The sequence below is a fragment of the Conger conger genome, chromosome 13, assembly GCF_963514075.1.
Source record: "Conger conger chromosome 13, fConCon1.1, whole genome shotgun sequence".
Lineage (NCBI taxonomy): Eukaryota > Metazoa > Chordata > Actinopteri > Anguilliformes > Congridae > Conger > Conger conger.
The window spans coordinates 3,270,027-3,414,205 of record NC_083772.1 but is presented as its reverse complement, the minus strand read 5'-3'; the positions used below and the strand labels follow the sequence as shown (position 1 = coordinate 3,414,205).

At 45.2% G+C, this 144,179-nt stretch overlaps 4 protein-coding genes and 1 long non-coding RNA gene across 5 annotated transcripts in view; 3 read left to right on the top strand and 2 right to left on the bottom strand.

The window, feature by feature from the left end:
* Nucleotides 1-19,408, bottom strand: part of LOC133107895 (calsyntenin-2-like) — a 275,668-nt gene extending 256,260 nt beyond the window's left edge. Inside the window, exon 1 of the mRNA XM_061217183.1 lies at nt 19,104-19,408. Within this exon, the coding sequence (XP_061073167.1) occupies nt 19,104-19,176 (73 nt within the window). The 5' untranslated portion in view covers nt 19,177-19,408. The remainder of the gene's footprint in view (nt 1-19,103) is intronic.
* Nucleotides 19,409-74,693: 55,285 nt separating this feature from the next.
* Nucleotides 74,694-76,726, top strand: LOC133108532 (retinol-binding protein 2-like). The gene is made up of 4 exons (XM_061218108.1): nt 74,694-74,766; nt 75,312-75,490; nt 76,297-76,398; nt 76,673-76,726. Exons 1-4 carry the CDS (start codon nt 74,694-74,696, stop codon nt 76,724-76,726), a joined length of 408 nt encoding a protein of 135 aa, XP_061074092.1.
* A 3,929-nt stretch (nt 76,727-80,655) lies between these two features.
* LOC133108601 (coatomer subunit beta'-like) lies at nt 80,656-96,174 on the top strand. Its single transcript, XM_061218200.1, has 22 exons — nt 80,656-80,809; nt 81,767-81,904; nt 82,028-82,114; nt 82,823-82,949; nt 83,744-83,892; nt 84,052-84,198; nt 84,494-84,593; nt 86,838-86,980; nt 87,480-87,679; nt 88,043-88,153; nt 88,272-88,360; nt 88,469-88,575; nt 88,825-88,968; nt 89,396-89,526; nt 89,610-89,817; nt 90,426-90,536; nt 91,001-91,215; nt 91,564-91,656; nt 92,029-92,206; nt 93,123-93,194; nt 93,677-95,026; nt 95,811-96,174. The coding sequence occupies exons 1-22, from the start codon at nt 80,807-80,809 to the stop codon at nt 95,904-95,906; spliced, it is 3,999 nt and encodes a 1,332-aa protein (XP_061074184.1). The 5' UTR covers nt 80,656-80,806; the 3' UTR covers nt 95,907-96,174.
* Nucleotides 96,175-96,257: 83 nt separating this feature from the next.
* On the bottom strand, nt 96,258-100,573 carry mrps22 (mitochondrial ribosomal protein S22). Its single transcript, XM_061217907.1, has 8 exons — nt 100,386-100,573; nt 99,998-100,155; nt 99,689-99,853; nt 99,421-99,564; nt 98,886-98,969; nt 97,721-97,866; nt 96,962-97,070; nt 96,258-96,685 (listed from the first exon to the last, which is right to left on the bottom strand). Exons 1-8 carry the CDS (start codon nt 100,510-100,512, stop codon nt 96,596-96,598), a joined length of 1,023 nt encoding a protein of 340 aa, XP_061073891.1. The 5' UTR covers nt 100,513-100,573; the 3' UTR covers nt 96,258-96,595.
* LOC133108400 (uncharacterized) lies at nt 99,429-122,400 on the top strand. The gene is made up of 3 exons (XR_009704651.1): nt 99,429-99,589; nt 114,520-114,635; nt 122,169-122,400. It is a non-coding gene; the product is annotated as an uncharacterized LOC133108400 (long non-coding RNA).
* The last annotated feature ends 21,779 nt before the right edge of the window (nt 122,401-144,179 follow it).

Here is a 144,179-nt window from a genome sequence, read left to right as displayed (position 1 = left end):
AGTATGTTCCTCTCAAAGCACAACCCCCCCCCCACTGAAATATCAAGCAGGAGTATGTTCCTCTCAAAGCACAACCCCCCTCCACTGAAATATCAAGCAGGAGTATGTTCCTCTCAAAGCACAACCCCCCTCCACTGAAATATCAAGCAGGAGTATGTTCCTCTCAAAGCACAACCCCCTCCACTGAAATATCAAGCAGGAGTATGTTCCTCTCAAAGCACAACCCCCTCCACTGAAATATCAAGCAGGAGTATGTTCCTCTCAAAGCACAACCCCCTCCACTGAAATATCAAGCAGGAGTATGTTCCTCTCAAAGCACAACCCCCCCCCCCCACTGAAATATCAAGCAGGAGTATGTTCCTCTCAAAGCACAACCCCCTCCACTGAAATATCAAGCAGGAGTATGTTCCTCTCAAAGCACAACCCCCCTCCACTGAAATATCAAGCAGGAGTATGTTCCTCTCAAAGCACAACCCCCTCCACTGAAATATCAAGCAGGAGTATGTTCCTCTCAAAGCACAACCCCCCTCCACTGAAATATCAAGCAGGAGTATGTTCCTCTCAAAGCACAACCCCCTCCACTGAAATATCAAGCAGGAGTGTGCTACACTGACAGCACACAGGTGCAGAGGTCTTAAGAACCTCCACCTGAAATTCCGCAACTAAAGTGAAGTGGTAAACTGGAGCCACGGCAACACCGAGGTTTATAGTGTAACCACGGTTACTCGGATAAATGATCATGTGTGCTTGCCGGTTAATTAGTATGCTTTAGTCGTTCTTCCTAAAAAAAGAAAATGTGTGGGCACAAGGATGTCAACAATAAGATAACGCAAAGCCACTGACTGAAAGTTGTGACAAAGCATGTAAAGTAACTGTTTTTATTTGTGGGCAGTGAAGTTCTGTCGGCCACTAGAAGCTTCATTATGTCCTTTTTTTTTTAAACAAATTATTTCCTGTTTACTTTTCTGTATTTGTAATAAAAGGATATTATTTATTTCCGCAGTTCAGTTAGTACAGTATCAGCCAGGCCTTTGTCCACCCTTCCAGGATCCCTGCAGCCTATCATTCTGTTTATATTTCTGTAAAATAAGGTAGATAACTGAAAGAAAGATGCACAAATCCCCAGCTCTACTTTCATAAACCATTCAATCAAATGGCAGCCTGCGAAATGGTAAATGGTTGGCATTTATATCGCGTCTTTATCCAAAGCGCTGTACAATTGATGCTTCTCATTCACCCATTCACACACACACTCACAAGGGCGATTGGCTGCCATGCAAGGTACCGACCAGCTCGTCAGGAGCATTTGGGGGTTAGGCGTCTTGCTCAAGAACACTTCGACACACCCAGGGAGGGATTCGAACCGGCAACCCTCCGACTGCCAGACGACTGCTCTTACCACCTGAGCCATTGTAGCCCCCAAAAGCTATGTAGCGCCTCCTAAGAGCCCACTCAAGCCCACGGCGAGAGAGGCGGCTCGATTTCCTATTGAGTCGGGAGCTGTCGGCGTCCTCCTGATTGCGCCCATAAGTGCCATTGACGTACACGTTAACAGCCGTGACCCAGGACACGCATCTGGGCGACAAGCTGGCCAACATGTAATGGGCCCCTGAAATGTCGCGCCATTTCCTTTCCGGCCAGGCCAACCAAACCTCCAGGGAAATCAATGGCAGCAAAGTAATCGCTAATTGACAAATTTAATGATATTAATGCTCTGGTTGTATGGAATTTGTGTGTACATGTTGGGGGGAGGGGGGGGTTGGGGGTTATGGCGCTCTCTCATTAGCTGCATAACGGAGTCACCAGTTTGGTTACAGCGGTTTCTACGTTGTTTCCATGGTGGACTCTGCCACTCTGGCTGAGGGCCATTGCAGTCGTCCATGAACCCAGAGGTAGAGTTACAGGAGCAGACTGGGGTTAGCGAGCTTTTTTCTTTTAAAAACAAAAGATTGAGTTTTCAACATGCACTACAAGAGAATAAAAACAGCTTCTGTCATGGCTGAAATACAGAAGATTGCCTCACTCCCACACTGCATTATATTCCAATTCTGGAGCTGGCTGGTTCCCATGGTAGACAAGAGGTTACGGTTCTATCACAAGAGGGCAGAGACCATGGCATGACAGCCTCAGAAAAAGAAAAAACTATGATAAAAATGGACATATTAGGATGGCTCTAAGAGCTTGAGGCTTATACTTAAATATAGTGAGGTGTCTGTGTACAATGGAACCGAATACATAGATTTTACACATTGGGTCTGTGTCTATTTCGTGTTGCACCTTGATACCATTTTGATGATCTAGGGTGAATGGAGAGGACATGATTGGCAGATATGAGTCCCTTCACTTTCTGACCTTTAAGGTATTTCATTAACCCTGGAGAAACCTGGGCTTAATAATTGAAATAATTGGGCTGCAAGCACACTGTATGTGGTGTCTCCTTACACACTTATTGTCCACCAGCCACTGAGCTGCAGAGTTTATAAAAACAAAGACGGCCAAAAGTTGTTTCCACGTCATGAACTTCCTCTCTTACACTGTATAATGCAACAAAAACATGCCTCTCTTCTAAATATAACAAACAGTGAAACAGAGATCGTAAAAGAATAAACACACCTCTAGCGATCATTTCCGAGCAGGAAAGACCTAGTGGGAGCACTGCTGTGGTGTTCTTTTTTGTGGAAGCTTAGCAGTCCAGAGCCTGGTTTAACAGGGATGGGTGATATGGTATAGTATACATAGTATAGTAGTTATAATAACTATTTTGTCTGCTCTTTTAGCCTGCATCTCTTTAAATAGGAATAAGTATAAATAAGTAAAAGGAACACTGTGGATGTCTGCTCTCTTCGTGCGTCTGTTTGTAACATCAGTAAGGGGCACACATGTGAAGATCAGAGACGTGATTATCCCGTCAACTGTCAACACAGCCCGTAGAAAACCTCCATGAATGAAGTCGCAACACAAACCTAAATGTAGGGACAACCACCTCATGCGACAAGCGCCTCAAAAACCGCCCGTTTGAAGAGCAGCGAAGCCGTGAACAGCGCGGCGGAGCTAAATGAGGAGTGATTGCTAACAGTTCGGGAGAAGTGGAGTCCCGCGCGAGGAGCCCCACCGCAGGAGCAGTGTCGAGTGCAGCAGCCAGCACAACAGACCCGACGCTCAAAAACGGCACGAAAACTCACACAGACGGATCGGAAAAGACCCTGCAGAACATATCTTACTACAGTGTATTAGGGCAGCCTGTAGCGTAGTGGTTAAGGTATCGCAAGGTCGATGGTTCGATCCCCGGTTTAGCCACAGTAAGATCTGCATAGCCGTCGGGCCCTGAGCAAGGCCCTTAACCCTGCGTTGCTCCAGGGGAGGATTGTCTCCTGCTTAGTCTAATCAACTGTACTTCGCTCTGGATAAGAGACATTATGTAACGTAATGCACTAGTGAATTTTATGGCAGGGACTACAAAACAAATGGAACAACGAGTTCTGCGATTACAATGTGAACACTCACACTCACACTCACACTCACACTCACACTCACACTCACACTCACACTCACACTCACACTCACACTCACACACACACACACACACACACACACACACACACACAGTGATTTTTATGGAATGCCCTTTTCAGTGGGATTGGTTATTATATGCATATGGATGAGCATCTTGCATTAGTCACTGACGCTACTGCAACTCTCCACGGTAAGAGTAAAGGGCTCATATTCATAGGCTTAAATTAACAGGAGACCGGTCTTTTACGGTCAATACAGATAATAAATGAGTGTGTCACAACATGCAACTGTTTTAATTATTTAATTCCGTGCGCCATGGCTATGGACATCTAGCACATACACCCTTCAATTTAATTATAATACACACACAATTATTCTTTGCTGATTTCTGATTTGCAAACTCCTCAGATCAAAGGTCGCACACTTGCCCTGATAACCTGTCTTGATTACCTTGTGGAAAGTGTGTTCATTTTTCATTCAGTATTCTGATGCATCTGATAACTGGCACAGCTGAACAGATATCATGAATGTTTGATATCCGTCTGAAAATGGTTGTCAGTTACATATTTAGGTCCAGCCACCAAAATTTAAAAAAATGAAGAAAAATGCTTTGAATTTGTTTTTATTCTTTTTGATAAACTGTAACACATAGACTCAGTGAGCACTTTATTAGATATTTATTAGACTTATTTTTTCTTCTGCTGCTGTAGCTTTGACCAATCTGACCCTTCTCCGCTGACCTCTCATTAAAAACAAGTTTTTGCTTGCAGATAGTTTCCGAGATACTCAAACCATTACATTACATTATTGGCATTTGGCAGACGCTCTTATCCAGAGCGACGTACAACAAAGTGCATACCCATAACCAGGGATAAGTTCGCTGAAAGACCCTAGAGGTAAGTACAATTTCAACTGCTACCTGTACAACAAAGATAAGGACAAGGGGCTTTTTTTTTGAACAAACAAACAAACAAACAGAGCAAAAGTCACCAAAGTTAACTATCCAAACACTGCTTACCTAGCCAACTAAAAATACCGATACACAAAGCAAGTCACAGAGACAACAATTAAGGTTCACAGGGAGGTAGGGAGGGATGGGGAGAGGTGCTGCTTGAAGAGGTGCGTCTTCAGCTTGCGCTTGAAGGTGGGGAGAGATTCTATAGTTCTAACCTCAACGGGGAGTTCGTTCCACCACCGTGGAGCCAGAACAGACAGTAGTCGTGAGCGTGAGGTGGAGGTTCGGAGAGGGGGAGGTGCCAAGCGGCCTGTGGAGGCTGAACGAAGAGGTCTGGCAGGGGTGTAGGGTCTGATGATTTTTTGCAGATAAGCTGGGGAAGACCCTTTAACTGCTTGGAAGGCTAGCACCAATGTTTTGAATTTGATGCGAGCCATGACAGGCAGCCAGTGGAGGGAAGTAAGCAGGGGGGTGACGTGTGAGTATTTGGGAAGGTTGAAGACCAGACGAGCTGCTGCATTCTGGATGAGTTGGAGGGGTCTGATGGCGGACGCTGGGAGGCCAGCCAAGAGGGAAGACCACCCGGTCTGGCACCAACCATGATACCACGGTCAAAGTCACTTATATCAGATTTTTTTTCCTATTCTGTCATTTGGTCTGAAAAACAGCTAAACCACTAGACCTAAATTTAGTTGCTGCCACATGATTGGCAAATGAAATATTTGCATTAACAAGCTGGGGTACAGGTCTACCTAATAAAGTGCTCACTGGGTGTATTTTAATATTATTTGACGTTCAGAGCACATTTTTTCATGAATTCCTCAGAGTGGAAAATGGCTCGGCCATTTGCATGGGGGTTACCAACGCAGACCGAAGGAGAATCAGCACCACAGCCACTTTGAAGTCAAGGACCGTTTCCCAGTCAGGTCAGTGTGTATCACACGCCATCGTCCTGCTTCTTCCGGTTTGTTCACTTCAACACACAGCCGATGCTGCGGCCGCATGAATTCATTTGCCACCAGCTCAAAAGCAATTGTGGCGTGCATTTCACTCGGCAAAAAGAAATGCGTATTCGGCTGACAAGCTTATACCCCCGCCAATTCTGTACTCTCTGAAGAATCGCTCAAATTTGCAACCAGGAAATGAATCAGGCTTGCGTTATTGTCAAGAATGAACAGGGCGGCGCGGTAAGCAGGCTACTTCTGTGATGATTGTTTACAGTATACATTTGACATCCCTACCTGAGGGAATATACCGCTCTGAGACGACTAGACTAATTACAATAGAACACAATAGGAATAGGAGAACGAGAGAGCCAATTAATAATCTAAACTTGTCGTTAAAAAAATACATTTGTATCAGAAAGAACCTATTTTGCAGTCAGTGTTTATCTTAAACTGATGATAAAATGTTGTGATGAAAATGCCCCCATCCACAGAGAAATGCAGTTTCCAAACAATTTTGTGGAGTTAGTTACTGGCTAGAAAAGAGGCCAGCGATTATGCAAAGGTTGTTAACTAGCTAATGTCGTCTTCCAATTCATAATTTGAGATGAGATTATCAAGGGCTAAATAAAGTTCATAATAATGTAAAACACATCACCATCATTCCATTCATTCACACAATCAATTTACATTTTACGGAATGAGTAAGAATTTAATTGGTCACATTGGATGGCCAGTTATATTTGGCAAAGGCATACTGGCACAGTTTTATTGGCTACAATTCTGCACCAACTTCTAAAGCAATGGAAAAGGAATAATCAAGTCACAGGCCTGCACCCTGGACTGTACACCGGTTATGCAAATTGAATAGACCAACCCAGCAGCAGCAAGCCGATAACATTAGCCCCATCTCAAGCAAGTGGAAGAAGAGTTTAAAGTTTTCAGCATTCAACTCCATTCCACGCATGCAAATCACATTTACACACACACACACTCAAACGGTGACATTAACAGCTGGCGATGCACTGCTGGCTATGCAGAATACAGAAGCTGCTGAAACACTGTCCCATTACTCAACTGCACAAACTCTCCTGATTTCGTGGTCCTGGGTAATCCAGGGAAGCCTGGTCCCCTAGGCCACTGCAGCACAGAGGATGAAGCCCGGATGTGGGGCCAGGCGAGTGGGGAGGGCCCTTAATGCAGCAGCGTTTCTGGAGCATCGCGCTCAACATCAGGAAAACAAGCAAAGACAAAGACAGAGAGGGAGAGAGTGAGAGAGAGAGAGGGAAGGAGAGAGTGAGGGAGAGAGTGAGAGAGGGAGAGAGGGAAGGAGAGAGAGAGAGGGAGAGAGTGAGAGAGGGAGAGAGGGAAGGAGAGAGAAAGAGAGAGGGAAGGAGAGAGAGAGAGGGAGAGAGGGAAGGAGAGAGAGAGAGGGAAGGAGAGAGGGAGAGAGTGAGAGAGAGAGGGAAGGAGAGAGAGAGAGGGAGAGAGAGAGATTAGAACAGCAGTCTGCCCCACACCTCTCCACTGTCCAGAGGAAAACAGGGGATACAAGAGAATCCAATCAGAGGTTTTCATGTGCCAACTAACCCTGTAAATGAAGGAAGAAAGGAGCGTAATGACTCAGAATCCTGTTATTAGGGCGCCTGAAGACGGCATTGTTTGGTGAAAGCCGCCACACCACATTAAAGACGTGCATCTGAGAGAGGCACCCGAGGCCCCGGGGCCCCCAGGCCCAGCCCGACCACGTCCCCTTACAGCGGCCAGCTACTCATCTCCACGCACCCGGTCTGTGGAAGCAAAACAAACGAAAAAAGAAAAACAGCCAACAAATTCCTTCAAACGGCTCGAGCTGTACTTTGTAGTGCCGTCAAAGCCGAGCCTGCTCATGTGAATTATTCCACTCCCGATGTAAAAAAAGGGGAACGAAAAAGCCCAGAGGAGAAGTCCGCGTTTCAAGAAGACTGGAGCAGCCCTGGCAGTGACAATTAGGAGGCCACTAATGGAGCCTCAGCCTGCCCACGGGCTCCTGAGGGAGACCCTGGCGGGCGGACAGGCAGGTGAGCCCTGACCCAGATCCCTCCGACGTGGCCGCAGCCAGCCGGCACACAAAGCAGGGGGTGCACTGCAGAGACGCAGGCGCCCAGTCAAATCCTCCGTGGGCCTGGTGACAGGCCAGAGACAATACAGCAACACCTGGCCTCCAGAAACAATGCAGCGCTTCTTCCCAATAACCAACAGTCGGGCCCGACGCCTCTAAACGGCCGCGCTTACAACGCAGCGGCCTCGCGGATGCCAAAAACCCGCAACACCCTTATTACAGTGCACCTGGACCGAGATTAACGTCTGTTTTCTTTCTGTGTTCGCCAATGTTTGACTGTATATAAAATAAAGATACAACAACAGCGAGAAACTGCCAATGTTATTTCTTCAAATTATTTCCATAAAACGTTTTTGGCGCGGTCACGGAATGGCGATTTTCATTGAAATAATAAATAAAACCACCCCGTTATATTATATAATCAATGGCTGTAATTGTAAATGTAATTACCAGTGCAAATAGCACACGGCAGCTAGCACGAATTCAGCTGAGAATAAGAATTGAACGGAAAAGTGACGTGACATCTTGAATGCACGATGCATTCAGCATGCGATTGTTTTGTGTGAGACATCAACGGCAACAGAAAGCACAACACAAAGGAGTGCGATAATGAAAACTAAACAACCAAGCAGATACGTTCGCTAGACATTTTTTGTGCTGTTGAAAAGCATAAAACGTTTAAGAATTGTTCTGACAAATAAATGGTCGCAATTTGACAGCTGTTAAAGCTATTATCCCCAAACGATGTACAGCTAAAAAGCGACTGCCCTTCCTTGTAAGACGCACGTGTAGTTCCACTGAGGAAACTCCCATGTGGACTCACAGAAAGTTTAAAAACAACAGGAAAAACACAGCGTTGGCAAGTCTACTGCCGTTGGAGACGCCCTCCGAGAGTCTACGGGGAGAGCTGTCAAGCCTGGGGGAAGCAGAGCTGGGAAGGAAGCTCTCCAGGAGAACCAAAGGCCCGTACACACACAATGCACACTGGGACAAATTAGCACCTCACCGCCCGGGAAAATGATCAGCTCTCAGACGGGGGGGGGAGAGTCCCAGCGGAACCGCTGGTGGCCCAACACGCGTGGATGGTGAGATCGACTCAGGAGCAGGGACGCGAGGCAGAGGGCTCCTTAGAAACACGACGCTAATTTATTTTGTCAAGTCAAGTCAAATGTATGTATGAAGCACATTAAAAAAAAAAAACAACCAGAAGTTGGCTGAAAAAAAAAAAAAGCTGGGTCTTTATGCTTTATGGTGTGATGAAACATTTTCATGATGTAAATGTTTGAGTAGCGGGGGGCAGCTCTAATGTGAAGAGCCAGAGGGGGAAGGCTCGATCCCCTCTCAGTTTAAGACCGCGAACGTGGAACTGACAGGAGTAGTTGGCCGGACTAGGATCTGAGCAATCGGGAGGTGGAATGCCGGGAAAGGAGGTCAGAGGAGTAGGGAGGAGTTAAGACTGTTTAGGGCTTTAAGGACAAATAGAAGCAGCTCGAGCTCCATCGTAAACCTCACAGGCTGCCAGTACAGGCCGAGAGACGCGGGTGCAGGAGAGATCCGTACAGGAGAGATGTGTCATCAGAGCGGATCCCAGCCCGGTCCACCTCGGTGGGGAGACATCAGGGAAAAAGGCCCGACCCTGTGCTGCTTCCTGAAACTACGGGCTTAGGAATTAGATTTCACAGGAGGGGTGCAGTCATCTGCATTCTCACATTGCAATGCCAATTACATTACATTACATTACATTACATTAATAGCATTTGGCATAAGAGCGACATACAGTTGATTAGACTAAGCAGGAGACAATCCTCCCCTGGAGCAATGCAGGGTTAAGGGCCTTGCTCAAGGGCCCAACGGCTGTGCGGATCTTAGTGGCTACACGGGGATTTGAACCACCAACCTTGCGTGTCCCAGTCGTGTACCTTAACCACTACGCTACATGCGGCCCATGACGACGAGTGAAATGAACCACAGCCCCTCCTACCCCCCCTTAACACACGTGCACACGCACGTACACACAGACACACCAACACTTCTCTGCACCCACACACACACACACACACACACACACACACACACCCACACTCACACACACACAGACACACCAACACTTCTCTGCACCCACACACACACACACACACACAGCACATAAAAGCAGAGTGCCACACATCCGCCGTCCTCCAGCTGTAACCGGGCTTATCTGGGGACGCGGCTCTGTGTGACAGTGGCTTCATAAGAGGCCTGGATTGATGGCGCAGGCTGCAGAGGAGCCCAGCGTGGGAGGGGCGGGCGGGGGGGGGCACATCTGGCCAGCGGCCATAACTCATGCGTTACTGCTCCACCTCCTGCGGCCCGAGGAGTCGCGGGAGCTAACGGCGTCTCAAGGCGCAGGCATCCTCCTCCCGAGCTCAGAGGGAGTCAGGGGGCCCCGCTCAGCTCAGCTCCCGCGGACGGCCCACCGGAGTACAGCGAGAACGCCTTGTGGTTTCTCTCTTTCTTTTTTTTTAAATCCCAAAAGCACCGAGGTCATGCCGCGGCAGTATGGCGCCTTCAGTAGGTGTGGGGTCACCCACAGAGTCCGCTTCATAGTTATAGTCGGAAGTAAAATTATTATTATTTTTTTTTTTTTTATTAGCCCGCCACCACCCCCCCGCCCCCCCACATTGGGGGACCCTGTTTTTATTCTTAAATCCAAGTTCTATTGTTTTCTCTTTGTTCTTTCATAGTGAAGCTTTTTCTTTGTTTCTCTTTTCCCTTTTTTTCCCCCTACGCTCTCAACTTCTCGGTTGAAACACTGACGACGCCGAAAAAGTGACTTTCAAAATATGGAAATGTGCGGATGAGCGGGGAACACATTTTTAACAAATACATTTAAAGTTAATCAAGCGTGCCACGGCAGGACGAGGCACAAGACTGCGAACGGCATCATGAAAATTAATGCTCCTTTGAAAGGACAAGCTTTCAATTCTCCTCTGCCTGCCAACATCCTCAGCCTACACAGAGCCAATAATGTGATAGTTAAGCTTTACAATGCTCACAGTGCATCTTCAAAACAATTTTCCTCGCGTGCAGACAAAACGATGGATCTGGCTTTACATCCCTTTTAGCCTCATTATCATTTATTCTGCGTCGTCAACAGTGCAGTTATTTCCCCCGCTAGCAACAGTTGTCAGTGCCATATGCTATTCATTATGCACAAATAAACAGTCTGAGGATGTCTCAACCAAACACTGGTTTGTCCATGTCGCCAAATCAGTATTTCTATTTCTACTCCAGTATTACTTCATGATCAATGTGTCCGCACTACAGGCGGTTGTGGCCCGTGCCATTGCGTAAACGTCGGGAGGCATCGGAAACGGTAACAAGCACATTTACAGAGCGATTAGGCGGAGGCTCTGAGAAGGTGGGGGTCTCCAGGGGACGCACACGCTTTGCTTTTCTCACTCCTGTCTCCTTTCCCCTGTCTCCCGAACCTGATAAATGAATACTGTGCCTGATATGTGGAGAGAATTCATTACATGGCCGTATCTCCTGCTTTCAGTGTCACCCCCCACACACACACACGTGTACAGTACAAACACACGCGCACACACACACACACACGCATGTACACACTACATGCGCACACACACACACACACACGCATGTACACATTACATGCACACACACACACACACGCATGTACACACTACATGCACGCACACACACACACACACACGCATGTACACATTACATGCACACACACACACACACACACACGCATGTACACATTACATGCACACACACACACACACACGCATGTACACACTACATGCACACACACACACACACACACACACACACACACACACACACACCCCACGCGCGCCTCTCTCTTCCTTCCCGCACTTATTTCCACCTCTTGCCTGCCACCGGACAGCAGTGACACGCATACACAACGCGCGCTAACCTCCATCTCCCTCTGTCCGCGAGCATTACCGTCAAAAATCTCCTATCGCAGCATAGCTCTGCCTGCGGTGGCCTTGTCCTTCGCTGAGCTGTATATAAATGAGTTTACAGATGTGATCTCAGGCCGTTAGCAACACGCTGCGTCCCAGCCCCTCACAGAGGCAACATGAACAAACTCACAGGTGTCACACTCACCTGTGCAGGTGTGTCCTAGTCTCCTAGCTGAAGAACAGGAAGGAGCCATCGCAGCTGTCTGTACACCTGGTCTGGTGTCTGTACACCTGTACTGGTCAGCTGTCTGTACACCTGGTCTGCTGTCTGTACACCTGGTCTGCTGTCTGTACAGCTGCACTGCACAGCACACATTACATTACATTATTGGCGCTCTTATCCAGAGCGGCGTACAGTTGATTAGACTAAACAGGAGACAATCCTCCCCTGGAGCAATGCAGGGTTAAGGGCCTTGCTCAAGGGCCCAACGGCTGTGCGGATCTTATTGTGGCTACACCGGGATTAGAGCCACCAACCTTGCGTGTCCCAGTCGTTTACCTTAACCACCACGCTACAGGCCGGTCTATATGCAGATACCGCAGCATACAACTCTACAGTTTGGGTCAGACAAAATGAGAGGGACGTCCAGCACAGAAGAGAGGAGATAACACAGGTCACACTCAGCAGGCAGCAGGAAGACTCAGCAGTGTGGGTCATAATCTTGTGGGCGCCAGTACAGGTAAATAAATGGCTGCCTTGGAGAACACTACACCTATGCATTTTGCTTCTCAAGAAGAATTTGGCTCACTGGAATACTAAATATTTAAACATAAAAATACTGTGTGCCTTGATTGGCCATCTGTCTTTCATTCTGCCATAACTGGACACAAACTGACAGGTGCACATCGGTAGTCTGAACACACACAAACACCCACGCACAAACACACACAATGTGCACTGGAGGGACTACGTGTGCTCTGCTGCCAGACCCTTCCACAACTCCCATGGTCCCCATCTCTGCCTCTCACACTTTCCAGCAGGTCCGTCTGGTATGAAAGTCTATTTACAGTTGTCTGCCTAAACGTGAACTTCATCATTTTCTTTTTGTGCTCCCGTTTCCCAGGCATCGGCCATCTGCTGATGAGACGTGGCCCCGGCCGTAAGTCAGCCAGTATCCGGCCAGTATCCGGCGTGAGGACGTGACGACGTGTCAGGTCTCGTTTAAGACGCTCCCTGAATGTCTACACACCCGAGCTCAGAGCTGAACCCTGCCACCGCAGACCTGGATAACAGGTCTGTGTAATGCAATTCACACAACGTGCAACAATAAAACGGGACGAACGAGAAAATCGGTTTTACAGTGAGGACCCCCTGTCTTACGCGGAGCTCCGTGTGACAGCTGCGTAGCGGGACGGAGAGCTCTCCGTTGCCCCCCCCTGTCAAAGCAGACAGGGGGCGCTCAGCCCCCGCTGATTAACTGGAGCAGACCCCCCGCTCCCGGCCGCCAACACGCCGCGCCGCAGATTGCGAGGCGGCAATTACACAGAAACACGGAATAAATCCGCTCGGCCTGAACCCATAATCGACCGGGTCGCCTGCGAACATCTCTCCGTTAAACACCACCAAAATCAGGGCAAACCATGAATCGTAAGCGTTACCAACGGCTCCAACTCCAAGCGATTATTCGTTTGTAAACGCACTGCCTAGATCTTGTCATGAAGGCAATGACACATCCGGTCCGTCCCATTGCTATTAGGACGTTTCACACCTGACACATTCACTTGCACAGAATCACACCATTAGACAGCTGCACATACATTCATTACTGTACATGAACGTCTTCATCCACACTGGTGACAAATTAAACTCCAACTCTTCTTAAACGGCTAATACACATGAAATCAATCTTTTTTTTGTTGTTTTTTTTTTTGTTGTTGTAAGGCCTAGAGTCTTGCCTCCGTTTTATAGATGACATAAATCCTATTGTTTAAAATCTAATTAAGCCGTGCCACTCCATGATGTGCTAAAAAAATTTAAAAAAATAAAAATCAGCCTGGTCTGAAAAGTTTTGTTCGAGCCACACTCCAATCAGTGCCATGGCTTCAGTGTGAAAACCTGCATGGACGTAAGCAAATTAACTCCCCAACTCCGCCCCTCCTGTTCATTCATGGGTAGGATGACAATTCACGGCGCTTGACTTCAAAAGTCGTCGGCAGCACTTCTGCAACGTGATGATAAAAGGATTATGATCACGTAGGTAGTCTGGTTACTTTTCATGGCTGAGGACAATAATGTAGTTGACGTGGGATTTAATAAGATTAATTAATCTTATTTTTCCATTTGCGTGTGGTCATTCATGAGTATGTCGTATCGCTGAATGCCCACCCCACCCCCCAACTGACACCACCGCCTTGTTCCAAATCGCAGCTTTTAAAATGACTGTTCACTGGATGGAGAGTGGGCAAAAGCAGGGGCTTCTTTGCCCTTTAAAAACGCATCAAAGATCACCCAATGGAAACTAATACAAGGGATGGTGATTTGATGTGATTCAATGTGCTATTCCAGCAATACGTGGAGAAACATTTGGCTGACATTATCAAGTCCATGCTCGACTAGTTCAGGAAGTGAACGTGGAGCCATTTCATCCTGAAGATACTCACTGGGCACATGTGCTTCAATGTTATTGTCAGAATTAAATTAAATTAAATTAAATGAAAACATGAGATAGAATGTTGGATATACACTCAGCGATCGCTTTATTAGGTAGACCTGTACACCAGCTTGTTAATGCAAATATCTCAGAGTTTCTGGAACAGATTGTGTCACTGGATTCAGCTATACATGTATTGTTAGGGCCACTAGATAACCAGCTCTCATACTGACCTAATCTTATCCGATCAGAGAGGTGCATGACCTCAAACAAATTCCAGCCACACATATTTATATGCAGGTATAACATTCTAGTTACTTAAGCAAAGGTGTGCATAATAATGACAATTACAAAGCATAACATGGATTCAGTAATTTGGGTTGTCAATTAATCTCCTCATAAAAATAATGATAAAGATCCCCATGAAAAGCACTTCAAAAGTAAAAATAGGTATTTAAGCGTGCTTTTGCGTATTTTGTGTACTACATGTTTTTCCTATCAGCATGTTTGTGCTGTTTTCTTATGCCTACCTTACATTAAAAGACAATTAGGCTGACACACTGTCAACAATTCAAGTCACAAGTCCTAGACATGCACACATTATAATCTCCTGTGAAGTCTGGGAATCGTGCAGTATCGCGCATTATAAGACTCCAAACGGATTCTCTCAGAGATTTATCTTTGCCCTCTCCTTCCTGAAGAAAAACGGGAAGACAGCAGTGTGAACAATAAAACAGAAGGAGCATCAGTCAACGCTCACTCATCAGTTAAGATATTAAGAAGAATAGTTAGCTGTCTTAGTTTTTCTAAATGAACCACGGCTGACTACCTCAGAAGTACTGTAGCACAGCAGCACTATGCCAACTGCAAAGCAACAACGGCTTAGAAAGCTAAGCAAAGTTGTTGCCCAGGTTACCAAGACACCAGGGCAAGTGCCATGATCCACCAAGTTATTTCGTTACCATCCACATCATTTTTGCTAATTAGGAACGTAAAATAACGGAGTGGGCCTTTTACGGAGTGAAATCCACTGATAAAGGTTTTATATTCAGACTCTGACATTATCCCGTAACATTATAACCTGGTACATTATACAGAATTAGTGGTTATTTGAACAGATGTTCAGAAAGACCATTATAAGACGTACAGTAATGCATCAGAAACGTTTGGAAACCAGCGCGCATACAGCTCATGAGGCATATGATGCATTTACTAGGATCAAGAAGAAATACTATTATGGGCACAAGGTGTGTGGAAGCTTCCCACTTGTATATAAAACAACAGTTGTATAAAACAACAAGAGAAGAAGCCAAACAGAATGCTTTGCCACCGCTGTAGCAAAAACATTTTCATAGAGCTGGCATTATGAGTCTGAATGGATCATTGACAGAACTGGGCTTAAAACTACCCCGCTACCAGCTGCACTGCTATGCAGCTCAACAGAAGCAGTTCTTCTCTGGCAAACAAATACTGTCATCCCCCTGCAAGTTGGCTGACTAAAGAATAACTAGCCCATTAAGACATGCATACAAAGAGTTTGGAGTATGAGATTCAAGTTGATTATACCACAGCGATAACGCGTGGGGTAAGTCCCAAGAACTCTCAACATTGCTGTATGTAACACTGGAAGAGGAGCACTTTCTGGTGACATCCGAATCAAAGTTCTTATGAAGTGAATATTAGTCAAATATGGGCCCTACATTTAATGTGATACCACCTCTTTCTTGCCTCTGCCTGCGTCATTTCAGAAGCCAAAATGCAGAGGACACAGACACTTATGTAATGAGGCATGTAAGGGAAACAGGAGGAGGATTATTCAGGAGGCCTTCCTCACACAGAACTAAAACCAGGTCTCTTTGTAAGTCGTTTTTTTTTTTTTTTTTTTGGTTGAAACGGCGAAAGAATGGCCGCGAAGCAAAAAGCACTTTCATTTTTCTCTCTAATTGTGTTTATTACTCTTATTCAATTGCGAGCAATCAGTTCTGCTCTTGCTTTCCCTGGTGTACTTCCAATAACGGGGCAGACATTTATCCTAAATACTATTAAAGTCAATTTGCTGGTTTTATTTTTGCGTTCACAGTCTTTTTTTCTCCTCTCCCCTGCCCCCCCCCCCCCTGCTCTTGGCACCTCGGAGGAGCTAAACAGAAATCGATGTGGTGTTGAATGTTTCTCCAGCACACAATGGCCGGGGTTGACCTGAGGGACGGAGCAAAGCCACCTGCCCCGGCTCCACCTCCCCAGCGCTGTATTCTCAGACCGCTCTGCCATTAATGATGAAATTAATGTTGCGCGGCCACACTCAGACTGCCAGGAGAACACCAGGGACTCCTCAAAAAAAAAGAAATTGACATGAGGAGAGTAAAGAAACAGGATAGAGAGGGGGGGGGGGGCTCTCCTGTGTCCTCACCACCTCTCTCTCCCTCCCGTTCTCTCACCACGCAACATCGGTGAAATATGCAACCTTTAGCACATTCCCAGGCACCACTGTGTTCAGTCACAAACGCGAAGGCCGAGAGTTATGAGGGTCGTATCTCCCGGACTAAGGATTTATGCGCCGCTAAGATAATGCTTTTCTTTTCTCAAAAGGCTCACAATAAATCCATCATCATTTTCTTACCCTTTTTTTTATTTTTTTTATTTGTTGACAGGCTTGCACACTCCTAATTTTTCAAGAGCTGGAGTTTTGAGGAGCTACAGGATATTTCAACGCCCTGGGCAGTTGGACTTTTGGCTATTCCTGTGAGAGAACAGCTACTGTTTTGGAAAGTTGCAGTTCCTAGAATTCACGCTTTCACATACGTGTGAACACACCCCCTACTTGCCGAATATTACAGTCGCACCGACCACATCCTCAACTGAACGAGCATTACAATCCTTCCTCATCTGAATATTCAAGTCCCACTGGCTGCGTCCAGCACTGATTACATCCGAGAGAAGAGCTTTGTAAAGAGCCAGGGCTCAGTACTTCTAGGATACCAGACATCACAGCCACTCAGCTGCTTTTCTTCTCAAAAAGCCCCCACACTGGAACACTTCCTGAGCAGTTGGTTTTAGCTTGCTTTTCCTCACGCATACAATCGTTGGTTCTAGCAGGGATTCTGTGACCAACGGTGATATTACATGTTAAGACTTGGCAAAGAGAAGGGGAGAGAGATGCCACCCTGCTTTTCACGGCTGATAATTGCGATGGCACTGTAGAAATATTTGACAACATGATTGAAAGGATTTTTTTTTTTTTTTTTTTTAGTCTCAGAGGATGACTGGATGAATAATTGAAAATATGAGCCATCAAAATTCAGGCAGTGATATTTTGGAATTAACCAAAGGAAAAGCTTCAGGCATTTCCGGCATAATGACTCTAAGGCAGCCAAATTTGCATGACCATTGCACATACAGAGATTTGTGAGTTTCTGCTGCAATTATTAGGACTATAACAATTCAGGACCAAATTAGTTTCTTTCAGGATGGTTTTGCATTTCTGTTACATTATTCATTTAGTGGTTCTGTCCTCCTCTACATTAAATTACGCATGTGTCTTAAGGGGGCGATGATCAATGGAAAGTGCTTTATTTCTCAAATAAGACTGGATTGATTTCTGTCAACACAGGGGCTTGACCACAACTTTCTCCTATATCTCATGCACTTTTATTTATACATCAATATCAAAATAAGACTTGGAGGGGGAAAAAAAGAGAATAGGTGTGTACAATCAAATTAAGAACTATTCCATATTTAAATGCATTACATTTGAAAGTCACCTTTCAAAAATCAATCATATGAACATAAATTGGCAGGGCAGCTCTGTACAGAACGCCCCGGGACTGAATTAGGCGCCAGGGCTGTTCATTTTTCCCTTCTATGTCTGACTTTTCTTAGAAGTAGTTAATTTTGAAACAGTGCTGATACTCAGAACCACAATGTCCTGCACTCCTGTCCTGTGACACAGAAACGTGAGACCTCGCGGTGCCCCTAGCAGCACCGAAGAACACACGCATTCGACACGGTTACATACATTTACCCGTCACTGCTCGTTCTAATCCACTTACAAATTATGAGCAGATAATGCACACACAATCGCTTCCGCTTAGCTGCCCCCGTTATGCTTACATCTTTCAAAAAAGGTAAACAAAATAGTTCGACGGGTAAATTGCGGGATACCATCTGGGCTAATTATTGCTATAACACTATAGTTGATGTAATTTCCATCGTTTGATAGTGAGAGAACAGGTACCACATACATTTTTCGGCAACGCAATGTCAACCTGGGAACGTGTGCATTATTTTGGTACTTAAGAGATGAACCGAGGACAGAGAAGGGTAGCAGTTCCGCTAAAAGTCTTACTTAACCTGGGATTTCCCAGGATCAGTCAAATACTCAGTGGAACTCAACCCCATGTTTAGGCTTAGCCAAACTCGTTGGTTTTCACGTTCCCTATATTTGGCTGTTTCACAACAGCACGTTTTCTTTGTTTTTCTTTCATCAATAGCAGCAGCAACAACAACAACAGCAGCATCATCAAATATAATAATAATAATAATAATAATAATAATAGTAACAATTATAATAAAAAATATAATAAAAATAACACTAAAAATAATAATAGTAATAACAATCATCATCATCGTCATCATAATTCTGACAAGTCAGTGCTCTCGTGCACATCGCAACGAAAAACTTGCACAGAGCTATAACGGATCACTGCAGGGGAAACTGCCAACGACACGTCTCCCCACGCGCCAATTAGTGAAACAAACCTTATCCGGCATCTTCTAAGAGCTGCAGACAGCCAAGATGGATTGCTTTACAGAACCATATATTTTAGGTACATCTAATTCACGGCTGTCATTGCCATTTTCTCCAGTTACATGAGCTATATCTACCGGCGATGGAAATGAAATCTCTTTGCACGCACACCCAACCTACCCAAAATCAGAGTATCACATAGCCAGAGCGCTGGTGTACGGGATCTCTGAAAGCTGGGTAATAAGTTTACCTTCACCCACCTTTTCCGGAGAGGACTGTGGACAGCCCCATCGCCAGCAAAACAGAGACCAGTGATATTCGCAGCGTCTTCATGATTTTAAGATCGAATCGTGCAGGACTCGATGACCTCTCTCTCTCCTTCTCTCTACAACCTTCTCTTTGAATTCGGAGCTTCGCTGCGTCTTCAAATTGTAATACTGACTATTCTTTATAGAAGAAACAGGTGTTTGAAAGACAGAAACTAGGTCGATACCAGAAGAAACGTGAGTGACACAGACGAACTTCAAACGCAGTCGAGAGAGCGCCCGGACAGACGCACGCTGAACAGCGCTTTCCGTGTTTGTGGGAAATGACTATCTGATATCTGGTAAGACGGGACCACAGACTTGCGCACCCCGGGACTAGACCGTTACGTCACTGGGAGGAGATATATTAATATTCATGTCGAAAGCAACCGCTTTTTTCCTCTCCATTCTATTTTATTTCTGATTCCCCGAAATAACTCGACTAGCACTGACCACAACAAATATTAAGATGTCCTGCAGCGCCACTAAGGCAGATATGATCATGTCAGACAGAACAAATTGTAATATTCTTATTACAGGATTCTGTTGTAATACGTTCACACAATGAGGACATATAATAATAATTATTATTATTAATATTATTATTATTAATATTATTATTATTAGATGTTGTTCACTGAGCGTTTTTTTTTGTTTTGTTTTTCTTCTATTGTACAATGTAGCTTAGAATAAAATGTGAAAACCTAATCATTTTTTGGCAGGATATAAAACTATACTGTCACTTATAACAAGCATTGTATTGTTGTAATCAATATTACATTTTTAGTTAAACTACTATTAATAATAATAATTAATAAGCCGCATGGACATGCAGGAAAGTATAGTGTAAGTGTAGTTGGGAGGTCTGTAGTGTAGTGGTTAAGGTACATGACTGGGACCCGCAAGGTTGGTGGTTCAATCCCCAGTGTATCTACAATAAGATCCGCACAGCCATTGGGCCCTTGAGCAAGGCCCTTAACCCTGCATTGCTCCAGGGGAGGATTGCCTCCTGCTTAGTCTAATATACTGTAAGTCGCTTTGAATAAATGCATCAGCCAAATGACATCTAATGTAATGTAAAAGTGAACTGAGGCAAGCACAGATGGCAAGGTCTTCTTCTCTACAAGACTTCATCCGGGGAGCCACGCTGGCACACGGCTAAAGTAACAGACCTTGATGCAGGCATCACAATTTTGGTCCAAAGTAGTCCAAAGTTGTTCCAAAAGGCTTCAGGCTTCTCAATGTTTTCTTTTGTATACTTCAGACACTTTGTGTTGAGGTTGTTCTTTCTGGCAACTCTGCTATGTAGGTCTTTGTTGTTTATGTCAGGAATCGGGCAAAGGGCACCAGACAAGATAACAGCAGGCTTCATTGACAAGGGGCAGATCCAAAACGTAGTCAACAAACAGGCAATGGTCATGATCCAGGAAGACAGGTACACGTGGGGCAGGCAGAGTGTAATCGTGAGACAGGCAGAGTTCAAAAAACAAGGAGACGGAAAAGCAAAGGTACAAGTCCAAAAAATCCAAAGCAGAGTCGAAAAAAACCAGGCAGAGATCAAAACCATAAAGTCCAAAAGCAGGGCACAGGGCACAGGGCACAGGGCACAGGGCACAGGGCACAGGGCACAGGGCACAGGGCACAGGGCACAGGGCACAGGGCACAGGGCACAGGGCACAGGGCACAGGGAGCTAGACCCGGGGTAGGGAACAGAATCACAGAAAGACAAACGAGCAACAAGAAAATGAAAAGGACAGGTTTAAATAGACTAACAAATTAACTAAATGATAAACAGGTGAGAATTACAGAAATGACAGGAAGGAAGTCCACATAAGGAGTTGGGAGGCGGAGACACGAAATGGGAAACAGCTGAAACAAATGGATGAAGGCAAATCGAGCAGGGAACAGACTATGGAAAGCACAGAGGTAACAAAAGGCAAAAACGCTGAGGATTTAGACATAAAACAGATAACAGAAAAACACAGAACCCGACAGGTTCAGCCCTGGAATTATATTCAGCTGACTCTTGAAGCTCTAATGAGTAAATCACCTGGGTCTTTGTTTTTTAAGTAAGACAGAATAATCCAAAAGGGTTCCCAAACTTTTGCAATCTTGCTTCAAAATTTGCAGAAAGGTCTCATGTTTAACTGTATTCTTTCAGGTTTTCTTTTGATCAAATACAGATTCATTGTGACAGATATTTACACCACACTGTCACACCCCACTGTAGACTGCAACTTCTGCATATTCAACACAAACACAATAACGGATCTCAGCTTTCTAATGCGTTTACTCACCCAGTCTAAATCTCGCAGTGCCCCACGAATGTTTATGACCACAGCAGACATGTTGACTTCCAGTGGATGGTCTTTCTTCAGTAGAACAGATAGGGTATGCAAACGATGCCCACGTACTGTAGCCTCTGTAAAGCTTTCAGCCTGCGGATTTCTCCTGGGGCTTCCTCTCCAGGCGACACAGTTTGATGAGCTTGCACAGGTGCCAGAGTTAACCAGGTTTTCTCTGGGGGCAAAGGTGAGAAGAGGGAGATTGCACGTTTAATTCCACATGTTCAAAAATGGGGAACGAGGCAGCCCTTAGATTATCATAGTTCAGATTGAGGTCCTGTAGCGTAGTGGTTAAGGTACAGGACTGGGATCCGCAAGATAGGTGTTTCGATCCCCAGTGTAGCCGCACAGCCGTTGGCCCCTCCAGGGGGGGATTGTCTCCTGCTGAGTCTAATCAACTGTAAGTTGCTTTGGATCCAAAGCATCAGCCAAATTACATGTAATAGAAGCTTTAAAGAAAACCCTGGTTCTCTGTTTATTTATTCAGCAAAAGGTTGGAATTGCCATGCCAGACTAAAAATTGGGGATTTTAGCACATTAGAGTAGGGGGAACACATTTTCATGTCAACACGGAAGGGTGAGCTGTGAGCTAGTGTGGCTTTATTGGACTCTTGCACAATTACAGAATTGGAGAGTATTGGATAAACATTCTGAAGCATACGGTCCCGTTCTTCCATTTGGGGAGAAACCCAACAGCTGTTTTCATCAAACACTTGCAATTAGTTGGGCTGCTGGGAAAAATAGCGGCTTGAACATCAGGATCCGGCGCTGATAACAACCCATACTTCTCCTTTTCCAGTTGATTTCATGTATGTTTGATTTTCCCTGGTGGTCCCATTATGATTCAAAATGGCCCTTTCCAGAGAGATAAGCTCACATAAATGGTAAATGGTTGGAATTTATATAGCGCCTGTATCCAAAGCGCTGTACAATTGATGCTTCTCATTCACACCCATTCATACACACACTCACACACTGACGGCGATTGGCTGCCATGCAAGGCACCGACCAGCTCGTCAGGAGCATTTGGGGGTTAGATGTCTTGCTCAGGGACACTTCGACACAGCCCGGGCGGGGGATCGAACCGACAACCCTCCGACTGCCAGACGACTGTTCTTACTGCCTGAGCCATGTCACCCCTCACATATGCATAATAGGCATCTCTCCATCGTTAAACATAAAATATGAAACAAATCAGTTCATATTTTCAAGAAGTGTGTGTCACAGTAAAATGCTGAAGAGAAGAAAGGCTAACGACAGAGTAATAATGAGAGGGAAAGAGAGTGAAAGAGAGAGAGGAGGGGTAATTGTCAGTCAGGTAAGTCTTATCGAGTGAAAGCTACTGGATCTGGCTCAGAATTGGTGGAACAAACATCACAGGAAGGCTGAATTACGCTTCTGTTTGTCAGTCCAGCCAGAGTGAATCAAAACTTTCTTTCTTGCATTTCAGTGTCTGTTTGTTTGTTTGTTCGTTTTAAAGCCACGGACACTGAATTAACTTAAGGAAAGCTAATTGAGTCCAAACCTCCAATATAAGCGGATTCCAGATTGTCATTTGAATGAAGAAGGGAAAAAAAAGAAAAAGTTTTAGCAATTCATTTCTAATCCTGTTCTGCTCCTTTCGTTTCTGAAAAACATCTATTTCCACAAACCCCAGGGGGTTTTGATAATCACTTTAGTTTACATAAAATTAGGTAGTTTGAAATGCAATATTATTTCCCAGCCCTTTTGAAAGCTAAATTACCTGCAATACAATTAGACTGAGAAAAGCAATTTCTGCTGGTTCCTTTAAGTCTCACTACATGCTCTGCTTGCATTTGTTTTCTGCCAATTATCACGGAAACTTCTGTTCTGTTTTTCAGTTTGAATTCCCTTTCTCTTCCTCCGCCCGTGAATTCAAACGCTGCAGCACAGAGCAGAGATAAACACTGAAGAGTATATGGGCTATCACTCTTGACCTGGAAGAACTCAATGACAATGAGCCGTAGTGAAATGAATCATCATTGTCAAAGGGAGCTCCGTTTTTCACTGGCACTCTGGGATTATTAAATTCCCTATATTCTTACAACATTTTTCTTGACAACCAGTGCAAAATGTCCAGTAGAGCAGTGTGGCGGCTTCGCTAATATTCATTGCCAGTTATGGGTTGTATAAATAATTGATTCCAATTCTATTTAAGAGTATGATGAGGACAAATGACTCTTAGGACTCTAATGGTTCTCTTCTTTCTGTTCAAATAATAGGCCCTTTTGTTTCTGTGGCCGTTCCCCCCCATACCTCCTCCACTCAAAGGGTGTGATTTTATCATCCACATGCGCCTTTCTACTCTTTCAATATTGCAAAACAATGTTGTGAAATTTCTGAAAGGTGTTTGCACCTTTTTCCAAGTAGGAGTTGTGCAGTGTATTTATATGAATGCATTTCAACCATCTTTTGAAGAGTGTGGCATTTTGAATTATGCTGTACTGTATCATTCAGTTAGTAATATTTCACATGCAGAGTGTGGCATTTTAAATAATGCTGTACTGTATCATTTAGTGAGTAATATTTCACATGCAGAGAGTGGTATTTAAAATGATGCGCCTGTTACCACAAAGTAGAGTAAAGTGTGTCTCACCAGGGACATGTCACTCTCCTATATATACAGCATGGACACGGTATATATAACATACAGATCACGGGCAAACCCTTTTCGTAACATTCTGACATTCAATCAAATACAATCAATCATCTCACATCTAGCTAGATACAGATCACTGATGATTACAGTTGACTGCCAAGTTCTGCTCTTACATGGCAAATAAATACTTTACATTTTAGTTGAATCTCCAAGGGAAAGGTGGGATGGGCTATGGGTTTAGAGTCAAACTTTCATGAAGCAGGATTATTTTTTTATTTATTTTTCTAGAAAACTGTTCTAAGTAAAAATATTTTTTACTTCTTTGGTCTATGTTCCAGATTTGGGAGGGTTTCAGATTTTACTCAGCAATCCTGCTTTGTGAAACAGGGCCCCAGAGAGAGGAAAGAGGAGGTATTGATGGCCATGATATGGTTGTGAAACAGCCTCTGTGATTGGTGGGGAGACAGGTAGATTGGTTGTGTGAGATATGTATGGTATGGGAGGCTGCAGAGCACCAAATAACTGTGTGTGGTAAATCCATTAATGTGAGGGAAATGCTGTTTAATAGGATTGTGGAGGGCAGTGAAGGGACTGGTGATTATTAGGGGCATTTTGGGAGATGGGATGAGGCTCAGTCAGGGTTAAATTAGTGTGGTGTAATTCCTATTAGAAACAGTTGTGGGGATTATGATCAGACTACTGACCTACACTCCTGCGCAGTAGGTGGCGGTAATGCATCGTTCATGCAGGTTGCGAGCTGCTAATTAAACACCATCGAAGAAGAAGAAATTGAAGAGCGAAGCTAGCTAAGCAGGGAATTACATTACATTACATTACATTACATTACATCACATTAATGGCATTTGACAGACGCTCTTATCCAGAGCGACGTACGTGATTAGACTAAGCAGGAGCAATGCAGGGTTAAGGGCCCGACGGCTGTGCAGATCTTATTGTGGCTACACTGGGATTCGAACCCCCAACCGTGCCTGTCCCAGTCATTTACCTTAACCACTACGCTACAGGCCGCCCGGAATACACTCAGCTAGTGGACAACCAGTTGGCAGAGTGTTCACACCGCCCCGATGGTTGCCTCCTCGTTTGCATCTATTTGCACTCTTTGCCTCATCGAATGCGAGTCTTTTAGCCCACAGCGCGTGCATTGGGTTCTGAGGGAGTCCCACCTCTTCACTCTCTTTCTCTGGAAGTAGAAGATGTGGCAGAGCTGTGGTCCGTACTGTAGCGCGAACCCAAAAGCTCCACTCGTGGCTTGTTTATCCTCGTTTATCCACCGCCACACACACGCACAGGTTCTACGAGCAATCAATTCAGGTTTTGAAAACGGTACCAACAGTGCTTGAAATGGGGAGAAAGAAATATGCCAGTCCTCATCTGAGCAAATCAGTACCCCTTTCAATCTGTGGAGCCAAACTACACTACGTTGCACTGCGGCAGAAACCTGTCAGAAATGTACCATTGGGTGAAGAAAGTAATTTAAGAATAAATAACATAGCTACAATTTTACAAGCAATTTGTAAACTCATCAGTTGGATACATTCAGCCCCCAACACTCCCCTTTCTCCCACATCAGAATCACAGCCGTCTGAGAAATCGGGTCTCGACGGGGTCCTGACGCCTCTTACAAGGGTCTACCGCAGCCGATAAACTTAGCAGACAGTTCAGAGAGACCGGATCAAACATGTTGGTGTGAAAGCACCCTTAAAAACAGTCTAATACCATGCAGTTACAGCCTTCAATACTTTAGTCAGCATCACATGAACATTGAGTGGCCAAGCAGTCCTTAATCATGTTTTTGTAATCTTCCATACTTATTAAGTGATCTGAATTTACGTTTTCCTTGCACACCACACCAGGATGAGGGTGCAAAGACTTAAAAAGCTTTTTCACCCGCTTGTTCATGTATCACACAAATATATTGCCACGTATTCATTTCCTCTGCATTAGAATGCAGATACATAAACTCTTCTCTGTGACCTGCACAATGACACATATCTGTCCCTGTTAATCATGTACACGCATGCAAACACAACGTATATGTTACAATCTTACTACGGCTCAATTTAACACAGTCAAGGTAGTGGAACAGTGTTCTTAATATATACCACAGGGTAAAATGTTGTATGGCCTTTGGAGAATGTTATGCCAAAGGACCATAATTAAAATAAAACATTGAGAATGAAAAACAATAAAAACAAAAATTTTTTATACAGAATATATATATATATATATAAAAGTACATTAGTTATTAAATAACATTGTGTTGAGTAATAAAGCCATCCAATGAATTATACTATAGTGCATATTACATTATACCACAATATTTATGAGTATTCCTGAGGATGGGGTTTTAGTCTCTTGTTTGTGGTGCCAGTGGCAGGGTTTCAGCACCTTGGACAGCAACTGTGGGAGCTGGTTGGTTTTCACAAGACAAAAAGCCCAGCACATGCATATGATAAGACATTTTTTTTATTTGTTTGCATTTCTTTGTGTGCGGGTGTGTGTTTGTGTGAGTGTGTGTGCATGCGTGTGTTTGTGAGTGCTTTCGCCCAATGTATGCTGGGATAGGCTCCAGTGACCCTGTTCAGGATTCTGACTATCTGAACATGCTTTTTTTTTTTCTCCCAGAAAGCGTTCTCCATTTCAAACTGTCAGGTATTTTACGGTCTCTGTATATCTATTTTTTTTCCCCAGATACCTTTATCCGTTAAATGTAAGGTGAGGCGCTTGCTGAATTATGCAGCAAGAAAATCCCTCCCGTGGGTTTTAAGGACTCTCCTCTCACCTGGTAAAGGGCAGTCATTTCACGCAAATTACAGTGCATGGAAAATCAACCTGTAATGACACGAGGAAGGCAGGTCTCCCTCAATTAAGGCTTAATGAACGGCCCCACTTGGCAAGTGCTGATGAGAGCCTCCATCACAGGCTGATGGCTTAGGCTCTAATGCCCCCGCACTCAGGGGCCTGTTACGACCATCCCCGTGAAGGCATATCTACGGAGGGCAATTAGTCTCACACGCGTGCCACTGCAAATATTACTCTCCACATAAAGGCCGTCATAATAACACTTACGAGATGCTATCTCTGCTAACACCGCCGTAGTTGACTAAGTTCTCGTGTTAATTGCGGTCGGATTAGCACACTGTTGCGCACAGCTTAATGTGCAAGTAGTTTTACGCCCCCCGTTCTGTATGCTAATGGATGCAGAGAGAGCGTCTGACCCCTAGCCTGTGTTCATGACGGTGACAACACCTCTGTACTCAACAACTGTCCTAATGCTTCATGCTTCATTTACATAACCCAGCCAAGGTCCTTATTGTATGCTATTATAGGGCACATATGAATCATCAAGCTGATTAGCTTGGGAGTAAATCTGAAATAAAGAAATATCTATTGCATTGAGAAGAGTAAGGACATTCTAATCATCCACAAATATTTGTTTATGTTTGCTTGAAAAGTGTGATCCATCGCTGTGTTAACTGTATTTTTTGAAGTGAGATGGCTTTGGAAGGTAGTTCTGTATCTTTCATAATGCACCTCTGGCTGTGGTTGTGCATTAATAATCTTTAGCAAGATTTCATCCCGCAATTCTGTTAAGTCTGAGACAAACAATGTAGAACGCTGTAAAAATGTAAAAAGTGGCCCTCTTAAATATTTTACTAGCAGTAACACTCACACACCTGAGCAGCAATCACTGCATAATTCATATCTTTGTATGCTGCATCCTGAACAGCAGTGCCTAAGAAAATCAATCATGAACCTGTCTGATTCGCCACAAAAAACAATATGCAAAGAATGGCGGCTTGGAAACTTCCACAATGTTTCAACATTTTACACCAATGAAGCAAAACAGGCAGTGATACTTATATAAAACAAACTATATTTGTAAAATAGCTTTCTGTGTCAGTATTCATGCTCTGAACGTACATCTAAACTAAAACAAGGGTTGGGTGGTGGAAGGTGTGTGTGTGTAAGTGTGTTTGAGTGTGTGTGTGTGTGAGTGTGTGAGTGTGTGCGTGTGTGTGAGTGTGTGAGTGTGTGTGTGCAAGTGTGTGTGTGTGAGTGTGTGTGAGAGTGTGTGAGAGTGTGTGAGAGTGTGTGTGTGTGTGTGTGAGTGTGTGTGTGCGCAAGTGTGTGTGTGTGAGTGTGCGAGTGTGAGTGTGTGTGTGTGTGAGTGTGCGAGTGTGTGTGTGTGAGTGTGCGAGTGTGAGTGTGAGTGTGAGTGTGAGTGTGTGTGTGTGAGTGTGCGAGTGCGAGTGTGAGTGTGAGTGTGTGTGTGTGAGTGTGCGAGTGTGTGTGTGTGCATGTGTGTGTGTGTGTGTGTGTGTGTGGGTGAATGTGTGTGTGTGAGTGTGAGTGTGAGTGTGAGTGTGAGTGTGAGTGAGTGTGTGTGTGAGTGTGTGTGAGTGTGAGTGTGAGTGTGAGTGTGAGTGTGTGTGAGTGTGCGTGAGTGTGAGTGTGATTGTGAGTGCGTGAGTGTGTGTGTGTGAGTGTGTGTGAGTGTGTGTGTGTGTGTGTGTGTGTGTGTGAGAGTGTGTGTGAGTGTGCGTGAGTGTGTGTGTGTGTGTGCAAGTGTGTGAGTGTGTGAGTGTGTGCGAGTGTGTGCGAGTGTGTGCGAGTGTGTGTGTGTGTATGTGTGTGTGTGTGTGTGTGTGTGTGTGTGTGTGTGTGAGTGTGTGAGTGTGCGTGAGTGTGTGTGTGTGTGTGTGTGTGTGTATTAGCTCCATCTGGAAGCTGTGATCCTGTCTCCTTAGGCAGATCTGGCTGCTTCCATCTGCCAACCTATCTTTCAGTGGTAGAGGTGCCAGGTCTGGATGCTTCTTAGAGATACTGGAGCAAAGCCAGACCACAAAAGCCCTTCTTTAGGCAGATCTGTCCCACAGGTCTCTTCTCAAACCCTGACACCTGCCATGGAGACATTGGATGCAGCCGTGAGACAATCCAGGCAGCGTTTGGCACATCAAGCACAAGCATCCATCAAACAGTGAATGGGTGTGAGATACTAGAAAGAAAACATTTCTACTGCGCTAAATTTGGCTTTAGAAGGCTGCAATTAAGAAGGTCTTTCCTTTTTGCAGTAAGAGTGTAAACATTTCTTTCTTTATTTATCCAAACATCTCCTAGGTAAGGTGAAGTAAGATTTAGCCGGATAACTGTGGTTCGAGTGCAGCGTATCCAGCTAGCACAGAAATCCTGTATTGTGAAGCAGGGTCCGTTTGACAAGTTTATCATCTGATCAATGATCATATTCTCCGTAATTGAGGGGGAAGCTTTGCCATAGATTGCCCGTTGTGGTGTTCCAGGGTTGTGATTATGGGCTCGAGTGCATTCACCTCTCCCCCCACCATCCAAACAATCGGAGCACGACAATGCTTTCTGTTGACATTCCCTCGAGTCCCTGTGAGTGGCGGAAGAGTTGGAGACGGGCAGAAAGAAGGGAAGATACAGGGCTCCGCGGCACTGCCTCTTATCTCCAGTAGCATTCAGCGGAGTGCTTCTCCTGACATGGGGACGAGTTGCTGATAGCAACACTTTCCTCCCACTCCTTGCCTTCAAGTGCCATTGATTGAAAGAGCTGAGCGGAGCAGCCATATGAAATGCAGACAAAGCCCAGCCTTCCAAAAGAAGTCCTCCTCTGTACTGCTCTGTGTTTCCCTGTCTCCCCTCTGTACTGCACTGTTTCCCTGTCTCCCCTCTGTACTGCACTGTTTACCTGTCTCCTTCTGTACTGCACTGTTTCCCTGTCTCCCCCCTGTACTGCACTGTTTCCCTGTCTCCCCCCTGTACTGCACTGTTTCCCTGTCTCCCTTCTGTACTGCACTGTTTCCTGTCCCCCCCCTGTACTGCACTGTTTCCCTGTCCCCCCTCTGTACTGCACTGTTTCCCTGTCTCCCTTCTGTACTGCACTGTTTCCCTGTCTCCCCCCTGTACTGCACTGTTTCCCTGTCTCCCCCCTGTACTGCACTGTTTCCCTGTCCCCCCTCTGTACTGCACTGTTCCCCCACCCCCTCCCCCCTCTGTACTGCACTGTTTCCCTGTCTCCCCCTGTACTGCACTGTTTCCCTGTCCCCCCTCTGTACTGCACTGTTTCCCCCCCCCCCCCCTCTGTACTGCACTGTTTCCCCCCCCCCCCTCTGTACTGCACTGTTTCCCTGTCTCCCCTTTGTACTGCACTGTTTTGCTCCGTCACCCCGCCCTGCTGTGCCCGGATCCAGGTCGGCAGGCTCTGCCATCCTTGGTCTCCCTGCCTGCTTCGCAATGACTAATGGTGTGATTAAAAATAGAGCATCCACTGATTCCTTAAGCAAAAGAATAAGACCAGACCGTAAGCGGGGGAGAGGGAGCGGGGCTCTGCTGTGTGCTCTGATGCCCTGATTGTGTTCAGATTGACAGAGTCCCCACCTTTCCTCCTCTCCGCTCATATTCATATTAAGATCATAATACAACAAGGGAAAATAGGTGATGAGGTCATCGTCTCGTTTGAAGTATCGCCGTTCGCATTTTGCTATTTGCATATCTTGCCGCGGAAACTCACTCAAGTTCAATAATTCAGCCTTTTGAAATATTAATTGTGCTCTCGGAGAAAGATTTGGAATGAAATAAAGCAGTCAAAGTTAGTAAATAAATGCATTAAATAAGCGCGGGCTCCTGCAGGCAATAGATAATATTGATATCGGAATAGATGATATCACACTTGCACAGGAACCCTAATGTAATACTGTGAGACAATGTGTCTCCTTAATCACGGCACGCCTGGCAGAGGAAGGGTGATTGGGAAATGTCTCCCGTCCCAGAGAGAAACAAGCAGAGACAGGGAGAGGAGGCAGAGGAACAGCAGCTGCAGCAGATACACAGCTGAATAAATCAAAGACTAAATAAAGGAAGCAGTGCATTAGCCTAGGAGCCTGAGAAAAGGCCTCTGCTCAGAGAGAAAGAGAGAGGGAGAGAGAAAGAGAGAGGGAGAGAGAGGGGGAGAGAGAAAGAGAGGGGAGAGGGAGAGAGAAAGAGAGAGGGAGAGAGGGGGGAGAGGGAGAGAGAGAGGGGGAGAGGGAGAGAGAAAGAGAGAGGAGAGAGAGAGGGAGAGAGAAAGAGAGAGGAGAGAGAGGGGGAGAGAGAAAGAGAGGGGGAGAGGGAGAGAGAAAGAGAGAGGGAGAGAGGGGGAGAGGGAGAGAGAGAGGGGGAGAGGGAGAGAGAGAGAGAGGGGAGAGGGAGAGAGAGAGAGAGGGAGAGAGAAAGAGAGAGGGAGAGAGAGAGAGGGAGAGAGAAAGAGAGAGAGGAGAGAGAGAGAGAAAGAGAGAGAGAGAGAGGAAGAGTTCTTCACCTGACCCGGAAATCCATCGAGGTCGGCCATCTTTAAGTAAACTCCAATCCCTTAAATGTTCCTCCTAAGAGCTAGAAGCTAGAGGTTAGGAGGCTCCAACTTATCTTGAACAGGGAAACATGAGTGCATCCTTTGCAGAAATATTTTTAGCGATGAGACCTAAAATGCATGCAAATTCCTCTATGTTAACTGAGCAAAATCATATTTGTGTAAAAACGGATTTGGCATTTGAATTGGGCATTGTACATGAAATCCTGTTGACACTCCAGGCTATTTGACAAACACCAAGCCATCATATTCTGAGCAGAAACAGCATGCGTGTTGGTAATTAAGAAGTCTTCTATCCTCTCCCAATATTCACATTTGCATCCGTAGTCATTTACTTCTGAGGGAATTAAGTCTATACCACGTGCCTGTGTGGATCAATGTCAGCTCTGTGTATGTATACAGAACCCGGCATTTGCATAACGTCGACGGCCATGTCAATTTAACGTTTCACGACGTTCTGCGCGTGTGAATGAAGAGCAAACGCTCTCCGAACTCTCCCAGAGACGTCTCCGAAGCGGCACGTCAGAACCTCCCCCCCCCCCCCCCCACCTCCTCCCGTTTATTCCTTCAGATTGTATATTTATTCTGCGGATGATGAATGACGCATGAATAATTCAGGGAGCCGCAGAGGCCCGAGGAGACGGCGCCCAGAGGAGCCGGGTGTCCGCGCAGCCTGAGGACAGACACCCCTTCTGAAGGTACCGGCCGGGTTCACGCTGATCCGCCGGGGGCGGCCCTGACCGCCTGGAGGCGCTCCGCGGAGGCCGGCGTGTCCCAGCCCTGACCGCCTGGAGGCGCTCCGCGGAGGCCGGCGTGTCTCACGCCTACGCGCGCTCCCCCATCCACGCACACACCCGCTCAGATCTCACCGCCGTGCGCCACACGCTGCGTGGCCTCCGCCCATTAACGCCGCGCTGCTTAACGCTTCCGCTCTCCCGTCTGAACACGGCCCGGGTCTGCACAGATCTCCAGAGTCAGCCTGAGACACGATGGCGTACTCAGATGTTATATTGCCTATATATGGCCATGTGCCTCCAAGGCCTTTGTCAGTGACTCACTCCCTGACTGTGTAGGAACCGCTGGATGCTGCTGAACGCGTTTTGTCATCTGCTACTGAATACCACGGCAGGAACAATGGCCATTGCTCGCACTTGTTTGAAAGCGGAGCTTGCCAAACACGCCAGGAGGGGGGTGTCAGCCAAGTCATAGTTATGTTTAAAAGGCCAACGACCCACTTCAGCTGTACTTTGGGAAGTGCAAGAGTACTTTGTGCATACTTTTTTGTTTGTTTTTTTTTCCCCCAGACTGAGGTAGAGACGTGTCTGCTTGCTGAAAGCCTGTAAAATTGACGATGGTGAGTGTGTTAAAAAGCACGCTTTGTCCTGGACTTTCACAGGGCCAGTTCTAGTTTATTTTCAGCGGTTAAACGTGTATACATCTGTAGAGAAAATGTAACTGCCGCTGCTAAAAAGCCAATTAATCACCAAACAACAAAGCAAATCCTTTAACGTTTCTCTCACATTTTACTTGTTTGTTTTGTTTTCCCATAAGAGATCAATTGCAACATGTATTTTCTCACCATTAAATGTACTTAGTGTTGACAGTTGTATTTTACTTATTTTATTTTAAGGGTACTATCAATTTGCACGCATATATTGTATGTTGTTCATTCAACCTGAACACTGAAAATGTAGCCTATATAATTTGGTCTCTTCATGGTAATGCGGCAAGCCGTTTTATGTTTTCTGTATTCACGTTGACACGTGAATACAGAAATGAATAATGAATGCAATGAATAACAGAGGTTAATTGATTTACCCTTAAAACATGTTTTCACAGGATTTTTAAATCTCAGTGCAAACTGCTTGCTTGTGTAGATCGTCTGGAAAATATCAATCGATCATTCTCTATTTTTCACAATGGCATTTAGAAAAGCAGGTTGCCACACAGCAGCTCACAATGGACATTTTGGAATAAAAAGAAGTCAATTTTGTGAAAAATTGAAAATTGCGCAACAGCTGTTGGGAAGGCAATCATGCTGTACTCCTGGAAAGTGTGATGCAGAAAAGAACGGCTGAATAAAGAAAGGGAACATTTTGGGAGCCAGCTATTAGCTTTGTTACAAGAAGTGTGCTTAAAAAGACTACGGAAAATGAGTCTATTCAGGAATTTGATTGAGGAAATGTGCTACAGTGTATTGAATAGACCGTGGCTTCAGAAAATGCCCACCAAAACATTACCGGGCATGCTCAAAAAAAGGTATGCACAATCTGCACATGAATGCTCCAAAGTATTTCCAGCCTTTGTGCAACGATTTTCAATGAACAGCGTCTCGCTGCGTTTTCGGCGGCGCTAGGAAACCACAGTCCTTGTAAAGGTGTATAAGTGTGTGCCCATTCTCTCACTTTGATCTGATAATGACGCGCAGTGCCGATGCCCGGCCTGGAGAGGCCAGGGCCCTGTGATTGAGGATTGTCCCCAGACGGCAGGAGCAGTCCCGGGGGAACCGGTGTTGCTGGGCTCCCAAGGTCAGCCGTGTGCCTCTGGGTCGCCTTTGAAGACCACGGACGGCTCTGCCTCCTCATCCTCCGTCTGATGTTCAAATTAACGACGAAACTACGGCTGTGTTCGTTACATCTCGGTTTCCTTTCAGACTGCAGCAGGATAGCTGGGATTGATGCTGTCTGTGGTTCTGAAAATGTACTTGCTGCCAAACATACCAGAACTCTGACAGAGACATATTCTTCAGTGCCACACTGAATTTATTGTTTCTTTTTATTCACAATTCTCTCTGGAGTCTTCTTAAGACGTTTGACGTGGATTGGTTGATTAAATGTCTCTTTTGTATGCGTTCTCTGGGGCTTTTCAGATGGTAGACAGACCAGGTGGAAGACCTCCTGTCACCTCTCTGCCTTATGTTCCTTATGTCTATGTTGGTAGCTTTGAGTGTTTGTGCCAAGCGAGATTTGCGTACAAAAAAAATCATATGCAATTTTTCATCAGGTGCCAACTGATCGCGTGATACATGTCCCTTCAATAGTCACATGTTCAGCCTTGTTGTGAAATATGCTTGAAAAAAAACTGAGCAACTCTGTGTTGATGAAAGTGGAGAATTAAAAGATGTTGCGTTTGCTATTGTGCAGCAGGCATTTGTACCATGTCACACAGTAGGCCAGCGTGACAAATCTATTCATGTTGATTGCTGTTTGTGAAACCAGTTGCATTTAATTATTATTTTGTATCTCATACAAAATGCCTGTGGAAGTGTCACAGTAGTCTAATAGTGTCTAATAGCCCGCAGGACTGCAGCATCCGCCATATTGCACTGACTGGCCCTCGGCACCATTTGTAGATGTGTGCCATCTGTCCGGTGTAGGGCCATGATCATCACTGACCACTGGAGTCCATAACCAACACGAAACCCCACTCTCCACCCTCTAGCATCCAGCGTTTGTGTAATGGAAGCTGGGGGATGGCCTGTGTGTGCATGTCTGGTTGTGTCTGTTCTGTGTGTGTGTGTGTGTATTTATGTGAGTGTCTGGTTGTGTGTGTGTGTGTGGTTGTGACACGCACGCACTCACATAAATACACACACACACACACACACACACACACAGCAGCACAAACACACCAAGCACACACACACACACACACACACACACACACACACAACCAGACACCCACACACACACACACACAACCAGACACCCACACACACACACACACAACCACACACACACACACACACACACACACAGACACACACACACACACAGCAGCACAAACACACACCACACACACACGTACACACCCATACACAATCAGACACTTGCACACATACACACACAACCAGACACTCACACACATACAAACACACATAATAACAAACCTTGTTCTCCCCACGCAGCTGGATTAACAAGGTTTTGTCTGGCTGGTTTATAAGTGCAAAAAGCCACCGTGGTCCTTGGTATGCGTCTGGAACACTGTACCCCAGGGCTGCATTCTATTTTAATTTCCTACTAGTTGCCAGTAAGAGTGGAAGTCATACAGAGACCTCCAGCCTTCTAAATGCAGTGCATTATCTCTAAAATGAGACCGAGGGATGCAATATAGCTCTTAACCAGCAGGTCGGCTTTTTCACATGTTCCATGTTCCATAGTAGGGTCAGTAAGGTTAGTTGGAGAGCCCATTGGCTATCTGGAAGCTTTCTCCTCCAAGTGTGCGCGTTTAGGTCATGAACCCTCAGCAACACTTGTAGTGCCTTCACTTTATAATGACTGAGGCTTTGGACCATGTTGCTTCAAGCTAAATCATTGTGTTAATTGCTTATGGTGTTTGATTGTGTTACATTGCTGGTTTGCTGCAATCTAAGGCCCGTTTAAATCCTCTTTAGCGTCCTGCACAGTTTCTGTAACTCGGAAACCAAATTACACAGCTGAGGGAGGGGGGAAGTTAATTTTACTTAAACCTTTTGATTGGATAACCATTACATTACATTAATGGCATGTGGCAGATGCTCTTATCCAGAGCGACTTACAGTTGATTAGACTAAGCAGGAGACAATCCTCCCCTGGAGCAATGCAGGGTTAAGGGCCTTGCTCAAGGGCCCAACGGCTGTGCGGATCTTATTGTGGCCACCGACCTTGCGTGTCATGGATGGTTGCGGGCGTTGTATGGTATAGGTGTGTTTGCGTGCACGTGCGTGTGCATGTGTGTGTGTGCGTGTGTGTTTTGACTGTGCTTCATATGGGTGTATTACGTCAAGTGGTTTCCTTGGCGGAACTTGCTTACAGACATGTTGGGTTAATCAATCCAGCCAATTTTACTTATTAAGCTGCAGTTAATTCTATTGAAGGATATACATTCAATTATAACTCAAGTTAAAAGAAAACAGACTGTTAGTGGTCCAGCACTCTGAATACTGAACCCATGATAACTGGAGATTACAACAGTTTATTAACCTTACATGTAATATTATATTAAGAAGGAACTCTCCCACCACATTTATGAATTCATGAATTCGATGTCTCGAATAAATTTTTTTGGTGGATCATTCCGTCAGCATGAGAGAGGAACCACAATCAACATGCACGCTAAATTATAATCTTTAATAAGTGTGACACAATGGTAAGGAAGTAAAAGATCACAAGGCTAAAAGTGACTACGCCAGCCCTGGTTATAATGGGTAGGGGAACCCAGCTAGGTGCAGCATGAGAAGCAACAACTTAGTATAAAAATAAAGATTTTGTTATTTATCCTTAAATATGGTTTGTTTGGTTTCGCTATAATACTCCAGCACATTGACAAAGCGGCTGGCCCTTGGTGGTACAGGTAGTCTTCTCCACCAAATACATAAATACACAAAAGAAAGAGAAAATAAATAAATAAAAAATACACGCGTTGATGCTATGTCCCAGATGGGCCCCAGTCCATACTTCACCCACATGGCTATGGTAGGCCCTGAGGGGTTGAGTCACTCCAAACAGTTCAGAGTAGGACACAACACAATAATAGTCCAAAAACCAGGTGATGCACAGCACAACCTGTTGTCACTTTTCACACAAAAAATATACAATTTACAGCAAACAATAGTCACTGCACAGCACCAAAAGCTACTCTGAGATAATAAGGGTGGGTTTAGTAGCCCAAGAGCCAATCAACAAGCCACAATGGCCTCAGTTCTCCAGGGTCCAAAACCTGGGCACAATAGTCAGATGCCTTATATGGGAATGCAACTAAAAAGCCAATTAACCAGATAAAGTAAATACACACTGGAATCACAATACACCAAACCTAAACAAAGGCCAACTATAAAGATGAGAAATCATTAAATTACAACTATGGTGGCTCAACCCATTTCTATAACAGTATTGGAGGGAAAAGAAACAGTGGCCATACAGCACTCCAAGCAAACGGCCTACGGAGCAAAATGACAATAAGTGCCAAAGAATTAGAACATGCGTCGTCATTCATTTCATTGTACCGTCAGTATACAAAGAAGAATTGACGGACAATACATTCCAAACATTACGAATCGATTAATTAATCACGCAGCCAGTATGTAGAAAATAACACTCAGTCACTGGAGAAAACATTCCTAAAAGTTTAACAGCGACTACGGTTACAAAAGGACAATAGAGAATCTGTTGTAAAGCGTACCGTTTCCTGATGCAGCAGCGAAGCTTGGATATTACCGATAGTTGCGCCTCAACTTTGGCCCAAGAATAAACACGCATTGGGACATAAGCAAAGTGTTCAGATGAAAACAGAGTGTATTTAAAAATGTACAAGTACGTGAATTCAATTCGCGTACCGATTTCAATTCTTCGAGGATCACACACACGCCGAACAATCTCCTACAGCCCAGCCTCGAGGATGCAAAGACGCCCTACGCACCTGTTCGACAGCGCACCCTCCGTAACACTTTCAGAGGCGCTGATGGATGTCAATCACTTCCTGCCGAACGGGTAAATATTTGACTGGATAGAAAACGGGAGGGAGGGAAAAGGGGACGAGACGAAACAAGTGCAGAATGTTGATACTTGCGTGATCGTTAATCCGTGCACCTCACTACAAAATAAATTATGCAGAAATTAACCTTTTTGTAGACTATTGGGTAAGGATACTGACACAGTATGCAGTGCTATACATACGAGGTTACATGCAGTGGTCAATAAGAAGTGGCCATAACACTATTATTATACCGGTACTAGTTACACTCAACTGATAACACAGAAGTCTACATATCATACAGACCAGCTTGTCTCACACTGAGGCATGCTCAGGTAGAACTGGGTGAACTTGGAAATACCGTGTTACTTACGAGTCGAGTGTAAATAAGCGCGAAAGCGCTCTCTGAGGTCCAGTTAGTGGAGGATGTAACCTATAGGTGAAGGCTTGAGGCCCGGGACTCACCAAAAACAATTTGCCTAAATTTAGGTAGAAAGAAGAAAAATCTTAATTTGGAGCTTGACCTCATTGACTTTACTGTTGATTTCAACAGACCTGAACATTGACTGCCAACCCAAATGAGTGCTTGGTTTGAAGTTGTCCAGTTAACCATATTACATTACATTACATTACAAGGCATTTAGCAGATGCCCTTATCCAGAGCGATGTACAACGAAGTGCAGATCAAACACAGGAACAAGTGTGAAGAGGACCTGAGAGGACAGTACGGTTCCGAGTCCTAGCGTAACCATACAGATACAATCGGAACCCTTGAAGAATACATCAACTTACAAACTAGCATACCACAGTTGGCCGCTAGAATACCCCGAGTACAACAATGCTATAGCTAATACAAAACACAAGAAATGTTCTGTATTGTGGCTGCCTTTGATGCAGTCTTCTCTTACAGCGGGTGGAAATTAGTTGCGAATTGACAGCAAACATTGAAGCCTCGACCTCACACCTCCCATATCAAATTGCAATATTGACATGGCTATTTAAGGAATAATCTTTGACTATGTCACAACGAACTAGGTTTGACATCTCTGGTGATATAGCATGAGTAATGAATTATGAAAGAGCCATCACAAAGGACAGTATGATTTATGTAATTCATTTGGAGGCAAAGAGAATACTTTTTGTTTTAAAAGGTCATTTTGTCCTGTTCGGCAGAATGTCATATCTGTGGTGACTGAATAAGTATTAAATGTGTTCAGATCTGTCCACCTTCCAAATTTATCAAGAAACCAAAATGAAAATCAATCAACATGACAACCATTTTACATTATTTATTGTCATTGCAAATGTGCAAAACAGGAGCAACTTTATTCACATACTCAGCATATTTTCTGAAGCAAGTCAGTTTGACTGACGAGGGCGCATTGTCCAACATTTAACCTACACCCTTTGCATTTGACTCTGGGCAACTATCCAACATGCCTAGTGTGACTTCCTTTTAAAGGTGGTAGTCATAAATAGCTTATTTTTTTATGAGCTGAAGAGCATTACTTATTAATGTCAGACTATGCCAGGTCTATCATTCTGTTTGTTTTACGCGTGTGTCTGATAGCGCCGTGAATCACTCTGAACTAACTTCCTCAGTAGTTCCTGGGTTTCCGTTGCCGTAGTTACCTTACTGTGAACTGGGGAGATGTATTTTGGGGTTCATATCTAGGTCCCTATCTTCTTGCTTCTCCTCCTTCATAACCCAGGGACAACTCGGTTATTTGCACGGAATCGGGAAGTGGTTTACTGACACGGGACAGCGATAGCGTCTTGACCAACCGCCCCCCCCCCCCACCACCAACACCACCACCCCACCCCACCACCACCACCCCACCACCACTGCCCCCCACCATCACCACCACCCCTCCACCAACACCACCACCACCCCCACCACCAACACCATCACCACCACCCCTCCACCACCATCACCACCACCAACACCACCACCACCCCCACCATCACCACCTCCCCTCCACCACCACCACCCACACCACACCCCCACCCCACCACCGCCCCCACCCCTCCACCACCAACACCACCCCCACCACCACTGTCCCCCACCCCACACCTCTGTCCCCACACCCCCACCCCACACCTCTGTCCCCCACCACCACCCCCACCACCACCACTGTCCCCCAATGTACGTCCGCATGAACTCGTATGGGACCACCTGCTGGAGCACACATCCCGGTACGGCCGCCCGTCTCTGGTGCCCTGTGCCTTCCTCACCTCCCTCTTCTTCCGTCACCACAGCTGGTCCGGGGAGATAAGCCGTGCAAAGAACAGCAAACCGCGCTTTGAGCATGACGCCATTTTCAGCTCAATTTAGCAGTCACATGAGCTTCGGCCACGAATGATGACTCTCCACCCAGCCCCCCCTCCCTCCCACACTGCCCCGAAAACTGGATGAACTCTCACTCAGCCGGGACTCTGCACCCTCCCATTTGGAGAGTGGCAGCACACTATGCCTCAGTTTTTCAGCAATTATTGAAAATGACTTGATTCAAAATAAAGTCTGAGTATGAATGGGAGAACTATTTGTTATTACTAGCAGCGTAACACTTTGCTCCATGGTGGGAAAGAGGAAGAAGAACAAAAGAAGGTGCTCTCTCATGTCCGTGCACACGAACAGGATGTGAAACTATAATAGATCGTGTAGTAGGCTAACAGGAAAACGTCGACAAGGTCTCGTCTCGTTCTGAACTTCTCTGGTAAGTTTTCTCCATTCTGCTTTTCCGGTGTCCAGTGTGAGATGCTAAATATCCCGGCTGCCTTGGATTAGCCAGTTCGCCTGTAATACATTACATTACATTACATTAGTGGCATTTGGCCGACGCTCTTATCCAGAGCGACGTACAGTTGCTTAGACCCAGCAGGAGACAATCCTCCCCTGGAGCAATGCGGGTCCCAGTCATGTACCTTAACCACTACACTACAGGCCGCCAAACGGCAAACGGCAAACGGCAAATACAAAAGCAAACGGCAAGAATCTACTGAAAACATAAGATCCAGTTTTCCTGGTTGTGTTGCACCTGCGGCCTCCGTTCCCCGTGCAGACCGAGCAGGGCCGCAGACCGAGCAGGGCCGCAGACCGAGCAGGGCCGCTGCAGCTGCTTCCACACGGCTGCTCTCCCCGGTCGCGTATTCCCTCTGTGTCGTCCGTCGCCGTAGCAAAGCGCTGACTCATCACATCTCGGCCCAGTTGCGGGTGTGCGTGTGATTGCAGAGGACAGGGAAGAGTCCCTAAAACACCGACAGTTTGAATGAATTACAGTCTTTTTTTTTCCGGGAGTAAAAAAAAAACGCCCAAGCGAACGGCGGCTCTTTGGACAGAGAGGGGTGATTGACAGGCCCCGGCTGTCCCGTGAGCGCCCTGCGGAAGGTCACGGCAGCCTTGCTCTGGGCTTCCTTTTGGGCAGGTTGTTCGCTAATTTCATCAGCGTGCCGCCGACCCGCTGCGACGCCGACCCGCTGCCGGCCTCGGTGCGCGCCGCGCGTGTCTGGCCTGTTTCAGAGTCATTCGCATCTCCGCCGGCCCAGAGACCCAGAGCTGGCGGTTCTGCGGGGGGGAGACGCCTCCGTCCAGCCCTTTGTATTTCCTCTCCCCGTGTATGTCCCTCACGCTGGAGATAGCTAATTAAATAACGGGCACGTTTCGCAGGCTCGCGGTGCTTTAGCTTGGCTAGCGGTAGAAACAGCGCACATGTCGCTCCCCTAATGACAAGTGGTGACTCATTCTTTTGACCCTCTGGACCAGCTCTTAATTTTAGCTCTTGGAATATGTTTCAGCGGGGTCCTGTGTTAGAGTGGATGATCGATTGGCTTGTGTGTGTGTGCGTGTGTGTGTGTGCTGTATGGAAGAGACGCTGGAGGAGGGGGAGAACAGGCTTAGCTCGAGTTTGAGACGGGATGGGCTAAGCCAGAGGTAGAGAGCCAGAGGTAGAGAGGAGAGGTAATCTGTAGCGATGTCAAATTTTTCAGTGACGAGTTTCACCTGAAAAAGAAACCAATAAAACTCCCAGCCCAGTGATAGAGAGAGCATGGACTGTTACTGCTGCTCACACACACTCACACACATACATACACACATACACACACACACACACACATACAGACACACACTCACACACACACACTCGCACACACACACACTCACACACACACACTCGCACACACACACACTCACACACACACACACTCACACACACACACAAACACACACACACACTCACACACACACATACACACACACACATACAGACACACACATAAACACACACACATACAGACACACACACAAACACACACACATACACACACATACAGACACACACACAAACACACACACATACACACACACACATACAGACACACACACACACACACAAACACAGACACACACATACACACACACATACAGACACACACACACACACACACACACACAAACACACACACACATATACAGACACATACAGACACACACACACACACACACATACACACACATACAGACGTGCTGGAATGTATGTTAATGAGCAACATTATTATTGCTTTAAATTGAGATATACATTAGGAAATGAGTCGGTTATCGGGGCATTGAGAAGTGACATTCCAGAGTTGGCACTGACAGTCATGCTACCTCTAGCGCACGGTCTGGTCTGAGGGCCCATGGCAGGACCAGTGCCAGAGGACGTGAGAGATATGAATGGGAGTTTAGGGAAACAGTAGTAATTCAGAGAGGTCAGAGAGATCAAGAGTTTGGAGAGCTTTGAATGTGTTGGAAGCATTAAGAACCAGCAACAAATAGCCACAAAAGTATAAAAACATAACTACCGCAGGCCACTTGATTATGCCATCCTTAATATTGTTAATAGGCCTGTTACATCTTCACCTCAAAGTGGGCTAATAAATAATGAATTTTATTCCTGTAATTTAGGATAAACTTAACAACGTAATTTTTTTAATTAATATTATTCAGATATTACCAGGCAGGATTTTGTTGGCAGAGGGAGGGAATAGCCAGGCATAGTAGGATCTCGGAAATAAGAGAAAACATCATGAAAACTTTTTATGGAAGCGTTTTTTTTTTATTTTATTTTTTTACTTTATTACATTTATGGCTTTTTAATCATTTTAAAAGCATTTCATGAAGTTGGATTATTTAATGGATCCTTTTTTAATTAAATCAAAATGATATTGTAATTGGAAAGTGATGATGGCTCGGCTGTGGTGAGGAGATGGAGTCTGAAAGGCTGGGATAATCTAACCGCAGCAATCCTCCAGGGTGGGCTCCATCACTGCTGATGCCTCGGTAAAAATTGCAAATGGCAATGTCAATCAGAATCTATACTGTTAAACAGCGCTTTACAGCCTCCATTATCGGCCACTCACAGCCACATTTATGATTCAGAAAGTTTGGGTTGGAAGAAAATTCCCTGCTGCTTTTCAGAGTAAAATCAATGCGTTATTTTCCCACAGCATACCACAGAGTTTACCCAAGTCTGACCCTGTAATTCTCCGAACAATCTTCGTTCTCTCAGAGTGTAAAAAAAAAAAAAAAACTCAATTATAACTATCGATGGCAGTTACAGAGCCTTTTCTTTTCTGAGAAATCAAAGCAGGAAGATGCATCAACTGAATCAGCAGTGCTGCGGCAGAACTGAGTCATTCTGTTTATTCACGCTGACCGATGCGCAGAACATCCATCCCCCTTCGTGATTGAAGGATATTTATCTATTGCGGCTTGTTTGTTTACCTGTGGGAGACTCTGCTCTGACCTTCAGTCTTTCTGCATTGCCTGTGTCCCTGAGCCCTGACGACCGTGAGTGATCCTGTTGTGTCTTACCCTGTGGAACCGCCATGGAGGAGCGGTGGCTAATAAAGCTGGGAATTCAGTGTCATCTCTCTCTCTCACTCATTCTCTCTCTCTCTCTCACTCATTCTATCTCTCTCCCAATCTCTCTCTCTCTCTCTCTCACTCATTCTCTCTCTCTCCCAATCTCTCTTTTCTCACTCTCTCGCTCACTTTCTCTCTCTCTCTCACACTCTCTCATTCTCTCTCACTTTCTCTCTCTCTCACACTCTCTCATTCTCTCCCTCTCTTTCTCTCTCTTTCTCTCTCTCTCTCTCTCTCACACTCATTCTCTCTCCCAATCTCTCTTCTCTCACTCTCTCTCTCACTTTCTCTCTCTCTCTCACACTCTCTCATTCTCTCTCTCTCTCATTCTCTCTCACTTTCTCTCTCTCTCTCACACTCTCTCATGCTCTCTCGCTCTTTCTCTCCCAATCTCTCTTCTCTCACTCTCTCTCTCGCTATCACTTTCTCTCTCTCTCTCATTCTTATTCTCACTCTCACTCTCACTTTCTCTCTCTTTCCCTCTCTCTCTCTCTCTCTGTGTTTTTGTGAAAGAGAGAGAGAGAGAGAGAGAGAGAGGGGGGGGGTGAGGAAGAGAATAAGAGAAACATTTAAAAGGCAATGGAAAGTGATTGCGAGCCTGTGTCTGTGGTGTCCGTGTTTTGATGCTGTTGGTGTATCGTCGACAGGATAGGGCAATAAGCAACGATTATGCAGCTGTGTTTTCTAAATAACAGCCTGGAGCCCAACTTAAAGAGGCTCTGCCCATTTGAGTCAGCTCAGGAGCATCTGTTGATTCAGAGGATTTGTGGGCCCAGTTTCAATCACGGAAAAGGTCAGGAAGGCAAGGTTACCAGACACACATTTCCCTGTTTTCCAGAAAGGAGGAAAAACAATGCATTTTTCTATCACAACTCAGCTTACAGAATCCTTTTTTACACTGGGAAAACCAAGGCCATCCCCATACCTCACTTTAATAAGCAAGATGAATGTCTTGGGTAGATGGTCATTAAAGCCTTTGTGTCAGAGGCAGGATCCCCACTGACCAGCACTAGACAGTAATAACCAGCTTCACATAAGCATGAAATAACTTGGTAAAGGGTATACGCATCACGGTCATATAACATCCCTCAAGCCCTTGTTAGAGAAATGCTCCTGTATGCAATTCTATGGCACGTCTGTGATTTTCTAGGGTTTGGATTGGATCACATGATACAAATACAATAGTCAGGAAGAGAGAAGAAGAAGAGGCCTTGTTTTTCAGGAGTTTGGCTGGTCCTGGGGTTACCAGCGAACAGTAGGCATGGCAAGCCGGCTCTTCTCTTCAGTACAGTCAGCTGTTGCCATGGCAAAATCCAAAACAGAATGAAATAACCGGAATAAAAGGGTGCCTTGAGGAGGGGTATGAATTAAACGGCTTTTTGATTCAGGTGGGATTGATCTCCCCGGGCCTCAGTGTATTTATATAGAAGCGAAACCTTCACATATCATCTGGATTTATATATTGACACAATTCCAGTCATGTTCATTGTTCAAAGGCAACCTTCCGCCTAACCCCTCCTGTTAAGAAAATAAATCAACACGATGGCATTTTATTTCTGTTTGAGAGGAAAATTAAACAAAAACAACGTTGAGAAAGAAAAGTGTTTCTCTGTCATAGCCTCCCTAGCAATTCACTGAGTCTATAGTCTTAATCTCAGGAAACATGTATTCCTCTATGTTGAAACCAGCACACATTTTCAAAAGACAAAAAAACAAAAATCCTTAAACCTGTGTATGGGAGGGTATAACATTTTCAGGAACTTAATTTTTCACATTCTTTACGTTTAGAATTGCATACAGTGGGCAGTATACAAACCATACTGTAAACATGAGCTCTATTTTCAACATGTATTATGTATTAATACCTTGCTTTTATCTTGCATAAAAAATATACATTATTCAACACTCAACCTGGCTCCGAGTCGTAACCCCTCTATCTACTTAAAGTCAGCGTTTGATTTGGCTTTAAAGACCCTGTTGCAGGGAGGCATTGCATCCGTCTCATTCTGCCTGAGAGTGGTGTTCACCTGTGTAACGGTGCAGGTGAAAGTTGTTTGTATTTTGTTTAGGGTCCAGAGTGTTGGGGCCCTTGACAGTTGCGTTCCTTTCGTTTTTTGTGGAGAGGGAGAGATGGTGCTGATGCCTACTGGATGCCTATAAAAAGAAAGATTTATTTATTCATTAATGAATTAATTAGGTCATTTAAAAAATAAATGAACGAGGATGAACTTAAAATGATGGTTGAGCATTTGAATCTTGGCTTGCCTATTTCCTCTTCTGGCCTGCACTGTGCTTATCTTTGCACTAATTCTTCGAGCTAACCCTGTACGTTTTCTGTCCCGGGGAGTGAGGGGGAGATAGGAGTCGACAGTGTCGGAAAGGAAAAGTTAAGTTAGAGAAAACTCCATCCGCTTTGATGCAGACTGTGCCCCTGAATGATTCAAAAACTCACTGATAGCACTGCAGGTGATGAAAAGGAACGGTTTTAAAGAGCAAGATATGTGTGTGTGTGTGTGTGTGTGTGTGTGTGTGTGTGTGTGATAAAGTCAAATGATGGGAAGGACAACGGGGAAAAAAGTAAAAGAACATATGGCCATGACATAAATATACGCAGGCTGCTCGAAAAGAAAAGAAAATGTGAGAATGTTTAAAGAAGTTACTAAAAGCGTCGCAGCTGTGTGAGATAATACATACAAAGTACTGGATATGGACGAGCCATTGAGCCAGCAGCTGGCCTGAGTCCAGGAGAGAGATGGAGTCCTGTGCTTAAAGCGAATACACACAGCCAGTACACCCACGGAGTAGGACATGACTTCGGACCTGGATGACAACGACCGGGGGACCAACAAAACCCCAAACACAGATCTTGAAACTTCTATCCGCAATGACTCTGCCGTCAGGAGTTGCAGTGGTCCAGGTGGCAGCGCGTAAAAATGTAACCCCATTCCAAAGGAGGTTACTCCAAAGAAGCGTGTTTCCAATGAGCTCCTCGGGAGAGGCAGGTAACTCAAATAGCGCACAATAGATGAGACTCATGTGCACACGCTGTTGCTTCGTAATCACAGTAACCGATGGCCACAGTAACAGTTTCCCACATGCAGTCATTTGTACACGAGCGTGACTGAGCGTAGGGCGCCCTGTAGCGTAGTGGTTAAGGTAAATGACTGGGACACGCAAGGTCGGTGGTTCTAATCCCGGTGTAGCCACAATAAGATCCGCACAGCCGTTGGGCCCTTGAGCAAGGCCCTTAACCCTGCATTGCTCCAGGGGAGGATTGTCTCCTGCTTAGTCTCATCAACTGTACTTCGCTCTGGATAAGAGCGTCTGCCGAATGGCAATAATGTGACGTAATGTAATGTAATGACTGACAAAGGCACTCTTTACATTACTATTACATTACATTACATTACAGGCATTTAGCAGATTGACGTACAACAAAGTGCAAATCCAACCCAGATCACAAAGATACAAATTGAACGCTTGAAGAGTACATCAACTTACCAAACAGCATACCACAGTCGACAGGTAGAATGCGACAGTAACTCTTAATCTGTTACTATGACATCCGTCAGGAACGTGTTAGTTTCAAATAGATGTCTGAAACAATGTCACACGGCTGGGTATTTCAATGTGATTTCATCTGTAAACTTGGGTGGAATTTATTTAGAAGCCTTTAGCAAAAGGGGCAAACGCGTGTTTTCGTTTCCCCCCCTCTCTCTGGAACAAGCTGTGTGCTCTCCAATAATGTGAGCGCAGATTTCTCATCACATTCGAGCGCATTCCGCGGCTTGCAGTTATGATTTTATTGTTTGTCTTGTTGCTTTTATTTTATAGTTGAGTGCCCCAGTCATGGAGGCACCATTGATGCCAGTGGGAGGTGAAACAAATAGATTCAAGGACATTATGAAAAACAAATAGACGCCAGTCGATTGAGACGGGAGATGGAAGCAGTGCGTGAAGAAACACATTAGATGTGTGAACAACGCGTTGGCCAGCTGCTGCCCAGAAGATCTCTGATATCAGTCAGAAAAAAGACGGGTTCACTCGATCAGAGGTGTCTCTGGCCCACATCCTTGTCATTTCCTGATTTCCCCGCTATGTATTTTCTAGTTCCATGTTCTGTTTCGTGTTTTCCTTGTCAAGTCCCATGCCTCTGTCTTAGTTCATTTCCCTGTTTCCCCATTCCTATGAGTTCTCTGCGTTTCTCTTCCGTTCCAGTTCCGGTTTTCCCTTTCTCCCAGTTACGTGCCTCCGCCCCTCCGCCCCTGAAATGTGTTTCCTCATCTGTAATCGTCTCACCTGCTTCTTGTTGTCTACTCATTAGCGTGGCATATAAGCCTGCATGTTTCTTTGTTCTGTACTAGTTCGCCTTGTAACATGCCTTTGTGTTTGTGTCCTGGTTTCCTACCCTCTGGTTTCCCAGTTCCTGTACCCTGCCCTGCCAGTTCCTGTACCCTGCCCTGCCAGTTCCTGTACCCTGCCCTGCCAGTTCCTGTACCCTGCCCTGCCAGTTCCTGTACCCTGCCCTGCCAGTTCCTGTACCCTGCCCTGCCAGTTGCTAACACCCTGCCAGTTTCCTATCTGTTCCTGTCACTTGCCTGCTTCTCTGTCCTAGCCTTGCTCTAGCCCTTCTGCCAGCCTTACCCTTCTCCTGCCCTTCAGGCCTCCTATACTCCTATGCTCCCCGTGGATTGACTACCTGGCTTCGACCTCTGCCTGTCCTGTGACCTGTTTGCTTGGACCCTGACCCGTTGCTTGGACTCGACTACTTTACTGCCTTTCCTGAATTGGCCTGAGTGCCGTGATCTGACCTGTTAACGTGTCTGTCATTTACTACATCCCTGAGTCTGCGAGTGCTTCCCATCGGTTCCATAACACAGAGGGGGCCGTGCCGGAGTAATGTGCCGTTACTCCATTCCCCCCACACCTTAGTGTGTAAATATCTGTCTGAGTAAAGAGGAACTAGCAGGCCATTTATTTCTACTCCATTTCCTGTGCCCAAAGAGTGGGATCTATAAGTACGTGTCTGAGGGATTTAAAATGAAAATGTACACATGGCTAAATATTTAGCTTATATAGTTAGGATATAAGCAATTTCTTTTGGAAGTGATTCTCATAAACATTTATTTTTGTGTAAACATGTAATTTACATACTTAGAATCAATAATCCGGGGAAAATACCAGATTTTGGCCAAAAAAGAGAAAAGTGTTCATTAAGCACAAATGTATTAAATGTTCCCACTTATTCCTGGTCAGGGTAACAGGGGGAGCTGCACACCTTGGACAGGCCACCAGACCCTCACAGAGGACAAACACCTTTCACTTTCTCACTCCTCATGCCAATTTAGACTCTCCAATTAACCAAACTCACATGCCCTGTGGGAGCAGACTGGAGTACCTGGAGGAACCCCACGCAGGCACGGGGAGAACAAAGTCAGCACAGAAACACCCAGGCAGGGAACTGAACCCAGGAGCCATCTTGCTGTGAGGCGACAGTGCCATCCACTGCACCAGCATATTAGTATTATACTTTTATATTTAGACCTGCCATTTCAAACCTGATAACTATCATAAGTCACGAGTGCCTTTTTAGTTGAACGTGGGATGAAAATGACATGCAGATTAAATTTGAGGAAAAGACTAGAACATGAATACATTTTGTGTTGCATTTAGCACCATGTAGTGTCTGTATGTGTGTGTGTGTGTGTGTGTGTGTTGTTGAACTGACTGTCGCTTGTATGATTGTATACATGTGGAAAGCTGTTCTGTTTACGCATCTCGATTGCCAGGACACTGCAACAATTGAAAAAATTCTTCAAGAAACAAAAAAACCAAAAAAAGAAATAAATTCATGAAACAGAATGCAAGCGAACCGCACAGCAGGGGGGGTGGTTTGTAACAGAACTTCTCCGCTCAGTGCTGGGTTTTTTTGCGTGTGAGTCACTGATGCACGTGCACACATGGGCGTACGTAGCTGTAATGGCGAGCCGCTGAATGGGTTCTGTGGGGCGGGGGCGGGGGCGGGGGCGGGAGCGGGGGGGCCGCGTGCGTTCTGCGGCAGTCGCGTAAGGCCGCGGCGAAGTGCAACGGGGGGCGAGATCAGCGCAGAGGCGGAGAGGAAACGGCGCCGTTGTCATGTCACCAACAACGGATTCCAAAAGCGAGTCACGCCACGCTGCCCCCTCTAGCCTTGGCAACAGAAGCGCTCTTTATCTTTCCCAAACAACGCGGCAGGCCCCGGGATAAGGGCTGAGCTCCCGCCCCACGCGCGCGCTCCGCGCCGAAGGTGCTATCTCCGGGCTGGAAGGCGTGCGAGTCTTTGTGGATTCTCACCAGGGGCTGGCCTCGTTCGGCAAACCCGGGCCGGCGCCCCTGTATCTCCACCGCCCGGGACGGGAGCAAAGCCATGACCGGGAGGAGGTCAGGAGGGCCAGGGTTGGGTGGGGGGTGGGTGGGGGGTGAGGGGGGGGTCGGGCTGGTGCAGCTTTCGAGCCTGGCGCTGTGTAACTGCAGCTTTGATCCGTGCGCTGCCTCTGATCATTAGAAGCTCCATCATTTCCCTGTAGAGCAGGGGGGGAAACAATCAAAGGGAAGAGTGGTGAATGGATGCATGGAGGACGTGCAGATGAGCACATTCACAGATAAAGGAGCCCGGTGGAGAAGATCGGGGCCGGTATGCTGCAGGAAGACCTCCGCTTTTCTTCTTCTGCTGTCACCGGGAGCGGCTCGGGTCCTCCAGGCCGTCTCCGGCACGGAAGGAAAGGCCCCTATTCTCTTCTAAGAGACCTCACAAAACAAGAGGATAATTGTAAGAGAAATTGGTGCATCCCACAAAAAAAATGCTCTTGAATTTGAATGGTAATCAGAACACTGATCCACAGTCGCTTTTGTACGGTGACGTTATTCAATGAAGTGCTCTCAGATATGAGTGAGAAGTGGGACGATATGCTGTCTCATCACTGGAGTGCCCTCCCAAAGGACTGTGGGATATATAGGTGGGGAAAGGGAGAAGTAAGTAGATATTATGGGAAGACAAAAGGATCAGGCGCCTGTGTTAACTATTGAATAGGATTGTGGTGTTCAGAAACACAAACAAATTCCAGTAGCGCTCTTGAAAAAATCGGGATTTTTCTCACTTGTGTCACTAGAAATGTTCTTATCTTAAGGCATAATGTGTGCAGTGTGCCTAGATGAGTTGAAGGCAGTCATGAGTGTTTGTTGAAGTGGCATCCTTTGGTCTGCTACAGTGTATGGAATGGGTGGCCATGTGGATGGATAGGTTCCTTTGGCAGGTGAACCATGGTAAAGGGTATTGGGCTATACCGACCAATACTTCTCCGGCAAATGCTTGCAGGTTTAGTTTTCTCCCTGAAACCAACTGCTGGACATCGGTCATTGTCTTTCATTGCATGCGTTGTGTTGGAGCGAGGGAATACATTAACCTTACTGTATGAGCTAGAACTTATTCCCTTATGGAAGACTGCACATCCCATGACAAGGGAGAGACCTGGCCTTTTCCAGCACATGAAAGTCGGCTCTGATGATCAAAGCAACAGAGGGAGACAAAAGAGGCAGGACAGATAATGAAGAGAAGAGGGCAATGTGTGCTGGGACCGTTATTACAGTTTACCAACCAGCTCTGACTGACTCGGGTGGATTTTATTGCCTTGAAAAGGAACTTCCTCTCAGAGTCAAACCTACTGGTCAGTTCTGAAGTCACCGACGTTTGGAGTCCTCTCACTCTCAGAAGGCTGGTTGGAGGTTAGAAGGTCGTCTAGTGTTCCAGCCAGTAGAATGATGCAGTGTATGGCTAATTGAACGAGTCCAGCAACTGTCGTAGAAATGCAGAGCGAGAAACTGCCAATGAGTCATGTTAGTTCCCGGGGGCATGTTCAGGGCATGGTGGCCCACCTACAGGAAAGCTATAACCTCTGGTGCTTGTCCCGGATATCTGCTGATATCACATGAAGATGTGCTTGTTAAAAATGGCTTAAAAGGATGAGTCACTCAGAAGGCTAAAATGTTTGCTCCCTTAATTAATGGATGATGTTATCTAATCATAACAGGGGGAAGCACAAGGAACATTCTCCAGTCCTCCTCCGTGTTCACCGAATTGTGTTCTCTTCTCCGCGAGCCCCTACAAAGCTCTGGAAAACCTAGGGACAGATATCTACTGTCAGGTATTTGTGTCATATGTCTAGTAGCTCATGGACACAAATATTCTGTCTCCCACAACCTTACAAAATGAATACACAACCATAAACTTTCACAAATAATAATGCAATAAAACTTGCCAACGCAAAAATAAACACACAGCTGAACACATGCGTGCACGCAATCGCATACGCTCACCCACGGAAATGTTAACCGTGCCCTCCGTTTCCCCTGGATCTCACCCTGAAGTTAGAATTGGACATGAAAGCGAATCTTCCTACACAGTTCTGTAAAAGGATTATTCAAATGATGATAGCCCTACTTATTTTTCTGGTTGTCATACATTATAATTATGTTCCTCGCTTTCTCTCTCGCTCACAAGCACCTTCATACTAAATGATCCTGAGCCAGCTGAGGTTGGGGGAGGGAGACACCCCCCCCCCCCCAAAAAAGTGTTCACTTCAGTCTAGCATTCTCTCCCATTATGCCTCCCCAGAAAATCCCTAAACCTAATTCTCACAGTACTTCATCTTTAATTTTCCACTTTAAATATTTAATATGTCAGGTTTACCTTGTTTTCCCATTCATTTTCACCTCTTCTCTGGTTAACCGAACCGAAGTCAAGTTTATCCCATTCCAAGTACATCTGTAACTAATACGTACGTTCTGTACGGCTTATGTTTTCTGTGGGATGATTGGGCTTGAGGCATGTACTGATCAATATTAATGAGTTGTGAGCGGGATCCAGAATTTTGAGGTGCCAAAAGGAGCGAGAGTTGACAAGCGTTCAGCGATGAGAAGCGTTTGTTTATCAGACCTCTTTCAGAGGACCAAGAGTGGTGACTCACCCGTTCTGCCCTCTTCCCAAAAAAAAACAAATCTGTGTGCTTTCTGACGGAGTGGGAGACTTGAGGTGTAGAGTCGAAATGGGGTCATCTTTGATAAAAAAATAAAAAATTTAAAAAAGAGCAGAACGCTGAGATATAGTGGGAGCAGATTTTGAAGCGGTGCTTGACAGCTGTGTTAGTGACTGTCCTGCTCGTGTATCTAGGACACCTGAAAGCAGAGCAGCTGATATCATTATCTGGGTGTCACGGTCTGTGATGAGAAGCCAGGTGGGGGTCTCGCTGTGCCCACCAGGTGCCCAAACTGTTGAACGAATGTCACGTTCACATAGATGAAATGCAACTGCGCTCGACGATACTAAGGGAGGTCCTTTAGTATAATAACTTTGCAAACAATTTGGTAAGTGTTTGATGTATGCACAAACACTATGACTGTATATCGCTCTGGATAAGAGTGTCTGCCAAATGGCATTAATGTAATGTAATGTATATCCCATGTCTAATTCTACAAACCATTTGATAATTATTATTGCTATTATTTCTAAAACATATTCTCAGGCAGTAAGAGCAGTCGTCTGGCAGTCGGAGGGTTGCCGGTTCAATCCCGCCTGGGTGTGTTGAAGTGTCCCTGAGCAAGACACCTAACCGCCAAATGCTCCTGATGAGCTGGTTGGCGCCTTGCATGGCAGCCAATCACCGTTGATGTGTGAGTGTGTGTGTGTGAACGGGTGAATGAGAAGCATCAATTGCACAGCGCTTTGCATAAAGGCGCTATACAAATGCCGACCATTTACCATTTAAAATAAGTGCCTTGAGAAATAAATAATTTGGCCGCCAAAGGTAATAATAATAATAATAATGATAACAATAATAAATAGTAAAATGATAAATAACACAAAATATAAACGAGCAGATGTACTGGTTAATACCAGATTGACCCAGGTTTGGACGGACGAGCTGCCATTGGGACAGTGATGAGTCACGCGGGCGGCGGGCGATGTGTCTCGTCTCCGGGGCAGCGCTCCGGCTCCTGAATCCAGCGTGAACCGCAAACACGGCTTCCAGAGGAGCTCCGTGCCCAACCTGGAGCCGAGCCAGACGCGTTCAAACGCCGCGCCTCGTCATCGCACTGAGCGTAGCTACGCTAACCGCACACTGCGACATGTTACGCTCGCTGAGCCTCGCGTGCGAGCCAGAGCTACTCGCAGATTCCGACAGTGCTGGATGTTTATTTGAGATGGCAGAAGGCTGAAAATAAAACCGCACATGGGGATTAGATTTTTTTTGTTTATTTGTTTGTTCTTTTGAGTATTTCGCTGTCGTTTTTTTTTTTTTTTCTTGTACCCATATTTAACTGTTCCACTGCACAGCAGCAGGCTTTTCAAGTGAGCATCAGACAGATTTTTATTTTTATTTTTTTTATCCTTTTTGGCAGCGACAAGGACTGGAATTGATATAGGCCTATCATAAGTTAGCTGTTCTGTGCGTTCTTCTGTTCCTCTGACACTTACACATATTACGGGAGGAGGTTTGATGTGACACATTCTTCAGTCACTCCGGGGGAGCGGTGTGAGAGCAAGTGAGAATGCGCTTTACTGTATGTGACCCGTTCTATCACAATCAGTCATAAGTCACCACAGCCAATTTCACATAAATCAACGTTTATGGAAGAATTTTTGGCTGTTTTAGGCCTCCATCATCATTTTGTTGAACAATATCTTGGCTTTCGTAGTCTGCATGTCTTGATGCCAAATTCAGAACACAAATATAGTTTTTAAGCTTTTAAACGCAAGATGTCAAGTTGTAAGTAAGTTGTGCTTTGCTTGGAGGCCAGCCAGCCTGTCACTGTTCACCAGACACATTGGTCAACCACATCAGCTGTGTTCGAGGCTACATGGTAAAGGTAGAATAGGTAAGATTTTTGTGTTAAAACATTGTTACAAGACCATTGTAAATCCCTTCCTATCATTGAAAAAGGCTCACTGACATGTTCACTCACCCTCTGCCTGTGTTTGAAATTCGGGTTTCAAAATATACAGTTGACGGCCCGACACATTGTATACATGTACAATAATTCAAGCTCATCGGTACATAATTGGTTCTAATTGCCACAGCCAATGGCGTTTCAACGTCAGCGCTTTAACGCAGAAGGGGGAGGGATAAACAGTGTCGTGGTTTGAAGGGGTTTGTTGCTGCAATTCCTCTCTTGACCGTTAGAAGTCTGAAATTACCCATTGTACCTTTAGTGTATTTGCTTTCATGGTCTGTATGTCTTAACTTAATGTCAAAGGTAAATGTTCAGTGTAAAAATAAAGGGTTTGTAAATAAGATGATACATTAGACCACAGGTGTCAAACTCCAGTCCTGGAGGGCCGTAGTGTCTGCTGGTCTTTGGGGTGTTCTGGGTTCATTCAAGTCATTGATTGGTTAAAGAATCCACACGCCTTGTTCTCAAGGCCTTAATTGGCCTTAATTGGCAGCTGATTGAAAGGAAACCACAAAAACCCGCAGACACTGCGGGATTCAGTTTGACACCCCTGCATTAGACTCTTGGAGTTTCATTAGCTCAGTGTCGGTAGTCTCTCAGCCTCACGTAACTCTCACGACAAAACTTTGAAGCTATATTTCTAAAAACATGGTTTGGTGGCACTCAAAATGAAACAGGACACAACTCCCTTGATATCTGGAGTGAAGAGATAACTCTGGTATCGTTAGAGAGCTTACATTCTCCTCTTTCAAGTAGTTGCTAAAAATCTAAAACGTTTTAAAATGTTTTGGCGCCAATACTACTGATTTGTTTTATAGAGCAGGTTGCATATGTATTCTGCGCATCACCTCCTCCTCCTGCCTGCATGCTTGCTGTAGTTTGGGGTGATTCATGGTTGGCTGACCGAGGGACAGAGGATCTAGGTCGACCGCAGCACGGGGTGCCAACGAAACGCCTCTGTCACAGACTCCTTCCTGTATATCTCACCACGTTAATGCATGGTGACGACACACTGATAGATCCACTCGTCGGAGCTGTCAGCAGTGGCCTAATACACTGAACTACGCATGTAAACAAGTAGAGCCCGCAGCCCTCATAAATAACGGAATAAAGGTTAGAATGAAATATAAAAACAAGTTAATAACATTGTCAGGGCGATGTCACATCACAACGGCCTCTACACAAGGAAGGTGCCGCAGAACTGTTAAAGTGTCACCGCGACCGTAAACAAGCCCAAAATGCATGACAACTTCTAATTACCCCGGTGTGCCCGGCTGAAAGGTGCTCTCTGTGGAGACTAAGGCCAACGCAGTGCTGAACATTTTGGTCCTCTCTATGCTAAGCTAGATGTTTAGCACTTTCCTTCGGTTTTCTATGACTTCATTTGTTGGTGTACAATAAATAACTATATTTTCATATACTGTAGCCTGAAACAATAGCACATATGATAGCCCTCCATCTTTTCCTTTTTGGAACGGTCTGCTATATACAAGATAGTATATTTATATGCAAAAAGTGTTTATATTATTAAGTATTATACTACATGCTTGTAAACTTGATGATAATATGGAGGTTGTCTCTATACCTATTACTTCACATAAGGACACTTGAAAGGATACTTTTTTTTTTTTACAAAAATTGCATTTAAAAAACATCTATCCTATGGCATGACTATGGGAAAACGGCATGAGGAAAGATACTTCCCAGATCCAACTTGTGGAATCACAGACATGTGGAATCACAGACATGTGGAATCACAGACATGACGCTGTTGTAGCATCACCTCAGGGCCTACCGCCAAACCTCAGCTACTTTAACCCAAACAAAAACAAAACTCTACCTGTGGCTTTTATCTTATTTTCCATCTTTCATAGTAGCTGATTGAGTGAGAGGGCGGCACAGATGGTGCAGTGGGTAGCACAGCCGCCTCACAGCAAGGATGTCCTGGGTTCGAATCCCAGTCGGCCGGGGCCTCTCTGTGTGGAGTTTGTATGTTCTCCCCATGTTCGTGTGGGTTTCCTCCGGGTACTCCGGTTTCCTCCCACAGTCCAATGACAGGTTAGGCTGATTGGAGAGTCTAAATTGCCTGTGGGTATGAGTGTATGAGTGTGTGAGTGAATGGTGTGTGTGCCCTGCGATGGACTGGCGACCTGTCCAGGGTGTATTCCTGTCTTTTGCCCTTATGTATGCTGGGATAGGCTCCAGCCCCCCTGCGACCCTGTTCAGGATAAGCGGGTTCAGATAATGGATGGATGGATGATTGAGTGAGTGAGAAGATCACACACACACCGCAGTATGGGCGCTTATTGAATACAGCATCTGTGGCTCAGACAGGTCTGTGAAAGATCCCGTTCCCTGCTGGTCCTCAGTCGGAGTGGAGAATGAAGATAGAGGAGCCTCAGCATTGGCTTTCCCTGTGGCCAACCTAATTGAATTTCATAAGGCTATCATTTATAAAAAAACATGAAGCCTGCTTAATTATTTATTCCAAAGAAATAAGAAGTCAGTCCAGGGGAAATAAAATTCAAAGTGTAAATCTAAAAGTTTTTTTGTTTTTTTTCCTTCGAACAATCGCTGCGAGGTAAAGTATTTCTGCAATTCCGTCTAACGTTGCTGGTACTTAACTTGTGCATTATTTAAGAGGGTAGGCTTTATTAATCATGCAGCCATGGAGTATAGATGTGAAGGACTGTTAGTGACAGGGCCGTGGTTTCATCATCGCCCCCGTTGCTGCTGGGAAGTCTCGTTTAATCATGACCAGAGCTGCTACGAGAGACCCGCTGCATCGGACTGCTGCCCCGCGATTAATAAGGCCAAATATCTCCCAAAATACCCACGTTTAAACCTAAGTAAGAAATGTTAAACTTGCATGCAGGACAGTTAATTTCATTAGCAGGATTTTATCTAATGCTCCCACAGAGCAGAGCACCCATCGGTCCTCTCCACAGTCCCATCACGGTCTTTTACCCTGATCGCGTTTCCATCGCTGACAAAGCAGCAGTGTTGACAAGTGTGCGTCAGAGGAAGAGTGGTAAGGAGTAGGATCCCAGGCCTCTGGCTTCAGGAAGTGGTTAAATCCTGTCAGACATCTTAAAACGGAACTGCAATGTTTACAGGACGATGGACCTAAAGGTGCGCTTGGTCTGAACGGTAAAATGCAACTGCAGCACTGGAAATAGATTTGCGAGGGAATTTTATGAGTTTGAAAATTTCTTTGTCGCTGTAAATGGTGTTTGTACACCCAGAGGCAATACGAAGATAATTCTCTTTATTATTGGATTACATTAATTTAGCAGTTGCATTCACAGAACTTATAATGTAGGAGGACACAAATGTATCCAGTTGAGTTGAGTTACATGAGTACTCGACCTAGCAATTAAAACGTCCCGGACCAGTGAGTATATAATACAGCATAACTGTGATGAAAGGTAGCTACTGATTTCAGTGTCTTCACTGTCTTTGCCACCATTGAGTGTTAATTCAGCCTCTGGGGTCGTCCAGCCCTGCTTTCTGACCCTACAGGGAGAAAACAGCCAATTGTCCCAAAGGTATAGGGCCTGATTTCCTAAGACCTTTTAACACACACAAACCCAATTACATGACCAATGATTAGTCATGGTATTTGTTTTGTACCAATCATTTGTTGTGTTATTAGTTTTGTGTGTACTAAAAGGTTTTGCACATGCTAAACGTCTTGGTAAATCCGAACAGGGTGATCTCATCGGGATGTAAAGTTTCAATATTGATTGTTGGCACGGTGGAGATGTTTCTCTAAATCTCTAAATGCCCTGTAGGCTAGTACCATTTTTAACTTAATGCAAGCTATAGCAGTTAGAAATTGAATAAGACTTACCATATGCCCTGCTGCATCTTATATGGGATATCATGAATCTAGATTACGTCTCTGATGTGGAAAACAAACTGCTATGTCAGTGCAGCAAATGCCATTTTCTATCTTTATCACAATTCACCTGGGGGTTGCTACACTAAAGAGCTCTGCTCCCACTGACGAAAGGCTCCGTGAACATTCACCCAAAAAAACCCACAGAAAGTGAAGGGATAGAGGAACAGATCAGTGATTTGTTCAGGGGGAATATTCCTATTGGTTTCTTTTCATTAAATGGTTTCCCTCAGCCGTAATTCATGATGGATGGGTATATTACTGCATCTGACAGCCCTTCCATGCTGTTGACTGAGAGGGGTTAGGCAGACGCACAGATCCGTACACACACACACGCTCACAAACTGTTCTCCGTTTTACCGCTGTCCCGAGAGACTGCAATGCGAACTAAAATTAATTCTAAATATGAGTCAGATGAAGGTGTTCTGGAATGGAAACGTGGAACAGTTGAACGCCTCCTGGAAGCCCACTGTATGTGCGATGAGTTCCGGGTTTGCAAATGTTGAAGTTTGATTTTCCCCTTTGAGGCGTGTTTATTGGCTCTTGGTCCACCTGTGAGTTGCACGCAGGGAGAGACTTTCGGCTTCGGTGTCAAAATGTACTTGAGCCGACACTTTACGGGCTGAAATGCGAGAAATAGTCCAACTGACGTACAGAAATACAGAAATACAGCTGTAAAAAAATAGGGCAAAGCCTCTAAAATCAGTTTGCCTGAGCTTAAGGATCATCAAATTATTAAATTCTCTTCATGATTGCCTTGCTTAAAAAAATATTTTGGCTCCTGAACAGCACTGGTTATTATCCTGTGATTGGGGTCAGAAGTGAAGAGCTCCGTTGCAGCCTCTCTCTGAACAGAAAGAGGAAAAGTGAGAGTCGTGAGAGTGGATCAGACAGCGTATCCAGAGGACGAGGGAGCTCGTTGGAGGGGCTGTTGGCCTGCAGCACCGTAACCGCTGTGTGTGTCTAGTTCTGCGTGTCTGGGGGAGACGCACACAGTGCCTATGCTGAGACAGAGCTGTGTGGCAGTCATAGAGCAGCCAGTGGGGCTCACCCAATGCAGAGGGGGGAACATAGCGCTAGCTATAATTCCTGCCAAATTCAAGTAGAAAATATATTATTAAATACAGTGGGGCCCAAAGATTTGGGTACCCCAGGGCTGCACCCCAGGGCGGCCTGTAGTGTAGTGGTTAAGGTGCATGACTGGGACCCGCAAGGTTGCTGGTTTGATCCCGACAGCCGTTGGACCCTTGAGCAAGGCCCTTAATCCTGCATTTCTCCTGGGGAGGATTGTCTCCTGTGTAGTCCAATCGACTGTACATCGCTCTGGATACGTGCGTCTACCAAATGCCATTAATGTAATGTAATGTAAACGTCTGTTATAATGAATCTGTATGTGATCAAAAGCAAACCTGAACTCTAAATGTTAAACATGTAAAATGTTAAACAAACAAATTCTAAGGCAAGATTGATTTTATTTTCATTTTCTACTATTTATAACTTATAAAAAAGGAAACGGGCCCTGTGCAAAAGTTTGGGAATCGTTTTGGATTATGCTTGAACTATTAGTAGATTTATCCATTTGGGCTTCAATGAGTCAGGTGTATAATTCCAGGGCTGAACTTTTTATTCTGAAGTAACTGAACAATCAAGTAACTTCTAAAGTATCCAACTGCAGTGGCTGTTCTGTCTGGAGTGAACAATCATGGGTTCCTCTAAACACTTGTCCAAGGATTTCAGAATCAAGATGGTTCATTTCCACCAAGAAGGAGAAGGCTACAAAAACTCTCTCAATGTTTCAAACTACCTATTACCGCTGTCAGAAACAGTATTAGAAAATGGAAGATAAATGGAACAGTTAAGGCAATGTCTGGAAGACCAAAATTTCAAATTGAATGGCCCTAGACCTGGTGAGAAATGCTCAGAAGTACCCACACATCACTGCAAAAGAGCTGGACAACAATACAACAAACTTTAAACAACAATGGCCTACATGGCAGAGTTGCCAGAAAGAACGACCTCAACACAAAATTAAGCGTCTGAAGTATGCAAAAGAAAACATTGAGAAGCCTGAAGCCTTTTGGAACAATGTGCTTTGGACTGACAAAACCAAAATTGAACTTTTTTAGCCTCCACCAACGAAGGTATGTTTGGAGAAAAAAGACAAAAACCTTTGTAGAGAAGAAAACCTTGCCAACTGTGAAGCATGGAGGTGGATCCATTATGCTTTGGGGTTGTGTGGCAGCCGGGGGCACAGGAAATATTGTGAGAGTGGAAGGGAGAAGGAATTCCACCAAATATCAAGAAATCTTAAAGGCTAAAGGCAAGGGTCAGTCCAAACATTGAAATTGAAGAGAGTTTGAGTATTCCAGCAAGACAATTATCCAAAGCATACTTCAAAATCAACCATGAAGTACCTCCAGGAAGGTGTATTAAGGTTTTGGAATGGCCAGCAGACGTGAATATTATTGAAAATCTGTGGAGAGATCACAAGCATGCCATATATGCAAGGAGGCCGAAGAATATTTCTGAGCTAGATTCTGCCAGGAAGTGAGAATTGAAAGCTCTGAGCTGGCTACAGGAAGCATTTGCAAGCTGTTATAGTTGCCCGAGGAGGTGTTACAAAGTACTAAGGCCTTTTTCCTTGGTTTACTATTTTGAAACTTTTTTTTTTTTTATTAAAATCAATGTCGCTTTAAAATTCTCTGAAATGTGTCATGTTTAATGTTGTACCAGTTAGACGTCAGGTTCGCTGATGGTATGTTCACTCAGATATTAATTGTAAAAGGCTTTTTGACCGGGGGTGCACACAACTGCATTATATATTTCTATATTTCGTAGAATCAGTTTTTCTTATGGCATGAAATATTTGGTGCCAACAGAAGGTCAGCTGGACCTATGTAGTAATGGCAGCAAATGTTTAGAATCAGTTTTTCTTATGGCATGAAACGTGGCATGAAACCTGATCTCTCTGAGCTAGAGGTGGTGAACTCCCAGGGACATAGGGAAGGACATTTACGCAGAATTTGTAAACAAGCTCCGTCTTCTTTTTGAGGGCACTCTAACATTGCAATAAGAGATTCATTTTATTTTGCTCTAATAGCATGCAAAGAGACAATTATGCACCACATCTTCAGCTTTTTTTTTTTTTGGACAAATACATGTATTTCTCAATTACAGTATATCGCCAAAAAAATTTATTTACAACAGCATCATGCATAAATTAGTTTTGTCAGCTGGGTGTTCCTCGTGTTATTGTTCCGTAGTATCTCATCTGATTGATCAGGAGCTTACACTCTGTCTTCTGTACCTGAGAAGGACGTGCAGTCCTTCGGCACAACAGTGGCCCAGCTCAGCTGGAGGGCCGCAGGTGGACTGAACAGGGGCAGCTGGCTGGATGTGTTTCATAGCGTACTTGTACCCGTTTAGAACCTGCTCCACTGAAAGACGAATGTCTCAATTACGAGACCAGCCTACATTTTCCACCCTGAGAAACTCTCATTGAAAAGAGTTATGGCTGACTGTACGTTTTAGAAGCGATGAGTCCACAGTTGTTGCAGACACACCCTCCTGATTCTCTCCAAGCTCCAGCATGGGAGTGTCCACAGTCCATTATGATCTGAAACGTATTTAAACTCAGTTTGCTCACGCAGGACATTTATGGCTCCCACACCGAAATTCAAATGGTGATCAGCATACCAATGAATTACGTACATTGGAGAGCCCACTTGTACCAAATGAGATCATTAGACATGACTTGAGGCCATGTGTTTGATATTCAAACATCAACAGTACCTCGCTTTGCCATTTTCTATCATAAGAAACATGGCCTTACTCAAAGAGCTGTGCACATTAATTAACTTCAAAAGAGAAGAAGACAAAGAGAAAGAGAGCAAAAGCTAGTGCCTTAGTGGACAGAAAGACCTCGTGATTTCAGCTTATTTTAAATGAGGTGTAAATGTAAAATAATTAACACTAGAATAGTTCTAGCTCAAGTCAGAAATCCACCTCAACTTTTTTCAGTTTTCTGGTTTCAGTTTTACAGTTGATGCTGTAGTCCTGGAGAACCTTTGAAGATTCCCCACCAAGTATTGTCCATTTGGATATATTGAATCTCACTCTGGTTTGGTCTTAGAAATGGCTTTGGAGTGGCCTAGTCAAAGTCTTTAGCCTTTACTGGTTCATGTTCAAAAACCTACCTATTTGTCTGAATTAAAGCAGTTCTGCAAAGAAGAGAGGTGAAATTATTGTGAACGGCTGAAATCAAATTATAGGAAGAATTTGGCTGTAATTATTTCTCCAAAAGGTGGTGCAACCAGTTATGAAGTTTAAGGGGACAATACAAAAAGGGGTTTACACTGCCGTTAAACTTAGGAGAGAGTAGATTTTGACCCTGAAGACAGCAGGAGGGTTGGGGGGGGGGTACAATGGTAGGGGAGGTGAAGTTTAAGATTAGATACGGTCAAAAATCCAGCAATTTTAACAGCCATCACCCTTGTAACATTTGGCACTCTGAACACCAAACACAAGCACTTCCACTGTCAAAACCCTCCACTCCATTCCGCATGTTTTTTTGTAAAAAATTTTAAATGTTGTTAATTAAGTCCGGATGGAGGGTAGGTGCCAAGTGAGAGAGGCCATGCCCATATATGGTGGTAGGGGAATAGTTGATGGTTGGTTGTGTGATGAGCAATTGTAACCTATCTGCTGTTCCCTGCCTTGGGATTACGTCTTGTGTCCCATAGTTTGTTTCTGTGTTTTTCGCCGTTTCTATGTATTCGCTGTGCTAATGATCCATTTCATGTTTTCCCTTTTGCCTGGTTACGTGTCCACGCCCCCTGCACCTGTTTCCTCTCATCTGAAATCATCTCACCTGTTCTTCATTGACGCATAATTACATTACATTATTGCCATTTGGCAGACGCTCTTATCCAGAGCGATATACAGTTGTTTAGACTAAGCAGGAGACAATCCTCCCCTGGAGCAATGCAGGGTTAAGGGCCTTGCTGTGCAGATCTTATTGTGGCTACACCGGGGATCGAACCACTGACCTTGCGTGTCCCAGTCATTTAACTTAACCACAACGCTACAGGCCTGCAATTAGTAGTGTATATAACCGTACCTGTTTCCTTGTTCGTTGCCAGATCATCTTGTGCCCCGCATTTGTGCTTGTGTCCTCGTACGGTCCAGCATTGCTTTTGCCTGTTCCATTCCTGTCTCCCGAGTTCCTGTTCCCGAGTCTTGTCTCCCTCCAGCCCTTCTCCATCCCTCCTGCCTTCCCTACCCATCTCTGTCCAAGCCCTGCTCCGACCGTTCTGCCTTGTGTACCCGTCTCTGTCCAAGCCCTGCTCCATCCCTCCTGCCTTCCCTACCCATCTCTGTCCAAGCCCTGCTCCGACCCTCCTGCCTTCCCTACCCATCTCTGTCCAAGCCCTGCTCCGACCCTCCTGCCTTCCGTACCCATCTCTGTCCAAGCCCTGCTCCATCCCTCCTGCCTTCCCTACCCATCTCTGTCCAAACCCTTCTCCATCCCTCCTGCCTTCCCTACCCATCTCTGTCCAAGCCCTGCTCCATCCCTCCTGCCTTCCCTATCCATCTCTGTCCAAGCCCTGCTCCGACCCTTCTGCCTTGTGTACCCGTCTCTGTCCAAACCCTGCTCCGACCCTTCTGCCTTGTGTACCCGTCTCTGTCCAAACCCTTCTCCATCCCTCCTGCCTTCCCTACCCATCTCTGTCCAAACCCTTCTCCATCCCTCCTGCCTTCCCTACCCATCTCTGTCCAAGCCCTGCCCCGACCCTCCTGCCTTGTGTACCCGTCTCTGTCCAAACCCTGCTCCGACCCTCCTGCCTTCCGTACCCGTCTCCTGCCGTTCAGCTCTCCTGTTTCCTGCCCATCTCTAATTGACTACCCTGACTACCTGGCCTTGACCTCCGCCTGTCTTTTGACTTTGCCCTGCCCGCTCTACAGTACCCTGGCTGCTTGGACTCTGACCCTTTTTGCTGGACTCGTTTACCAAACGGCTGTTCCTGCATTGCCCTGTTCGGCGTGCACTGACCCGCTTCTGTGGGACGACAATCAAAGCCTGTGATTTATTACATCCTTGTGTGATGTGACAAATGCGAGTGGTTCTGACCGCCGGCCCAATCATGGCAGGTTGTCAGTACACTATGTGCCATGCCAGTCCAACCCCTCACCCAGTACCCTGCGCATTTCAATGTTTTACGCATTTAGACGTGTCAGACTTCAGATGTCCTGCAGGCTATAATTCATCATTCCAATGCAGTGTTGAATAACTTACGCCTAATGTCAAGCAATACTTCTGCAAGCATTAATTCAAATCACATTTGTAGTTATTTCTGCACTGAAAGTTTTTTTTTTCCTTTTTTAAATGAGGGTAAAAGTCATTAAAGGAAAAAAATCTGAGGAAGCCCCTTTGGGCGAATTTCAATTTCAGCGTGAAAGAGAAATCACTTATTTTCAGCAGTTATTCAGAGTTTGAGATGTGTAATGCAGAATGTATATTAATAATTAATTATATAACTAAATGTTAAATTATATTATATTATATTATATTATATTATATTATATTATATTATATTATATTATATTATATTATATTATATTATGATAATATAATTACCTCCTGAGACCTGGGAGGAAAAGGTTTTTTAATTAAATGAGTTTTAAAATATTTTTTAATTTAGTTGCATTGCCGTTTTGAAAGTATTGATTTAGATAAAGTTACAGTATTTTATTTTTATTGAATGTCCTTTGTAGTTTAGGTTTCAGTGGAGTAGAATACATGGTTTTTACAGGTAAGACCAGAGTGTCATATACCCTACAAGGGACAAAAATTGAATTGAATTGTTGAGTCTTTATAATTTAAAAAAATGTGACAAAGGCACTTAGTTTGTTAGTAAGGAAAAGCATAAACACGCTTCATTATTGTTGTATATTTTGAACCAGCCTTTGGTTTGATGCATCCAAAGTGGCTGAAGTGCTATTAAACACATTTTTCATGTTGATGTTATCCATTCTGCTTCTTAGGGGTAAATATAGGGCAATAGTGGTGGCACAACCCTTTTTTATCAGTCCATTTTCATTCCCAATCGCTCGGTTGGAAAATTCCATTTTAAACCAAAACATAAGTTGGTCAAAATATGGTACTTGAGTCATTTTTTTTTTTTTTGCGAAGCGCATTGTGTCTATGCGGGCAGATTTTTAAATGCCCGCAATATGTGCAGACACTGCTGGAAACTGCAAGCTCCATTTCCCTCCTATGATACAGCCAGAAGGAGATTATTTCAGAGGAGCAGGGGACCTGCGGTGCAGCGTAATTGTATACCCATAATGCAGTGTAATATCATAACCATGGTGCCATGTTCAATAACGCTGCAGATGGTGGTTTATTTGCCTGATATAGGCGACTCGGCTGGGTCACTGCGTCCGCGGCGTTGGGGAGCAGCGGCTGTAACGTGGCCTCTGCACATCGTTAACGGGTTAAGAGAGAACATCGCTGTCATTAAATCACTCCTCAGTCACGCCTACATACCGCAGTGTCCAACACCCCCCTTCCCACACAAACACACACACACACGCACACGAAACGCACACGCACACACACACACGCACACGCACACGCACACGCACACGCACACGCACACACACACACAAACACACACACACACACACGCACACGCACGCACACACACGCACACACACGCACACACACGCACACACACGCACAAACACACACACACACACACTCACACACACACACGCACACATGCGCACACGCACACGCACACACACGCACACACACACGCACACGCACACACACACACCCACACGCACACACACACACACACACACGCGCACACGCAATGCAATTTTACTAATACAGCACCAAGATAAATGTGAGACTTTCTTTCCCGCTTCTGCGTTTAATCACAGGTTACGCGGGACCTTGAGCGACCTTGGGCCTGGCGCTTCCGGGGAGTCACCTCATAAACACTGGCCTCAAACGGGCGCGTCCCGCGTTCAGCGAGCGTCAGAGCCATGCGTTATTAATGAGGAGTAAATCAGCGCGCCGTATGATCATTAATAAGGAGCCGGCCTGCGGGCAGACACGGTGGCACACGTGTTCCTCTGCCAGCGCAGGCCTGTGGGGGAGGCGTCCCCATGGCATCAGCACGCTGACAGCTGGCCGTCTCCTATGAGCAGGGGCAAATGGGTACTGTGTGTGTGTGTGTGTGTGTGTGTGTGTGTGTGTGTGTCGCAAATGCACCGTCAGATTACAGCGCTGTCAAAGACATTTACCTCTCTGTAATAGGACGCTGATTTTCGCTAAGTCGGTACGTTTCTGTACAGCATATACCAGCGAGTCGTATCTTCTCATAATGCAAACACCTACCCGTGGAGTTACAGCCGTCTCATTTCTGATCAGCACATGGACTTAAAAAACAAGATCATTACCATGGAAATTGAAAATGGTTGATGTTTTTTAATTTGTATTTCAATTTTTTTTTTTTTCAAATCTATTATTTTAAATGAATAATGCTTTAAAAAAAAAACATACCCACTGACATTGATCTCATGAATCAGCAAACATCAGCACTGAAAATCAGATGAAAAATCCTCCCTCCACAACAGGGACCATTTAAAAAGTAGTGTGACTACAGTGACCTCTGGTGGTTCACTGGCAGAGTGCAGCCATTCCTCAGGTTCACAAACACAGCTGTGGCCTATCCACTCAGAGCAATTGAACTTGATTTAACCTCCTTTTACTAACCACTATTCATCTTCATTCATACCAATCTATTCATTTTTTGAAAACGTTATTTCCTTCCTGCTCAGCAGAATGCGGGTTGTGTAATGAAAAACAAGACTTTTAAAAGGAGCTTTTTCAGAAAGAGCTCTGGATCAAGTACTGACAGTGCGGAAGGTACAGTTGCCAGGACACAGGAACAGAGAAGACCTTGTCCTTATGAAAGGCGAAGTTATAGAACATGCAATCCCAAATATGCAGAGAAATGTGTGTGTGTGTGTCCCATTACGATGACAGGTTCCAAAAATGTGATTTTATAATGTATTGAAAAACATGTTTAAAAACCATACCATAACTGACATGCGTACAATTGCGTGTATACAAGTAGCAATACAGGTTGTATAATGTGTTTAATATATTATGAAATATTGAAAATAGAAATGTGTAAATATCATTACATTTTTTATTATTAGCTAAACTGTGGATCATTGTTTCACAGAAAATGCATTCAATGACATCATCTTTCAAAATTCACGAATTGCTTTCTCAATCAAACACAACCACCAGCGGAACTCTGTGTATCTAGAGCACTTGATGCACATGTTAACACACTGTTTTCAAAACTGTTAAACATGTGTTCCATAAATAACACAATTAAGTTAGACAGCAATTTGGCATGTCCGCCATAATACCATATTAAAATATATTGAAAATCTAACCATAGAGTCGTAGCAGACAATGCCACATTTGCAAATGTCCAAATTGTAAGTTTGACAGCCACAGAAAACATCAAGTCACGATGAAGCAGCTACATACCGGCTCCTTTGAGAGGAACTCAGAGTGTGTACAGGAACTGAGGCACCGATATGTCCAGGTAAGAGGTCTATACATCTTACCTTATCATTAGACAAAGAGCACCAGGGGATAGTCCTGCCCAGAGGGGAGCCAACATAACAATGTGTGCAGGAATATCCTCAGATGAACTGCTGTCACATAGACCAGTAATTGGCCCATACAATACGAAGTGCCTAATCTAATTTCCGGGTGACCTCGATGGAAGGCTTGTCCCAGGTGAAGAAAGGGGGCAAGTGAGGCGAAATGTGCAAACATTCGTAATCATAGGGGACATTTCACCTCGCCCGTGCCCTCACAGAGTGCTTCAAAGCCTGTCCAAGGATGATGTCACTTCCACTTTACTCTCCATTCCTTAACCCCACAGAGGAACTCTTTTCCACATGGAGGTGGGAGGTATATGGCCACCGTCCGCATGATCAGACGTCGCTGCTGAATGCCAGGGTGTACAGTATCTGTGGAATATTGGCTGGGATGGACCAGGCATTCAAGGAGGTTTTTCCCCCCATGTGTATGGCAAGAGAGAATATAGAGTGTAAATAGATGAGATTATTGATTATCGTAGCCCAATCCAGAGGACCAGGTTGACTATCGTTGATGTATGTCAGTGTGTACATATTCTATACGCATATACAGTATGCGTGTGTTTTTTCCTACTATTGTATTGGAATTGCTGTTTCATTTTGTGTATATTGTGTTTCCATTTTGTGTTGGCATTGTGGAATGCCTACTACTAGTGGAGTACTACTGCCTATGCAAACATATGGCAGAAATAAAGCTTACTGAGGAACATTGATTGATGCATTATTGATTCATTACTTTAAACTATTATTTATGACACTGCATACAAAGTATCATTCTTATTTTGAATTGGAGTCTTGGGTTTATGTAAAAAAAAGATGCTTCAACGAAGAAATAAAGCATCTTGTAATGTCAGCTCTTGTTAGTGTTTTTAGGTCATTCTGTTATGAGTCCTGTTTGGCGACACCTTTAGCCAGTGTTATGGCAGAATGAATTGATTTCGAGACATATGAAGTGTTTTGGTTGTCTTAGTTAATGCAATATTATAATAACTGTTGTGTCAAGCTGCATGTTGGTAAAAGGACTGTGTTAACTTCACAGAGACATGGGAAGTGTACTCAGAAGTTTACTCAGAAGTTTACTCAGAAGTGTATTCAGAAATGTACTCAGAATTGAAACATGGATATAACCAATTGTAAAAAAAAAACTATAAGGTGATATAAGGCTTTGCCAATGTTGCCTACAGTGTCATTCACAATTCTGATTCATCTTCATATTTCACTTTTGGCATTAGTCCCCTGATGATGAATGCCGTTAGGAACATTGTTATGTCATTGGCTGCCTCATATGTGTAGATTTGGGAAATTGGGTGGGAAATACAGGCTAACGGGGAAAGGCAGGGTGCAGATGTGGGATATCTGGGAATAAGCACACGGGAATAATGCATGGGAGAAACACTCTATACCCACTTTCCAGTGCATGCATGCTGAATTTCTCCTATACATTACATTACATTACATTACATTACATTAATGGCATTTGGCAGACGCTCTTATCCAGAGTGACGTACAGCAAAGTGCAAAGTGCATACCCATAACCAGGGATAAGTGCGCTGAAAGACCCTAGAGGGAAGTACAATTTCAACTGCTACCTGCACAGCAGAGATAAGGACCAGGGCCTATTTGATAATCAGATTATTATTTTTTTTTTTTTTTAATGTAATACCGCTATTGTATACCGCTAACTGTATGAACAAACCGCTTACCTAGCCAAACACTGCTTACCTAGCCAAACAAAACATCCAAATACACAAGTAAATATCACAGGTAAAGACAACAATTAAGGTTTACAGGGAGGTAGGGAGCGACGGGGAGAGTCTTCAGACTGCACTAGAAGATGGCAAGAGATTCTGCTGTTCTGACCCAAGAGATTCTGCTGTTCTGACCCTAGAGATTCTGCTGTTCTGACCAAAGGGTTCTGCTGTTCTGACCCAAGAGATTCTGCTGTTCTGACCCAAGAGATTCTGCTGTTCTGACCCAAGGGATTCTGCTGTTCTGACCCAAGAGATTCTGCTGTTCTGACCCAAGAGATTCTGCTGTTCGGACCTCCATGGGGTGTTCGTTCCACCACCAGTTCCTTGTTCCATATTCAGTTCCCATGTGTGGGGGCTTTAAGATTTTACTTTCTGTTTTAATGAATGCTGGTAGGTGTGAACGGGTCACAGTGTAGTGCCTTACTCCCGGGGAGAAGGAGTGGGTGAGATTCCAGCTGGGGCTACAGAGGAAAAGTGATCGTAACGAGGTGGATCTGCAGAGGATATCAAAACGTGGCCCAGCTACCTGGCCACGTACAACAAGAAATGCAAGTAGCCTACTTAAGCTACAGAACAAGGCCCCCAGCCGAGGGAGCTGATCATAATCACCCTGCCACTCCACAGGAGAAGCCACAGTCTGTGGCCATGCGTTTCCCTGGAGCAATGCAGAGTTAAGGGCCTTGCTCAAGGGCCCAACAGCTGTGTGGATCTTACTGTGGCTACACCGGGGATCGAACCACCAACCTTGCGGGTCCCAGTCATTTACCTTAACCACTACGCTACAGGCTGCATTCTCCTCCTGTAACCTCCCACTGTGGTAACAGGCGAATCATATGCATCAATTGCTTTATCTAGGTCATGACACTGTTTGGCACTGCTTACCAACATCCCTGTACACCATGAAAAAAGAACAGAGCAACAAGTAATGACAGCAACAGGCCACCCGGGCGAGCTGAAACAGGCAAGGTGGAACAGGCAAGGTGGAACAGGCAAGGTGGAACAGGCAAGGTGGAACGGGTAAGGTGGAACAGGCAAGGTGGAATAGGCAAGGTGGAACAGGCAAGGTGGAACAGGTAAGGTGGAACAGGTAAGGTGGAACAGGCAAGGTGGAACGTGAGGTGGGTGTTCCTGTAGGCCAGGCCTGATATTCCAACTTTCCCAATAATTAATTGGCAACCAGGCAAGCATATCCCAACTTGAAATTAGGCATTTCAGTGGCTGCAAATATGGTATTATATAATGAATATGGCAATGTGTCTTGAAAAGAGGCTTGAAAATATATTTTCTTTTTGGTATTTACGGTGCGTCAGTACTAGCAGCGCCTGGTGTGTTTGGAGATCGATACTCAGGAACAACAGGAAGCACAAGGGGAGAGATGTAATGAGAACCTGGAGGAGGTTTAGCCAACTCAACACTAGTCAATACCGGCAAAAACATAACGGCTCCTGACGTAAAGATTTCCTCAGAAACAATCACACACTCGTCCTTCTCCAGACAGGGGCAAGAGCCGAGCATTCTCATGGGCCTGGCTGGAAGGATCCGGCTAGTGGATGTCAACAGCGGTGAAACCGGAGATCTGGGTTCTGTGTGAGGCTGTGTGGTGCGCCTGAGTGTGTGTTTGTTCATTGCTTCCTTCCCTTTTTCCGGTACAAATATTACCTTACCGCGTGTTGAGTAAGGGGAAGAGACGTGCGGAAAAATGAAGTGCAATGAGTGTATGTATTGCACCTGTCGGTTTCCAGGGAGACCACCTGATATATCACGTGGTGTGGCGGTTCAAACCACACAATCGATACAATCAATATGGTTAGTGGACTCTGATAAGAACGACTTACCATATGCGAGAAGCATAAGTGCATTTGCCGGATTTAGAGTATATTGGCAAAAGTGGCAGTTAACTGTGCTAAGCACGGTTAATTTGCGGGACAGACTCTGGCAACTTAAACACGCTGTAAATAACACTAGACATTAGATTTGTGACATTTCGTTTGAGGGGTTACATCCCATGGATGACATAATGACAACATGTACGATTCCCGTCACATACCATCAGCGAGTATAGGCACAGGCAGGGACCTCCTCACACAATATCACACAGGAGGGAACGCTGTGCTGCCCGGCGCTGAAGATAATCACGTCCGCGCTGACAGAGAGTATAACAGCATGACCTCAAGTGTGACATTGCTTTTGTACAGCAGTTCCACTTGCCTATAAATGATCAAGTAAGGATTTAGACAACATATTACGTTTTTGTCTGTTGGTTGGTCCATTCTACTCTGCCAACAAATATATTTATTTCAAGACTCCACTAACAAAAATGTTGCTAAGCAACACAGTTAGCCTGAAATAGCATCAACAATGTATCTCTGGGATTGTAAATAGCGAAAAGTGAAATGTTCCAGTGTTCCTTGTACTGTAGAAATGTGTCTAGAAACCAGTGCTGGCAAAACCAAAAGCCTCAAAGACGATGCAATCCAAGAGGCACATTATCTGCAGGGAAGGGAAACCCTTTGCTTCTTATTCGTTAAAGCTTACATGAACCTTCCATTTAAAATCAAATCAGTGTCATCTCAATAACATATTATGAAACACTGATAAAGGCAAATGCACAAACATTGTTGTTCAGTTACTTATAAAATCATTAATACATTTAGTCAGATGCACCTTTCTGATTGGGTCATTGTGTGACCAGACAATTTGATTTTTGCAGAAACTGCTTGAGAACAGATATAATAATCCACCCCCCACCACCAAGAAAAAAGGCTGTTGTCATTCCATCTCTCATAGCTATTTCACATTTTACATGAAAACAAAACAACAAGAACTAATGCGGCTGTGCAAATGTCTTTGTCACAAAACACATATTTTGGCCAGTACCATACTTTTCTCTCAATTTTTCAAGTTTCAAAAATCCCCACGGGCTACAGAGCAGCTTAGACGTGACCCTGCCTACATCATCAGCAGACAAGCTGTCAGGCCCTTTCATTGGAGAGAAACTGCTATGGTGCCCAGCCAGCCAAACATGCCCAGATAAGTGTGAACTCGGACCGCAGTGAATCCAGCTGTCCACGTCTTGTTCCAGGGCCTCCAGGGAACTCTAATCACTTTCAGATCTTTATCTGCTCACTGGCTGGCATGTACCTCGTGACCTTTGACCCTGCGGGACATCACAGACAAAACTGCCTCTGCAGCAATTGTAAAGTAATTTCTCTGATGTTGTGCAAGCCGTGCAGCTGAAAACTTGTGTGCTGTGATTCCTGGACATTTACTACAGGACACAGTATAAAGAGAAATATATCAGTTGTGCAGATGTAGAAGGAGATATACTTGTCTCGTATCTAATAGAGACAGAAGGAATTACACAGGAAGTGACTTCAGGTTACAAGAGGACAGTGCGCATAGGGGCTGTGAAGTGCTGTGGCACCATGTCGTATCAGCATAACACATAAAAGGCTCAACACTCTTCTTATCTGCAGTCTCTGGGAGCCTTTGAAAATGCAGATAGAGAACTGATTAAAAAGCAACAGATGATCCATTAACTGCATTCACCCAATTAATTTCTTACATAAAATCTATAGAGCAATCAGGAGTTGCGTGAAAAATGACACTCAGGTAAATGGCGTCACCAATATTCTATTCATTGAATGCCAATGTTACAGCAATGGTCGACTTCTGGACTCTCACACAACAGTGCACATTGGAACTGAACCTGCAAACTTATCCAGCAGCAAAGTGTCTTGAGAGAACCTATTGTGCCGCTGTTTGTCTGTCTGTCTGTCGGTCTGGCATCTTCCCTATCACCCTTGGCATTTAAAAGCACAATAGGGCCAATACAACGTTTCAATGTGCTCAATGGGACAATTACTGAGGGCAGACAGCAGGCTACTTCCAGCAACAGCTGAAAAACGCGGGCAGCCTCCAGTAACGTCCTCCTCTGAGTGAAGGAAAGTGGCCGACAGGCTTCGCTGCGTTCAGACATGCATACACACATGAATAATGCAAGACAGTCCAATTAAGTAGCAGTATAAAGCACACTGGTATCGATTGAGCAATGTCCCGTACAGCGCGGTCTACAGGAGGCTGCCGCGTTACTGTCAATCTTTAAATGTGTTTGTGCTGCATAAACTCCAAATCAGCTGCACAATCTTGGGAGCGGGTTAATTAAGAGGAAAAATAAATCAATTTTTATGTGCAGGATTATATCGCATTGTTTTATGAATGAGCAAACATACATTTTTACATTTCAGTTCCTCTGAATAAATAATTGATCCTGCCATCGTTCTAACCCTTGGCACAGTTAAGTAGACTCTGAAAGCAGTGCTTTCTCAGAGTGCTCAGAAGCAATAAATAATCTTATCATATGAACTCTGCACGTCAGTCTTCTCTAATGGAGTCCACTCCCGTATAAAAAGGGCTGGGATGCACCGCTCCTTTCCTTCGCCTCTCAGTTTCTGCGTTACTGAAACCGTGCCTAAGTCCGACTGTCCCTCACACCACAGCCATGCCTGCTGACTACAATGGAAGATGGGAGATGGAAAGCAACGAGAATTTTGAGGAGTACATGAAGACTCTGGGTAAGTGCTCACGAATCAGATAAACAAACAAACAAAGGGTGTCGGTGCTGCTTCATTTACGTATCGAGCCTCTGTCAGCGAGGCTTAACCTTCAGCAAGTGTGCAGATCAGTTAGCATGCAAAATAAATATCGATCTACTCTTCCTGCCATTTTCATCTCTCCCAGGAAAATGAGGTCTTCCTTTGCATGTCGTGCCTATCAAGCCTAGCTCATAGCCAGCTCCACCCGGCTCTGTTTCTGATCCACAGCTGTTCAGATATCCATTTGTCCAGTTGTCCATTGAAATTCAAGGGGTTTCACTCAGCACATGATGCTAAATTAGATGAAGGTGGGAAATTGGGAAAGAATGTAAATATAAATAGAATTTTCACCTCAGCACAACATGTTTCATTTTTTAAGCATGCGTACTAAAATATATTTTTCCTTATAAATAATTTTAAAGAATAAATATCAGTGTCCGTGTAGTACTGACTAATTAATTCAGACCCATAAAATGTATATTTCACTAATTACATTGCAATTAATCAATTTCCCTCCCCAACAGACATTGATTTTGCCACCCGTAAAATCGGCCTCCATCTGACGCAGACAAAGGTGTTTGTTCAGAACGGGGACAAGTTTGAGACGAATACCTTGAGCACGTTCAGGAACTACGAGGTGAACTTCACAGTAGGGGAGGAGTTTGAGGAGAAGACCAAGGGTTTGGACAACAGGGTGGTAAAGGTAGGTCAGATAACCTTTATTTGACGAGGAAGTCACGAGACCATTACATTACATTACATTACATTACATTATTGGCATTTGGCAGACGCTCTTATCCAGAGCGACGTACAGACTAAGCAGGAGACAATCCTCCCCTGGAGCAATGCAGGGTTAAGGGGCCTTGCTCAAGGGCTCAACGGCTGTGCGGATATTATTGTGGCTACAGTTGGATTAGAACCACCGACCTTGTGTGTCCCAGTCATTTACCTTAACCACTACGCTACAGGCCGCCGTACAATACAGTACTATCCATAAGTATGTAGGTGTATACAATTCCACGTGCATTACAATACACACAGTACGACAGAACACAACGTATGGCATGTGAAGTGAGCGTTACTTAAAACAACTGCAGCTAACCGTGAGAACGTCCATTATTCTTACTTTAAAATCGCTTAATGAAATAAAAGAATCAAGTTTGAGCTTAGCCCGCAGCTAGTTCCAGGACCAAGGACCACTGTAGGACAAGCATGCGCTTCCATCCTCCGTACGAAAAGAGGGGACCTTGAACTGATTTGTGCAATCTCAGGTTATGACAGGTTATGGTCAAAACAATGAGCGCACTTTGCTGGAATCCCATCTAGGGTTCCTTTTCCTGTCTATCCACAAATACTTCTCCTACAAATGAAGGTCTTATTTTTGCTCCTTCTAAACCGAATGCCCTTCCTGTTTCTTCACAACGTTTCTTATTATTGAAATCTCACCTGTCTCTCCACTCATGGAAGACAAAATGCCAAATCAGCGATATTTGCAACGCTTACTTCTAGACCCTGGTGGTCTGGGACGGTGACAAGCTGGTGTGCACCCAGAAAGGTGAGAAAGCCAACCGTGGATGGAAGCACTGGATTGAGGGAGACAAACTTCACTTGGTAAGTAATTATTATTTCAAATTTTTCTTCTTCTTTTTTTTACATTTCTCTGTTTTTCCCACAATTTGGAACGCCTAATCATATTCACTGGCAGTGCTCATTGCTGCTACATTATAGCACCGGCTGCTGTTGTTGTCATACGTTAGTCTATAAATCGCACTCCCAGAGGAAGAGGAATCGTCAGAGTAAGAGGCTCCGTGCGCTGCATCGCTTAGTAGTGCCTGGTGCTCTTGTCTCTGTTGCTACTCACAGCTAAATCTCTCTGGATTTTCAGGACCTGACGTGCGGAGATGTAGTATGTCATCAGGTGTTCAAGAAGAAACAGTGAAGAGTCTTCATCGCAGCTCTGTCATTGGCTGGCTACGACTGCACTCCACAGCAATAGGATGTAATTGGTCTCATCCCATCAGGAAGGGTGGGTGTAAGTCATCCATGGTTCCATGGGTACGCCTAGGAGCCATGCCCATATCGCATTAGCATTGCATTTTTATAATCTCTCTGAATATTTGTCCACATAATGGTGAAGGGACACGGATTCAAAGACAATAAAAACATAATTTAATTTTTTTTTTTTTTTTTTGGGCTCTTGAGACCTCTAACCCATAACAAGATAGATGACACGGCCACGTTGCAAGATAAATAAAGGTTATTATTTGATTTGACAATCCAATTTAAGCAATTTAAGAGCAACCCGACCGGAAAGTTCAAAGGATTATTTCCAGGATAATTTAATCATCGCTAGCCTGCTCGTGTTACAGCGAAAGGTCTGAGGTCTGAGTGCCAAGCATTATTTTCATTACTTCCGCATTAGTTCCTTCCTATGGCAAACCAGATGCCCACAGGCTACCAGTGGGTGGGAGTGAGGACCGCAGTTCCCCTCAGATGAGTGGCAGCAGTCCTGTAGCACTGTGTGGCTAGTGGGGAGACAGGCACAGGCGCACAGGCAAGTGCCTGAGCAGAGTACACTTCAGCTGAACATGTTCTGGGGGAAGTACGGATGGCACAGCAGAGATATAATTGAATTGAACCAGGGGGGTGGGGGGTGATTACATAAAACAAAATGGAAGGCAATTAACAAACAGCATAACCTCTTTATTAAAAATAAATAAAAATGTATGCTATGGTGTACATATTTCTCTTTAGTAAAAAAAAAAAAAAAAAGAGTTATACAAGGTTGTGGGCGTGGTCATTTCACTGTGTGAAACTGATGCTTGATAAGGCCAGACATCGCCATTTCTGTATTCTGTGCAAAGATTTGTATTCTGTACGGTTATGGTGGATTTTCTGAGTACTAGATTAATGATTTAATCTATTATTTGTACTTTGTTTCAAAATGAATGAATAAATAAATAAAAGATGGTCATTTGTAATTTTAATTAGCGAAAAGCACCTCTAAAACTAACTGAGGATGTGTTGGGACACCAACAGGACGGCTTCACTCAGAGCAAGACATTACTGGGCTTCTCAGCCATAAAGTACCCAATACATTGAAGGAACAGTCCTGGCACAATCGGTAAATTAATTAAGTGCACAGTGCACTTAATTAAATGTTTTTTAATAACTTGGTTCATATGTACAGAAGTGTATTTTGGACGTGATTAAATCTCTGATGACCAAAGTTTCGTTTCAGTATTTTACTACTATGGACTGTGCTAAGAAGTGGCAAGTGACGAGTTTGTAATTGCAAAGCAAAAAAAAAGTTCTTATGTATTTGCCTAATAAGTTAGTGAGAATTAAAGCTCAAGATTCCATAAAATCTCATAATATTGAACAGCAGCAGAGGAAAAAATGTACCCTCCACAGGGACAACATGCACTTTTGTCCTCTTCCATCTCATATGTTTTATTATTGCCCTGACAATGCTAAGTGGTATTTCTAGCGTCAGGCCATAACAGGGTAAAGGATGGGGAAGTAGGATGTGGACTGGGGAGTGGGAATGCACACTGCAGATGGGCGAGTAACTCTGGTCCTGTCTGCCTATCCATTACATTACATGTCATTTAGCTGATGCTTTTATCCAAAGTGACTTACAGTTGATTAGACTAAGCAGGAGACAATCCTCCCCTGGAGCAATGCAGGGTTAAGGGCCTTGCTCAAGGGCCCAACGGCTGTGCAGATCTTATTGTGGCTACACCAGAGATCGAACCTCTGATCTTGCAGGTCCCAGTCATATACCTTCACCACTATGCTGCAAGCTATCCAAACCTAAATAACCTTTGAAGGTTTACCGGACTCGAAGCAGGCGTGTAGCCAACCCCCATTGGAGATCAGATCTCCACGCAGGATTGCAAAATCAATAGGAAAAATAATAAAGCAAAATAACAAATGGTGGATGGATGCCATCCAGCTGGAACACCATCTATCTCTTCTAATATGACAGTTCTTTGGCTTTTCCCATGCCAATGGATGGCAAACAGATTTTGCATGCTTGTTACCTCATCTTCACTTTCACAGGAAGTGAAAGAATGACACAATATAGTTAATTTAGACCAAGATTACCAAAATTATGTAAAATTCTATTGCCAATTTACTGTAGCCTTGTTTGATTTTATTCACAATAATTGTTAGGGGTGCCACTAATTTTGGCACCTATGGTTTTCAGAAGAAATGCCTTAATAAAAAACATTGAAACATGGGAGTATTCCGTGCCACATTTACAATTAGCAAATGAGTCTAATAACAAAAATTCAACGGGTGAATTATCAAACAGCTTCATCTCATGCAAAGTCAACACCTGAATGAGCAAAATGCCGTATGCGATTTGATTAAAGCGGTGTTAATTTGATTTAAAAACAGAAACTGTTATCATTCATCACCACCGCGTTTGCCATCTATCGTTCATCGCGATGGCATACAAAATGTCATTCAAAGGCCACGCCCATGGATACAGATCCATGTTTTGAATATCGATAAAAACATAGAGAACTTGGCTACTGAGTGCCATGGTTGTCCATATTTGTGACTGCATTGGCAGTATGAAGAGCGATGTGTTTCTGTCAATTTGAGTGAAAACATTTGTACCACTCCAAATCTTTATGGCGGGGCTGCTCTTTTTCATACTTGTAAGATTGTGGCTTTATAGCACAGCCCACACACAACACATAGGTTATCCCTGGGGTCCGTTCGAGAAAGTAGAAAGTCTATTCCAGAAAGCTCAACCTCTGACTTGAATGTTTAAGGCTATCGCAAATCTTAATATCGCTCTGCGCGAAACTGCAGAACTGCGCTTTCTTGCTGCAAAGATGGATATGTATCCATGGGCGTGGTTTCGGTTGACGTTTTGTATGGCATCGCGATGAATGGTAAATGGAGTGATAAATGCCAAACGTGATGGTGATGAATGAGAAAATCCGGCTCTGTTTTTACATCAAATTAACACCTTTTTAGTCATTTTCTTAGTTCATGTGTTGCATGCGATGTGGTCGTTTGTTAATTCACCTGTTGAGGTTTCACTATTAGACATGGTCGTTTGATAAATGTGGCACAGATTAGCTTCCATACACAAAATGGCTATACAGTATCACGACTACTGATTTCATGACTAGCACAAACGATAAAATAAATGGGTACAATAAGCAATCTCTTATCTATGTCTGCATGCATTTTGCTGGTTAATTAATGACCACACGCAGAAATAGTCGAATAATAACAAGGCAGTCGCAGCAATGACAAGATACATGTGACCTTACTTCTAACATCAATATAATGTTGTAAAAATGTATTAATTAATTTAACATGTTCTCTGCAACCTACATCACTCACTCATATGAGTGTAATTTAAAAAGATAATCACATGTACATTACATTACATTAATGGCATTTGGCAGACGCTCTTATCCAGAGCGTACATCCAGGCTTTATAAACAAAATTAATACTTATGGAAGACAAAGTGTTTTCCTACTCTTGCATGCTGGTGTTATTAATTTTATTCTCACACACACCCACAGGTTACACTTGACTTGGAATTATAATTCAAAGCAGAACCTACCATGCCCCTTTGGTTTCAGATTTTACCCGCACGAAAAATACTTTTTTCACAGCACATTTTGTTTTTACCATAAGACAATGTATTGATGCAACAGAACAGTCTAGCTCTATGTCGTGAGCACGGTCTGATAACCGTTGTGATACATAGTTGACATACAGGAATTATACTAAGATTTTAAAAAGAAAAATAGTGATGCAGTAGAGTCTACATCAGGCGTTTAGTGGTACACGCCTGGCTGCATGACACACCCCCAGCACGAAGGAAGGCTACGGAGATCTCGCCGTGTTACGCAACCTGTCCCCTGATCTCGTGAGAGGGAGTCCTTGGAAGCTCCACGTAGCCACCTACGTCCAAGCTCCGCTGATTGTTGTCCGTGGTCGAGGTTTTATTAAAGAGACGCCTCTTGGCATCGTGAAAACATGGTAAGGCTATCTAAGCGCAAGTAGATACTTGCGAGCCTTATATATTTTTAACTGGACAATACGGGTGTTGTGGCTTTATGTGGGCGAGGTCTGGTCTGCTCTGCTTTCATTCAATCAGTCCTGATACTGTTAAGAGCCTATTATAGATAATAGCAACTGATCCCGACATTAACTTTTGAACAAATGGCTAGCTAATTCATAGCCTGTAATTAATGCAATGCATTTGACACACAGAATACTATTCCTGTTGTTAAATGGGAAGCGTGCATGTGCCATTGTTTGCTTGCTAGCTCACTACGCGTGGCACGTTGTTATATGCAGAAACTACTGTACTTCACGCAGATAAGAAGGATCTTAAATTCGTAGATCTTGAATATAATAGCTCGTAAATTGTAATTTCGGTACTTTAACTGTCCAGTTAGCTGTGCGTTGATGGTCCACTATGTATTTATACGTTAATTCTTTTTGTTTTACACAACTATATTCAGGAAATAGGATAAATAGGTCAGTAAGCAAACTTGTACAGCATGACAGAGGCTTGATAATTTTCCAGCACTTATGTAACTTGAAACTTGAAGTTGACGTAACAGTGGCCTGACATTGTTAAAACTTTTTTTTTTCCACAAATCACAACTCAATTACAACTTAAATGTTGGTGGCAGCATTAAATTCAAGGACCCAAATATGTGTGTTACGCGACCATGTAACGAGTACTATGCAACATGTGCATATTACACGTCAAGACAAGAAGCTGTTTAAAAACGCAACGCAATACACGTTGTGTTACATGTGTAGTGGTGTTATTGTTTTGCTATTTATTTATTATATGTTGGTACCTGCGTGGATATAATATCATATCATATAATATGGCTGGATTTTTCCAAACATCATAAATATGTCCAGATATTTGCTGGTAATTAATAAACGCACAACAACTGTTCTCGGCGTCGCCCGCAGCCTCTCCGATTGGATATCAAACGAAAGCTGTCGGCCCGCTCAGACCGTGTAAAGAGCGTGGATCTGCATCCCACGGAGCCGTGGATGGTTGCCAGCCTGTACAATGGCAGCGTCTGCGTCTGGAACCACGAGACACAGGTGACAACACACAGTACAAGTGCCTGCTGATGACGACACCATATGTCAATATTGCATTGTTTTGCATGCCAGAGCCTTCACAATAATTATAATGAACTTGCATTGGTTCTTTGGTTCTTTCAGACCATCGTTAAGACTTTTGAAGTATGTGACCTTCCTGTGAGAACCTCCAAGTTTGTGGCCAGGAAGCACTGGGTCATTGCAGGAGCAGTAAGTGTCTTGCATCTGTTCTGCTGATATAAAATAAGGCATTGTTCACAGCTTTCTCTTTCCGTTAGTGTCTTCTGTAGATCTTGGTTTGTTTTGCTGTTCCTTTTGGTATTTCACATCTGCCAGTGGACCACCTTGCAATTACAATTTAATGTCATTTGTCGGAGTCACTTAAATGGTGGTGTGTTTTTGTATGAAAAGGTATTGTAGCTAATGACAATTGGCTGATGTCTTAGTGGCATCACATCACCTGAAGTTGTTTAGTAGAGGTAGGCTGCACGGATGGTGCAGTGGGTAGCACTGCCGCCTCACAGCAAGGAGGTCCTGGGTTCGAATCCCGGTCGGCCGGGGCCTCGCTGTGCGGAGTTTGCATGTTCTCCCTGTGTCTGCGTGGGTTTCCTCCGGGTACTCCGGTTTCCTCCCACAGTCCAAAGACATGCAGGTTAGGCTGATTGGAGAGTCTAAATGAGTGAATGGTGTGTGTGCCCTGCGATGGACTGGCGACCTGTCCAGGGTGTATTCCTGCCTTTCGCCCAATGTACGCTGGGATAGGCTCCAGCCCCCCTGCGACTCTGTTCAGGATAAGCGGGTTAAGATGATGGATGGATGGATGGCTCTTGCACATGCAGTGCAAATATGTGTTTGGGTTATTTATTGATTTATTCATTCATTAATTTGTTCGTTCGTCTATCCTTTTGTGCGGTGTAGGATGACATGCAGATCCGCGTGTTCAACTACAACACCCTGGAGCGGGTGCACGTGTTTGAGGCCCATTCTGACTACATCCGCTGCATCGCCGTGCACCCCACACAGCCCTACATCCTCACCAGCAGCGGTAAGACGCGTCTACTCGCAGTGCTTAAAGGTGCAACGGGTCATTTCGGACTTCTAACGGTCAAGAGAGGAATAGCAGCAACAAACACCCTAAAACCGCAACACTGTTTATCCCTCCCCCCTTCTCTGTTCGACGGACGTTGAAACGGCATTGGCTGCGGCTATTAGAACCAATTTATTAGAATTATTGTACATTTATACAATGTTTTGGTACAGAGTGTCAGGCCGTCAACTTTATATTTTGAAACCCCAATTTTAAGGACTGTGAACACAGGCAGAGGAAGGGATTCACGATAGTCTTGTAAAAATCTTACCTATTGCACCTTTAACACAGAAACTGCTAATGATGAGTGACTTCAGTTCTTTTACTTTTGTGTCTGCTGTTTTTGTGTTATATTTCAGCCTGAAATTGTTACTCGTAAGGCCTTCAGTGGCCGGAGTGCTCTATCTCCTTCCCACCCTTCCAAGTCTTCTAAACCTAATCAGGGTGGCCTGTAGTGTAGTGGTTAAGGTACGTGACTGGGACCCACAAGGTCAGAAGTTTGGTCCCCAGTGTATCCACAATAAGATCCACATAGCCGTTGGGCCCTTGAGCAAGACGATTGTCTCCTGCTTAGTCTAATCCACAAGTTAAGCATAATCATAAAAATATAGATAATATTCTACTGATTGTTTCCTATCAGAACCCTGGAAAAAGCATGAAAACCTAGTGGCATGAGACGGATGTTGTCCCTGTGTTGTGTTCACACCTGTGTGTGTGTGTGTGTGTGTGTGTGTGTGTGTGTGTCCGCCCAGATGACATGCTGATCAAACTCTGGGATTGGGAGAAGAAGTGGTCCTGCAGCCAAGTCTTTGAGGGACACTCGCACTACGTCATGCAGATGGTCATTAACCCCAAGGACAACAACCAGTTTGCCAGTGCCTCCCTCGACAGGACCATCAAGGTAACTCAACTCAGAAATTACAGTACAACTCAAAAGATCTTTGGATATATTAAATATAAATGAAGGTAACTGCAGCTCATTAGATGGTGAGGTTAGATGGGTTGGAAAAGACTGGCGTGTGCATGCGTGCGATGGGTAACTCCCTGGCTCCTGTTTCAGGTGTGGCAGTTGGGTTCTTCGTCCCCGAACTTCACCCTGGAGGGCCATGAGAAGGGGGTCAACTGCATCGACTACTACAGCGGCGGCGACAAGCCCTACCTCATCTCAGGGGCCGACGATCGGATGGTCAAGATCTGGGATTACCAGGTACGCACGTCCGTCGTGAGCGCGGGCGATGTGTCGTGTACGTACCACCCCATCTCTCTAAAGTTGAGGACAGCTCATTGTGAAATAAAGACCTGATCCGTTTTGGATAAGGAATGATGTACAAGGATTTTAAGCACAGTGTATCACCTTATCAAGATGTAATGCAGTACCCTTCACTTCCAATTGACATTACATTCATAAGGCTGTTTAGATTTATACACGTTTACGTGTGCTACGACTTGTAAATACTGCATTTTTGTGCCCATCATGTGACTGAGCTGTCCTTCTACTCCAGAATAAAACGTGTGTGCAGACGCTGGAGGGTCATGCCCAGAACGTGTCGTGTGTCAGCTTCCACCCAGAGCTGCCCATCATCCTCACCGGATCAGAGGACGGTTTGTAGCTTCCGGAACTTTCTACTCGCTTAAGAGCACCCTGGGTTCTTCCCTGAAATGTATGTCTTCAGTTGATGCTTATGCAGTGTTCCACTCCATTATACCGCCATCCTCTCTTACTGTACTGCCAGCAGTTGCTAAATTTAGTGGCCCAAAGTGCAAATTATTAATAAGAATATATGTTAGATTTTTAAAATGAGCTCTTTTTGCCATCTCTTCATCTGTAGCACAATCACCCTCCAACATCACATACTGCAACAGAATGCTCTGCCATTTTTACACATTCATGACTAGTATATTCAGCTAAATACAATGATATTGCCACATTTTGGGGACTATACCTTTTTTTTTTTTTTTACTTACCCAGACGTAGACGAGATTTCATTTTTGTGCATTCGCTGGCTCGGTTTCCATGTGAGCATAACGTGTTAGCTGAGCATAAAGACTTGAAGTCTGTTGGAGTCAGTAGCCTACCTCCTTCAAAGTGAAGAAATACACCCTACAGCTCTTTGAAGCTGTCTTATTTACACAAGGTATCATGTGTATTTGTTTTTAGTTTTTTTTAAACGAGAGACATTGTTTTCGGAGGAGTTAGACGGTTGGAACTATAACCGCTGAGCACACATGTAAAATGTTGATTCTATTTGACTGAGACGACACCAGTCTAGTGGGATGGTGCTAAGCTCTTGCTGTGTGCAGTTACAGCTGCTTCTATGCTGGAAAATGTCGCTGAAACAATTTCCTGCCATTATTACACTATTACACTTTCCTGCCACAAAGTGTAATGAAGGCATTATGAGTATTTAAAAATGGCACTCACGCTTCTCCCATTACATTCTCCCATTAATATAAGTGGAATTATATTAATATGATTAGCTAACAACTAAATGGGGGCTTTCTAACCACAACAAGCCCAAGAGCTTACTTGGGTAAAAACACATTAATGCAGTAAAAGCTGATACTAGATACTAGATACTAGATTTTTTTGTGTGTGAACGATGCATTGAAAAGTGTCTTTGATGTACAGTACTGTACAGAAGTCTTAGGCACCCTAGTATTTATTTATTTGGGTGTGTTAGTTTGAAAAAACACATTTGAGATTTCCAAATATGTATTTTCCTAAAGACGTTTTTGTATTTAATTTTTAGTAGCATATTACTGTAAGCAATTGACTACATTTTACATAAAAACTTGATCACAGCTGTCTGAGATCAGAAGCAAGGAGCCAACCAAAGTCTGCAGAAGAACTGTGGCAAGTTCTCCAACATGCTTGGGACAACCTCCCTGCTGATTGTCTTATAGAACTGCTATCTCAGAGAAGTGATGCAGTTTTAACACCGAAGGGTGGTCACAAAACATTACATTACATCACATTATTGGCATTTGACAGGCGCTCTTATCCAGAGCGACGTACAGTTGATTAGGCTAAGCAGGAGACAATCCTCCCCCGGAACAGTGCAGGGTTAAGGGCCTTGCTCAAGGGCCCAACGGCTGTGCAGATCTTATTGTGGCTACACCGGGATTAGAACCGCTGACCTTGTGTGTCCCAGTCATTTACCTTAACCACTACGCTACAGGCCACCCCAAAAATATTGATTTGATTCAGTTTTTAACTAATCTGCCAAATTACTAGAATGTAATGTAAACTGTATAGTACGTTTAATTAGGTTTAGAATCTTATCTGTACAGAATGTTACGCAGGTGCCTAAGACCTTGGCACAGTACCGTAAGTAACAGTAGGATACCACACCTGCACTTCATGCTCACGACTGCTGTCTGTCCTGGTCCCACGGTGGTGGAATGACCTCCCGGTGGATGTCAGAACGGCAGAGTCTCTGACCTCCTTCAAGCGCAGACTGAAGACCCATCTCTTCAGGCTACACCTTTCCCTCCCCAACTCACAATCACCGTAATTAGCCTTAGACCGTAATGGCACTTATGTATAGATATCGTTACTTGTATAGGTATTGTTGTTTTTATTGGCTGTTGTATTGTTGTATTCTAGCTGCCAATTGTGGTATGCTAGTTTGAAAGTTGATTGTACTCTTCAAGGGTTCTGAATTTCTGTATGTTTACACTAGGACTCGGAACAGTACTGTCCTCTCAGGTCCTCTTCACACTTCTTCTCGTGTTTGATTTGCACTTTGTTGTACGTCGCTCTGGATAAGAGCGTCTGCTAAATGCCACGTAATCTTATGTAATGTAATGATCGAGTTCCCTGCCCTGCCCTGCCCTGGCCCTCAGGGACCGTGCGTATCTGGCATGCCAGCACGTACCGCCTGGAGAGCACGCTGAACTACGGCATGGAGAGGGTGTGGTGCGTCTGCAGTCTGCGCAGCTCCAACAGTGTGGCGCTGGGCTATGACGAGGGCAGCATCATCATCAAGGTACGGCCCCGTCGGCTCCCGTCCACCCCCGTCCTCTCCACTCTGCCGTCTGACTGTCTCTGGCTTATGCCAGTCGCTTCGGTTCTGCTTCGGTTGTGTTAAGACTCTTCGTGGCGGTTCATGGGTTAGAGTGATTTTGGGTCAGACCACTCCTGAGATGGTTCTGAATGTCTTCAGCATTCTTTCTAGGTAGCTTAATAATAATACCAGATTCAATCTAGCTTTCAAGAGGCGGAATTTTGTACCACCCACGCGTGCATAAATGTTATACAGATGACCATATTTTAATACGGTGTCTCTCATTGCCTTGACTTTCGGTATTCTTAAGAGTGGTATGCCGCATCACCTCATAGGTGGTTTACCTTGTATGTCTTGTTTGTTTCCTGGACGGCGTATAATTTTAAATTTCACAATACATTTTCCAGAGTAACCGGTGTATACTGTGTGAAACAAGAGGGTTGTGTGGTGATGAGCCCTGCTCATTCTCCCTGCCTCTCAGCTCGGACGGGAGGAGCCCGCCATGTCCATGGACAGCAACGGGAAGATCATCTGGGCGCGGCACTCCGAGGTGCAGCAGGCCAACCTGAAGGCCATGGGCGACGCCGAGATGAAGGACGGAGAGCGGCTGCCCCTGGCGGTCAAAGACATGGGCAGCTGTGAGATCTACCCCCAGACCATCCAGCACAATCCCAATGGCAGGTGTGATGGCTGTCTCATCGAACAGACTTATTCAGACCAGTCGTATTACAGGCCTTATACACCCAGGTTGATTCTAATACTCACCCGATACGGTCCAAATGGCTCACGTACAGACACAGCAACATGTAGTTTCATACAGGCCAGGTAGATACAAGCATGGTGAATCCAACTCAAAGTAACTAGAATTCAAGGCATTTTAGACCAGTGTGGAATGTGATCTCGCTTAGCCACAGGGACCCATTGTAGGCATTTGGCTTCCACATGGTCCCCGAGGGATCGTGGTGTAGAAAATTCTAAAGTTGTTAATAATGTAAGGGCAAGTTTTGCTTTGGCTGTGGATTTGACGCTGGCTGCTGGCTGCAGGTTTGTTGTGGTGTGTGGAGACGGAGAGTACATCATCTACACCGCCATGGCGCTGAGGAACAAGAGCTTTGGATCGGCGCAGGAGTTTGTCTGGGCCCACGACTCCTCTGAGTAAGCGTTTATAACATCCTTTAAACAATGTCCTTCCAGTGTTCTCTGTGGTCTGGGACGCTTGGTCCAAACGGGTGGTAAGCTCAGCAGGTAAACCTGAGGATTTGATGTGTTGCAGATACGCCACTCGGGAAAGCAGCAACATGGTAAAACTCTTCAAGAACTTTAAGGAGAAGAAGTCCTTCAGACCAGACTTTGGCGCAGAAGGTTGGCCTTTTCTCTGCTTGTTGTCATTAGTGCCCTGAGCTTATTCTGGTTTGGAACACCTACCTGTACGAGAGTTATACATGTGTTATACATTGTCACTTGTCCCAGGTGTGTATGGCGGGTACCTGCTGGGAGTCAGGTCGTCTAACGGGCTGGCGTTTTACGACTGGGAGAACACGCAGCTGGTGCGACGCATCGAAATCCAGCCCAAACATGTGAGTTCTTTAAACGTCCCGCCTGTTTCAGTCCAAACCGCTCTACTTCAGTTTCACTCCCCGGGTCCAATGACGTGACCGGCGTAGCCACAATAAGATCCGTACAGCCGTTGGGCCCTTGAGCAAGGCCCTTAACCTCGCATTGCTCCAGGGGAGGATTGTCTCCTGCTTAGTCTAATCAACTGTAAGTCGCCCTGGATAAAAGCGTCTGTCAAATGACATGTAATAATGACCTGGTGCTCTGTCCAGATCTTCTGGTCCGACTCAGGCGAGCTGGTGTGCATTGCCACGGACGAGTCCTTCTTCGTCCTCAAGTACCTGTCGGAGAAGGTGGCGGCCGCCCAGGAGAGCAACGAGGGCGTGACGGAGGATGGCATCGAGGACGCGTTCGAAGTAAGAGGATTCAAGGTTTACAAGGGGTTCTGTCGTTGTGTCTGCTCTGAGAAATAAAAAAAATCTGACCTGTAGCTTTTCAAGACGAACTGGTCCTTGTGCAGCAACAACATGCCCGTGGTCTGGGACTGGACCCTGACTGTGTCCTTATATGACTGTGGCTGAGCATCACGAGACAATATTCAATTAACCACAGAGGACGGCTTCAGTCAGCAGCTCATGTTAGTCCCTGTCTCACCATGCGCTAGTGCCTCCCCTCTGGTTGTTTGGGCACCTGCAGCCAATAATAACTGAGCTGTGTAGCTATTCATGACCACAGGTTTCCAGTCAAGAGTAGGGGTACAGTAGAGGATGCTGTTGATGTGGTTGTTACTTCCATTCCTCACTCCCCAGTCTGAATTGGTCTTTGTCTCCATCTCTGCTCTAGGTGCTGGGTGAGATTCAGGAGATCGTGAAGACTGGCCTCTGGGTGGGAGACTGCTTCATCTACACCAGCTCGGTTAACAGACTGAACTACTTTGTGGGCGGAGAAATCGTTACCATCGCTCACCTGGACAGGTACGTCCTCACCTGGCCCACACCTGACGAAGCGACGGGACCGTGTGCCGCTCCTAACTTCTGTTGATTAATTTCTGCCACAGGACAATGTACCTGCTGGGCTACATCCCCAAGGACGACCGCCTCTACCTGGGCGACAAGGAGCTGAACATCGTGAGCTACTCCCTGCTGGTGTCCGTGCTGGAGTACCAGACCGCTGTCATGCGCAGGGACTTCGGCATGGCTGACAAGGTGCTGCCCACCATCCCAAAGGAGCAGAGGACACGAGTAGCACACTTCCTGGAGAAACAGGTGAGTGTACCTGAAGTGTTTCCACAATATGGGCTGAATGGAGTTGTAATTCAACACTGTGTAAGCATCCATAGAGGATGTTGGTTATGAGAGAATGACTTATTAATGAATGACATATTAAATTACTTATTGTACTCCTGTAGAATAGATAGTTAATCTATTTGCCATTGGCCAGTGAGTACAAGAAATAATAATTTACCATTTTGTTTTTATTTTTTAATTTAATGATTTCCTTCTTCAAACCTGTGCTTCAGTGTGTTGAAATGCGTGTCACCGTGACCCGTTGTATTGATATTGACTGAATGGCAGACGTGTACAGTAAATTGTGAGCAGTCTGGGTGAGGGCGGCCTGTAGCGTAGTGGTTAAGGTAAATGACTGCGACACGCAAGGTCGGTGGTTCTAATCCCGGTGTAGCCACAATAAGATCCACACAGCCATTGGGCCCTTGAGCAAGGCCCTTAACCCTGCACTGCTCCAGGGGAGGATTGTCTCCTGCTCAGTCTAATCAACTGTACGTCGCTCTGGATAAGAGCATCTGCCAAATGCCAATAATGTAATGTAATGGTAAGGGTTGTGTTGAGTAGCATGCCGTGTTGCTGTGTCACAGGGCTTCAAGCAGCAAGCGCTGGCCGTGTCCACTGACCCAGAGCACCGGTTCGAGCTGGCGCTGCAGCTGGGGGAGCTCAAGACCGCCTACCAGCTCGCCACGGAGTCAGAGGTCAGGGCCCGCGCCACGGAAACGCGAAGATCACGACCAAAGAGTCTCTGTTGAAACTGGGCATTTCTACTTTTAAAAAGTGTAATAGAAAAAGTGTTCAATGTTATTATTATCTGGAGAAGATGTTACATACAGTGCATGAAATATACAAGAGGGTTTTGTGGAAGGCGTACAATTCGAGAGCTTGTAGATGCACTCAATAGTTTTTTCTGTATAGAGAGTTTCACCAGATTTTATGAAGCATTCCAGGTGCTGTGCCTTTTCTCCAGTAACTGGTGTAACTCCTATAAGTCTTAAGGGGGAGGGGGTCTGTCCTTTCTATGCTTAATAAGGCATCTGAATGCAAAAAGAATCATCATACCATTTGAAAAGCCGCGTCCTGAATCGTACACGGTGGAGAATCGCGCGCTCCGTCTTGACGGTTAAAGCACTGTGCGCGGTCTCTCTCGCCCTCTGAACCACAGTCCGAGCACAAGTGGAAGCAGCTGGCAGAGCTGGCCACCGCCAAGTGCCAGTTCCGGCTGGCGCAGGAGTGCCTGCACCACGCCCAGGACTACGGCGGGCTGCTGCTCCTGGCCACCGCGTCGGGCAACGCCAGCATGGTGCGCAAGCTGTCCGAGTGCGCGGAGCGGGACGGCAAGAACAACGTGGCGTTCCTCACCTACTTCCTGCAGGGAAGGTGAGCGCCAGGGAGGGAGTCCCAGGGCTTTCGGGGTGTCGCAGGTTCTCCCTCGAAGGGCGGTGGGAGGAGTAGGGGTGGAGAAACGGCCTCTTAGTTGCACCCAAAACTTGATGAGTAATTTATAGCAAGGCCATTTGAACATCAACAGTTTTAGTTTTTCTGTCTTTTACACTTTGTTCGATTAGGTATTTTTGCTATGTCTTCGTGTTCCCTGAGAAGCGCTATATAAAATATTATTATTATTATTATTATTATTATTATTAGTTATAAGGTCTGTAGCAGCCTGGTAAGAGGCCTGCTGTCAGTGTGTGTTGATCTGACAGTAGCTCTGTCTCTTGTCCTCAGACTGAACAACTGTCTGGAGCTCCTGATCCGGACCAATCGCCTGCCAGAAGCTGCTTTTCTGGCTCGCACCTACCTGCCAAGCCAGGTATCCAGGTAAAGAGACAGCCTCCTCCATTTTTTTTTATATTTAGGGGCAGCCTGTAGCCTATTGACTAAGGTTGGACCCCGGAAGGTTGTTGGTTCACATCCCGATGTAGCCACAATAACATCAGCTGTTGGGCCCTTGAACAAGGCCCTTAACCCCGCATTGCTCCAAGGGGGATTGTCCCGTGCTTAGTCTAATCAACTGTAAAAAATTGCTTTGGATAAAATCGTCAGCTAAATGACAAATTATTTGTATTATTATTATTAAAATATTTATACAGCCATAAATGTGTTTGTAGCTAATGTACTTGCATTATCGGTTGCCGTTTCCTTCTCAGGGTGTTTTAAAGGCTAAGCCTGTGCCTTTGTCTTCTCTGACAGGGTGGTGAAGTTGTGGAGAGAGAGTCTATCCAAGGTGAACCAGAAGGCTGCTGAATCCTTGGCAGACCCGTCTGAATATGAGAACTTATTCCCTGGGCTGAAAGAGGCCTATGTGGCTGAGCAGTACCTCAGAGAAACCGCCAAGACCCAGGCCGCCACGGACTATCCTCTTGTCAGCGTGAGTGATTTTTCAACTTTCAACTTTCCTTTCAACCGCCAGAGGGCTTCCCTTCCAGGTAATATAGTTTGTGCTTTAATTGCCACATAAACAATGAAGTGAGTTCTTATAAACACCGTATGACTCTTTACATTTTCATCCTTTGGCATAGCTTAAAAATAATTTTGGAATCAATCAAAGGCACCATCTGTGCGGAGTCTATTTGAGGCGAGCATAAACTTAATGGTGCAGCTATTTGGACAGATATCAATTTGATATATTTTGCAGTTCAGTCAACAGTGAGTTGAGCAAATGTTCACTGCAGATTGTTTAGTTTTTATGATCTGACGGGGGGGGGGTGAGTATAGGCAGACACTTAGCTGTTGTGTTGAATTGATGCCTATTACTGGGGAAATGGACATACTGTAATTCGATGCACGCTCTACATGTGTAGTAAAAAATATATTAACTAAGTTGCTATACGTGGTACATACTAAATTCACTCCAGATAACATTAATGATATGCCATGGATCATTGTCATTGTTCTAACTTGATAATGTGGAGTTTATTCAAGGGGGGGAGAAGGATCAAGAGATTTTAATGTCATTGGCATATTCTGATGCAGTCTGCTTTCCAAAATGATTTGCTACCCCTCTAGAGTCCTTGTATTTTTATTAATGGCTGGAGTTCATTTAAGGGATAAAACAGTTACCCTTCAAGTACCTCATGAAGGTGACACTAAGTAGCTGTTGTGTGGTGAATGTGCCTTGTTCATGACCCAAGTGCATAAAATAGGTTTTGTCGTAAACTTTATGCACAGTCACAGTGAAAAAAGGACAATAAAAATATTAAATTCCTTTCCTGTATTTTCTCTTCATCTGTCTAACAAACACACTCACTCCGATGAACTGACCTTCCTGTTTTACTCCGATTCAGCCAAACGAGGAGCGGGCTGTCTTGGAGGAGTCGAGAGGCTACGAGCCTAAAGGAATCCCAATAGCGACCGAAGTAAGAGCTAGATCACACATCTATGGACTGCTTTATCTCAGGAATGCTTAGGTCTTTTAGTCAGTACAGCCCAACTAATCTTAAATAGGTCCTGAAATTGGCCTCAAGCATTATGCAGGTGTTTTGTAGATAAAAAATATCTGAAAAACCACACACATTCAGATAAAACATAGCACTTACTGCAGTGTGGTGAAATTTAGTAGGTGCATATTCCATTGAAATATAAGCAGTTAATATAAGGAATAGTAATTTAACTTCTTATCTAGAAATTATATAACTTGTTGATAAATTGATTTTTTGGCATCGATTAACATAATCATGGATGAACATGGCATTTGTTCCTCCATGTTTTGCAGGGAATGCCAGTTCAAATGTCAGTGAGCGTTTGGCTGATAAATCGAGTGTTGTGCTGTGGGTATTAGAGTAATCTGACAGAAGTAAGGAGGGTCAGTTGTGAAGTAACTGTGGATGTCGCTGTGTAGGAGGCTCCTGAGACGGGAGAGGGGGCCACTGCAGTAATGGCGGCAGTAGCAGCAGCTGAGGGCCCCGTTGTGACGGAAGTGGACGTCCCCCCTGTTGTCCTAGAAGCTGAAGCCTCTGTTGTCACTGAAGCCGGGGCCCCTCTCGTTAACGAAGCAGAAGTGCCTGTTGCCTCAGAAGCCGAAGCCCCTATTGTAGTAGAAGCTGTTACCCCTGTTTTGACGGAAGCAGAAGGCTCTTTTCTCGCAGAGGAGGCAGTCACTGAAGCAGAATCTCCTGTTGTTGTGGAAGCAGAAGCTCCTGTTGCTGTGGAAGTGGACGCCCCTGTCGTTAGGGAAGAGGATACCCCTGTTGTCACGGAAGCAGAAGCTTCTGTTGCTACAGAAGAGGATACCCCTGTTGTTGTGGAAGCAGAAGCTCCTGTTCTCACAGAAGTGGAAGCTCTTGTTGCTACAGAAGTGGATGCTCCTGTTGTCACGGAAGCAGAAGTGGATGCTCCTGTTGTCACGGAAGCAGAAGTGGATGCTCCTGTTGTCATGGAAGCAGAAGCTCTAGTTGCTACAGAAGAGGATACCCCTGTTGTTACAGAAGCAGAAGCGCCAGTTGCTACAGAAGTGGTTTCTCCTGTTGTCATGGAAGAGGAGGTTCCTGTTATCACAGAAGAGGAGGTTCCTGTTATCACAGAAGCAGAAACCCCTCTCATGGAAGTCATGGAAGAGGATACCCCTGTTGTCGTGGCAGCAGAAAGCCCTGAATCTTCTGCTGTCACTGAGGTGGAGGTGCCCGTGATTTCGGAAGTGCAATCCCCAAACTTGCCTGAGGAGGAAGAATCCATTCCTGTAGAAGCGCAGACCCTTGTCGTTGAAGAAGCTCCCAAAAATGTGGAAGAGGGTGCACTGTTCCCTGTAGAAGTGGAATCTCCCAATATCCCAGAAATGGAGGCGCCCTTAATCCCAGAAATGGAAACCCCCTTAATCCAGGAAATGGAGGCCCCCTTAATCCAGGAAATGGAGGCCCCCTTAATCCTGGAAATGGGGGCCCCATTAATCCAGGAAGTGGAAGCCCCCATAATCCAGGAAGTGGAAGCCCCCTTAATCCAGGAAGTGGAAGATCCCATAATCCCGGAAGTGGACGATTCTCTTTCAGTGGACGACCTCGTCACCACAGAGCCGGAAGCCTCCATAGACACACTGATGGACGCTCCCATCCCAGCGTTGGTTCCACTGGAACCGGCCCTTGTTCTGCCAGAGACGGCAGCTTTCCAGCTTTCGCCCACGGCCGTGCAGGAGAGTCCGGTGGGCACAATCCCGGCACCAGCAGCCGAGGGGTCTGCGGCCCAACTCAAAGATGAGGTGAGCTGTTATACTGATCTACTTTAGTCCTGTGTTTCAGACATGACCTCCCTGGTAAATTAAAATCTAGCACTAGCTAGCTATAATGCTGATGTGCTGTGCAGTCAATTACAGTGGCTGCACTGAATGGTTATCACTCTATCCCACTCCTCATTGGCCTCCCACTGGCTTCCTGTTGCCGCACGCATCTGCTTCAAGGCCCTGGTGTTGGCATTTCAGGCTGCTAAGGAGACTGCCCCACCCTACATACAATCTTTAATCACTCCCTACTCCCCAGCTAGACCACTCCGGTCTGCCAGCTCTGGTCGCCTTATGGTTCCCTCACTACGAGCACCTGGCGGTAGAGCTACACGTTTACGCCTGTTTTCCGTTCTGATTCCTCAGTGGTGGAATGACCTGCCTACCACTGTCAGGACAGCAGAATCTCTCCCCCTATTTCAACCCCTTCCCATATCCCTCTCGTCTAACCCCCCCCCCCAAAAAAATGGATGTAATGCTTTAACTTGTGGAAGAACCTATGCACTTGTAAATCGCTTTGGATTAAAAGCGTCTGCCAAATGACTAAAATATCAAATGTAAATGTAAATATGGTAATGCAGGTTTGTGTAAAGATCTGTTATGGGACACCTATATCTTGTCCTGACATGAGAGACCAGTTCATTGGGCTACAGGGCAGCCTACATATTGTCTGACTCAATTTCTATGCAAGCTTAACTGGTGGACGGTGGAATGAACAGCAGCAGTAACTGTACTCTAGGGTCACGTTCTGGCTGTGTTTTCTCAGGCCCTCTTTGACCTGGACGACGAGTTGGATGAGTTTGATCTGGAGGACATTGACACATCAGATGTGAATCTGGATGACGACTTCTTGGACATCTAATTCAACATCAGACAAACTTTCTTTTTTACAAAAAAATGTTTCTTTTGTAATTTTCACATGGGAATTGAGTTAAAGGGACAGATGGGCGTAGTTGGTAGAATAACATGGCGAAGCACTGCCAATACCTCATGAGTAAATGTTAAGTGGAGATGAATGTTTGTACTGGAACCCTGGGACCTCAAGCCGTGATGTCCATCAGAATGCATCTCTTCATGCAGGACGTCATGGAACACTTGTACCTCTGAATAAACTTTTACACCTCTCTTAATATTGTTGGGTTTTATATAAAAAGAGTAATGAAGACATACCCAGACCAAGGACAGAAAATACGAGGCTTTTTTTTCATTTATTTATTTACATGAAACAACACACACTGAGAATGTCGAGCAAGATTCAAAGTCCAACCGTTATTCCGTTAAGTGGGGCCGGTCAAATACGGACGAGGTAATTAACCAAAGATTACAGCTTTCTACATGACTTAACTGAACAGGCTTTTTTTGGATTGAGAAATGGTAGAAATGTTGACAGATATTTGTTTTGCTTTGGTTCAGCCTAAGCAGTTCCAACAGTGCAGCCATAAATGTCCAAATATTCACCATGGGCACTAGTCCGAACCCTCTTCATGGAACCAGAACCCTGGTGGGTCGGGCGGCGTGGAGCGTATTTTAGGGGTTTGGAAAGGGGGGTCGTCAACCAGAGCTCTCCAGCGGGGTCTGCCGATAGGCCTGCAAAGCCAGCTCGATGTATCCTGCTCGCTGGGACTCCCTCTCTCCGTACACCTGAGCAGGACCAACCGGGATTACGTCAACATTCACAATAGTACACGTGGCGTTACAACTATAAGGACATTTATTTGTGAACCAAAAACCCAAAAGACAAATGAGAATTATTGAATGAATGAATGAATGAATGCGACCTTGTACTGTATGTGCAAATTAATTGCCATGTGCATTAGTGTCTCCAAAATGCATGACAGAAAATAATGAACAATTGCCCATACAATATGGTAACTTTTTTTTTTGTACATGAATAATAATGAGCAGTAATTTCCCTACCTTGATCAGATCCAGGCCTGTGGCCTGCTGCTCCCTGGCCTCAGTGGCCGACTCGCTCTGAGGATGCACCATGTGGAACAGGCTCACCAAGCTCGCTGCATCTTGCACCCTGGAAAATTCAAAACGTTTTAATGTCGGTCAGGGGGACAGAATCAAAACCAATCAAGATTGGAACACTTGGAATATAGTAGATAATACCAGATTAGTTATAGCTGGTCGCTGTTTTAGGACCAGAACCACCACAGTTGACACGTGGTGGCTAAGTGTGATTTATGTTGTGGGGCCACAACCAATGGTTGCACAAGCCCATGGAATGGAAGACTGCACAACATTAAATATGTGTTTTATACCATTTCACTAGTGTTCTGGTTTAAAAAAAATATGCCATAATATGCCAACTCACAATAATAACAATGAATGTATGTCGTTCATAATTTTATTATGACACTTGTAACAAAAGCGGGATGAAATAAGCCAATTGTTTTTTATTTTTGCCACACCTAATATGCCTCACTATAATAAAAATAATTTAGCCGATAGAAACAGTTGCCATTCATAACTTTGTCTCAACAGATTTCACAGGAATTGGCATTTATGAAATACACACGTCTAACTAGCCATTTAATATTTGGGCCCAGTATGTGCAAAAGAGTGTGAAACAAACAGGTTTTTAAATGTAAATGTAAATATATCACTTTTGTTACATGCAGAGGATGAAGTCTGAGTTACTACAACAGCATGAATGTGGCGTTCACTCACAGTTCCCTCTGGAGCATGTCAATCAGCAGGCCATCGATCCTCCTGGAGTTGACCAGGTGCCACACCATTCCTCCGAAGTGTCGGGTGGACCGCAGGAGGTCATACCTGCCCTGCTTTTCGATATCCTCATAGGTCGCCAGGTGCACCTGATACACACACAGATTCATTTTAAATTATAGGTAAGAATAGGTAAGATTTTTGTGTTAAAACATTGTTACATGTGTTTATAGTCCTTAAATTCGGGGTTCAAAATATGCAGTTGACGTGCTGGCACTCTGTGCCAAAACATTGTATAGCTGTACAATAATTCAAGCTCGTTGGTTGAAAATTGGTTCCAATTGCCACAACCAATGGCGTTTCAACATCAGCGCATTCACACACAAGGGGTGGGATAAACAGTGTTGTGGTTTGAGTGTGTTTGTTGCTGCAATTCCTCTCTTGACCGTTAGAGATTACCTATTGTACCTTTAAGTGTAGCAGTTTTTAAGTGGGTACTTTACATGAAATTACATTAAATACAAGTAAAGCCAACCCTAACGTAACTTTTAAATGCGAATAATAGTTCCAAGTTGGCACCTAATTCACTACATTGGCTTCAATACAAGAGTGGGCGCGATGTACCTAAAGCACAGAACGAACAGTAAGAATGTGTATGCGTAGCAGACAACCAAATAGTATCCGCCTTCCACTCAAAATGAAAAAATAATGAAACAAAGATGAAACATCAAATAGAAGACTGTGTGCATTCCAGAGAACCTGAACACGGTTGTCCAAAAAAAGGCAAAAGCTAGAAGGACACACAATCCAGACATGAGTTTAAAACAAGGTAAGAGTGTTTTTTGCGGTGTAATTAAAGAAATGGCATCAGAGATGGAACAATAAAAGCGGATTTGTGGTCAGCCAATGAGCAGGCAAATTCTGACCACCAAGTTCAACTTAAATTATTCATTAAAAGTGCCTGAGGCAACCAATGCAACCAATGCATTAAAATCCATCTTCCACTTAATGCCCGGAAACTTGCTTCCCTTCAAACCTCACAGAATTCTGATACGCACAAGCTACAAAGAGAGTGCTCCGTTTAAAAATAAGGCTACAGTAATGGACAGTAAATAAAGAAAATATGTGTTCCACAGACCGCTAGAACCAGTAGTCCTAATGCACTCACCTTGATGTACTGCGAGGAGTCGGGTTCAAATTGAACAAGACACAAATCCAGGATGTCTTTGTGTCTGTCCTGCTGATACACAGCCTTCATGCAAAGAGAGAAAAAGACTCTGTGGATGTGACAAAACCAAGGAGCTTCCCTATGGTAACACTGCACAACATTAATCCAAAGTGATTTGCACATTTTACAGCTTCATGTTATTCACCAATACAGACAGATATGTACTGAAGCTGTATAATTATTATTATTATTATATGTCATTTGGCAGACGCTCTTATCCAGAGCGACATACAGTTGATTAGACTAAGAAGGAGACAATCCTCCCCTGGAGCAATGCACGGTTAAGGGCCTTGCTCAAGGGCCCAACGGCTGTGTGGATGTTATTGTGGCTACACCGGGAATTGAACCGCCAACCTTGCGTGTCCCAGTCATTTACCTTAACCACTACGCTACAGGCTGCCCTACATAAAGCAGCAATACAGTGCCCCCCTGCTTGTGGATTGAGTCTGAGGCCTGACACAAAGACGCAGCTCACCTTGAGGTTCTCCTCATTAAAGATGGGCTGAGCGATGAGTCGTCTTCCCGGCTTGGGGAAGTAGGCCTGCAGCACTCGGTCCCTCTCTTCCCATGATGCTTTGCGCAGGATACCGGTGGGCTCTCGGATCACAATGAACCGCTCCTGGGTCAGAAAAGAACACGCGCGGGTGAGTAGTCATGACGTTAAAAAGGTAGCCCACACTCAGTGCGCCGCCCTGAGATACTGAAAGGATGAAGAACTATTTATTCCCTGGACGAGACCTCACTCTGTGTGATATGTTGAAGGTGATATCAGTAAAGACGTATTTGGCTGTATCCATGCCTTCCAGGATCTTGTCGTCTGCTAGAATGTCGTCAACAGGCTGCCGTTCAGGCAGGACCGGCGGCATCTTCAGCCGCTTTCTGGCCTCCTCTGTGGCCTTCTGAGTAGCCTGTGAAATAATGTTGCAAGTGACATGCAGAAGGTGTTGTGAATGTGATATATCCCTCACCGGTTCTCGGTCATATTACCAAATCTCCGATGACATCGACATTTAGAAGAGAAAATATAAATGTGTAATTCCGCCATACTCTACCTCCCGAAGTTGCTCGTCGGTCATAAGTTTGTATGTCGGGGGTTTTACTTCTTGTTTTATGGCTTTAAATATCTTGTGCAAGTCTATCCCTGTGATTCTAGTAAGAATGTCCTGCACATCCTCATCTTGGAACTGCGGTTTTCTTTCATTCGGCGTGCCTGTTGGATATACACAAACATCACGATGCGCAATGAATATTGACAAATCAACCAGTACAATAACTTAATAGCATAATTAAATATTCTGACCATTATAAATAGCTAGCTGGTGAAATATCAGGATGGTGCGTTTAGACGTAGCTAGCTAGCATGTGCAAGGTCAATTGTGGAGTTATTTTATCCCTAAATCTAATGCACTACAAAACGATCAAGAACACCTTCAGACATACCATTTCCTGCTGCTGTGCTACATAACATTCTTTTTGTGTACAGAGCCAGCATGTGAGAGTTTTGATTGACGTTTCTAATCCTAGAATTGCATCGCAATAAGCACCGTGTTGCACGGTAGGCAGCCATGTTTACAGCTTCTCTCGTCGCAGACCAGTGACGTTTCCTTTACCCTAGAGGCTGTAGCGGAAGAGTGGAGGATCCTGGGAGATGTATTCACTGAGGGCACGACACTTTTTTAGTAGAAAAATATATATAATTTCCACATGCAAATGCACGGTTTTAGTAGTTTTATGAATATATATAATATATTATAAGAAAATATTAATTTCAGACATGCAGTAATTATCGTATTGTTTTATTTTGTACTACAGCTTCGGCATGTAGGCCTACATTGATTACAGGATTTTGTAAAGATATTTTTATCTTTCAGTTGCGTGAGTGGAAGTTAAGTTGCTACCCATTCCGTTCGATTGTTATGGGCGAAAGTTGGCACGGTGCAAGGCAGTTGAACAGACGATTGTGGCACATTGGCCACTTGGTGGCACTAAATCAGTTAACTGAAACTGTAATGTATCAATGTCCCCGTTCACCTCCTGAAACAGGAATGGATTATCATTAACCTCAATAACATTTACATATTATCTATAGATCATACATGCACACGTTGACCGCATAGTGGTATTATAACATAACACGATATATCATAAAACTATTTAAAACTTACCAAATGATACATTTCCCCCAGGAACTATAGGGCACAAAAATGACTGCTAACATTATTATTGTTATTATTATTACATCTGATTCCACTACTACAACTGATTTACAGTATAGTACAATGTATTTATTTTCTTTTAGTTTGCAAGTATTTACCGAAAAGAATAATTTGCATTGCACAGAATCCAATGAAAACAACAGGTTGGTCTGTTTCCTTTCCTTAATAAACGGAGCGATGTTATACTGCATTCAGCCACTCGCTAGATGGCGCCGGTCGTCCGTATGTATTTGATGTGGTAAACCTTCGTTCTGCTGACAATTGATTCAATTAATCTCGTTTTTTTATTTTTGTATTATTGTTTGTAGAAACGTAATCGCCTACTTCCTTTGATTGTGAAATGCTTATTGTTATTATGTCAGCTTTCAGGCTTTTAAAATGCGATCGATTTCTTTGCAGCTTGTCAAAAACAGCTGTCGGCAATATGTCTATTCAGTATATTAAACGAACATTGAGTAATTACCTTCGACAGTTTTGATGTACTGTGAGTTGGAGCCTGTTTGAGGGCATTTCCCACACCGTAGCATGGTCTTGGACCTTAGGCTGCTGTTATTATGGCCACTCCACCAGGCCTTGAGACTTGAGTCATCACGGCTAGACTCGTGCGCGTCACAGAGTGTTCCAGCATTTCCCGATAGCCGGGAATTCTGTCTAGGTGAAAGCGATGGCCTTAAGGGGCCCTAAATCTATCCACATAGCTTTGATTCCAGAGATACAGGCAATACGGACGTGCAATTGTGGCCTATTAGTAGAGCTTCTCTTTGTTAATACAAGCGTGGGAGTAATTTATTTTCTGCTTTACCTTAGACGTCCAAGAGGAAAATGCATTATGATGACTATAGTATGTTAATCAATTTCTTGATTAGCGTACAACACAGTGGTCTAGCATCTGTTGGACAGTGGAGCATATTAAGGAACATGACTCACTCTTTCTAAAATTCTGTAGTTGCCCTGGTAACATGTGGGTTGCCTTCTGAGTGCAATCCCTGCTTTAACAGAGGGGGATTATGGCAGATCAGTGTGGCAGGTGCCAGCTGGTTATCTCTTCCTCATGTGAAATAATGATGAACCGCGCTGGTTTTCATCCCCGTGTGTCACAGAAAGCGCATCCTGTCCCTCGTGTGCGTCGCTGTGTGGAAGGAGGGTCACCGGTCCGAACTCAGGCCTGTTTCCATTGACACAACATGCTGTTGTTACCAACGATCACGTGTGTCACCACACTGGTTGTTTGTTTTCACCCATCTCTGTAAACAGGAAAAGTTGCACCGGAACTGTGTCCCAAGCTTAGCACAATGAGTGAAAGATTGGGGGAGAGAGAGAGGGAGAGGGAGAGGGAGAGGGAGTATGGATAGGTCATTACTGAGGACAGAGAGACACCAGCCGTGAGATACCATTACTAAGAATAGAGAGATACCACCCTTATGAGACATCATTACCAAAGACAGAGGCAGAAATGACATGACCGAGAACAGAAATTGAGAGGCCATAGAGAAGCTGAATGCTGTTCTGAATGCCAAGCACAGATATCTTGCTGAAGAGAGAATAGCCAAGCTCAATAATAGACCTTTTCGATTCCAGGCATATCTTTGGGCCCCATTAGTTAGACATTAGTTCCCAATTCTCCTCTCCTTAATCTTGCACCTATGTGCCAAAATGTATGCCTTACACAATAAAACATTAACCTGGACATACCATATCTGATATTTGTTCAGTAGATATTAAATCCTATTTCCACTGCATTATGCCTTAACTTATCTCAAGGTATCATATTTCATCATCAACAGTGACTATTGAAACTATGAAAATTGTTGAAATACAGCCATTTACAAGTTATCCATTATAAGTCTCTCTCTCCTTGTCTCTCTCCTTCTCTCTCCCTCTCTCTCTCTCCTTCTCTCTCCTTCTCTCTCCTTCTCTCTCTCCCTCTCCCTCCCTCCCTCCCTCCCTCTCTCTCTCCCTCTCTCCCTCTCGCTCTCTCCCTCCCTCTCCCTCCCTCTCTCCCTCTCTCCCTCGCTCTCTCTCTCTCTGTCTCTCTCTCTCCCTCTCTCCCTCTCTCCCTCTCTCCCTCTCCCTCTCCCTCTCCCTCTTTCTCTCTCTCTCTCTCTCTCTCTCTCTCTCTCTCTCTCTGGATTAAGATTTTCAGCAGGCGACAGCTGGGTGCATCTGGACCCAGAGCCACTAGTGCAGCTCTGTCCTCACTTCATTAACGTGCTTTCTGCCGGGCTGGGCTTCACCTAATTGCTGTTGCTCAGACTCACATCCATCTGATTCAGCTCCTGTTCAGTTGGGAGGCGTGAAGAGGGTGTGGGGTGTGGGGTGTGGGGGTGTGGGGGTGTAGGGGTGTGGGTGTGGGGGTGTAGGGGTGTGGGGGTGTGGGGTGTGGGGGTGTGGGGTGTAGGGGTGTAGGGGTGTGGGGGTGTAGGGGTGGGGGTGGGGGTGGGGAGCATCGCACTGCCTGTCACACAGCAGAACAGCTGAACAGATCTGTGCGCACCATGGCTGAGACCCACCGTGTGATATACATACTGTACACACACACATACACACACACATGCACACACACTCATGCATGCATGCGCACACACACACACACACACACACATACACACAGCCCTACTGGCACCAACAATAATTCCATGGTCAAAGTCACTTAGATCACATTACCTCTCCATTATGTTGTTCGGTCTGAACAACAACTGAACATCAGCATTGTGTTGCTGCCTCCTGATTGGCTGATTAGATATTTGCATGATCTGGCGTACAGATCAACCTAATAAAGTGGTTACTGGGTGTACAGTACATACCATTGGCATGCATTTGCATGCACACACACACACACACACACACACACACACACACACACACACATATATATCACACATCAGATTGCCTTTGTGCACACATCCATGCACAATTACATTTGTACACATAAAATATTTCAATAAATAACTTGTTCTGGAGATGAGTTGAGCTGTTGTCGGTGACATTGTATGCATGATTTTTGCCACTGTGTTCAGTTGTTAAAATAATCAGGAAATGAGATGATGGTGGTCTAGGTCCATTAATGTATTTCCCTAGACCTCATTCATGCATTTGCTCCATTGGTAATCGTGTTGGTAATGATAATCATGGTAGGAAGCATTTTCAGGCATTATATCAATTATAATGAGAAACCCAAAGAAGTATAATAAAATGGATGCAGTTTACTGTACAAAACATATTCAAATAATGCAGGTTTTTGTCAACATCACACCATGTCCTCTCGTGCTGTAAACTAGGACAGAACCTCTGTGCATGCCGGATCCATCCCTGCCAATCATCCGCTGATATATCCAGGCATCCGGCCACTGTCGTGTATGTTGACTGGCACCACAAATTGTCTTTCTCTTTCGGCCACTTTATTTCATCCATCTTGAACAAAATCATTCCAAAGATGAAATTCCCTGAGCACCTGGGCAGGTCTCCAACTGAATCAGGTGAGGTTGTTCTATTCCTAATCAGAAGCACACTCTGCAGCCTCCTGTCGTGGGCCGCAGAAACCCGAGAGGCCCTCGCCCATGTGGCAGAGACGGCGGGCGCTTCAGCGCTTAGTCAACCGGACCGGGCCGCGGCGGACATGCAAGCCAGGGTTCAGCTGGAGGTTAGCGGTGAGGCAGCTGAGCAAGAGCTCGGAGATAGGACCGCAATCTCCTGCTGCTCTTTCTGATTCTCAGAGCAATTTGGACGGGGGGGGGGGGGGGGGGGGGGGGGGGTGGGGGGTGGGCAGGAACCGAAAGGGCACGGTGACATTTCAGAGTAGTTCCTTTCCAGCTGACGTTAAACCACTGTCAGTCGTTCCTAATTATTTGGGGGGGTGGAACTTGTAGCCTTGCCTCCCGGCATGGAGCATAATCTGCAAGATTAAAGGAGTGCCCTTGAGAGAGAGGTAGTGCTGATGGCAAGACAAGAGCTCAGTGGATACAGTGAGAAAGAGAGAAAGAGAGAAGGAGAGAGGGAGGTTAGGGTGCTCTGGGGGTCAAGGTGCTCACAACAGCTCCTTGGCTGCCCCCCCCCCACAGGAACGCTTCGGACAGGAAATCCCGAGGGCCCGGCCACTAATATCCGTGCCCCGTACCTCCGTTTCTCTTTTGCCCCACAAATTGGCATGTTGATTGAATGTTCTCCTAATTTAGTGTCGGACGACTCTCTGAACGGTCCCAGCATTCCAGCTGTGAATCCTAATCAGGGAATAGGTGATTAATCGCTCTCATCCCAGCATGCTGGAAAGGGGGCAGCACAGAGCCCTGGAAACACTTGCTGCAGGATAACCGTGTTGTGTTGTTGTCAGGATATTGTTTTCGCGATTGCACGCCTACTCCTTCGCACGGCTGAACTGCGTGTTTACCAAAACAGAGGGTCAAGAGGTATAATGGACTTGTATAATGGATTTGTAGTTTGTGTGTGTGTGTGTGAGTGTGTGAGTGTGTGAGTGTGTGAGTGTGTGAGTGTGTGTGTAAACGTGCTTGTGTGTAGATTCCTCTGTGTGCCCTTCTGTCTGTGTACAGTAGCTGCAGCAGTAGGCGTGTTATCTCTGAGAGAGCCCATCAGATGATATTGCAGTCAAAGGCAGTGGTGTGAAAGGCCGCGCCGATTGCCTGAATCTCCAGTGACATGTTTTTCGGGCGATAAGTGGGAACACGATGTCCGGCAGTGGGACTCCTACATTATCGCTGCTGTCTGAGTACAGCACTCCAGGCAGGGTCTCACTCTCTGCTTCTCCACACCAGGTCTCAGAAACTCCAGAAAACAACACCAAGCCAGCTTTGTGTACGCGGGGTTTTTCCAGCAGTGAGAAAGGGCGGGTGGAGAAGGGCACAGTGGTGGCGGGTGATAACCGTTGTCTGCCGGGACGGAGGTGACCTCTGCCCGAAGAGCACTGTGTGTTCCCCCTGTGGGTCATTCCCTGGGGGATCCGCAGTACAGTGTCTGCTGAGCCAGAGATAAGAGCCCACAGCTGGGCAAGGTCAGGTGCACGCCACGTCTCTCCCCCGATTGATCTGGGGCGAGAATTCACACGCTGATCAAAACCGCGCAAACTCGGTTTTAAACGTTAATTCGTCTAGATTGCCTGAGAGGAAGTCCAGTGGCGGTTGACCTCAGGAGAAGTTCACCGGAGGTTTAGTTACAGACGTCGTGCAAGCAACCGGGAGCCAGTGCAGAATAAGTACGGGTGAACTAGAACTAACACTTCAAATATATTTACAACAAGAACTACAGACCGAAAGAATGAACAACATGGCACCCGTAGGCTGTGCCTGGTAGGCCCTACTGAGGCCCTCCTGAGCCGCATGGCTGGCTTGTCCTCTCAGAACACACCAAATGTAACGACCCCCAGGAGCACTCTTACTCAGGCTTACATAGCTAAAGCCCCTCCCCAGGACATGCCATTACACAAAAAATATATTTTCTTTCCATTTATCAATATTTCTTATTTGAAACATATATTCCAAAAAGAAACAATAAATAACAACCTGACACAAATAAACTAGAATAATGAATGAATGAATAAATTATTAAATGCAAAACAGTAGCAAAACATTTATCCCCCCCCCCTTTCTTTGCTTTTTTCCCCATGTTCTCCACATACTCTCTCCCAAACACAGAAAGTTTGGTTGGCGTTTGTTACAAATAAAATAATTTTCAACATAAATGTCACTGAAGAAAAGGAACATTTTCTTTTTTTTGTCAGCAATAACTGGTAGACATGGCTGAGAGTGCGATACATTTTGGCCCTTGATCTGTTGGAACCTCCCAGGGACCGCCTACCCTGGGGAATAACTGCAGCAGTGATTTGGCTATTTGTTTATCTATCACTTCTCTCATCGGGAATGCCGTTGGGTAGCGTGTGGCATAATCGCAGACCACCAGTATGAAGCGGTTCCCCGCCTGGCTTCCCTGTACTGGGCCCACAATATCAACTCCTGCCAGCTCAAACAGTGTGTCAACAATGGGCAGAGGGAAGAAGGGAGCACGTGCTATAGCCTGACCTCCAGGCAACAGACACTTTGGACAAGATTTACAATCAACATACATACAAATTGCCCAGCCCAAGGAATGGTGTTCCCCAGCTGTAGTGCTTCCCATCTAAATCTCTCCTGCAAGACTAACTGCAGGCCCTCTTCCCTCTGATGGTACGGGAGCCCCTTTTCCAGCGCAAGCCTCTCTTTGCCAAAAAGTAGGCCGGACAACTACCCCTTTCTTCAGCTTTTGAGAAACATTCCTTCAGGGAAACATCCTCGTTCTGTTGTTGCGCTAAAACGGGGCGACATTGGCTCAGGCAGTAAGAGCAGTCGGCTGGCGGTCGGAGGCTTGCCGGTTCGATCCCCCGCCCGGGCTGTGTCGAGGTGTGCCCTGAGCAAGACACCCAACCCCCAAATGCTCCTGACGAGCTGGTCGGTGCCTTGCATGCCAATCGCCGTTGGTGTGTGAGTGTGTGTATGAATGGGTGAATGAGAAGCATCAGTTGTACAGCACACTATAAAGGCACTATATAAATTCCAGCCATTTACCATTTACCATCTAAATCCTGTGGGAGTGTAAAGCTGGGGAAGATGGCTCCCGGTCCCATGACTCAGCTGCTGGGATCTCTACCTCCTCAATGTCCGCTCTGTGTCTCTCGCCCGTCTCCTCTGAAGTTACGCTCAGCTCCCCGTCTAGCTCCTCACCGTAGAGAGGCATTAACGGTAGCGTTTCAACCTCTCTCTGAGGCTCTGTAGCCATCTCTCCGGCTCTGCATCATGTGACCACCCTGCACCATGCGGTCTCCTTCATCACGTTAGGTAACACTGGGCAGTCAGCTTCTTCACCTTACTTCATGAAGTAGTTAAATTGCGCGCAAATGAAAGTACATGAACGGGGGGGGTTTTAATGCCTTTTACCACAAGCACGTTAACATTACATTAACATTATTGGCATTTGGCAGACGCTCTTATCCAGAGTGACACACAGTTGATTAGACTAAGCAGGAGACAATCCTCCCCTTTAGCAATGCAGGGTTAAGGGCCTTGCTCAAGGGCCCAACGGCTGTGCAAATATTATTGTGGCTACACCGGGATTAGAACCACCGACCTTGCGTGTCCCAGTCATTTCCTTTAACCACTAAGCTACAGGTCACCCATACGTGCCATTTGCTTTGCCTTCTCCTCTTGAGATTTCCAATCATGCGCTGTGGCTGCTGTGCATAGACTCATACCTGTGTAATTGAGTATATGTTCTGACACAATGAAGATTTCCCCCAAAAATGGTAGAAGTTTAATGTGTTGTGTGTTCAGAGATGCTTGTCTGCATACCACGGTTGTACTGCGTGGTTATTTGTGTGACTGTCATCGTCCTGTCAGCTTCCACCAGTCTGGCCCTTCTCCTCAGACCTCTCTCATTAAAAAGGCATTTCTTCCCACAAAACTGCTGCTCACTGGATCTTTTCCTTTTTCTTTTTGCACCATTCTCTGCAAACTCTAGAGACTGCTGTGCATGAAAATCCCGGGAGATCAGCTGTTTCTGAGATACTCAAACCACCCTGGCTGGCACCAACAATCATTCCACGGTCCAAAAAAAATCTAATTTCTTCCCCATTCTTTGTTTGGTTTAAAAAACAGCTGAACCTCTTGACCATGTCTACATCTTATTCAATATTTGCATTAACAAGCCAGTGTACAGGTCTACCTAATAAAGTGATCACTGAGTGTACATACAGAATCACCTCCAATCACTTCACAGGCATCCAGGTTCCCCGCTCTGAAGGGCCTGTTTGTTTTCAGCTCAGTCAGAATTGACTTTCATGCAACCTGAGGAGGAGAGTTCTCAGTCTGCCCACCTCGTTATTTCACACTGATTGTGTGATGTAAGGGAGAGGAGGGTGGGTGGCACTGAAATGGAGGGCAGTAAGGGCACAGAATCACGCAGGTCACAGGGGTGGAGGGCGGCCTGTAGCGTAGTGGTTAGGGTGCATGACTGGGACCCACAAGGTTGGTGGTTCAATTCCCGTTGTAGTCAAAATAAGATCCGCACAGCCGTTGGGCCCTTGAGCAAGGCCCTTAACCCTGCATTGCTCCAGGGGAGGATTGTCTCCTGCTTAGTCTAATCAACTGTACGTCGCTCTGGATAAGAGTGTCTGCTAAATGGCATCAATGTAAAAAAAAAAAAAATTTTTAATGGTGGGTGGTTACTGACTCGCAGGGTTTGCGTGCTTCTTGCTTCCCAAAATCCGGGGAAAGTTGAAAAAAAATCGGAGCAAGATGTCAAAGCGCTCCCGCTGGTGACAGTGATTGGGAGTGACTCTCCCACAGGAACGCTGCGGGCAGGAAATCCCAAGGGCCTGGCCACAGATATCCGTGCCCTCACCCACCTCCGTTTCTCTGCCCGGCAAATTGGCCTGTTGATTGAATGTTCTCCTAATTTTAGTGTCGGACCGCTCTCTGAACGGTCCCAGCATTCCCAGCTGTGAATCCTAATCAGGGAATAGGTGATTAATCGCTCTCATCCCAGCATGCTGGAGAGGGGGCAGCACAGAGCCCTGGAAACTCTCGCTGCAGGATAACCGTGTTGTTTTGTTGTCAGGATATTGTTTTCACGATTGCACGCCTACTCCTTCGCACGGCTGAACTGCGTGTTTACCAAAACAGAGGGTCAAGAGGTATAATGGACTTGTGTAATGGATTCATAGTGTGTGTGAGTGTGAGTGTGTGAGTGTGTGAGTGTGTGTGTGAGTGTGTGAGTGTGTGAGTGTGTGAGTGTGAGTGTGAGTGTGAGTGTGTGAGTGTGTGAGTGTGAGTGTGTGAGTGTGTGAGTGTGTGAGTGTGTGAGTGTGTGAGTGTGTGAGTGTGTGTGTAAATGTGCTTGTGTGTAGATTCCTCTGTGTGCCCTTCTGTCTGTGTACAGTAGCTGCAGCAGTAGGCGTGTTATCTCTGAGAGAGCCCATCAGATGATATTGCAGTCAAAGGCAGTGGTGTGAAAGGCCGCACCGATTGCCTGAATCTCCAGTGACATGTTTTTCGGGCGATAAGTGGGAACACGATGTCCAGAGTGGGACTCCTACATTATCGGTGCTGTCTGAGTACAGCACTCCAGGCAGGGTCTCACTCTCTGCTTCTCCACACCAGGTCTTCAGAAACTCCCAGAAAACAACACCAAGCCAGCTTTGTGTACGCGGGGTTTTTCCAGCAGTGAGAAAGGGCGGGTGGAGAAGGGCACAGTGGTGGCGGGTGATAACCGTTGTCTGCCGGGACGGAGGTGACCTCTGCCCGAAGAGCACTGTGTGTTCCCCCTGTGGGTCATTCCCTGGGGGATCCGCAGTACAGTGTCTGCTGAGCCAGAGATAAGAGCCCACAGCTGGGCAAGGTCAGGTGCACGCCACGTCTCTCCCCCGATTGATCTGGGGCGAGAATTCACACGCTGATCAAAACCGCGCAAACTCGGCGTTAAACATTAATCAGCCTAAGCTCTCCATTCGCTCTTCCTCTTGAGATTTCCAAGCATGCATTGCGGGAAAAGAAATGTTTGATACGTGTGTCCCTCATGCCTTTGGCATGTGCCCCAGTGCTGGATGCCCCGCTCTGTACAGGATGTGGAGACCGCTGGCTGGAGTGGTGGAGCCATAGCCCCAGGACATGTCACCATGGCTCCATTTTGATTCTGTCTTTGTGGATATGTCTACACGGGCTCTGCTGCATCATTTTGTGGTGCTGTTTGGAAGAATGTGCGCATGACATTCAAGAGACAATGCAGCAAACCTTATTTCTGTCATTCACTGTCCCAGAATTCCCACATAAGTATGGTACCATTATGGTGGCGAGTCAACTGATCCTTACCTGGTCCTTAGCCAAGAGCATGGGCAAGGATTAAGCCTCTCATGACATTCTCAATCTGTCAACAGCCGTCTTAATGTGAAGAGCATAAACGTGTAGCCTACGAACCGGGCAATGTTCATTGATCAGTTCAGTTGTTTAAAAGCGACAGCAATATGTGAATAATATAGACAAAGTTAGTAACACATTTTTTAATTAATAGCCTACGTCAGATGGAAAAAGCCTCATGAACCATTGTGCAAATGAAACAGCGATTTCATACAGCGTTTCTTACAGCAGCCAAGACCACCACAGCGAGAGAGTGAGAGAGGAGCTTCTTTACATCCCTGCTAAGTCTTCTCTGACAATCGACCTGTCACTGATCGTCGAGGACTTTGTAGTTTCATCCTCCCATACAGCCAAGAGTCGGCCCAGGTCTGCCCAGGTCAGCCCAGGTCAGCCCAGGTCAGCCCAGGTCAGCCCAGGTTGGCTCATGGCACCCCACTCCTCATTGCCCTCCATGGGCTGCCTATTGCCACACGCATCCGCTTCAAGGCCCTCTTGGCATTCCAGGCTGCAAAGGGGACTGCCACACTCTACATCCAAACTTGAATTGCTCTCTACACCCCAGCAAGACCACTCCGGTCTGCCAGCTCTGGTCAACTTGGCCCCCTCATTACGAGCACAAGGTGGTCGAGCTGCATGTTGACTTGCCTACCGCTGTCAGGACAGCAGATTCTCTCCCCATATTTTGACGCAGGTTAAAAACACACCTTTTCAGACTATACCTTATTCCTCGCTCCTGATTTACACCCCCTCCCCCCCTTCCGATATCCCTCTTGTGCACCCTATATATTTTTTTTTTAATCGCACTTACGATTAAGTTTTTTGGTCAGAATTGCTGTTCATGTGTTTTTTTTGTTTTTTTTGCTATTTATGGATTACAGCAAGGAGGTCCTGGGTTCAAATCCCCGTTGGCCGGGGCCTCTCTGTGCGGAGTTTGCATGTTCTCCCCGTGTCTGCGTGGGTTTCCTCCGGGTACTCCAATTTCCTCCCACAGTCCAAAGACATGCAGGTTAGGCTGATTGGAGAGTCTAAATTGCCCGTAGGTATGAGTGTGTGAGTGAATGGTGTGTGTGCCCTGCGATGGACTGCCGACCTGTCCAGGGTGTATTCCTGCCTTTCGCCCAATGTATGCTGGGATAGGCTCCAGCCCCCCTGCGACCCTGTTCAGGATAAGCAGGTTAGGATAATGAATGAATGAATTAACTTGTTGAAGAACCTATGCACTTGTAAATCACTTTGGAATAAAAGTGTCAGCTAAATCACTAAAATGTAAAATTTTAATGTCAAATGTGAAAGAGAGACCAGACAGATTTCCTTGCCTATGAGGATCATACAATACTATTGATGGGACCAAACAATAGTTGTGCTCTTGCCTGCACCTCTGTTAAAAGCACTTCAATGTCATATTCAGAAATATATTTGTTTTACTTTATGTTTTTTTAATTTATATATATATATATATATATATATATATATATAAGCACAAATTCCCTTATAAGCTCATCATATCCTGTGTAATATAAAACGTTATTTGGCATTGTTTTGCTGCCATTTGAAAAGCGACTTGAAGCACAAAATAAGATGCATGAAGCCACCATATCAGGATAATTGAGGGCGTTCACCGGGTGGAGTCATAAAATGTGTTTTTGTCTGCACACGTTTGCGGATATCAGTGATTTCTGTATGTGTGATTTCCGAAATTCTTTTTATCCGTACTCCCATTCCATGAACCATGTGTCGATTTCGTAACTGGTCGTACAATAAAAAGTAGGAAGAAAAACACCCTAATTCTACGAATGAGGCCCCAGGACCTTCTCCTCACTTGCATTGCAGCCTTTAGACACTAGAGGGCACTTGACTTACTCAGGCCTCTGTGTGGCCTTTGGTTCTTACATTTCGAACATGGAGATGAGCTGCTGCTCAGCGGGCTGTGAAAATGACCTGCAAGCCTCCCTTATCTCCTCCTCCTCCCCTAATCCTCTGTCACAATGTCTGTACGGCTTGCATGCCACGGACGCAGGGCAGTCTTACCATTGTTTCTGGTGCCATCAAAACTCGGTGTGCTGACAGTGTGGGTTCAGGGCTTAGTAAAACGGTGAAATCTGAAAAAATCTTTTTTTTTTTTTTTTTCAGTAATAAAGTGAAGGAAAGGGAGCGTTTTCGGTGAAGTAAAAAAGATTTGTCAGGTGCTTTGGTCTTCCTGAACCTTTTATTCTGATTGATGTATCTTTTACCAGCACGATAAGGCCCTCTCCTTCTGCACACAAGTATACTGAATGTAAGAGCTCCATGGCTTAAGCCAGCTGCTCCAGTAAAGTGATCTGTACTGGGGTCCACCTTGTCCTTCACAAACACTGGTTTCTGCCTCTGCTCAGAGATCCTGCTCAATTTTACACACTTACTCCCAATCTTAATGCAAAAACAATGACGCTTAATACATTTCTAAATACAAATGATACGCACAATCTCCATTTATTAAGTGATTATTTGCTTTATTTACTTGAGCCAATTATTGAGACAATTATTATTTACACAGCTGTTTGGACTCATACCTGTGGCTTGTCTGCGTCACAAATCAAGTAAACAGTATTGTTTTGTTCATAGACATAAGAAATAAGAAATATTTAGCCCAAGAAGGAAATTTAAAATGCATGCACCAACTACCACAAGACTTCATCGCAAACATACCGGCGTACACTTTGGACTAAAATCGTTGTCCGCAACCTTTTGTGTTGCTTGTTGAAGTTGTGAATATTTATGGAGATTTCATGGGTTGAATGACCGCAGCGCAGTGTCGTGGTTGGGCTAGTCATGTGACCGGCCCATGTGACTGTCAGGGCTGCCACCAGGTCCACTTTTGGCCTCTCACGCAGAGGAATAACATTCCAACAGATGGCCGGGAACATCTGCACTGTCCGCACTGCTGAGAGAATCCTCTCCTCGCTTCAAAACAGGACCTTAAAATAATACCGTTTTATATTAAGAGACCATTTTAAGATTTTGGTAGAATACAAAAAAAAAAAAAAAACCCCATTAATATCCCTTTAATACCAGCATTAATGTTATCTACAGTTTTACAGGGCTTGTCATAACAGAGATACAGGCCACCCATACAGCACAAACACTAAATACTGTTGTTAATAATTAATGTGTAGAACCGCAATATGAACTGTTCTCAAAGTGATTTCTTATCTGAAATAGCCTCTCCTAATTTTAAATAATCTTGCTCTATCTATCTCTGTTCCCTTTTCTCTCTTTCCACTCTTCAGATCCCTCTCCCCCAGACTCCTAGGTTTTGCTTTAATGCATTGTTTTCTCATGCAGGTGCCGGTGATCTGTGATTCACAGCGTCTGAAATAATCCCCCTTCAAGGAGTGCTCTCTTTCTTTCTGTTGTGTGCGTTCTCATTCTCTCCCTCCCACCCTGTCTGTCTGTGTCCCTCTATCTCCTGATCTCGGTGGCTTGCTGCAGGGCATACACAGTTCTCTGCCAGTGATTGTACAGAGCCGGGCTCACCCCGGCGGCCCTCGACAGACAGCCTGTCAATGAGCCGTGTGGAGACGCCCCACTCCCAGCACACCACTGAGGTGGGTACCACTGGTGTGAACAAATAGACACACACACACATGCTCATATACAAGCACACACATGCACACGCACACCCATATATGAGCCCACACACACACACACATGCACACACACACACTCATATATGAGCACACACACACCCACACACACACACACACACACACACACACACACACATATATGAGCACACACACACCCACACACACACACACACACACATGCACACACACACTCATATATGAGCACACACACACCCACACACATGCACACACACACTCATATATGAACACACACATACATGCACACACACGCTCATATACAAGCACACACACACACACTCATATACGAGCACACATACACACACACATACACACATGCTCATATACAGGCACACACATACACACGCATGTATACACACGCACATGCACATACACACATACAGGCACACACATGCACACGCATGTATACACACGCACATGCACATACACACATACAGGCACACAGAAACACATACATGCGTGTATACGTGTGCTTTCACACACACGTATCCACACACACTGTATGCTCATGTGCATCAGGCATGTCTCGCATCGTGGCTTGAGCAGTAATCGCTGTTAAATGGCAGATTTCGGGAACTTTGTCAGTCTCTGCTATAGTGAGTGGCGGTGCAGAGCACAGCGCCGGTTGTTTTGTGAGCTTTTAGCGCCTTTAGTCCCCGCTGTCTCACTCACTCTCTGTCTTTCTCTGTGGTCTTTCTCAGCTCTGTTTCATCACCTTTTCCCCTTCTCTTTTCTTCCCTGGTTTTTTATGTTCCTCAGACAGTAGAATGATCTGTCAGAATGCCAATTCCAGTTCTTTATCTGAAGGCAGCGCTCCCTCTCCGCTGCCCCCTTGACATATTGTTAATTTGAAGAATGTTTGAAGTATGATGCAATATCAGCTGCATTTACTTAGCTTGTCGCTGCTTTCCGCTGAAGGTTCTTCTTTGTTCTCGGATTACCATAGAGGAACCGACAGCTCTATTTTTGAAGCACAGCGCTCCGTCTGTCTGTCTGTCTGTCTGTCTGCGTGTCCGTCTGTCAGTCAGTCCTTCTGCGTGTAGCATGACCTCTCCTGCCACATATTCCCCCTCACATGTTTCCCTTTTTCCACAACTCAATAAGAATGTGGTATAAGAAATAAGGTGATCTGTTTCTGTTTTCAGATTTGTTTTCAATTATAGCCAATGGTGGATTTGAGGAAGTGGAGTGGGGTCGGGGTGGGGGTGGGCGGGGGTAGGGGGGTAGGGGGGTGGGGGGGGCGGGTGTTATGATGGCAAAACATACTCTTTCTATTTAGAAACTGATTTGGTAGGGCTATCAGAAGCTGTATAAGATCTATTGGCTGTCAAAACCTTTGACAGATGGGTGATCAAGTTCTGGACACATTTAAGCACGCCTGCAGAACAACAATATGCTGAACGTTATATACGGGAAAAAGCTGTGCTCCTCCCCACCCCTGTCAATCATGTGCAAAATACTGACTTACAGAATGAGAGAGAAAAGATTCACAAAGCAAAGTCACTGAATGAACACAATGGATATGGTGAGAAGACACCATTATACACGGCACAGAGTGTCCTACAGGGTTAGGGTACGCACTAAGAATTTGATTGGACCATGTGCATGTGCATCTTAATTTACCCACCACACATGCCCTGTCCATTTAAATAGGACATTCAGCATTCAGTGTGGTCATTAATATTTACACATATAGGGTGTCCATTAAGAGAATTGCATCCCCCATATACTGTATACAAGTGAATGATATACGACAGCAACTGAAATATTTAGGCCCTTATAATGTATTTTAAATGGACCTAAAATGTGGAAAAGAATTCAAATGTTCAATAGGGTGTTGAAGGTGTGCTTTCTTTACGAAGGAAAACAAATAATGACATTTGGCTTCACTTTAGGATAAAGTTTCAGTAGCAATCTATTGTTATTTTTATTTGGGGGGGTATGTGAATTGGGTAGAATTCTCTTTATCTGGTGTTGTTCAGAGTGTGAAAAGTGTCTAAAGTGAATAAAACAGCACTGATCGATGAATTTTTGTTCTGAGCTTCTTTGGAAATGCGCCGTTTCTTTTCCATTGCAACATGTGCTGGAGTGCGGTTGGTCACAAACTCATATCCCAAGGCAATTTCCCATGACCATCAGAGGCACACACAGCATGATATTCCTCTCTCTCTCTCTCTCTCTCTCTCCCTCTCTCTCCCTCCCCCTCTCCCTCACTCTCCCCCCCTCTCTCTCAACCTTTCTTTCATTCCCTCTCCATCTCTCTTACTCTCTTCCTCTCCGTCTCTTCCCCTCTCTCTCTCTCAACATTTCTCTCTCCCTCTCTGTCTCTCTCCCTCTCTCTCTATCGATCTCTCCCTCTCTCTCTCCCTCTCTCTCTATCTATCTCTCCCTCTCTCTATCTATCTCTCTCTATCTCGCTCACCCTCTCTCTACCTATCTCTTTCTATCTCTCTCTCTCCCTCTCTCTCCCTGTCTCTCTCTCCCGCTCTCTCTATCTATCTCTCCCTCTCTCTATCTATCTCTCTCTCTCTCTCTCTCTCTCTCTCTCTCTCTCTCCCTCTCCTGTATTGTTGTGTTTGTTTGTCTGCATACAGGTACAGGGGGCTACCCTCGCCCAAACAGAGAGCGGACAGACACAAAGTCGCGCACAATGGAGAGATGAGCTTGTTGTTGCTGAAGAACAGACGTGTTTCTGCACCCGTTCAGCATGACACTGATGAGCCCGATGATTAATGGCAGCAAACGGTCATAAAGGCTGCCGCTCTACTGAGACGGCACGTGTCGCCAGCGTGCGTGTGGACCGTCGAACAATACACAGCTCACACTCACACTGCGTGCGTGTGGACCGTCAAATAATACACCGCTCACACTACACACTGCGTGCGTGTGGACCGTCAAATAATACACCGCTCACACTACACACTGCGTGTGTGTGGACCGTCAAATAATACACCGCTCACACTACACACTGCGTGCGTGTGGACCGTCAAATAATACACAGCTCACGCTTCACACTGCGTGCGTGTGGACCGTCAAATAATACACCGCTCACGCTTCACACTGCGTGCGTGTGGACCGTCAAATAATACACAGCTCACGCTTCACACTGCGTGCGTGTGGACCGTCAAATAATACACCGCTCACACTCACACTGCGTGCGTGTGGACCGTCAAATAATACACCGCTCACACTCACACTGCGTGCGTGTGGACCGTCAAATAATACACAGCTCACGCTTCACACTGCGTGCGTGTGGACCGTCAAATAATACACCGCTCACACTTCACACTGCGTGCGTGTGGACCGTCAAATAATACACCGCTCACACTTCACACTGCGTGTGTGTGGACCGTCAAATAATACACCGCTCACGCTTCACACTGCGTGTGTGTGGACCGTCAAATAATACACAGCTCACGCTTCACACTGCGTGTGTGTGGACCGTCAAATAATACACAGCTCACGCTTCACACTGCGTGTGTGTGGACCGTCAAATAATACACCGCTCACGCTTCACACTGCGTGTGTGTGGACCGTCAAATAATACACAGCTCACGCTTCACACTGCGTGTGTGTGGACCGTCAAATAATACACAGCTCACACTCACACTGCGTGCGTGTGGACCGTCAAATAATACACACGGCTGGCTGTGCCCACTCCAGTTCCTGTCAGCTTTTAACGTGTATATCTGTGCTCCGGGCACATCCCATCAAGATAATCTTCTTCCACACAGTCCCGCAAGGCGAATTACTGGAACCATATGTGTGCGCCGCGTAGGCACTGTGGCGGGACACGGCCCCCGCGGTGGAGCTCTGTGGTGGGACGGGGTCAGGCTGCGGGGCCCTTCGGTTAACAGGCTGCTGTCAGACGATCAGGCGGTGGTGGACACGGGCAATGACCGGGGAAGCGGAATGGCAGGAGGCAGACGCAGCCAATCAGACCGCGGCAGAGCCCCTCCCCGGGGACCATGGCAACCGGCGCTGTCTGTAATGAAGCCGCCTTGTTACTCTCGTCATGAACTTTTCACATTGGAAGAGCTTCCCCCCCCCCCCCCCCCCTTCATTCTTTTAAAGAACATGTCTCCTAGTAATAATTTTATTTTTGCCCGGTGCCAAAGATACGTTTCCTTGGTGAGGCAATGTTTCACGCTCGTGGATGATGGGAAAAGTTGTCCGGGAATTTTTGTGTCTTTTAGTCATGTTTGGTTAGATAGAATCATATAACATGGTTACGACATTTCACATGTGCTCCCGCGCCAAGACTCTGACGGTATTTACACAAAAGGCTCGTGTGAACTCCGCAGTCGGCGAGTGACATTCCCAGGTTACATTAAGTGTAATAGAATCACCCTAACCTTAACTGCTCACATTCTGAGATGGACCCTGTTTTTCTGTGGGGGGGGGGGTTTCTTTGACATAGCGGATGTTAGTAATGTGTCTCTTACCAAACAAAAAGAGTCTTCGCTGTTCTCTCACACGTGTGAAATTGTTACAAATCAGGGAGTATTAAAACCTCCCCCTCACCCCATGGCATCCTATAAGACCCCTCACCCCACCTCCACCTTCCCTGAAGGTCACCATCATTACACCCCTGCCAATGCCACCCCAACTTTTCTGGAAGGCTTTATTTTTCCAATAAAATAAAATAAAATGTTCTTCATTTCACACAAAAATCCTGATAATAAGAGCAAGTGAATTCATTAATTTAGGAAGTTATATGATGGCATATTGATTTATTTATCAATTAATGCATTCCCATTTTTGTCCTTTTCTTGTTATATATTTTTTTCCTGGCAAGTTCTCTCAATTACAGTCAGCCTGTGCCTTTCAAAAGAGATCAGAGCATTCCAGTTGTTTAAAATAATCATTCTAATAAATACGGACCTTGGGTTCAGCTGCTGTTACAGCGATTTAACTATGGCCAAAGCTTACACACATTGAGTTACCATGACTAATCCTGCACCGCTCCGTGGTGAAGGATGGGGTTTAAAGGTTCCTCTTGCGTAAATAAGCACTGGCAGCGCGAGCAGGTCCTACGGTGGACCTTTTGAACCGCGCCCGTCGCTGCCGATCTGTCGGTTTGTCAGGTATTTCTGCGAGCTTTGATCGCTCCAGCTGAACCCGGAGTCTCTAATGCTACATACATGCACAGATGATGCAAGGTCCCCCCCCCCCTCACACAAAGCGGATTTCTCTTCAGCAGAGCCCCCCCCCAGGACCACAGCAACACACCGAGAGCGTCTCCGCCGTGTTTGAAGCGGCCCACTTTCTGGCACGTCGTTGTTTGCATTTTCCTTATTCTTCGACGCGTTTTTTGTTGTTATTGAATCTTCTCTCTCTCTCTCTCTCTCTCCACCACGCGGCGGGGAGGCAGGGCGGGCGAAAACGTCGTCTGAAGCTCGTTTTCCCCTCAAACGTCTCTCCCTCTCGCCCACTCAAAAGGCAGGTATAATGTTTCTTTGAGGGTATTACACTACGGGTGACCCCGGCACATATAAAACATGTTAGCTAATGGGAGGAACAGCGGGGCCAAGCTGGGCTGTTTGATCAGGAAATCCTGCATGCGCCGCGCGGGATGGAAATTTGATTAGTAACCTTGGTGACAAAGAGATGAGATCCACTCGGCCCTCCGCATCGGATATGACGGCGTGTGTTTTCTGCGCCTCCCCAGCGCGGCGGGATCATGCAGCCTGACACCGCGCATTAGATAATGCACGCGTAATTAAATGCATCGGCAAGGAAAGCAGAGCGCCGGCTGATTGCCCCCCCGATAAGAAGCCATTACTTGATTTAAATGTTAACAATGCATGCTCTCGGAGTGCGCTCTCCCATTCGCAGAGGCAAAAAAGATAAATAAAAAATACAATTTTGCAGGGACTCTTGGTCTCTGTTCTTTATGCATGGCGCTCATAGCGTTGCTGGATGTGATGTGGCTTTTTTCTTTTCTTTTTTTTTTTTCTTTTTTTTTGAGGCCTTGCTGAGTGGATTTGATTGAGGTCAACAAGGTCTACTTTGTGAAATCAGGCGTTGCGTAGAGAGAAGTCCGTGACCTTCCGGGTGAAAGTAGATTCCAGTAGTCAGGACTGTAGCAAAATAAACATGTCATATGTATTTAGTGCACGAAATGAAGGGCAACTCTCAGGAATATATAGGGTGTATATTATTTCTGATTAACGTTTGTGTTTGTTTTTTACAGCTTTCTGCTTTATTTGTTTTGATTTGTTTGAAATTCATTAACATCTGCTTCGGCCAAGAATACAGCTGAAACTACCAGAAAAATCCTAGACACTGTGAATAAACATATTGAAGATTATGTGGTTAATTCTTTAGCTGAAGATTTATTTATCTTCCAGCCGGACTTGACACTTCCAGCAGAATACAGTGCCGATGAATGCTGTGAAATGTCCCTGACTTTTATAAGCACACTTGTGTCTCATTCAGGCTCCAGAACGGCCCCTGGAGAACGACACCCTTATACCTTCCCAAATCCCCCTCGGTTTGGAGCATTTTCACATGCGTCAAACTTCAGACGGCGCACTCCTCCGTCTGAAACGAAACGACGGAACACATACCGTAAATGAGAGAGCTGATAATTGTTCGGACATCTGTGAAAAATGTAACCTTTCCGTCGATCTCATGATGTCACCAATCCGATGTTTTCTGGGGGGATTTGTGTTAAAATGCTTGTGACGGAGCCAAGGTAAACCATCCCAAATCTAACGCAGAGCGCAAAGGGACAAGACCAACAAAGGAGCCTGATATGGATCATTGGGCCTGTGCAGTCTGCAGCTTGTGCCAATTATCAGTGTCATCTTGATCCAATTTAATCAATCCAAGGGGGACTCGAGGGGGGGAAGGGTGCAAACTTTGGTCAAATATCCTGGCTGTAGAAATTCAAAAAGCAACACCCCCCCCCCCCACACACACACCCCCAACCCCCCCACACTGGAAGTTTGAACATTGATGGGGGGGGGTCAATAGAAACTGCTCCACTCGATCAGGTTAAATAGTGCTTTACGCGAACGCTCTTTCTCTCCCTCCGGTGGAGCAAGAGCGTGTTTACGGTGTCTCTCTGCAGGGTACAGCGCTGGCCCGCCGATCGGGTGAAACGTACACTGCGCGTTGGGGACGGGAGGACGGAGGGAACTGATGAGGAAAATATACACATTTCACACTTAGACAAATGTGAAACGCTTGATTGTCAGACACTCAAGTGATCTTTCTCTCTCTCTCTCTCTCTCTCTCTCTCTCTCGTGCACTCTACCACGCTGGTTTTGATGGCTGTCTTTGTACTGTACTGGTCTTCTCAAGACCAATCCTGATTGATTGGCTGCTGCCAAGTGCCCTTTTTGACCTTTTTATATAATATGTTGTATATCTATCCCACACACACACACACTCATATCCACATTTTTTTTTTTTTTTATTGCATCTCCAGAGCACTTATTTTTCTCTCTTGTTTGTTTCTGATAGTTCCTCTGGGCTCTGTTGACAGCCTGTTCTGGTCCGTGGCCCATGGTTGTATTCGGGACCCCTGCAGAAGTCCAGACTGGAGGCAGGTGTGTTGCTCATCCACCTGAGTGCTGCACGGCTCTCCGCTCACGAGACATGGCTGCACGAGGCTCCCTCAGTCCCTAATGCGACATTATTCAGCCTCCTGCTCTCCCTCAGTCCCTAATGCGACATTATTCAGCCTCCTGCTCTCCCTCAGTCCCTAATGCGACATTATTCAGCCTCCTGCTCTCCCTCAGTCCCTAATGCGACATTATTCAGCCTCCTGCTCTCCCTCAGTCCCTAATGCGACATCATTCAGCTTCCTGCTCTCCCTCAGAGGAACCCCATCTCAGACCTCTTTGTTCCCTGGACCTGACTGATTTCCTTCCGAGGCGTGAGTGCTCGTTTTTTTGCGAAATTGGGAGAATGGATAGACGCAAGTTAAATCACTGAGCTCCAGCCAAATCATCGACAGCCCAAGACTGAGGTTGGCAGGGAGCAAGAGGTCTGGGACTTTTGTTCTGCGTCAGTCTGCGCATGGATCATAAATTCATTGATAATAACAAGTCATTACTATTGTTGATGTCTGCATACTTGTAAGGCCTTCTTCACTGTTTGGCGTACCAAAACCTTTACAGAATCGTTCTGTCAAAACTACTTATATGCAGTTTGTTAGTGGACAATACCTTCCATTTGTAACATGTTTACCCCTGGATCACTTTCTTATTGAACTGGAGTAAAGTAAATTGCCCTGGCAATGACTAGACAAAACTGACCAATTGTCTCTTAAATAAGGCAGCAATTTACAAAGATAAGGACATTGATTATCAGTATTGTACATTTGACAGCATTTGAATGAGTTTGAATAACATTCACTTTGATGAATAATAGTGATGAATTTACTGTAGTACTTAATATTATATTATAGTATTATTCCTAAAGAAGCATTACACACTGATTGTGGAAAGTTTCACAGTTTTTTCTTCAGAAGAAAAGGTGCAAACAACATGGCTGCATATGCTGTATATTCACAAGACTAAATGAATAAACTAGACCCTCTGTTCTTAGCCAGTCTCATTTACTGCTAAAGCAGTAACCAACATTTTGTCCAAAAGGGTCAAAACTATATTAGTAATTTTAAAAAAACACACACACACACATTTATAATAGCTCATTTCATTTGCATGGCAGAGGTTCTGAGTAAAAAAAAAAAAAAAAAAAAAAAAAAACAGTTGAGACGGTGAACTATAACCTATGTTTTCACAGATAATATGTGTATGATTCCACACAATACACTTTGGGATGAGAGTAAATGAAGGCACGAGAATATGACGACACACCGAGGGATATTTTTGATTTCCAAAAGCTGCGCCGAAAGGCAGATTGTCTTGGTTTCCCCCTGCACTGTAAAGTGGGAGTATGTAAGTGATACCACCACCGGAGGAAACGGCCATAATGCTTGCTGTGACAGGGAGCTTGAGTCACAGTTGTGGGTTGAGTTACCTTTTGTTTTGCCCGAGTGGTTTTTCCTGGGGTTTGTTAATAGCACGGAGAGAGAACATCAAGTGTCACCCAAGCAACTCCGGCACACCAGCAATATGTACTTACAATCGTTAGTTTAGGTTCTCCTCTCTGCCAAAGGTTCATCTTTCCTAAAATACATAAATGTGAAGCATCGGGCCAGAACTGTGGGGGATTGATGTTTTCTGTTGTTTTGCCGACTTTTCTCAAACAAGCTTTAGGTTGCTTAAGCTTTAACTCACTGCTCAAATAAGTCCAGTGTCAAGCACCTTTTAGAAGTTCATGAAAGCCAGTCACTGGCATGTTCAGTTGAATATAAATCCAGGTTCATTCATTACCATACATTAGCAAAGTTCTGAAGGTCCCCTTAACAGTTTTTGCAGTAATTATTTGTGCAACTAATATCCCTCTGATGTCTTAATAACACCGAAAGCCACTGTGTATTCGCGATATGGCATTACAACTCCCAGTATCGTTCACGGCTTTTGTATTTTTCTCAATTAAAAATGACGTCTATCTACTGTTGACCTTGGCTCGACTTTCACATTTTTTATTGTGATTAGGTTATTAACACAAACCCCGCAAGTATCTTTTTAAAGTCCTAAAACAAATTTGATTAAGCCTTCTTATTTGCACCGGTTCAGACATACCTACGCCGTCTCGTGCTGTCTGCTCCTGATTACCTTCGGCGAGAAGACACTGAACGCACTGAGAGCGCGGCAGTCTGAAAGTTTATCCCTGTCCAGATCTGTATGGTTTTTGCGAAGGTCTGGGTTTGCAGCACATTACTGGTTTATTGAATTAATTATGATAAGGATCATAACTTTAAACGCGGGGTGAGGTGCTGGCTTTCAGTACGATTGCTCCGAGCAATTTCTTCCCTGAGCGATCGCACAGAGTTATTGAGTCTGTCAGCCTTGAACTTCGTGGCACAGTAACGAACTCCATAAGGTAAAGAGGTTGGGTATAGTTCGAGGCAATGATCCCTACCTTTCTACACAAGTAAATTTGTACTACATACTGAACAAATAATAAGAGGGGCAGAGTCCATTTCTTGGGCGGCTCTGACAAGCCTTTGAGGAGAGTTGGGTTCTGATCGGCTCCTTATTCAGTTTCACCAGATGAAATGGAGTGTTTAATTCTATTACGATGCCTTTTTAAATCGTAACTAGCTTCCAATTTGGTCATATTGTTTGCATAATGAGGGGGTGGCCTGTGAAGGTTTTCTAAAAATGTTCTGTATCGCTGTGTGTGCGTACATTGGGCTCCAGAATTATTGGAACCCTGACTGGCAGTGCACAAAAAAAAACAGTATAATTATTCAGATAAACTAAAGAAATGCCGACATATTAAAAATACTGTACTTTCTAAATCTTTCAATGGGACCCACCAAAACATTAATTTAATTTAAAAAAATAGATTTCACCAAAATCAAGATTCCATAATTATTGGCATCCCTGGTTTAGAACTTTTTCTGTAATGCTTGACAAGCTTAAGGAATCCTCTTCGCAGATCCGTGGAAGGTTTTTGATTGGATTGGGGTCCAGTGCCTGTGGTGGCCACTGCAGAACATAGATTTTGTTGTCACAGAACCATTTCTGTTTGTAATGCATTGGGGCACATCCCCACTTATGCACCTCTGTTTCAACGTCAAAAGTACTGATGCTGTATCTGACCAAAATATTCAATTTGGTCTCATCTGACCACAGGATCGCTGTTCTATCTTACTTTAAATTACCTAATGAGACCAAATGAGACTAAATTGGGATGATGCGCCTGTTACCCACTGTGAAATATGGTGGTGGGACAGCGATGTTTTGGGGCTGGTTTAATTCCAGAGGACCAGGGCCACTGGTTAAAATCAGTGGTATGATAGATTCCACCAAGTAGCAGGCAATTTTACCTGACAATCTGGCTGAGACTTGGCTCCTGGTGGACTTTCCAGCAAGACAATAGCCAAAAGCATACCTCCAAAATCCACACAGAAATAGTTTCATGGCAACAACATGTTCTGCAGTGGCCATCACTGGCGCTGGACCTCAATCCAATCAAAAACCTGCAGGCTGGACTGAAGAGGGCAGTTGATATGCGCAAACACAAGAATGTGAAAGGTCTCGCACGGATCTGCGTAGAGGAATGGTCCAAGATCCCTCACATTATGCTTTACCATATAAGCACTAACAATGACAGCAAAACCCACTGCTATCTATACAGAAATCATGATTGATATTTTTTTAATGAATCAATGGAGTGAAACACTGCTAAATATTCACTAACCGTGATCTCTGGAAAACTGGATTTCTGCCATCTTTCTTGCATGTGTTAGTGTGTGCATTTGTGTGTGTGTGTGTGTGTGTGTGTGTGTGTGTGTGAGAGTGTGTGTCTGTGCATGCTTATGTGTGTGCATGTGTCCGTGTATGTGTGTGTGTGTGCAAGTGTGTGAGTGTGTGTGTGCATGTGTCAGTTTGTGTGTGTATGTCTGTGTGCATGCTTATGAGTGTGCATGTGTCCGTGTGTATGTGTGCGAGTTTGCATGCGTGTGTGTGTGTGTGTGTGTGTGTGTGTGTGTATGTGTGCGAGTTTGCATGCGTGTGTGTGTGTGTGTGTATGTGTGTGAGTTCGCATGTGTGTGCGTGCCAGGGGACTGGCTCTCTGTGAGGTCTTTGTAATGAGCGCACAGCTGACTTAAAGAGACAACCCTGACAGGCAGCTCAGTACAGCACCATAGGTGGGGGATGTGGTATCTATAGCAAGGCCCAACACTCTCTCTCTCTCTCTCTCTCTCTCTCTCTTAATCTCCGTCTCTCACGCAGTATATATAGACAACAACACCAAACAATCCGCAAACCTGGCAGCGTAAAATAGAAGTGAGCTTTTAGAGATGTTTAAACTCGTTTTCAAACTGAAGAGTCTTAGGTAAAGTGCTGGACTCGTGGCGGGGTCTGCAGGAGCTGCCACAGAAGGCTGCTGCATGAGGCTGCAGGAGGGACAGGGAGAGAGGGCGTCTGTGCAGGGCTCAGTCAGAGCACAAGGCTGACTAGGACCTGTACCACAGGAACCAAATGTGTTCTTTAACCTGGTCCAGCATTTCAGGAAACGCCTCCATGCTGTTATCCTTGCCAGAGGTGGTTGCACCAAGTACTAAACCAGGGGTGCCAATTAAACCTTGATTTTAGCTAAATCTATTTTTTATTAAATTAATGTTTGATTTTGGTTGATTCCATTGAAAAAGTATTGTTCACACGTTGGCATTTTTTAGTTTATCGCAATAATTATTGTTTATAAGTTATTTTTTGTGCATTACCGGTCAGGGGTGCCCACTGTATGTGTGTGAATGCACATACGCGTTTATCGATGTTTTAGATTTTTTTCTCCCCCCCAGAGTGAACCCCTCCATTCTGCTCTGTGCGCTGTTGCGTCACTGCGTTTGATAAATGTTTGATAGTGAACAAAGATGGAATGGCTCCCTCTCCAGAATCTCAGAACAAAATAAACCCAGTTTTGACCCCGGCATCTCAGAAGACAGGAAGTGTGTGATAGAAGTGAAGGAGAACATTAGAACACTATGTTGACAGAAAAACAGTCAAATGTGATCAGCGGAGATAAAACTCATAAGTTCTGTATTTGAGGCGTTCCCGCTCCGTTTCTGGTGCTGAGCTCTGACCGGCCTCTGGAACGCTTTGCCTGTTTACAGTCGCGATAAACGTCTATACTATCAAAATACTGTAAGAGTATCTTTCTGGCAATGGTGTGAGGACACCGCACTGCAGTTTCTGCCTCGTCAGTTATAAACAGCAGCCTTTTCCACACTTATAATGCGCTCTCAGTACTGGCTGGTAGGAGGATTTTTTTTTTCTTTCTTCATTATACCAACAATGTGTAAAATGCTTGGAAGCCTGTGTTTTCTTTTTCTTTTTTTTTCTTGTATTTTTCTACAGCACAGTGAAGTGTGAGGTGGGTGGTTGGCCTAAGTGTGTGCAGATGTATCCGAGTATTTTCACTGTAAGAGAGACTCTCTCAGGACAGCAGATCCCGCTCCTGGGTCTTTCACTAAAGAGGCAAATATTCTGAGCATGCGGGCGAGGCCCATTTCCCTCCACTGTCTCTCTCTCTCTCTCTCTCCCACCTTTCCTTTTTCTCACCTTTCTGAGTGTGGAAAGGAGAAATAAATAATGTGGGGGCATTTATTACAGAGCGGAGGACAAGGTAAGTCACAGCTGGACCTTGTTTGGAGAGTTTAACGTTGTCAAAGGGATGAGAGCTAATTCTTTATCCATTATTCATTAATGTCAAAGTTTAAGAGATGCGAGGAAGGAGCAGAAGTGACTGGGTCGGGCCGGGGCATGCGCTGGAGGGCCCGTGTGCCTGTATCTGACCCAGCTGAGGGGTACCAGAGCCTGAGAGTCCACTTAACCCTCAGACACAGAGGCCCCTCAAGGCCCCTTTAACCCCCTTTATTTTCTGGAGAGGATACAGTGTGTAAATACATTTTTACTATTATTATTATTATTATTATTATTATTATGAGGAATTTTGCATTAGTTTAGCTCAACAGTGTACAAACACAAATTCATTTTGGCTTTCATTGCAAAGTAATTTATATTTTGAATGTCTTAATGAAATCAAGACTTGAAACATTTTCACATTTGAAGCCTCAGTCTGACCCGGCCTCACCCCATCCCTTTATGACACCTCAAATCCAAAATTATTACCAAAGGTAGGTACAATGTGATAATTGTAATGATGTCTAGATACCATACACAGTATATATGAACAGAATATAGGCTAATTACTGAGGCACATTGAGAAAGACAGTGAGACAGAATACTTGTTTCAATATAACACATCTAATTCTATTGGGTATTCCAATATGGGTCAAAAATAACTTTAAAGTTGAGGTAGTAATGAAAAACCTTTATTCAAATTGTAAGCTAATGGTAGTTTAAACAAAAACTACTTTTTCTGTCAATTAAAGTTTGGAGGAGAATTCCTGAAGGCTTAAAGGACAGCATTTCTAACCAACTGTATTGGCATAAATATCGCACACTTCAGTGAGATAATACTCCTGTCTAAATATTTCTGTTCATGCCGGTTTGTCAAACTCATCGAGAGTGGCTAGAGGCTCACTGGAAAAGCTATGCAGATTAATTTTGATGTTATTGATAGCAATGCTAAAGATCACCGTAATTATTTTCAGCCCTGGTGCCCAGAGAGGGGTATGTTGTTTTTGGGGACCCCTGGAGAAGTGGAGTAGTCACTGGGTCAGAGAGGGTATGTGGTGTGGGGGTGTAATTCTGTTACAGTAATGCTGTTAGCTGTGAATCAACACCAGAAGGCAATTACAGGGCACTCCAGCAGCACCCAGTGAAGGCATGCTGCTGGCCGCTCTCTATATCCTCCCAGCTCTCTCTCTCATATCTTACCTCCCAGTCAATGCGGCAGCAACAAGTTCAAGACAATGTATTTAGCGCAGCCTGCACTGTGTCAGGTTTCGGGACAGAGGAACCAAATGCAGGACGGAGCACAACTTAACAGATACAGGGCCCAGGGTACGGGGGAACCTAGAACCGGGGTTGAGAACAGAATCACGGAAAGTGAAACGCAAGTGAAACAAATGAATGGAGTGAACGAACTGACTACGGTGTCCACAGAGGTAACAAAAGCACGGAAACGCTAACAACGCAGACAAAACCCAGACGGTGAAAATCACAGAACCTGACACAGCGGATCCCAGTGCTCCACAATGACGGCCTGTCTGTGTCTCCAGCAGACACACGCCGGCTCCTCGGTGCCCACGTTCACTGTATTTATAATCGGCTCACTTGTAGCCGGAGTATTTGTTGTGTGACGGTAGGGTCGATGACCCAGATAAAGACGGGGAAAGTGAGGAATGTATTTTTCTTGTTTTGGTGTTTGTTTTCCTTTTCTCTCCCCCCCTCTCTCCCTCTCTCCCTCTCCCTCCATCTCTCTCTCTCTCTCTCTCTCTCTCTCTCCGTCTCTCTCTCCCTCTCTCTCTCTCTCTCCCTCTCTCTCCCTCTCTCTCCTTCTCTCCCTCTCCCTCCATCTCTCTCTCCCTCTCTCTCCCTCTCTCCCTCTCTCTCCCTCTCTCTCTCTCTCTCTCTCTCTCTCTCTCTCTCTCTCCGTCTCTCTCTCTCTCCCTCTCTCTCTCTCTCTCTCTCTCTCCGTCTCTCCCTCCCTCTCGGGTGCCGGGCCGCAGGGTGACATCGTGGGCTCCGGCTCCCTTTATCTGGAAGCCAACTTTACACATCCAGCAGAAGGCTTCAAACAAACACTCGCAACACTTAACGTAAACACCAGTGTTAACTGCTATAAATATTTACCTTTCCCTTTATCTGCGCCATCCGCGTGTTAGCGCGCCGCCCCTGGCCTACCCGGTCCGCGCGGCTGGAGAGATGGCTATCGTTTCGGCGGTGTATCAATAATTGGGCCCAACGCCGTGATGCATATGGGCCCCTGAGCCCCCCGAGGCGAAGAGGGGGGGGGATGCTTGTGGCTCCTTTTAAACTTTTTCTTAAACGAGACATGTTGACAGGGCGGGTAAACTCTCGGCGCGCACGAGAACAGGGGGGGACGAGCGCAAAGCCGGATAAGTGTGTTTTCATAACAGTTTCCACGATGAAAATACAATAGCTATCATAGGCTCCAGCCCTGCTCCGGGCCAGCGCTCACCTCCAGCTGAGCAGGGCCCAGGTTAAGCAGAGAGGAGGAAGGAAGGAGGCCCCTCAGCACAAAGCGCTTTGTGCTTACCCTCAGCACCATATTAGCTGGAGGCTATGTCACTCTCTACCTTGCCTTTGTATTGTGTATTGTTTTTTCTTCTTTTTTTTGGGGGGGGGGGGTGGTTCTTCAAATTTCAGATCAGTATTATGTCATGTTTAGGAAGCCAGCGCAGCCCGGAACATTTGATGTAAAAATGAGCACTGGAGCTTCCCGGGAATGACGTTTCGTGGCTAATGCATTCCGGAGTTCCGCCCGGAATGGTCTGAGAGCTCCTTCCCTAATGTCGGGCTTCCTCTCCTGTGTTCCAGGCCAGCGCCGGACAGACTGGGCGGGGATCGCAAGGCACACGTGACAAAATAAATCATGTTACATTACATTACATTACATTACATGTCAAAAGCGACTTACAGTTGATTAGACCAAGCAGGAGACAACCCTCCCCTGGGTTAAGGGTTAAGGGCCTTGCTCAAGGGCCCAACAGCTGTACGGATTTAATTATCTTATTTTGGCTAAACCGGGGATCGAACCACCAACCTTGCGGGTCCCAGATATGTCCCTTAACCAGTACGCTACTGGCCGCCCTACTTTCTGTTTACACCTGTGCCTAGGAAATTAAATACCACATATGTCAATTGCTCTGAAATTGTTGCATGTTCTTGTTGCTGTTTGAAAAATATTTTAATTTAATATTTTAACATGTTCCATAAGGGGTGGGTCACAAGAGGGGGGGGTCACAGGATTTAAAATTCATTAAGTGTGTAGGAACCACTATTTTGGGTTGCCTCTGACCATTTATTTATTTATTACTACTATGATTAGCCATGTGTGGCTATTATAAGCTATGTGTATGCCGCAGCTTATAATAGCACTTATATATAGTTATTGTAGTATTCAGGGTATTCTTGCTGCCAACCGTGGTATGCTAGTAGGTAAGTTGATGTTCTGTTCAGGGGTTCAAGTTGTATCTATGTGATCAGTCTAGGACTTGGAACTGTACTGTCCTGTAGGGTCCTTATCACACTTGTCCCTGAGTTTGATTTGCACTTTATTGAATGTCACTCCGGATAAGAGCGTCTGCTAAATGCCTGTATTGTAATTTAATTTATTCTACAATGTGTGTGTGATAGGCCATAATATATGGCAATGCATTTCCACTGATTCAGCCAACTGAATATTATACTTATTTATATCATATAAAAACACGCAGCCGGTTTCAACATTAAAATCTGTGATGTTTCACTCAGGTAATCCTGATTAATTAATGCTGAATTGGAGTATTTATGGATATAAATTCCACAAAACACATAAACAAAGTTTGTCATAGCTTAGACCTTTGTTGCTATGGCTGACCTCTCTTTACATTACATTTACATTCATTCATTCATTATCCTAACCTGTTTATCCTGAACAGGGTCGCAGGGGGGCTGGAGCCTATCCCAGCATACACTGGGCGAAAGGCAGGAATACACCCTGGACAGGTCGCCAGTCCATCGCAGGGCACACACACCATTCACTCACACACTCATACCTACGGGCAATTTAGACTCTCCAATCAGCCTAACCTGCATGTCTTTGGACTGTGGGAGGAAACCGGAGTACCCGGAGAAACCCACGCAGACATGGGGAGAACATGCAAACTCCGCACAGAGAGGCCCCGGCTGACGGCGATTCAAACCCAGGACCTCCTTGCTGTGAGGCGGCAGTGCTATCCACTGCACCATCCGTGCCGCCTCACATTTACATGTATTGCTTTATTATAAAATTTGCCGCATGTCGTAACTTCATAGTGCAGCTTCAAAGACCGAGCCGATTTCTTTGGTAACGCTCATGAGTCTGTTCCAACCGTAGGCCTTGTGAATATGGTTCCGCCTTCTGAGTTTATGCAACACACTGGAGCCAGAACTCCACGTGCCGTTCCTGTCCAATTCCAGAATATGTTCTGGTGCTTTCCGTCCTCAGCTTCTTGGGGACTGGCACAGGGCAGTGAAAACATATCGCTGTCGCCGTCCTGAGCAATTCCAGACATAAACGACTCTCCTATAATTTTATAACTTTTAGCAATTTTATTATAACCATGTTTTTGTTTTACCTGTTCCATAATACGTAGAACTCAAGACAGAGCGTACAACAACAGCGATACCTTCCCCGGCCCGCAAACAGCACGGCTCCGCACTGCAAAAAAAAAAACACACCCCTATTTTCTCAATAAAATAAAATAAAGTTAACAGATTAATCAATCATCAATAAATATTGATAAATGAGGCCCGGTGATTGCGTGTTACATTATGAAATTATTGGTATTTGGCATTACATTACATTACATTACATTACATTACATTGCATTACATTGCATTACATTACGTGGCATTTAGCAGGCACTCTTATCCAGAGCGACATGCAGTTGATTAGACTAAGCAGCAGACAATCCTCCCCTGGAGCAATGCAGGGTTAAGGGCCTTGCTCAAGGGCCCAACTGCTGTGCAGATCTTATTGTGGCTACACCGGGAATCTATCCACCGACCTTGCAGGTCCCAGTCATGTACCTTTGATATTGTCTCCTGCTCAGTCTAATCAACTGTACGTCACTCTGGATAAGGGAGTCTGCCAAATGCCATTAATATAAAAATAATGTAGGCCTATTCAGTCTTTAACAGTGAGTTTTATTGTACTGGGTTTGTAGTGCATACAGTACATTGCACGCATTGATTGCACAGAAGGCACAACCTTTTTAATCCAGTGTATCATAATGGAGATGTATGGCTAATACACGGCTATTGTGGCTGCAAGTTGTAGAGGTGAGACTCAATCAAATATGATGGTTCTTAGTATAGGAAGGTGTTTTTGTACATCATTGTAAGCCTATTGTGCGCTGCCACTCTGTTGCTAGGCACTGCTGCAATACAACACTGCAGTGTGCGGCTGTAAGGTGCGGCTGTAAGGTGCCCCTGCGGTGGCAGCTGATCTCTTTTGCCTGACTTCTTTTGAGGACACGCCCTGCCACCCCCCACCCTGGTATTTGGGAAACTCTCACGAATACCAGCATGAGAGAGGCTGTCCTGTCACTGAACCCCGTCCCAGCCTCCCCTGTGTTCCCCCCGCCCCCCCCCCCCCCCGCGCCCCCCCCCCCCAGCGTGGTGCTTATCGCCTGCATCACACCGCACCGCGCTCCGCTTCCTGTTCACGTTATCCGTCCTCCTGCTCCTCCCCGGACCTGTCACACATACTCCGTGAGTCAGGCCCACAGGCTTTGTCTGCGTTTGCTGGCAGGCTGGGGGCTCCTTTCGGCCCGTTCCTCCACCCACGCTCCTCCGCCCACCGTTCGGCGGGGGGGACTGCCCTAATGCGCCCTGATGGGGCCCCGTCACGATGGGACTGTGGGCGGAGACTGGCCGGGTAACGCCTTGGTGTGATGCCGTGCATTGAGCACTGAAACATAGAAATAGAAATAGAAATAGAAATAGAAAACTTGAATGCAATGTATAGTAATGGCATATTACAGGGGCGGCCTGTTAAGGTAAATGACTGAGACATGCAAAGTCAGTGGTTCTAATCCCGGTGTAGCCACAATAAGATCCAAGACCCTTAACCCTGCATTGCTCCAGGGGAGGATTGTCTCCTGCTTAGTCTAATCAACTGTAAGTCGCTCTGGATAAGAGCTTCTGCCAAATGCCATGTAATATAATGTAAAAAGTCCACCACAGACAGCAACAACACTCAGTGATGAACAACATCATACCAGCAAGCTGTTGGAGAATGACATGCGCACCTTTTGGACCTTGAGGACCTCTGCCTCTGCTGGACCACCTAGGAGGCCGTCCCTTGCAACTTTGTGGATAAAAAAAATAAAACGACCTGATATCAGCGTGGAATTTACTTTGAACTCGTTTCCATCCGCTACCCCTGATTTTCTTCACAGAACCCATCGTGAAAAATCCGTCATGGTCCACTCTGGTAATCCCTTTTTTTATTTTTAAACCCTTAAATTCCCTTCCTGGTCTCTTTTGTTGAGCCTGAATGTATTTTAGCATAAGCAATTCTTATGCTTCATATTTGCAACCAGTTTAATTTAGTTCACTTCTTTGTCTTAAGAGCTTCTGCATTATTCATTTTGTGTGGTGCACAGAAATGCACGCAATGCTATAAATTTGGCGTGACAACAGCATTGTAATATGAACAAAATCTCATTTGATTTATACTCAATGTTTGCTGTATATCTGAGCAACCTTTTTAGTGGTACTGCATGGTGCCTAGATTCTGCTAGATTTTTGGACAACTACTAGTTCCAAGTCTCTTTCAATAGATCCTAATTTTGCTCCCTCCATAAAATAATCCCCAATTTTATTTTCCGCACACCTGCCCTTTAGCTACATCAGCTCAGGAGGTAAGAGCAGTAGACTAGCAGTCAGTGGATTGTTGGTTCGACTAGCAGACAATCACAGGTTGTTTCAAAGTGACCCCCTGTTGCTCCCGACAAGCTGGTTGGTGTCTTGCATGGCAGCCAGTCGCAGTTGGTGTGTATATGGGTGAATGCATGGCATCAATTGTAAAGCGCTTTGGATAAGGGCTATATACGGTAAATTCAGACCATTTACCATATGCAACGCCATTTGAAGGTGGGCAAAGCAGGGGAGGTGTGTTTATCACACACTGTGGTGCTGAACTTGACAACTAGCAGTAACCTAAAGAGCATTACCTAACTTAAACACAAGCTACCCCCCTGTGTAACAGAGGCAATTATGTTCACCAAAATGGACTCTGTAGTCATATGAAGTCAGTGTAACCCATCAATGACTGCCTTGTTAATCATAATGTAGTTGGCATGGACTCTAACCATGACCCAAAATTCTGCTACACAGGTAAAGGTACAAATTCTGCTAACACAGGTAAACTTTCAACAGTGCCATCAGCAACCAGACATAGAGAGAGGAATACAATTTGGTTGAAAGTAGTCACTTACTTAAACCTGGGGCGAGAGTAATACTCGGTGGAAATCCCCTCTGTCAGAGAGACAAGGTTTGGCACTGAAAAGCCTGCACAGTCATGCTCAAGGGTACACGCTGATGGATATCTGGACTCTAAATGCCAGCTGGATCATGCAGGCTGCTCCACTGAGCTGAACAAGGAAGCCACCACTCTGACCTAAAATTACACAAAGGTGTCTGTTTCCCACATTACCTCTAGCTTTTTGTAATGGGTGCAAATTGGGTTTTTTTTTTTTTTTTTTTGGGCTTGAATTGGAAGCGATGTTACTTTGGTGCCTAGGTGGAACATTGCAATTCTGTATTGGTGCGTTGCTGTAGGCTATATACCCGGATGAGTGGAGAGGGAACAAGGAAACATGGCGTTCGTCCACTGAACACATCTTTCAGCAGTGCACCTACAGGCATCGTGGATGTCAAGGTGGGAGTGTGGCACCTATCAGGAACGTTGGCCTGAGTTTTAAAAAGTGGTGTGATGGGGACACTGTGGGTTCAGAATGAGTGCGCCAGGAGACTATGTATCCAGAACAAGGCTTACTTAGCATTGCTACAGGTATTTTATATTTTTTCTATATTGTTTGTCTACTATTATAGTTGATTCTTTTCATCGCTCTTCTTGTAAATGTAATAATTTATGTGATAGCAATTATTCTCAGTATTCTGCTATTTATGCGTTAAGCACGTGACCAGGCTTTTCCTCTTGCACCCACTCTGAGGTAGGTCACATGCCTGTGATTCACATCGCACTGATAGGACCCCCATTGCAAATGGTTTTGATTCTATGCTGATTATACCGAGTGCATGTTTTTTGCCTTCATTGACTTCAATGTAAAAACCCAAGCTAATTTAACCACCAAATAAATCCACCAGTTTTTTCAGGTGGCTCAGTTGCCTGAATGTTAGCTGCACGAGTGTTACGGTGATGATCTCAATCGAAGAGAGGTTCCTTCCCAACCACCCAAAAGACCAACAAACCCCTCTGACGCTGCGTTGCATGATGTCTCGATTGTGTGGATAACCGCTTTAGCGCGGAAAGGAAGGCCCTCACCGCCACCCAGCCTTCTGTCTGCCCGTGGCTGCTTTTAACTTTAACTCCTGTGACGCTCCGTAATGAAATCTGTTTACTCTGCCCTCACATAGTTACTATCAGCAGACGGCCGTATCTCCTCTCAGACACCCACCCGGCTCGGCTAATGCTCCCATCCTGGTGATTGCCAAAGAGGGCCTGGGAGTGGCCTTGGCCAGGGGGTGGGCACCCACCTGTCCAGGGAAATGTTATCTCTCACTGCTCAAAAAGGGAGGAATAGACAGAACTAGTCACAGATGAGAGAGTCAGTGAGGCGAATATTAACGGGGACTTACAAACAGTACGAAGAGTAGGAGGCCCTAGGGACAAAGAAAGCAAGTTTCTTTTTTATTTGATATTTTAAGCTCATGAAGAGATGCAATCTCTAATAATTTTATACTTTGTGCAAACACCCCTCGCAAGAATAACAGCCACAAGTCTTTAGGTTAGAGGACACATCTGGAGGTATATCTGACCATTCGTACAGATCTTTTCAGAATCTTGGGATAGCCCCCTCTTCAGTTCAGACCACAGGTTTTTTCAGGGGATTCAAGTCTTGAGAATGAGACGGCCATTGCAGAACATGGTTATTGTTTTTAATGAACCATTTCTGTGTGGATTTTGATGTATGCTTGGAGTTTCACAGCAAGTGCGAGGTGTATGCATACCTTGTATGCATTCTGCTGCTAAACATGATGATGGTGGGTATGGCCAAAACATTCTCGTCTGATCTGACCACAGCACTGTCTTCCAGTCAGAATTCCAATGAGGTTTGGCAAACTCTAGATGCTCGGTTTTGTTTATTGTGCTCAGTAAGAGCTGTCTTTGTGCCATTCTTTCAAAGCGTTTGCTGGTATGGAGGTGCCATTGTATGTATATATATTTTTTCACTTCGTGACCCCTAGACACAAGCAGTCTCTGTATTTCTTAAACTGCGATCCTTGGGTTACTTATGGCCACCACCAGCCTGTGGGGATAATATGCACTTACAACCTCTTCCTGGCAAGTTTTCAACCATTCCATATGTTTTATGGAATTTATATCCAACTCCAATTCAGCATGAATGAATCAGGATTTACTGAATTGAAACCTCACCCATTTTAATGTTGAATCGAGTAGCGTTTTTATATGATATGAATTAGTTAAATTTACAGTTGGCTTATTAAAATAATGTTGCCACTCTAAGCCTTGTGAAGTCCATTCAGATCCAACTAAAGAACTGACTTACAATTTCTTTTTAGAAATCACGTTATTTGTGTGAATGCATTTCCCAATGATTTATTGTCAAATTTGTTCAGCTCACGCTTGATCAATGAGGCCTGATGAGGTTTGGAGGCGTTCGATTTGAACTTGAGCAGAAGCAAGATGCTTCTGTCAGCAGTTTCATCATCAATGAGGGCAAGTGAGCCAGCACCTGTGGCAGCTCTGCATGTTTAAACAATAACTCTCCCGCCACCGTGTTTCACAGATGAGGGGGGTGCTTCAGCTATTGGGCAGTTCCTTTTAGCCTCCACACTTTGCTCTTGCCATCATTCTGATAGAAGTCAACCTTGGTCTCATCTGCCCACAAGAGCTTTTTCCAGAACTATGTGGGCTTATTTATGTACTACTGAGCACACTGTAACCTGGCCACCCATTTGTTGCAGCAAACTAATGCTGACACATTTGCATCTTGCAGTGTATCCTCTGTAGATCTTTTAGTGAATTTTTCTGCGGAGAGTAGTCACTGACACATCCACGCCTTACAGCATGCCTTAAATTACTACAGCAAAAAACAAATCATAACCGAAAGAGGTCTCTCTCTCTCTTGCTCTCCCTCTCTCTTCCCTCTATCTCTCCCTCTCCCCCTCTCTCCCTGTTTCCCTCTATCTCCCCCCTCTCTCTCCCCCCTCTCTCTCTACCTCTCTCTCCCACTCTCCCCCTCCCTCTCTCCCCTTCTCTCTCCCCCTCTCACTTTCTCTCTCCCCCTCTCTCTCCCCTCTCTCTCTCTCTCCCCCCTGCCTCTCTCTCTCATTCTCTCCCTCTCCCTCTCCCTCTCCCCCCTCTCTCCCTCTCTCTCCCTCTCTCTCCCTCTCCCCCTCTCTCCCTGTTTCCCTTTCTCTCCCTCTCTCCCCTCTCACTCCCACTCTCCCTCTCTCTCTCCCTCTCCCCCCCCCCTCTCTCTCTCTCTCTCTCTCTCTCTCTCTCTCTCTCTCTCTCTCTCTCATGTTTGTAAGAAGAAGAACGCGGAGGCGTATCTGCGTGCCCACAGGGCCCGGGCCTGTGCTGTGTTTGCACAGTCCCTCAGCATGTGCGCTGCCCCAGGTCGGTGGGCCCTGCCCTGCCCGGCCCAGCGCCCGCCCGGCCCAGCGCCCGCGCAGCCTGTCCTGGTCATATGGAGCCGATGAGCCGGCCGCAAGGTCCTGCAGGCCGAGGCGATAGCAGCCTGGGCCCCGGCTCCCTGTCCCTCCCCATCCCTGCTGGTCACCCACACAACCCCGGCACATATGGATGTGATCTGACACAGAGAGCGGAGACGTTAGATGTTTGCTGGGGGGGGTGTGGGGGGGGTGGGGGGGGGGTGCAGTGAAACCCTGGAGCATGAGAAGAAGGGAGTTAGGGAGGGGGAAAAAAATCACTTTAATATGTGCAAGACAGTAATGTAATGTCCTGGCAACAAATGAGCCAGTTCTAGTGTGATTATATTATCCAATTCAGATGACCGTATTCAGACTTCAGAGTTCCTATAAACAAATCCCGTCCAAAGTGGCTGGTGGTCATTGCTCACTTATTGAGTATTTATTGAGAGCTTACTGAAGTTGTTAAAATTGCTTTGTTCTCAGAGGCATACAAATTGTATCTGTAATTAAATTGTGTCTTCATGGGCACAGATATGTATTTCAAGAGTGAAAAACATCTTTGTTCATGCAGACTCCGACTGCAAGTGAATGTGCGAAGGGAGAGCCCTAGAACAGCATATTAGCTTTGTCTCTTTAGCGATATCATCTCTATCCCTAAACTCAAAATGTTTTACTCAAATAAAAGACAATTTGGCTTTGCGATTTAAAGCATACCTAGGGGCTGTATGCTTTGAAAAGGAGTGCTTGTTGATGTTTTTAAATCCCAGTAATAGGAAGAATAAACATCTTGTAACCTTATAATTAAGTGCTGACAGGACGATGATGGAAAGATAACAGCCCAACGCAGCTAAGCGTGTTTACACACGGCGCGGTAATCTTGTTTATGTTCATTAGCGGCCCGTGCCCTTAGAATTCATCTTCAGCTCAATTAGCTGTCTGCGCGGCGGCTCACGCTGTACCAGACGCAGCGGGCCGGGCCTGGCAGTGGATTTAGACGTTTGGAGGGCCAATCAAAGCTGTTTTGAAAGGGCTTTCAGGCCCTGCCAGCCGTGATCTTCCAGAGGCGGGCTCCCCGGCCCCCCCAGGGGCCCCGCTGCCCGTCACTGGCCCCGCGGAGCACGCCCAGACGACCCTCGGCGTCGCCCACATCTGTTTTCGAGGATGCCGCGTCTCGTTCGGGGAACGAGCCGGAGCGCCGGTGTTTTCGTTTCACCTCGTTCCGTTTCCCCCCCCCCCCCGCCCCGTCTCTCCCCGCTCGGCGCTAATGAATGGGCCTTTATGGGGTTGCGTTGGGTCTCATTAGCATTGGGTTCAGGTCCGTGCGCCGTGGTGAGGGGGTGTCGGTGGCAGCGGGGCGAGGATCTGACGCTAGCCTAATTTTAGCCGGGCATTTGCAAGTCCTGCTTTTTTTTTTTTTTCCCAGAGCCCTGAGGTATGGCTGCTCCTGTCTGCGTGTCTGGTGTAGGTCGGGGGACCCACGGGACCCGAAAGCAGGTCTGTATCTCTAGTTAGCATGCTCACACCCCCCCCCCTCCTCCCCCCCCCCTCACTTTCGTCCTATTAGCTACCCAAGGTGGAATTTGCGGTGAAAACAAAGAACAGAAGCGACCCGTCAGCAGGACTGAGACGCACAACAGCTGTGTGAAAAAAGCGCTTACTTACGTTTCTCTCCCCGTATCCGCGCAAAAACGTTGATCAATCGCTTCCCCGAGACAAATTTGACAATACGGAGTATAGCCCCGAACACATTTCGTATTTCTGCAAAAATATTTTTCTCTGTTCCTTCAGTGTACTTTTTTTAGTTTTTATTTACCTACCTTTGATATCTACTGGATGGGTAAGAACTTTCATCCTCCCATTCTGACAGGCCGTTCCTCAACACAAACACACACGCCCCACATGTGCTGACACTGAAGGACAGGTGAATTGGTACATCGCCAACTCTTGTGTTTTCCTTGGCAAGAATGTTCTGGAAAGAGACGCTTTTAGGAATGTGTCTCTTTTAGTCCAGCATTCTCCGTGTTCATTTGTGTACTGTGGCGAGGCACACGCTTTCTTCTGAAACAAGATGTAAAAGGTGTGGTTCGTTGTCCCTTTTTTTTTTTTACAAACGAACATACTCCCTCTTCGAACTCAGTGTGTATTGGTTTTTGTTCGCAGCTGGGGGCGTTCTGAGGCTGCTCTCTGCTCCTTTCACAGTCGGACGTGAGACGGTCTGTGCGAAACATTGCGTTAAATCAAACATACAGGCTGCAGTCTGCCAGGCCTTTGTTTGACTGACAGCGCGGTGATGGTGTGAGGGAGGAGGTCTGGAAGGAGAGGAAACTGGTGTTGACAGGGCCTGTCAGGTAATGTGTGTGTTGGGTAGTGGGGGGAGGGGGGGGGTGTGAATGATTGACATGACAGTTGAACCCTCTCTGGCAGAAAGGGAAGAGACATTGATCTTAACCCTTCCCTCCCAGCACTTAGCTGCCGTAGAAACAATACCACAGCTGCTTTGACAAACAGAAAGAATGTGGCGCTTAAGAACTTGATTTTTTTCTCCCCTTTATGCTCTCTTTCTCTCTCCCTCTCTACTCTCTTCTCTCTTCTCTTTCTCTCTCCCCTCTCTCCTCTCTCCCTCTCTCTCACATCTCTTCTCTCTCCCCCTCTCTCACTCTTTCCTTTTCTTCTCTTCTCTCTCTCTCTCTCTCTCTCCCTCCCTCTGACTTTCCCCTCCACTCTTGAGTGCTCAGCCATGGTGGTTACTGCTGAGTTCTGGTTTCCATCTGTCCTCCTTCCTTCCCTTTCCGCAGTCTTTCTTCCCCCGGCCGTGGAGTTTTCCCCGCCGCCCTCGGTGCCTGACAGAGGCCAGGTGGCCAGTTTTTCTGGGGCTGTCTGTCAGTGAGGCGGCGCTGGGGGGTGGGGGCGGGTGTGGAGTGAGCGTGGTTCGGGGGGGGGAGGGGGGGGTGGCAGCTGTGAGACTCTGGGTGGGAGGATTCCTCTCATTCCGACAGTGCCACTCTGGATAATCTTATCCTCACACCTGTGGTGTGGAAACACCTTGCTACCAATCGAGCCAAAATAAAAAACCTCCCGTTATACACCACACATTTCAGCCAAATAATGAAATGCCATCGGGCCAAATGGGAAATGTTTCTTTTCTACCTAATATTAATTTCAATATTATATTGTCTTAGGCACCACTAGACTTTATTATATATATATATGTGTATATATATATATGTATATATATATATGTGTATATATGTATATATATATATATATGTATATATATATATATATGCTTATTTTTTTTGTTGTGTGATAGTATAAAAGAACACATTTGAGATTTCCAAAAGATTTAATTTTACAGAGACATATTTGTATTTAATTTTAAAAAGTAACATATTACTGTAAGCAATTGATTACTTTTTACATAAAAACTTTCTCAAGGCTGTCTGAGATCAGAAACAGGAGCCAAACAAAGTCTGCAGAAGAACTGTGGCAAGTTCTCCAACATGCTTGAATCAACCTCCCTGCTGATCGTCTTATAGAACTGCAGGACAGCGTTGGATACCTCAGAGAAGTGATGCAGTTTTAACGCCGAAGGGTGGTCACAGAAAATACCGATTTTGATTCAGTTTTTAACTATTCTGCCAAATGACTCAAATGTAATGTAAAATGTAAAGTACGTTTATTTAGGACCTTTCACAGAATTATTTTTGAAAGAATCTGTGCCTAAGACTTTTGCCACAGTACTGTATTTTTGACTGTTTTGGGGATGCTTAAAATTTTGTGGCCTTCACTTATCTGCATACTGTAAATTTCCAATTTAAAAGATGGAAAAAGACTCTGGGTGCTTCCAGGTTTGGATGCCCAGGGTAAGCATTCATGTTTGGTTGAGTGGCACATCTCACTGTCTGGAGTCAGAGCACATACACCACGATGTCACCCAGAGAGGAGGGATTTTAGTCAGCAGTGTCTGTCGCCTAATCACTTTATATTTTTAAATTCATGACACTTTGGTGGATGTGCCAGGTAGCTTCTTCCCAAATGTAGGAGGACATTATGGTGATGGGAAAGGTCAATAAATACAATTGGGCATAAAAAAAATTAAAAATCTATACAAATGTAATGTAGAGTAGATAATTACTGATGTGTAGGTTTACCTTTTAAGACCTCTCATTCTTTTCAGGCATGGCAATGATAGCTTGTTAGGGACACCACTGTTTATGTGCTTAACAGTACCACGGTTAATATAGAGTTACAGTACCATGGTTACCATAGAGTTACAGGACCATTGTTACCATAGATTTACAGTACCACGGTTACCATAGAGCTACGGTACCATGGCTACCACAGATTTACAGTACCACAGTTGCCACAAAATGACAGCACTATGGCTATATACCTAATTGCTTCTGTGGAGATGTGAGTTGAGTGTGCATGGGTCACGGAGAGGGGTGGCTTCTCCGCTTTGTGAAAAGTGGAAATGCAGAGACACTGCACAGCTCCCCCTCTGCGTTCAGCCTCTGAGCTCAGCAGTTAACCACAACTACAAGGCGGTCTGTCAGCACCAGAGTGGGCAGACATTATCATCAACCTTGAGAAAACAACCGAAGGCAGAGCAAAGCAAACACTGGCTCCATGACGGACAGACGCAGAATCGGCAAGAGAGAGGGGTGAGAGGAGGAGAAGGGGCAGGGGAGAGAGAGAGAGAGGGATACAGAGAGAGAAACAAGGAGAGAAAGAGTGAGGGAGGTACACAGAGAGAAAGAAGGAGAGAGAGAGAGGGGGTTGGGTCATTTTACCACCAGGCACGAAGAAAGGGACGAAGCATAGCTCATTATCTCCTCTGCCTCCTGCATCTTTCACTCAGAGAAGACAACCGTTAATCGCACTTTCCTTTCCTTTCACTCCTTATTTCTGCTTGGATTCCAAGCAGCCATCCAGCCGGAGGTGTAGGAGTGAATCAGGGACCACCCTTCACTCTCCTCTCTCTGTTTCCTCCTCTCCCGGGACTCTACAGGCTGTGTGTTCATGCCTGAGCACTTCCTGGTTACAGGACCTGTGAGGGACTGAGGATTTCAAGTCGGAGGTTTCAAAATTCACATTCTCAAAGGATGACATGGCGTTTTTCTGACTGTTTGTATTCATTTCAGATCCCTGCAAAATGGTCGGCATTTATATAGTGCCTTTATCCAAAGCGCTGTACAATTGATGCTTCTCATTCACCCATTCACACACACACTCACACACCGACGGCGATTGGCTGCCAGACGACTGCTCTTACTGCCTGAGCCATGTCGCCCTGCAGTTTTACAGACTTTATCACGGTGAACAAATGTAGTGCACAAAGTCA

Bases quoted from the DNA above. Each gene is read 5' to 3' on its own strand.
- LOC133108532 (XM_061218108.1), top strand. From the start codon at position 74,694: ATGCCTGCTGACTACAATGGAAGATGGGAGATGGAAAGCAACGAGAAT. The intron at 75,491-76,296 runs GTAGGTCAGATA...GCTTACTTCTAG, and splicing joins TGGACAACAGGGTGGTAAAG to ACCCTGGTGGTCTGGGACGG. The intron at 76,399-76,672 runs GTAAGTAATTAT...CTGGATTTTCAG, and splicing joins AGGGAGACAAACTTCACTTG to GACCTGACGTGCGGAGATGT.
- LOC133108601 (XM_061218200.1), top strand. The intron at 82,950-83,743 runs GTAAGACGCGTC...GTGTCCGCCCAG, and splicing joins CTACATCCTCACCAGCAGCG to ATGACATGCTGATCAAACTC. The intron at 88,361-88,468 runs GTTGGCCTTTTC...CACTTGTCCCAG, and splicing joins ACCAGACTTTGGCGCAGAAG to GTGTGTATGGCGGGTACCTG.
- mrps22 (XM_061217907.1), bottom strand. From the start codon at position 100,512: ATGGCTGCCTACCGTGCAACACGGTGCTTATTGCGATGCAATTCTAGG. The intron at 100,156-100,385 runs GTATGTCTGAAG...TATATCCAACAG, and splicing joins TAGCACAGCAGCAGGAAATG to GCACGCCGAATGAAAGAAAA. The intron at 98,970-99,420 runs GTGAGCTGCGTC...CTTTGCATGAAG, and splicing joins TTAATGAGGAGAACCTCAAG to GCTGTGTATCAGCAGGACAG.